At 38.0% G+C, this 144,179-nt stretch overlaps 4 protein-coding genes and 1 pseudogene across 6 annotated transcripts; 2 read left to right on the top strand and 3 right to left on the bottom strand.

Annotated features, from left to right (window-relative positions):
• Positions 1-24,609: 24,609 nt before the first annotated feature.
• Positions 24,610-26,446, bottom strand: RBMXL2 (RBMX like 2). The gene has a single exon (XM_020877499.2). The coding sequence runs from the start codon at positions 26,041-26,043 to the stop codon at positions 24,856-24,858; it is 1,188 nt and encodes a 395-aa protein (XP_020733158.1). The 5' UTR covers positions 26,044-26,446; the 3' UTR covers positions 24,610-24,855.
• Positions 26,447-38,421: 11,975 nt separating this feature from the next.
• NLRP14 (NLR family pyrin domain containing 14) lies at positions 38,422-76,317 on the bottom strand. Its single transcript, XM_020877497.2, has 11 exons — positions 75,970-76,317; positions 74,240-74,311; positions 68,802-70,395; positions 66,514-66,684; positions 63,659-63,826; positions 56,038-56,208; positions 55,450-55,620; positions 52,834-53,004; positions 50,610-50,780; positions 39,472-39,642; positions 38,422-38,741 (listed from the first exon to the last, which is right to left on the bottom strand). The coding sequence occupies exons 1-11, from the start codon at positions 76,259-76,261 to the stop codon at positions 38,606-38,608; spliced, it is 3,288 nt and encodes a 1,095-aa protein (XP_020733156.2). The 5' UTR covers positions 76,262-76,317; the 3' UTR covers positions 38,422-38,605.
• A 4,540-nt stretch (positions 76,318-80,857) lies between these two features.
• LOC110127329 (large ribosomal subunit protein eL6 pseudogene) lies at positions 80,858-81,386 on the top strand (annotated as a pseudogene).
• An 8,502-nt stretch (positions 81,387-89,888) lies between these two features.
• Positions 89,889-114,477, top strand: ZNF214 (zinc finger protein 214). 3 transcript variants are annotated; one of them, XM_020877489.2, is made up of 5 exons: positions 89,889-90,144; positions 90,493-90,551; positions 91,182-91,270; positions 105,401-105,561; positions 106,691-114,477. In XM_020877489.2, the coding sequence occupies exons 4-5, from the start codon at positions 105,435-105,437 to the stop codon at positions 108,364-108,366; spliced, it is 1,803 nt and encodes a 600-aa protein (XP_020733148.2). In that variant the 5' UTR covers positions 89,889-90,144; positions 90,493-90,551; positions 91,182-91,270; positions 105,401-105,434; the 3' UTR covers positions 108,367-114,477. The 3 variants fall into 3 exon arrangements, with proteins under 3 accessions (XP_020733148.2, XP_020733150.2, XP_070329441.1); XM_020877491.2 differs by lacking the exon at positions 89,889-90,144 and adding an exon at positions 90,187-90,208; XM_070473340.1 differs by lacking the exons at positions 89,889-90,144; positions 90,493-90,551 and adding an exon at positions 98,809-98,856 and having other exon boundaries at positions 91,214-91,270.
• Positions 114,478-122,544: 8,067 nt separating this feature from the next.
• On the bottom strand, positions 122,545-139,032 carry ZNF215 (zinc finger protein 215). The gene is made up of 5 exons (XM_020877492.2): positions 138,481-139,032; positions 129,181-129,269; positions 127,654-127,786; positions 127,013-127,108; positions 122,545-124,372 (listed from the first exon to the last, which is right to left on the bottom strand). The coding sequence occupies exons 1-5, from the start codon at positions 138,875-138,877 to the stop codon at positions 123,501-123,503; spliced, it is 1,587 nt and encodes a 528-aa protein (XP_020733151.2). The 5' UTR covers positions 138,878-139,032; the 3' UTR covers positions 122,545-123,500.
• Positions 139,033-144,179: the final 5,147 nt, after the last annotated feature.

Genomic DNA, 144,179 nt, shown 5'->3' with positions numbered 1-144,179 from the left:
TCACACATCAATATTGAAAAACCAAATCCATCAACGCATTAAAAAATAATACATCATGACTATGTTAGTGTTTATCTGATGATGTAAAGGAAAATGTATGACTTGACTGATAAATATCCCACAAGTGGTGGTTAATGTTCAACAACCAACCTTGGTTAAAATGAACAAATAAAAATCCCAGTACTTTTAGACCAGGAATAAACTAAAACTCCTTAAAAACACCCCAGAGCAAATACCACACCTTATATTAAATATTAGAATCATGCCCACTAAACAACAACAGTAAGGCTAATGAGGATTCTCATTACCACTGCTACTAGTAAAAATTTTACTGGGAGTTGTATTCATTTCAATAAGACAAGGAAAACATAAATATAATAGGATAAACCGAGATAAAAAGTGCAATTTTGCAACCTATATGATTGTCTCCTTGGAATACACAATATAATCAACTGAAAAACTATTAGAAGTAACGAGTTGAGTGTTGAGTAAACTGGCCCTATATGAGGGAAGTCTACAAAGATCAACAGTCTGAAATATCAACCAGTCATAATAATTAGACTGAGAAGGAAAAACATCCACTACAGGAAGAAAAATTGTTAAATACATTAGAACAAATGTAACAAAATCTATATGAGGAAAATGACTCAGTTTTACCTAAAAATATGAAAGAAACTTTATTAAATAGAAAAGCAAATGGTATTATTAGATGAGGAGATGCAGTATTATTAAAATATCAATTCATACAAAATTATCTACTATTTTGGTGTATTCTCAATAAAAATATAAAATAATTTTTTAAGGAACTTGACTAGTTGATTTTCAATTTTATCATTCAGGGGAAAACCCCAGAAATTTAGGACATAAGGAGATTAGAGACAACTTTGACTGTAAAGTGAAGGAGAGTCATAGTGCAGTAGCTAGAGACGGTTTCATGATGAAGAGGTTTCTTAAGAGACTTAAGCATGTTTGAATGCTAATGGGGAAAAGCTAGTAGAGGGGGAGAAACTGAATTGGAAAAACTAACAGCACAAATTTCCTATTTCCTAAATAGCTGAAGGGCAGGGTACATTCACAATAAAGTTACAACAAAAAAAAAACACTTACAATTTGAACAACGCCATTTCAGAATATACAAAACAGAACTCTTGCTTAGGGTGGCATAATGAATATATTAGTTAACTCTTAGCTTCAATTCCTTCCACATTCTCACTGAAAGGACCCAAAGGATATAATGAAAGGGAAAAATCAGTCAGCAAAGGGACTACAGAAGGTTTTACCTGTAGTTACACTGAGAAAATATTTAAAGATATAATGGATGAAAGAAAGGAAAAAGGAACACTAAACTGTAACTTCCTTCAAGGAACAGAAAGGCCTTTCTGGGAATACAAAGAAAGTAATGCCAAGGTAATTCCTAATTAATTAAAACTAGTTCCCTAGTCACCTTCACTGTGCCTTTATTTGATGCTGAAAGGACAGACTGGAGCATTTGCAGGAAAAGAGGCCTATTTAAATCCTATTTGAACCTAGAGGAAATGACATTGTCCAAAGAAATGTTCTAACCCCACAGCACAGATTACCACCTAATTAAGGTGAGGATCCTGGTGAGGTGATATCTTTAAAAGGCATGATGAATTTTAGTCATTATATACAGTCATGTGAGCGCTGCCATAATACAAAATAGAACAATATCATTATATATATATATAGGCAATCACACCAATTACAAAAGGAAAAAAGTGTAGGCTTAAGGCTATTTGAACTAATTGATCTGCTCTGGAGAGACTACACTGAAATTTTCGACAAAATAAACATAACAATAATAAATAATAAACCTTAAATCTAAACTCCAGGAGATAGTGAAGGACAGGGAAGCCTGGCATGCTACAGTCCATGGGGTTGCAAAGAGTCCGACGTGACTTTGTGACTGAACAACAACAAATGCATCAAAGATCTGCCAAAATAATAATTTACCAGGCCACAACTAAGCAACTGAACAACAACCAGGTCAAAATATAAGTGAAGAAACTTTGGCTAGGTGAACTTTTGCCAAATCTCTGAACTTTAACTTAGTTTCCAAGGCTTTCTCTAGGGAGTCAAAAGACCAAATCAAGGGTACATCCAGGTGAGGATTCTAAGAGGAGAGCCTCCCTCCAAAGAGCTCTATCCTCAGTGTAAGGGTAAGACAGACACAAAGCTGATTCCCCCACTTCACAGAACCTTTCATACTAAGCTGAGCATCCATCAAACAAATTGGTAAATTAATGTGTGATGATACCAAGAGCTGCAAGGAGGTGAAACAATAGGTATTCACTAGGTGAACTCTATCTTAAGGACACCACATTTGAAAAACAGTGAAAATTAGGAAACTACTACCTCATTCAAGAAATGGATCTCACAAATCCAATAATGAGTGAAAAATAGAAAGTTGCAAAAGAAAATAGACAGTATAATTTCTTTCATGTAAAATTATAAAATCTAGCAAAACTATCTCATATTGTATAAGAATATACTTAGGTTGTGCTCAGTCGCTCAGTTGTGTCTGACTCTTTGCGACCCCATGAACTGTAGCCCACCAGGCTCCTTTGTCCATGGGATTTTCCAGACAATACTGGAGTGAGTTGCCATTTCCTTCTCTAATGTATATGTACATATACATATATACAGAAAAGCAAGAGTATAATTATACAAAAGTCAGGAAACTGGTTACCTCCAGGAGAGAGAGAGGAGTTACATGTGAGGAAGGGCAATGGGGACCTCTTGTGTGCTGGCTTGATTTAGTTAGTAATTATCTATGCATGTTAACATTGCAATTTTTCTCTAAACTGCACAAATAACTATATACTATTTTTTGCATATATTTAGCAATAAACATTAAAAAGGAAACCAAGACAAAAATAAATTAAGAGAATGAGGATGACAGCAGAGGAAGAGGAAGAAGAGGAGGAAAGATGAAGGTGCACAACTCTCTAATTTGTCTTAGAGACAAGGTGCACAGTTCTCTTATCACAATAAACATAGAAACCTAGTTTTTGAGTATCAAGACCATGCTCCCTGCTCTGCCTGCTCCTAGTTCTGCAGTTTCCATCTTCCTTCTAGGTTTCTGGACCTCAAAAATGGCAAAGTGAAACTTGAGAGAATCTAAAATAACTCCTGTTTGTTGGTGTTTCAAGTATTTGAAAGGAACTAACATGATCTCAACAAAAGCCACCATCAGTGCTTCCCACTGATAAAAGAGACATCTCTCAGCAAATATACTGAACAGAACAGAAATAATTTGACTGTGAAAACACTCAGCAGTGAAAAAGAGGGACTGAACTGACAGATCCAAGCAACGGCGTGCCCCCAGCACCTCAAGAAAACTGACTTCTTGCCTAAAAATGTCATTAAAAAATCTAGAGTTAAGAGCTGGGGAGTACATTTTGTTTTATGAAAACAAAAAATTATGAGAAAAGAACAATACAAGATTAAGAGATATTTTTTGAGGTCTGAAAAGCATGACTGCTGAATTTTTTAAAAAGAGGCAGCAAACAAGAGATTTGATTTGAGTGACAAACTGAGATGACAAAGTAAATACATGCTCAAGAAAAACTCAAAAAAAAAAAAAAGGCCCAATATAGACAGAATTGATGAGAGAAAATAAAAGATGTGGAGAACAAATCAAGCACATGAAATACACATATAAAAAGTATTCTCAAAAGAGAAACAGAACCATGTTCTGGTTTTGGTTTACTAACTGCTACTGCTAAGTCACTTCAGTCATGTCCGACTCTGTGCGACGCCACAGACAGCAGCCCAACAGGCTCCCCCATCCCTGGGATTCTCCAGGCAAGAGTACTGGAGTGGGTTGCCATTTCCTTCTCCAATGCATGAAAGTGAAAAATGAAAGTGAAGTCGCTCAGTCGTGTCCGACTCTTAGCGACCCCATGAACTACAGCCTACCAGGCTCCCCCGTCCATGGAATTTTCCAGGCAAGAGTACTGGAGTGGGGTGCCATTGCCTTCGCCGTTGGTTTACTAACAGCTTGTATCAAAAATGGATACTGAATATTCCTTCATGTCTCATTGGAATTTCTGGATATGACTGTGACTTTTTTCTTTTGATCCACTGATATAAAAGATTATACTAACAGATTTTATAAAGCCACATTCTTATTTATTCATGGTAATACTATTCTTTAAATATGTTGCATGTTACTCATAAGCAAATGTAATGAAAATAAAAGATATATCTTCATAAAATTTGTGAATTTTATGGGTTAAATAAATTCAAACCAGCTTCAAGTAAAAAAGAAAAGATGAACCACAAAGGAAAAATAAATCTCTGATGACCTCAGATTTCTGCTCCATAAAAATAAGGGTCTGAAAACAACTTAGCTTTATCTATAGAATCTTGAAAACAACAGACATACCAGTATTTTCTATGTGGTTGTATAGCATTCATTTGAGAATCCACTGAAAGATACTCCCCACCATATAAGAACTTAGAAATTCTACCAATTACATTTCCATCCTTAAAAGCTATTCCAGGTTCTACTTTAGCTGGCCACAAAATGAATTTAATGTTTTTTTTTAATTTAATGGAAGAAGTATAAAAACTGTCAATAACTACTAAAAACAAAGAAAACTTAGACTACATAGCTTTAAAATATTCTAATGGAATTGAATTCAATTGTCACTATTTTGGGGGAAGGAAATGGCAACCTGCTCCAGTATTCTTGCTGGGAAACCCCATGGACAGAGAAGCCTGGCGGGCTACACAGTTCATGGGGTCACAAAGAGGCAGACACGACTGAGTGACTAAACAGCAGCAGCAGCCGTCACTGTTTTTGACAGAGCAGCTACGTTAAATAATTAAAATCTAAAATTCCTACAATTTTATTCAAAACTACAAAGACAGCAGCAAACTAGGGAGTAGAAACATTCTAATTTTGTCTTTTTGAAAAATGAGGGAGGGTGAAAAATACTGTTTCAACACTGAAAGTACAGCTCCTTTTTATAAACAGTTAAATGTAAACAATTATGCTATCAGAACATAATTACACTTTATCTTCAATTCCTTTTAATTTGCCTTTTTCCATATGCCAGTATTGAATAACTGTGAAGAAACATCCCTGTCTTCTTTAGATTTCATTTCACTGTTAAAATATTATCAGTTGATACCTTAAGATAGAAACCTTTTATCACGTTATATTTTTGGTTTGCTAGGAGTTTGTATCAAAGATTGATACTGAATTTCTATTAATACTTCATTAGAATCTATAATCACAACTTTTTACTTTTGGCCTACTGATATAAAAGAAATTGGTAAGATTTATCAAACTACATTCCTACTTGTTCGTGGTGTATTATTCTTTAAACATTGAGTGGTTCAGCTTACTCTCAAATGATTCAGAATATACTTTACTTATGAATGAAAAGTACCTATAATTTTCATAATTTTGTATCTTTGTCATGTTTTGGTAAGAAGTTTATACTGGTTTGCAAAATGAACTTAGACACTATCTTTTAAAATATTCTTCAATGATTTACACAGCATGGGAACCATCTCTCTAAAATCTGGAAAAAAAAGTGTGCTTTTAGAATTAATTTTTTCACAGATTTTAAATTGCATCCATAGTTATCTTCTTATTTATATAGTCTATGTGTTCTTCAATCTATTTTATTAACTTCTATTTTTCTACTAAAAGGTCTATTTTACTGAGAGCAGGGAGGGGAACCCAGGCCAAGCCTGGCCTTACTAAGAAACCCTTAATAGAGGACATAGAGACGAGTCTAGAGACAACAAGGTATACCAGAGAGAAGAAAGTAGCACAAAGAAAGAACCCTGAACATCTGCAGAAGGTCCACCTAGGGTAACCACACACTCATCAGTGCATGTATATAAGGAAACTATCTGAGGCTGGGGAAAGCACCACCCAAAAGACTTAGGAAAGAACAATACCAGGTCCTCATCCTGGAACCAAAAGAAGTGCTGGTTGCCACAACAGTAGATTAGTCCTAGAATGAAACCGATTCTGCTGCTTTTCTAAATTTTGCAGTTATTATGCTGCTTTATTGTTGTTTTTTAGTCACTAAATTGTGTCTGACTCTTTTGTGATCCCATGGCCTGTATGTAGCCCACCAGCTCCTCTGTCCATGGGATTTCCCAGGCAAGCAAACTGGAGCGGGTTGCCATTTCCTTCTCCAGGGGATCTTCCCGATCCAGAGATCTAACCCACTGTACCCTGCAGTGGTGGGTGGGTTCTTTACCAAAGAGCCACCAGGGCTCCCCTTGTGCTGCTTAGCCAGTAGTTACACCTTAAGGAGCTGAGGCCTGGTTAATTTCAACTTTCCTGGGTAGCAGGTATCCTTCTGAGCCTCTAAAAACAGTTGTTTAGAACATCTAAAATCAGATGACTATTTCAACAAAGCACATCCCTCCCCCAAGGTTCATAAATCTAGCTCTGTTGCTAATCCTTTCTAGAACAAATAAAGCACAGAGGAGTTAATCCAAATATATTAGTTACATGTGGAGTGTTTATTCCACTGGAAATAATGAAAATAAATAAAGCAGTGTTACTATTGAGGCCATAAAATCCATTTGGTAAAACCTAATCTTCTTAGTTTGTTATTTTAGCATATCAAAACACTCATAATATTTATGACTTTCTTACATCAGTGATATGGTGTTTCTTCAAAGCTTCTAGAAACCAATTTTTCAATTCACCGTTGTAATGTACTTTTGGAGTTCTGCTGTTAAAAACATTTCTCTGGATATAAAAGAGGAAATACACAACAGCTTTATCCAATCCCTGCTTCACTTCAGCCTTTTATTTAGGTTCATCTCTAGTCTGCAATTTCCCTTATACTCCAAAGTTAAAGTTTCCACTGCCAGTGTAAAGTGTTTTCACTTGTGCTTTTATGTGAACTGGGTTACAACTTTTGGTTTTTGTGTTTTTCTTTCCCACTGAACTGAGAGATAAATATTCAAAGTTAGAGGCTATAATAGGTGTCATCTGTCTGCATTTCCACCTTTCAGTATCATGCTCAGCCAGAAGTGTTTAATTCATTTACAAAAAATGAGTGAATGGAAGTTTGAGGACAACTGCAAACACGAAGTAGTCCCCTTTCACAAGCCCCATGCCACTTCATTCCTCTCCAGCGGGTGGGATGTTCTCTTGAAAAACACTGAGCATCTGAAAAGTGGAACTGCATTTCCAGTCTGCCTAAATGCCCAGACTGATAATTATCCCAAGAATATCTCCCCCAATTAAATATTATACAAATGATTTATTTCCCAGGTTTCTAATTTTAGTGAAAACACACAATATGATATCAACCGTGGAAGGCTTAGAACTTCACAAAATAAGGTCTGGGGAAAAAGCTTGCAACAAATTTCCAGACTGAAAAAGAATGGATATATGTAAAACAGAATCGCTGCGGTAAATCTGAAACTAACACCACATTGTAAATCAACCATACCCCAATATAAAATAAAATTTAACTTAAAAACAAAAAACCACATTTCCAGACTAAAAAGGCTAAAACCAAACATGTAGCCTCAATAACAAAATAAAACACAAATGAAACAAGAATGTTACAGTGATTGAGTTGCCTAGCACAATTTGAGATTGGCAACAGAATCCTATTATGTATCTTGATGTTGCTATTGGAAAAAGAAAAACAGATGGTACTATAATGTAATGGAAAAATTAGGACATTTATGAGTTTATAATCTCAAGACAGATAAGAGTCAATGAGTTGCTGCCTCTGAGACAGTTGGAGAATTCAAGTAAGGGAATGATTAAACTAAGGAATCATACCAAGGATTTATCTCAAATTACATCCAGACAATTGCCACCAGAAATTGGTCAATATGAAAGCAGTATGTCCCCCAAGAGTCTGACAGAGTTGAGCTTAACTCTGCATTTGATACCAAAAGTCACTATAGGATTTTTTAAAAACATACATAACCAATTACAATTCAAGATTTATTGTGAGATTTTTAAATTCAGAACCAAGACTGAATGTGACTGAGGGGTAAAATGCTAATTGTAAATAAGTTAATGATAAAAGTAATCAAAAACAGGCAGAAGTCAGCAGAATACCACAAGAGCCCCCAATATGTCTTCCTCTGTTATCCTTCTATTTTTTTCCAAAGATGAAGTGTGAGTTATGAAAAGATACTAGGGATTGTGTAGAGCTTCATCTTTGTTAATATAATTTTTAATATATTTCTTCTTCTCAATAAGCATTTCCTGTAGTTCTGAAACATGAATGGTTATTAAGTAGGGGAAGAACACTCCTCATTTAGCATCGTTTCTTGAGTCACTTGGACTGACATCATGGAGATTTGGGCTCTTATGCACTGCCTACCTGGCACAGGTGATTTTTTTAGGCAGTATAACTTTGGGCTTCTAGAGGCCACTTAATTGGATAAAATTACTACTATACTAAATTTCTATCTCCGTAAGCTTAGACAAACTACTTACCTTCTCTAGGCCGCAGTTTCCTCATCTGCAATATGGGTATCAAAAAGGCATCTAACTCACAGGGTCATTGTAAAGACTGTGCTGTTCTGCTCTGCTTACTTGCTCTGCCCAACTCTTTGTGACCCGAAGGAGTGCAACACACTAAGCTCCTCTGACCATGGGGATTCTCCAGGCAAATGTAGTGGAATGGGCAGCATTTCCCTTCTCCAGGGTAATCTTCCCGACCCAGGGATCGAATTCAGGTCTCCCTCATTACAGGTGGATTCTTTACCATCTAAGCCACCAAGGAAGCCCAAGAGTACAGCAGTGGGTAGCCTATCCCTTCTCTAGGGGATCTTCCCAACCCAGGAATCAAACTGGGGTCTGCTCCATTGTTGGCAAATTCTATACCAGCTGAGATACTAGGGAAGCCCCATTGTGAAGATTAAATGAGGTAAATTATCTCAATGCTTGCTTAGAGGAATCATTCAAAAATATGAGTTGTTTCTGTTACTATCATTAGAGCCAGAAAGGAAATTTAGAGATTATATAGATCAAAATTATCCTAACCTCTGTCAATCCTTTATTTTTGAACAAAATTAAGCTAAACAAACTAAATGATAATCTCTACCAATATTCTGATATTATCCTAAGTACATAAAACCTCTTCTTAAAAAACTGTATACTTTCTGTTCAGCAATAATTTCCAAGAAGAATTTAGATTTTAAATTTAAGAATAAAATACAATTGTAGTCAATATATTATTTAACAAAGCCCCACAAAATTCCTATTCTCATCCGATTTTTTATCTTCTTAAAACTCATATTGCATGTTTTCTCCATCTGATAAACATACATGGTAGGGGTACTCCCTGTATTATGTTACATTATAAGGCAAGGTTTTTCTGGGCTCCAAAATCACTGCAGATGGTGACTGCAGCCATGAAATTAAAAGACGCTTGCTCCTTGGAAGAAAAGTTATGACCAACCTAGACAGCATATTAAAAAGCAGAAACATTACTTTGCCAACAAAGGTCCATCTAGTCAAGGCTATGGTTTTTCCAGTAGTCATGTATGGATGTGACAGTGGACTATAAAGAAAGCTGAGAGCCAAAGAATTGATGTTTTTGAACTGTGGTGTTGGAGAAGACTCTTGAAGAGTCCCTTGGACTGCAAGGAGATCCAACCAGTCCATCCTAAAGGAGATCAGTCCTGGGTGTCCATTGGAGGGACTGATGTTGAAGCTGAAACGCCAGTACTTTGGCCACCTGATGCGGAGAGCTGACTCATTTGAAAAGACCCTGATGCTGGGAAAGATTGAGGACAGGAGGAGAACGGGATGACAGTGGATGAGATGGTTGGATGGCATCACCGACACAACGGACATGGGTTTGGGTGGACTCCGGGAGTTGGTGATGGACAGAGGCCTGGCATGCTGTGGTTCATGGGGTCACAAAGAGTCAGACACCACTGAGCAACTGAACTGAACTGATAAGGCAAGGTGATGAGATGGATGTCCACGATTATGGATCAGAATATGGAGTCTCCATGACTACATGGAGATGTGCATGTATACATATATATATCTATATATATGGAGATATATGATATACAGAGATGCTACATAGATGTTATATAAGACTAATGTTCTGTTGTTATGTAAGAGTCTGCATTAGCAGACCTAGGGACTCTTTTTCAAGTTCTGAAGAAATAAGCTGCCATGTCTAGGAGGGTGAGAAGGTCATGTGGAAAGGAACTGAGAGCAGCTCTGGCTGACAACCAGCAAGGAAACAGTATTACTTACTGAACTCTGCCAACAACATACATATGTATGAATATATATGATAAACCAATAGTTATTTATTTAAATGGAAAGTGTTACTCTTTATGCAATCAAGTGAATAAATATATTAACTTTTGATACCTCTGCTTTGGGGCCGAAAAAAATCTTCCCCAACTCAAGATGCTATAAAAACACACATATTTTTCCTAAGCTTTTTGAAGTTTCTATTTTTTATACTGAAAAAGTTAATCCACCATTTAACAAGATGAAGAAAGGTCTGTGGATGGATAATGATGGCAGCACATCTGTGTGAATGCACTTAATACCATTTAACTGTACACTTGAAAATGGTCAAGATGGTAAACTTTATGTGTATTTTATCAAAATTTAAGAAAAATTTAAGAAAAAACTTACCTAAAGAAAAAAAAAAGTAGTTAATTCACCTGGAACTTATTTTGGAGTATAATAATAGTATACATTTTTTTTTTTTTCCAAAAGTCCTTAGCCAACTGAATCAGTATCACTTACTGAATTATTCATTCATTCCTACAAATCTGTATACTTGTATATACTTCCGGTCTTTCCAGATGTATATAATGCTCATTATCTGATTAGATAAAGATTTCCAACTGCCTCTATTTTACTTTCATCTTACATCACCTAGCCCTAAAGTCATTGGCCCTGGAGCATCAGGCAGCTACAAGGAAACATGAGGCCACAATCTTTAAGCTTTTGGTGCCACCTAGAGGACTGTCTTTATGCGTTAACCTCTGTTCAGAGTCAGAAAACACTTTGCCCTAGGAAAATCCTTTTCCCCTTCTTAATCCACTAGGGCAATTTTAAGTACATAAAAAAAATTAAGCATCATCATGTACAGGATAGCATCCTGCCTCTGACCTTTATCTGTAATCCATCTTTCAGATGCCATGGATATAATAGTAAGAGCAGCTCAGATCACTACTCCTGTCTTCAGACGTTTCAGAGGCTGCCAACTGGCAATAGAGTAAGCCTCATGTAAATTAGCAGAGATGGAGAAAATAAAAAAAGATGAGGAAAATCCTAAAATTCACTACTAATAGAAACAAATGGACCTAGCCCTATTTAAAGTGGGTAACATATACATGCTAAAGAAGACCTTTTTTTGTTTCCAGGAAAACTTTCAAATTCACCTTCTCTGTAAAGACTTCCTTTAATCAGAATTCTTCAGCATTTTTGCCTTGAGAACCCCATGAACAGTATGAAAAGAGGAAAGATAGTACACTGAAAGATGAACTCCCCAGGTCAGTAGATGCCCAGTATGCTACTGGAGATTATTGAAGAAATAACTACAGAAAGAATGAAGAGATGGAGCCAAAGCAAAAACAACACCCAGCTGTGGATGTGACTGGTGATGGAAGTAAAGTCCAATGCTGTGAAGGGCAATATTGCATAGGAACCTGGAATCTTAGGTCCATGAATCAAGACAAATTGAAGGTGGTCAAACAAGAGACGGCAAGAGTGAATGTCGACATTTTAGGAACCAGAGAACTAAAATGGACTGGAAACAGTGAATTTAACTCAGATGACCATTATATCTACTACTGCGGGCAAGAATCCCTTAAAAGAAATGAAGTAGCTATCAGTCAACAAGAGAGTCCAAAATGAAGTACTTGGATGCAATCTCAAAAACAACAGAATGATCTCTGTTTGTTTCCAAGGCAAACCATTCAATATCACAGTAATCCAAGTCTGTGCGTTGACCAGTAATGCTTTAGAAGCTGAAGTTGAACAGTTCTATGAAGTCCTACAAGACCTTCTAGAACTAACACCCAAAAAAGATGTCCTTTTCATTATAGGGGACTGGAATGCAAAAGTAGGAAGTCAAGAAACACCTGGAGTAACAGGAAAATTTAGCCTTGCAGTACAGGATGAAGCAGGGCAAAGGCTAACAGAAGTTTGCCAAGAGAGCGCATTGGTCATAGCAAACACCCTCTTCCAACAACACAAGAGAAGACTCTACACATGGACATCGCCAGATGAGCAATACCGAAATTACACTGATTATATTCTATGCAGCCAAAGATGGAGAACTTCTATACAGTCAGTAAAAACAAGACCAGGAGCTGACTCTGTCACAAACCATAAACTCCTTATTGCTAAATTCAGACTTAAATTGAAGAAAGTAGGGAAAACCATTAGACCATTCAGGTATGACCTAAATCAAATCCGTTACGATTATACAGTGGAAGTGACACATAGATTCAAGGGATTAGATCTGAAAGACACAGTGCCGAAAGAACTATGAATGGAGGTTCATGACATTGTACAGGAGGCAGTGATCAAGACCATCCCCAAGGAAAAGAAATGCAAAAAGGCAAAATGGTTGTCTGAGGAGGCCTTAAATAGATGAAAAAAGAATAGAAGCTATAGGCAAAGGAGAAAAAGAAAGATATTCTCATTTGAATGCAGAGTTCCAAAAAATAGCAAGGAGAAAAGAAAGCTGTCCCCAGTGATCAATGCAAAGAAATAAACAGTAGAATGGGGAAGACTAGAGACCTCTTCAAGAACATTAGAGATATCAAGGGAGCATTTTATGCAAAGATGGGCACAATAAAGGACAGAAATGGTACGGACCTAACAGAAGCAGAAGATATTTAGAAGAGGTAGCAAGAATACACAGAAGAACTATGCAAAAAAGATCTTCACGACCCGGATAATCACAATGGTGTGATCACCAACCTAGAGCCAGACATCCTAGAATGTGAAGTCAAGTGGACCTTAGGAAGCATCACTATGAACAAAGCTAGTGGAGGTGATGGAATTCCAGTTGAGCTATTTCAAATCCTAAATGATGATGCTGTGAAATTGCTGCACTCAATATGCCAGCAAATATGGAAAATTCAGCAGTGGCCACAGAACTGGAAAAGGTCAGTTTTCATTCCAATCCCAAAGAAAGGCAATACCAAAGAATGCTCAAACTACCACACAATTGCACTCATCTCACATGCTAGTAATGCTCAAAATTCTCCAAGTCAGGCTTCAACAGTACGTGAACCATGAATTTCCAGATGTTCAAGCTGGTTTTAAAAAGGCAAAGGAACCAGAGATCAAATTGCCAACATCCACTGGACCTTCAAAAAGGCAAGAGTTCCAGAAAAACATGTATTTCTGCTTTATTGACTATGCCAAAGCCTTTGACTGTATGGACCAAAACAAACTCTGGGAAATTCTGAAAGAGACGGGAATACCAGACCACCTGACCTGCCTCTTGAGAAATCTGTGTGCATGTCAGAAAGCAACATTTAGAACTGGACTTGGAACAACAGGCTGGTTCCAAATTGGGAAAGAAGTACATCAAGGCTGTATACTGTCACTCTGCTTATAACTTCTATACAGAGTACATCATGAGAAGCACTGGGCTGGATGAAGCACAAGCTGGAATCAAGATTGCTTGGAGAAACATCAATAACCTCAGATAGGCAGATGACATCACCATTATGGCAGAAAGCAAAGAACAAACAAAGAGCCTCTTGATGAAAGTGAAAGAGGACAGTGAAAAGGTTGGCTTCAAACTCCACATTCAGAAAACTAAGATCATGGCATCTGGTCCCATCATTTCATGCAAATAGATGAGGAAACAGTGTAAACAGTAACTGACTATTTTTGGGGGCTCCAAAATCACTGCAGATGGTGACTGCAGTCATGAAATTGAAAGATGCTTGCTCCTTGGAAGAAAAGTTATGACCAGCTCAGACAGCATATTGAAAAGCAGAGACATTACCAACAAAGGTCCGTTTAGTCAAAGCTATGGTTTTTCCAGTAGTCCTGTATGGACGTGAGAGTTGGACTACAAAGAAAGCTGAGCACCGAGAATTAATGCTTTTGAACTGTGGTGCTGGAGAAGACTCTTGAGAGTCCCTTGGACTGCAAGGAGACCCAACCAGTCCATCCTAAAGGAAATCAGTCCTGAATATTCATTGGAAGACCGATGCTGAAGCTGAAACTCCAATACTTTGGCTACCTGATGCAAAGAACTGACTCATTTGAAAAGACCATGATGCTGGGAAAGACTGAAGGCAGGAGGAGAAGGGTACGACAGAGGACAAGATGGTTGGATGGCATCACCGACTCAATGGACATGAGTTTGAGTAAACTCTGGGAGTTGGTGATGGACAGGGAGGCCTGGCGTGCTGCAGTCCATGGGGTTACAAAGAGTCAGACACGACTGAGCAACTGAAGTGAACTGAACTGAATCAGAATTTATTTGTTCTCTAAGCACATTGCCTATGCCTATGTCATAGCACTTCTCTCTTTTGCAGTCTAGGTAGTTTGATTCAGGACATCCTGTCAACCATATTAGACTGTGAATGCCTTAAGGATAAAGATAGGATCTGATTCATCACATATTTAAATAGTCTTGATACTTTTAATAAGAGTGACTTTCTTTGTTGAAGGTGATTCTGGGATTTTAAAAGGGGCTTCTCTGGTGGCTCAAAGGTAAAGAATCTGCCTGCCAGTGCAGCAGACGTGGATTTGATCCTGGGTAGAGAAGATCCCCATGGAGAAGGAAATGGCAACCCACTCCAGTGTTCTTGACTGGACAATTCCATGGACAAAGGACTCTAGCAGGCTATAGTCCATGGGGGTGCAAAGAGTTGGACACCAATGAGTGACTAAACAACAATCAGGGCATATGCAGTTCATTTCAGGGTATTAATCCAGACAATCTATGTCTATCTCCCGTTTCTACATTTTACTTGTTTACTTTTTTTTCTTATGTGTTTGAGCTCAAACTGATCTCATATTTCCTTTCTTATTTGTGATTCACATTTTGGTATTCCTCATTTCTCTCCCCTATTAATCAACCTTAAGATATGCATGCCTTCTTAAGTTACTATGTCAGTGATTCATCTGTGTACCTTCACTCATCTGTACAGTTTAAACTTCAGCAAAACTACCCTGATGTCAAAAAATAGCAATATAATTATTAGCTAAATACAAATCAAAATTAGAATAAGGTACCACCTCACACCAGCCAAAATAGCTATCATTAAAAAGTCTACAAATAGAAAATGTTGGAAAGAATGTGAAGAAAAGAGAATCCTGCTACACTGCAGGTGGAAAAGTAAACTGGTATAGTCACTCTGGAAAATGGTATGGAGGTTCCTCAAAAAACTAGAGGTACCTTATGATCCTATGATCCTATTCCTGGACATATTTCTGGACAGAACTATAATTCAAAAAATAAATACATGCACCCCTATGTTCAAAGCAGTACTATTCACAATAGCCAAGATATGGAAAAACCTAAGTGTCCACTAAGAGATGAATGGATAAAGATGTGTTACATACATACAACAGAGTATTATTACTCAGCCATAAAAAAGAATTAAATAATGCCTTTGGCAGCAACATGGATGAACCTAGGGATTATCATACTAAGTGAAGTAAATCAGAAAGAAAAAGACAAATATCATATGACATCACTTACATGTGGAATCTAAACTATCTCACAAATGAACTTGTCTACCAAAGAGAAACAGACTCACAGACATAGAAAACAGACTAGTGGTTGCCAAGGGGGAGGGAAGGAGGGGAAGGGGTGGAGGGGGAGTTTGGAAGTAGCAGATGAAAATGAATTAGCAGATGCAAACTGAATGGATAAACAAGAAGGTCATACTGTAAAGGACAGAGAACTATATTCAATGTCCTGTGATTAAAGCACAATGGAAAATAATATGAAAAAGAATGGGTACAGATATAATTGAATCACTTTGCTGTAGAGCAGAAATTAACACAACATTGCAAATCAACTGCACTTCAATTTAAAAAAGAATAGCAATAAGAAAACCACAGCCTCTATTTACTAAGAGCTTACTACCTGCTACATGCTTTAATATATTGTCTCCTTAATTTTCAAAGCAATTTAGTTCTTATTCATCTGTCACATCTTAATTCAATCATCACTTCTTTAAGGGTTCATTCTCTTATGTCCTATACTACACTGAACTTTATTAAATATTGCATCTCATGGCATTATACATTTCCTTCACAATGCTTATTACAGTTAAAATTTTACATTTTTTTCCAAACTTAGTTGAAGGAAAATTACTTCACAGTCTGTGCCATAATCAACATGAGTCAGCTGTAGGTATACATATATCCCCTTCTTTTTTAACCTCCCTCCCATTCCTACCCCCCTCTAGGTTGTTACAGAGCCCCTGTTTGAGTTCCCTGAGTAATACAGCAAATTTCCATTGGTTATCTATTTTATACATGGTAGTGTATATGCTTCCATGTTACTCTATTCATCCCACCCTCTTCTTCTTCCCCCGGCCCATGTCCATAAGTCTGTTCTCTGCCTCCATTGCTGCCTTGTAAATAGGTTCATCAGGATCATCTTTCTAGATTCCATATATGTGTGTTAATATACAGTATTTTCCTCTTTCTGACTTACTTCACTCTGTATAATAGGCTCCAGGTTCATCCACCTCATTAGAACTGAATCAAATGCGTTCCTTTTTTTGGCTGAGTAATATCCCATTCTATATACGTACCACAGTTTCTTTAGCATGATGGACATCTAGGTTGCTTCCATGTCCTAGCTATTGTAAATAGTGCTGAAATGAAAGTTTGGGTACATGTACCTTTTTCAATTTTGTATTCCTCAGGCTATACGCTAAGTAGTGGGACTGCTGGGTCATATTTTACTTCCATTTTTTTGAGGAATCTCCATACTGCCTTCCATAGCTGCTACATCAACTTACATTCCCACCAACAGCATAAAAGAATTCCCTTTTCTTCACACTCTCTCCAGCATTTATTGCTTTTGGATTTTTGATGATGGCCATTCTAGTTGGTGTGAGGTGATATCTCATTATAGTTTTGATCTGCATTTCTCTAATAATGAGCAATGCTGAGTATTTTTTCCTGTGTTCAATAGACATTTGTATATCTTCTTTGGAGAAATGTCTGTTTAAGTCTTTTGCCCGCTTTTGATTGGGTTGTTTCTTTTTCCGGTATTGAGTTTTATGAACTGCTTGTATATTTTGGAAATTAATCCTTTGTCAGTTGTTTCATTTGCTATTATTTTCTCCCATTTTCAGGGCTGTCTTTTCACCTTGTTTAAAGCTTCCTTTGCTGTCCAAAAGCTTTTAATTAGGTCCCACTTGCTTACTTTTATTTCCATTACTCTAGAAGGTGGGTCATAGAAGATCTTGCTGTGATTTATGTCATACAGTGTTCTACATTTTTCTCTAAGAGTTTTATAGTTTCTGGTTGTTCATTTAGGTCCCTAATCCATTTTCAGTTTATCTTTGTGTACAGTGTCAGGAAGCATTCTAATTTCATTCTTTTACATGCACCTGTCCAGTAAAAATTCTTCAAAAATGGGCATAGAAGGAACCTGCCTCAACATAATAAAGGTCATATACGACAAACCCACAGCAAACACTAATCTCAATGGTGAAAAACGGAAAGCATTCCCTCAAAGATCAGGAATAAGACAAGGGTGCCCAATCTCACCACTATTATTCAACATAGTTTTGGAAGTCCTAGCTATGACAGTCAGAGAAGAAAAAGAAATTAAACGGGTCCAGATTGGAAAAGAAGTAAAATTCTCACTGTTTGCAGATGACATGCTACTATACATAGAAAACCCTAAAGATACTATCAGAAAATTACTAGAGCTAATCAGTGAATTTAATAAGGTCACATGATACAATGTAAATATACAGAAATCACTTGCATTCCTATGCACTAATAATGAAAAATCAGAAAGAGAAATTAAGAAATCAATCCTATTTACTATTGCAACAATACCTAGGAATAAACCAACCTAAGGAGAAAAAAGAACTGTATACAGAAAAGTATAAGACACTGATGAAAGAAGTCAAAGACAGCATAAACAGATAGATATTCCATATTCCTGGGTTGGAAGAATCAATATTATGAAAATGACTATACTGCCAAATGCAATCTATATATTCAATGTAATACCTATCAAATTACAAATGGCATTTTTCACAGAACCAGAACAAAATTTCTCAATTTGTATGCAAACACAAAAGACTCCAAACAGCCAAAGTAAACATGAGAAAGAAGAATGGAGCTGGAGGAATCAATCTTCCTTCTTCAGACTGTACTACAAAGCTGTAGTCATCAAGACAGTATGGTACTGGCACAAAGACGGAAATACAGATCAATGAAACAGGGCAGAAAGCCCAGAGATAAACTCACACACCTATGGGCACCTTATCTTTGACAAAGGAGGCAAGAATATATAATAGGGCAAAGACAGTCTCTTTAATAAGTGGTGCTGGGAAAATTTTACATTTTTTAACCAAGGTCTTATCTTCCCCTTTGAACATTAAATCCCTTTGAGGGTTAATAATTATCTAATTTGTTCACCACAGTGTTTTCATTTCTTAGCTAAACCATAATGATCTTGTCCAAAATCCCTAGCAGAGTGGCCTCCTACAAAAGACTAGCCTTATGAAAAGTTCAATGGAAACTGGTTAAAGCACTTAGTCCTTATCAGCTACACAGCTTGGACAACAGTTGCCTCTATAGTTATGATGTTAGAAAAGAGCAAACATTCCCCAATCATAAACACTGACATAGCATATCCTGCCATTAATTTGCTGTCATACAGCTTCAGTTCCAAGACTTTCACCCGAGCCCTGTAATATCTTAAGACCTGGTGTTAGTCACAGTAACACCTTTGCAGCCTCTATTTATATATTCTACTGTCTCTGCTTTCTCTAGTCCTTGAGAGTTGGGCTGGCCAAAAATTTCTACCAGGGGTCAAGGATGATACATTTTATTATCAAGACCTCAACTGCTTCAAATCCCAACCAGGAGGAATGAGCGACAAGAGTTAGCACTGTACTAGCTACTTCATTTATGAGGTAAAATCCAAGTCAATTATGCCAGAAATTAATAATTCTAAACCCTACTGGATTTGAAGGAATTCAAGGTCTTTAACCTTTCACTTTTTAAAAACTGAAATATTTTGACATACAATATTGTTAGTTTCAATTGTAGAAGTGTCAATCACTCAGTCATGTCCAACTCTTTGCGACCCCATGGGCTGTAGGCCACCAGGCTCCTCTGTCCATGGAATTCTCCAGGCAGGAATACTGGAGTGGGTTTCCATTTCCTTCTCCAGGGAATCTTGACCCAGGGATTGAACCTGGGTCTCCCACATAGCAGGCATATTCTTTTTCATCTAAGCCACTAGTTTCAGGTGTACTACATAGAGATTTGGGCTTCCCTGGTGGCTCAGACAAAAAATCTGCCTGCCACGCAGGAGACACAGGTTCAATCCCTGGGTCACAAAGATCCTCTGGAAAAGGAAATAGCTACCCACTCCAATATTATTGCCTGGATAATTCAGAGGAGCCTGGCAGGTTACAGTCCATAGGGTCAGAGTCAGACACATCTGAAGTGACTTAGTAAGAACAGTGTGTCCCAATGTAACATTAGTACGGTATTCTTGACTGTATGCCTAATGATGCATGTTACAATCCTGTGGCTTATTTATTTTAGAACTGGAGGCTTGTTCCTCTTAATCCTGTTCACCTATTTCATCCCCCTCACCCTCCTGACTCCCTTCCCTGAAGGAATTATCTTGACAGTAACATGTATCTGCCTCATTCCAGACTGGTTAGGGATGGGACACAGCCTGGTGATGCAGGTTCTTGGTCACCTTAGCTGTTAAGAAGGCAGAGGCAGCAGGATGTAAGTTGGGGCATAAAGAGTCAAGTACATCTTCAAGATTTCAAGGTGAGCAAATAAATACAGTTAAACTCTCCAGTTGAACTATCCTGAAGACTTCTAATACATAAGCAGTTTTACTAGTCAATGGCAACAATAAACTGCTATTGCTGTGTGTAGCATGCTGTGGCACTACCACTTAATGAACCCCAATCATTTCAGGCACCATGCTGTGTGCTTACATGCCTTATTTTAAACTCTATGGTTACTGGCACTGGCATATGAAAAAAACCAAAGGTCAAATTTATAGAAGGTAATTGCCCAAATCAAATAACAGGATGAGGACTCTGTGACTTACTGTGACCAGAATGTACCTTTCTACTCTAACAAGGAGCCTCCAAACATTATGGGGAAGCGATACAATTTTTTCCCAATTTCCTCCCTAAAAATTTATAACGCACCCTCAGATTCTTCATTCTTCTTCAGTATTTTGTAAATATGACAGTGGAATACATTCCACATGGTCATCATTGCTCTGTACCTCCTTTAGAGTTAATTTACTTTTGTACTTGATATTCATGTTCAATGTCACCCACAAAATATCTGGACTCATAATAATCTTTAAAGAGTTCTTAGATGTGCTACATTATGAGATAAATTAACTTCAGAAATAACATCAATGCAAACAGAACACTGAGGTTCTGAAAGGATTTCCACCACCACTGGATTTCAAGTGTGCACAGCAAAAGCAACAGTCTGCTTGCTGAGCTTGAGAAATGATCCAAAGAGGAGAACAGAGTTTAACCGTCCACCAAGAGGAAACTTCTCTATAGAAAGAGAAGGATAATCACATAACATTTAAGGTAAAGGCTAAAAAGGGAGGCAGCATGGACCCCACATAAACTTAAGGTCGAGAATGTTAGAGAGGTCCCAGGTTGGAAAAATGCAGCCAGAAAATTCTCCATCTTACCTGTCCTGAGGCAGGGTGTAAAGGGGAGCTATTGATCTACAGGAAACAAGTATCTCTCCAGAACTCTAAAACCCCAGGGTTCAGGTTGCAATCAGAGATGGAAGAGTTTGGGCCTCACCTGATAGGGAAATAGTAAACAATACTGTCAGCTGTCACATGGACAGTTTGGATGCCTCTGGAACCCTTTTGGACAGAAGGAATGTGGAGAAAGGGTCTCAGAAACAGGCTGAGACAAGTTCAAGACAGAGAACATAAAAGTTTTGGTTATGAGATGCACGTTCCTTAAGTTATACCCAGTGAATCAGTCTTGCAAAGCAGCTGATTTGCACTCATGTGCTCCCCCCATCTCTCCCCGTCTCTCATGAAAGAGATATGAACAAGATCTTAATTGACTAGCTCTCTTGCACACTTTCCTACAAAGTTAGTTTTAATACATTAATTTGCACTGAGGAAATACTGCATCTGTTATACTATATACATACATGAGAAACCCACAGCCTTTGTAATCTATGACCTCTTGAGCTCATTTAAGTTCTGGCTAAGTCTTTATTTCCTAATGTTTGCATCTCACTTTTAAAAAAGCTATTTATTAGCAGTTTCAATAGCCATAACATTGCTCTTTAGAAGTAACTATTCTGCTAACTGGTAAAAAGGTTTTCACTGATATTATACTTTAAAAAGAATATGAAAGGGAAAACTGTATTTTCATCTAAGATTTGGTTCTCAGATATAAAAGTTCTACCCTTGTACATGAGCTGGCCATGAACACAGTCTAGTAAAGGAAGGTTCTATAAATTGAGTCAAATAGAGTAAGGCATCACCCACAAAGAAAGAACAAAGCTGGGAGGGAGGATCACTGTCAAGATAAGACCATTTCAGAATAATATTCAATAGCTAACTTTAAAAAAAAATATATATACGTAGTCATTATATTCTAATGCTTACTAAGCTCTACTTTTCTTACTAACATTTGTAAAGCATTTTGAAATTATACAATAATATGCCAAAGCATAGACTATAGAAATTAAGATAACATTGTCATTTTTGCTTAAAATTCATCTCTTTTTAAAGAGATAAAACACTACAATTCACCTAAAGCTCAGTCCTCATCCCATCCTTTCCTCCTGACATTAAATATCATTTTTATGTTATCACTCCAATCTTTTTTAAACTATACCTGTATTTATGCAATTTGCCTTTTTCACCCAACAAATATTTTGATATTTACCTGTTGATACTTGTGGATCTGGTTGATTCACATTAGCTTCTACATTGAACTTCACTGTAAGAATGACTCTCAGTTGATCCTCTCCAATAGGCCTTCTACCTTTTTAACATTCAAGGGTTGTAAAGACCAATCCTGTACATATCTCCTTGTGTACATGTGCAAATTTCTCTAGGTCCTCTCCTTGAAGCAGATTTTCTGGGTCGTAGATATGTGTTCTCCAACTGTACTAGGCATTGCCAAAATAATTTCCAAAGTGAATGTGTCAATTTACACATCTATCAGAAAGGTTAAGTTCTTTTGCCCACTTTTTTTTTTCATTTTCTAAGTACTGTTTTCAAAATTATTTCAACACAAATCAATTCTTCCAATCTATGGTTTAATATTTCACTTTATCAGTGACCTTTATTACAAAAAAATATTAATGTGGAGAACTGTATCAACATTTTCCTCCTAGGTTTGTGCTTTTTATCTTAAAGAAACTCTCTACCTCAGTGTGATATATTTCTTCAAGTGTTTTTTTCCTCTTCATATCACATTTATATCTTCATACCATCTAGAGTGTATTTTTACGTATGCTGTTAAGAGAATCTCACCTTTATCTTTTTGCAAAGAGAGCCATTTAAAAAAAGTCCATCCTTTCACCAACTTTTAGAGCTATCATGTATTTTCACATACAGCTTGGCCTCTTTCTAGGCTATTTTGGTTTACTGATCTTATATTTGTCAAAAGATGTCACACAGCTTAAATTACTAGAATTTTCTAGTAAGTCTTGGTATCTGATAGAGTAAGTTCTAATTTTTTTTTTTTTTTTTCAGAATTGCTTTGCTTTTTGTTTTGCTTTTCTCTTTATTCAACCATGTAACTTTTAGGATTAGTTAAGTCTCCCATTAGCGCTTTTTAAAAAATCTGTTTCTTGATAATTTGTTGGTAGTGAACAGGAGCTATTTTTTTTCAGTTTTGTGGTTGATTGGCCAAATCTTTTATTTAGCATTCCATCGCTGATCAACACAAATATATGGTATTACTAGGAAAGAGGGGAGGGGAGCTGTGTGGGGAAAAAAATCATGTTGTAATTTCACTTGAAGTTGTATTGATTTTCCAAATTAATTTGGCAAGGTTGAGAATAGTTATGATAAAGCCTTCCCAACCATGACATAGCATGAATCTCCATTTTTAGATTTCTCTTATGTCCTTAAATAAAAATTAACATTTTTGCCATAAAGGTCTTACACATTTTTGCCAGATTAATTCCTGGATTACTTTTTTATTGAGCTATTAGTTGCCTTTGATCTTCTGGGCCACTACCACAGCCTTTCCTTTAACTCACTCACTTTATTATTTAATCAAAAAATCATGCTTTTAGAATCATATATGTTATATTCAGATCTCTTTAAGTACTTTTGTTGTTGCTCATGTGTTCATTTGTTTTTCCAGCAATTATTACACTGAACATGGCTCCTAATATTTTGACCCGATTCTTCATTTGGTCATTACAGACCTTTGACTGTAAATTACCTTTCTTTCAGATAAACAGAGAAATTCCACAGGAGCTGAATGGAAAAGATGTTTCTTACCCTGCACTTGGGGCAAAACAAAGGAGACTCTCACATCCTTTGTGAGCCACTTTGGAGGAAGCCTCTAAAATCTGTGTTCAAGCCCTTCTCCCCACCATAAATTTATGGACCACTCAACTCATATCCTTGCCTTTTGTGGAGAGGAAGACCCAAGTGCCTCATACTAGACTGAGTTCCTCAGATGTTGAAATGCCAAGCTCTCAGGGGCTCTTTGAGTTTCTGAGCTCTAATGATGCTTACTTTTGATTCTTCTACCCCTAGAGGGGAGAAGCCCAATTCTCCAATTTCCTAGAGCCAAAGGGCAGTAGTTCGCAGTTAAGAATAGAAGCCATTTGGATTTCCAAATCCACCAACGGTATATTTTCTATTTGTTTCTTAATAATTGGTGGTGAAAATGAATGGTATTGATTTTAAGAGGGGTGGTTTGCAGCTTTGTGGTTGGTTGGCCAAATCTTTAATATAGTATTCCATCCTAGTGCAACACAAGAGTGGTAATTTGGGGAGCAAGGGAATAGGAAATTCTGCAGATTTCAAAGTATGAAAAAAGGCAAAATATGCCCAGCAATTTTTTTTTTAAGACTTACTTGTGAATAGAACTTTCTTTCTTTACATATACTGATCTAAGCGGTTTCTGTTGTTGCTGTCAATTGTTTGCTTTTTAATACAGGTAACACTGAGATTTAGTTTGAAAGACACCTTGAAATCTCAGGAGTAGCACACACCAATCCCTCCCACTCAACCCACCAATCTAGTTGGATTGAATGTAAAGAATGATCCAATTTTCCATCTTAGGTGAGCAGATCTTTGTAAAAGATCTTAGAACTTTCGGCTTCATTTATCAGGAAAAATTAGAAGGAAGCCTTTACGAGAATTTCTAGTTGGAAATATAAGAAAACTAGTAAGCAGGTTCAAATCGTATGCTTTTAAATGAGCTTGTTGAAAGAAACGTTAACAATTCCAGAACGAAATCAAAACAAGTTTAAACTTTTTCTTCTCAAATGCACACACACAAAAATAATCATGGAGAAGTTGTTAACAGAAAGTCTTAAAAGTGAAAAACAATTCTTCCTTGCACTAGTCCTTGGGTAGTTACCACAGAACAGGCTCTTCTTCACTGGGGCTTCTTTGAAAACCTGGTTTTGGTCCCAAGGTCTTAGTATCTGCTCCGGCCTCCTCCTCTCTCCGAGCGGCTCCCCAGGCAGCCTCCGCCTCGGGGGACCCGGCGGCCCGACCGGCTGTAAGACTCGCGCGGGGGCGGGCACCCCCTCTCCACGGACTGCGGCAGCCCGCGATCCGCTCTGCCTACCCGGTCGCGGCCCCCCGAATAGCGCTCACTCCTGCCCCCAGCATAACCGTCGCGGCCGCCGCCATAGGCGTCGGGCGAGCAGCCGCGGTACTCCTCGTAGCGGCCGCCGCCGCCACCATAAGATGGCGGGGGCCCACGCGCGGGGGCGGCGCTGCGCGGGTCCCCGTAGCTCTCGAAGGGGTCTCGGTAGGAGCCTCCGCTCGAGTGATCCGCGTAGTCGCGGTCGCGCCCCCCGTAGCCGTCTCGGTCACCGTAGCCTCTCGATGGACACTCATCCCGGACGCTGGAGTGGCCGTAGTCACGGTAGGTATACTCTCTGGGCGAGGGGGCAAAATCCCGGGGGTCGCGGGCGCTTGGGTAGTCGCGGCTGGAGTAGCCGTCTCGGGGAGAGTAGCCCCCCTCCCGGGAACCCAGGTAGGGATCCCGGCGCGGGGGCGGCGGCTCCCGGCGCGGCGGGCCCTCATAGCCATCTCGCCCTCGTGTGGCCGGGGCCCGCCCGCGCATTCCACCGCCGCCGCTGCCGCTGCGAGCCAGGCCCGACGGCGCGGCCCTCTTGGGGGGTGGGCCGGCCCTCCGCGGTGGCGGCGGCCCGCGCTTCATGGGTAGTGGGGCCCGGGAGGGTCGCAGGTCGAAGTCGCCCCCGTAGCCACCGTCATCCGCAGGCCCTCCGCGGGACAGGGGGCGCCGCGGGCCGCCGCCGCGGGCCCCGCGCAGGCCTCTCGAGCGGCCCCGGCTGCGGGACAGGGGTGGGCCCCGCCGGCCGCTTTCGAAAGCCGGTTTGGTGGCCTGGGCCACCTTGATGGCCTTACCATCCAGGGACTTGCCGTTCATGTCTCTCACGGCGGCCTTGGCGTCTGCCGGACTTTCGAAGGTGATGAACGCGAAGCCCCTGGACTTGTTGGTTTCTCGATCTTTCATCAACAGCACCTCGGAGATGCGGCCATACTTGCCAAACGCAGCCTCGAGGGATTTCTCGTCAGTTTCGAGGTTGAGCCCTCCAATGAAGAGCTTCCCCGGGCGATCCGCTTCCATCATGTCTGCCGGTCGGGTGGTCGGTCTGGGGCGGTGTGTGGAGAAGACGAGCAGTCGTCGTGCCTTCTGAGCCCGCTGGTCGAGGGCGGCTCCTACTGGTCGGGCTGCTCGTCGTCGCGAAACCCCGGAACCGCAGTTCTCGCCCCGCCCCCCCTCCTCCCTGCGCAGGCGGAACGCTCGGGTTTGTGCCTCTCTGATCTGGTTCCCGCAGCCTGCCCAGCTCTTGCTGGTTGTGATTGGTTGGTGGTGCTGGGCCGTAGTCCCGCCGACGTCGAGGAAGGTTGACGGTTTTGTACCTTTTTTTCCAGTCGTTAAACTTCGGCTGATTAACCTATCCTTGGCTTAAATTCTTTTCGGTTCACTCCTGAAAGCTCGGCTGTAAAATGAAAACCCGTTAGGTTGAAACAAAAAAATGTTCCCCATTGTTCTTAAAAAGAATTTTAATACATTCCAATCCAAGTTACCCAAACCACATTCAAACAGAAAAATTAACCGAAAAATGGAATAAGAACAATTTTAAAGTTTTTAAATGAACTTTGTACGTAAAAGGTATTAAGAATAAGATATTTTGCATTGCCAAGGGGGAAGAGAGAACTTGGTAAGTGGAAGGTTCCCTGGTAGAACAGGAAGGAGAGGGAGTCATTCTTTGGATGCACCATCTTTCCCTTCTCCATTTTCTTTCGTTTTTCAGCCTTCAAAGGACTTGTAGTTGCGTAGTATTGAAACTGTCTTTTCAGATAACTATTGAACAGAAAGTCACCTCAGGGACAAAGTAAAGACAAATATGAAAGCACGTAGACACCTGTCAAAGTAGCACCTAAGCAAGCATGGAACACTAAAGTCTTCACCTCTTAATTTTGAGAGAAGAGGCACACCTCAGGAAAACAAAACATTCTGGGTTCATTCAAACGAATTACACAATTCAGCTTTGTTCCTTATGATATTCTCTGAATGGAAGTAAGTGTGAAGAGTAAATTAGTGAACTCTCTTGTCCTGAGTAAATGGTCTAAAACCTTTTTTTTTTTTTTTACTATATTGACTCTATGAATAATGCTACATTTGTTTATTGCAATGGCATTTAATCTTGAAAAGGGTAGTAAAAGGCATTTTTATGATGCTTCTGATTTTAATAAGGGCTCTTCTAAGGTTTTGAGATTTTTTTTTTTAGCATTCATGAATGGAAGTGAAAGTTTAAATGCATCACAACAGTTTACAGTAGCAATTGTTTATTATTTAATATTAATATATAATTTTAGTATATTCACTATTAATATATTTCTGAAGTAAACTTACCTGTTTGGGATGTATTTGTTTTTAAATATATTAACGAATTTTGTTTGTTCATACTTAGAAATTTTACATTTCTAAGCATAAAGGGTCTTAGCCAATAATTTTCTCTCTCATACCTAGCTGAGATTTTTGCCCAAATTTCTCTTAGTTTTTCAGTCTAGTTAGATTTTTAAAAATTTCTTCTTGACTTAGTTTTTGTAAGATATACTTTTTTCTAAAGTTACCATTTTTGTTCAACTTTAAAATTTATTTTTCAATAGCCATGTCCTGTTGCTTTCTCTCTTTTATGTGATCACTCTTGCCAGAAGTTTATCTTTTGAAAGAACTAGCCTTTCTCTTTGCTCATCCTCTCTTTTGATTTTATTTGCTGCTATTGTCTTTTTTACCTTCTTTCCATATTCTTTGGATTTGCAATCTGTATTATTTTCATTCTGGATTTTTAGATAAGGTACTTAGTGCATTAAGAGTTTTAAAAAACGTTTCTTCTAATTGTTGTATCTAAGTTTAAATTTTATTCTCTACTACTAGTTAGCACCATGCCCTGACCTGTGGTACATGGTATTTTCATTGTTGTTAAGTTCCTAACATTTTCTCATTTTCATTATTTCTTGACTCATGAATTATAAAGAATATGTTTTTAAAATTTACAAACATGGATATTTTTGGTGTTATTTTTAACATGTTCTATATGATATTCATACGTTGGTGTTGGCTGAAACTTGCATGAGTGCCTGTGTGTGTCTAATATGCTTGAGAGGTAAGTATATTCTCTAAATATTAAGGTCCAGTTCTTTCCTTGTATAGTGATGTTCAAGTCTTCCTTATTCTAACTTACTTTTCATTTGATAGCATTGTCAATCACTGAGAATTGTTTTAAAATCCCATAATTGTGGATTTGTTAATTTCTCTTTATGTTTGTGTCTACTTTGCCTTATGTAATTTAAAGTTATATTCTTGAATACATAAAGATTGAGAATTGCTGTGTGTTTCTGGTGAATGACTTCATTATGTAATGATCCTCATTATTCATATCTTTTAATTTGTTTTGTCTGATACTTAATGTAGCCCAATATTTTTCCATTTTTTTTCTGCCAGCTTATTGTGTGTTGTCTCTTAACCACTTCTTTCTTGCCTCTTTGTTCCATCCTTCTTGCCCTCTCTTGTATCACGATTTCATTTTATTCCTTTCTTTTTTCTCTAATAATATGAAAGAATTTATGTCTTCTATTTCTATTCTTAGAATGATTATGTTTAATGTTTTTATTGAGGGATAACTTATAAACACAAAATTTACAAGTTTACTTATAAAATCTTAAATTTAATGCTTGATTAATTTTATATAATGTGTACATCCATGTAAACATGGATGATGTATATCAAGATTTATAATATATTTGTCTCCATAATGGTTGTTCACCCCAATGGTTCCCTCCTGCCTTTCAAAACAATATCTTCCTCTCAGAGATAACCAGTTTCCTGACATATCAACCATAATTTAGTTTTGATTATTTTTAGACTTTACAGAAATGAAATAAAAATAGAATGAACTCGTCTGTGTCTGGCTTATGGCACTCAGTATATTTTTGAGATTCATCCATGTATTGCACACATTAGTAGTTGTCTGCACTTTTGCTAGACTTTTTTAGTCACCGTATGACTATACTGATTTGATTTTTTCTATTTTTCTGTTGACTGACTTAGGGGCTTGCTGGGGAGTGATTCCTATTTTCTCCCATTCTCACAATGCCCTTTGCATATAATCAGTCCCTGATCCCACAATACATCCAGAACCCATTTACTTAACTATTTATGCACTGCTATCACCTTCATACAAACTACCTAGGTCCTTTGGACATTTTAAAATGTCAGTGGTCCCAAGGGTCTGTCTGGGACTCCTTCACAAGAGAGCCTCAAGCTCCTTGTCAAGTATCAAAACCCACTGGTGATCCATAACTGGAGCTGCAATTAGATTGAGAGAATATAGAAATGTAGGGTTCACAGAATTTAAGAGGAGGTTTGGATGAGAAATGGAATTTTTAAACAGGCTTTACATTAAGTGATTGGGTCTCTTTGTCTCTTTTATCTGAATGGATTATGTGGATGGAAATTATATCTAATGAGGAATGTTTCCCCTACCTAGTACTGTAAATTGCCCTTCAAGAAGTATCAGTCAGACATGCTAAATGGGAGCAAACAAGATCGCCTGAGCCCAAGTGATATGACCAATAAGAGATTACATTCCAAAATATACAAATAATTCATACAGCTTAATAGCCATATATATATACATATATATATATATTATATACACACACAGAAGACCTAAAAAGACATTTCTCCAAAGAAGAAATAAAGATGTCCAATAGGCACATGAAAAGATGCTCAACATCACTAATTATTAGAGAAATGCAAATGAAAAGTATCATGAGGTCCCACCTCACCTCAGAAAAATGGCCATCTTCAAAAATTCTACAAATAATAAATGCTGGAGAGGGTGTGAAGAAAAGGAGACACTGCTACCCTGTTGGTGGGAATATAAGTTGGTGCAGCCACTACAGAGAACAGTATAAAGGTTCCTTACTAAACTAAAAACAGAGTTACAATATGATCCAGCCATCCCACTCCTGGGCATATATCCAGAGAAAACTCTAATTTGAAAACACACATGGACCCCAGTATTCACAGCAGCACTATTTACAATAGCCAAGACATGGAGGCAATGTAAATGTCCATCAACAGATGAATATATATATAATGAAATACTACTCCGCCATAAAAAGAATGAAATGCCATTTGCAACAACATGAATGAACCTAGGGATTATAATACTAAGTGAAGTCAATCAGAGAAATTAAAATATCATGTTATCTATGTGAAATCTAAAAAATTATACAAGTGAATTTATTTACATAGAAAACAAATTATGGTTATCAAAGGGGAAGGAATAGAGTAGGGATACATTTGGAATTTGGGATTAATATATACATACTACTATACATAAAATACTGTAGATAGATAACAGGGACCTACTATATAGTCAGGGAACCATATTCAGTATCTTGTACTAACTTCTAATGGGAAAGAATCTGAAAAAGAATATATTATGTGTTCATCACCTTGCTGTATGCCTGACACTAACAGCACTGTAAATTAACTATACTTCAGTTAAAAATGCTTTTAAGATTGCCCACACAGTATATAATAAAACCTTGTGTGCTTGTATAAGTGAGTTCTCTGGACCATAGACTGATGTGGAGTATAAACCGAGGCTTATAGCAAAAGTCTGTAAACACCCCACAGTAATGACTACTGGGACTATGGACTAGAAAATTTCCATTTGAGGGGCAATTACTAGCTTGCTCTTGGACATTAATTGAAATTGTCCTTATGACTGAAGGACATGAAATAATCTTACCACCTTGCATGCATTAGTATGGTTACTATCAAAAAAAAACAAAAAATATTGGGGAGGATGTGGAAAAATTGGAACACTTGTGCACTAGTGGTGGGAAGGTAAAATGGTGCAGCCCACTATGGGAAACAGTGTGGTGGCTTTTCAAAAAATTAAAAATAAAATTACCATATGATCCAGCAATCTAATTTGAGTTATGCATAAAAAAGAGTTGAAAGCAGACTCTCAGATATTTTATACCCATATGCATAGCAACATTATTCACAGTGCCAAATGGTGGAAACTCAAGTGTCCATTGATAGATGGATAAACAAAATGTAGTATATATGTGCAGTGTAATATTATTCAGACTTAGAAGAAAATGAAGACACCTGCTGCATATGTATGAACCTGGAGGACATTATGCCAAGAAAAATAAGCCAATTACAAAAAAGAAAAATACTGTATGATGATTCCACTTATAAAAGTTATCCTAGAATGGTCAGGTTCATAGAAACAAAGTGGAGAAGAGGTTGCCAGAGGCTGGACAGAATGAGAAATGAGGAGCTATTGTTTAATTGGTATAGAATTTCAGTTCTACCTGATGTAACATATCTAGGGGTTTGTTGCAGAATAATATGAATATATATAACACTACTGAACTATATATTTAAAAATGATTAAGATGGTAAGTGTCATTTTACACTTATTTAACCACAACTAAAAATTTTGTAAATAAAAACTATAATAATATTAAAGCCTGAAGGATCAGTGATGTCTTGGGTAAGGTCAGAGAAGCATGCTAGGGGGAAGACAGTGCCTATAAGAGTTCCATAATAAAATGGAAATGTTTGTATAGGTATATGCTGTTAGGGAAATGCAGAGAGCTACTCAGTGGATTCACAAGCAGGTGGACTCTTTCTCCCAGGACTGACTTTGGAAATGCATGAGGAGCTGTCAGAATCCATTCTAAGAACAGTGCCCTGTAAAGTTTTATAACTGATCAACAAAGAGTTGCTTGGTTTATGGATGGCAGTTCCAAGGTGAATGGATAGCATCCTATTTGGAAGGTTATCATTGTGTTTATAGAAGGTAAAAACCAGTCAGCTCAATAGGACTTCTTGCTCCTCCTTTTGAGTAGGAGTCCAATGTAATAATGAAAAAAAAGAAAAACAGTTTGGTGAGCTCAATTATATGCTGTTTTCCTAGCAATGACTGAAAAAATCAACAGTGATAGAAAGTCCCTATGTTTGAGGGACTGTTTTACTGACTCCTAGGTAATGGCCTGGTCTTAAGTGAATGGAAAGTTGGCCTATTAAAGAGATGCCTATATGAGGCATGGCTGTATTGAAATTACTATGAGATTTCAAGGGATGCATTATAGTAGATATGGTGATGCCCATAGGAAGAACCAACTTGCAGGTTCACAAAGTGAACCAGTGGATACCTTTGTGTACTTGCTTGAGCACGACACCTGGGTGCATGAAATGAATGGACATCGAGGGACGACAGCAATACAGAGATGGACCCAGTCTAGACATATTCCTCTTGCACCTCTGAAGCACAAAATGCCACTAAGAACTGCTTTGTTTGCCAACAAAATAGAGCCTGCAGATGGATATGTTGCAGATACCTCAAAGGGGAAAAGACCATGAACACAGTGGCAAGCGAGTCAGATACTGATATCCAACGGATCTTAATGGGAATGGACTGATTCTGACACAGACTTGGTTTACTCAGTGGTAGATGCAAATACTCAGAGTACTATAAAAGAACAGTAAGAGAAAATATTACACCAGTTTGGATCACAGAGTGACATTGCTTCAGACCAAAGTACGTACTTTATAGTCCATAATGAAAAGAGATGGACAGAGATATCCTGCTCAGAGTAATAGTTTGATAGAGAATTGTAATGGGGAATTAAAGCATCATTGTCTGAGGGGTAGATACAGGCATGAAGAGCTAGTTTATATACTTCATGAGTGTGTGCTCACACTCAGCATGAGCAGGTCTAAGGGAGTATCCTGACTAGAGTCTCCCCATCCCCACCTGCCTGGTGGATCTGGGGTGGAGGAGGATGCTTGTATGACTATATGGTTTAGTCAGTCCTGCCTATGTAGTGAAACCCCATCTAGAAACCCTAAAAAGGGTTCAGGGAACTTCTTCGTGAACACAAGGATGTGCTGGAAGGATCATGCACTTGGAAGGGGCATGGAAATCTCTGTGCATTCACTACCACCTCCCTCCCTTGAACTTGCTCTTTATATCTCTTCATCTGGCTGTTCACTTGTATCATTTATAATACACTGGAATCCTAAGTATAGCACTTTCCTTAGTTCTGTCAGTCATACTAATGAATTATAGAACTGGGTTGATTGTGAATATTTGGACGGGGGTTGTCTTTTAATGTTCCCTTTAATCTACATTTATATTATTTCAGTGAATGATAACAAGTGTCCACTTTGGAGGATTTCGTTTCTTTAGGAAAATGGCTTCACAGACAGGGACCTCAGCGTTTATTATGAGTGGTGAAATGGACCAAGCAAACAAAAGATCCGGAACTAAAAGGGGTAATGTAGGAGGTCGCTGCCTCAAAGCGCTGTCCAGGGTTCTGTATTCTCTGGTAAGAACACCAGAGTTGGGTCCCTTTCAGGCATGCCCCTACCAGACTCCCCACCCCGTGAATAGTTCTGACAGCACCAGAGTCAGGGACGAAGGCTGGCAGCCGCTGAGTTCCTGGACCTGAGAAATCCTGTGCTCCCTGCAGTCCTGGCCAGGACCCTGTGAAAGCTAGGTCCGCAAGCAGCGCAGCGCAACGCTTTCCTCTGAGCTGTTTCTTCCCCTCCCACTGCACATGATCCACAAGTGCCCCGGAACCACTGTCCTGACCCTACCTTCCTTCCTGGTTTCCTCAGAGGACTTACGGACAGATTCGCCTCACTTAGAGTAACCATTATCAAAAGCCAACTGGAAACGCAGGGCGCTGGCCTCAGGAATAGAATCTAGGCACTCCCGCCCTGACGTGAAGGCCACGATTCCGGAAGCCCCAGGGTAGTGCGCTCCCAATGGGTGTTAGCAGATATTCCCCTGCCAACAAGATCACCTACTTTACTGAGTTGCTGGGAAGTTGGGAAGGAATAGAGTATTTTTGCTTACATTCATTTATTGAGAACCTACCGTATTAAAGACACAGTGCTGTAGGCTAGCAATATTAATACTGAACTTACATTGGGGTGAGAAAGAAGGAAAAAAAAAAGGAAATCTTTGTCTCAGTGGTAGGAAAGAAACATGATGCAGTGTTAGGAAAAGAGGATGGTGATAGCTAAGATAGGGTTCAACCTGCAGGAAGAGGTGATATGTAAACTACAGTGAAGAGTGAAGACCAGAGAGGCAGAGAGGATGAACTGCACAAAGGACCAGTGGTGAAAAACTGGGAGCATTCAAGGTATTGGGAAGAAATTACAGTTGTTTCGTGAGAGGTTGGGATTACTATAAACACACTATGTAAAATAGGTAATCAACAAGAACCTACTGAAGCAAACTTTAGTCAATACTCTGTAATAACCTATATGAGAAAAGAATCTGAAAATAATAGAGATATGTATATGTAAAACTGAATCACTTTGCTGTTCACCTGAAACACATTATAAATCAACTATAATCCAATATAAAAATTAAAAATCTTTTTAATGTTTTTCATGATGGATATATAAATCCTTCTTCCTCAAATGCTTTGTTAACCAGCATCTCACTGGTTCTCTTACTAATGAATTGATAATATTTCTTTGATAAGAGTTCATTTTGCATTTGTATAAGAGCCATGATTTAAAATCCTTGAAAATTATTTTACTACATCACTGGATTCTCAATGAACCGATTAGAGCCTTTGGAAGACATTTAAAACTAAAGCAGGGAAATAAAAGAAATCTTTTCTCCTTGGTTGCTAAGCTGAAAGCATGTGAGCTCAAAGCTGCCTGTGACATATTTCTACTACATTTATCCATTGCCATAGCCTCAAAATATCCAAAGGAAATTTTTAAAGAATTCTAAGAAAAAAAGAAAAATTTTCCATTGAAAGAGTTAAAAACAAATGTTCTCAATAATTTATAGTTTGAGCAGCAAAAATTAGTACAAGATTATTTGAACTTAATAATTAAAAAGCTTGATTTAAGGGGTATATATACATACATACACAGTCACGGGAAAACACATATCCTTCAAGCACATGTAGAAAACTGATTATATACTAGGCCTTGAATTATGTCTTAACTAATTTCAAAACATGTTTTCATGTAGAACACATTATCTGAGCTCTATTAGGTTAAAAGCAATAACAAAAAGGTAACTTTAAAAATGCCTAAGTTTGAAAATTTATAAGCACACTTCTATATGGCATGTGGGTTACAGAAAAATTAATTCATGTAAATAAAAATATTTGGATATGAATGCTAATGAAAATAGCTTATATTTCTGGATGGACTTAAAGGGTATTTATGCTTAGTGAAAGAAGTCAGAAAGAGAAAGATAAATATTATATGATATCACTTATATATGAAATCTAAAAATAAAACTAGTGAATATAACAAAAAAGAAAGAGACTCACAGATACAGAGAATAAATAGTGGTTACCAGTAGGGAGAGAATAGAGGGAGGGGCAATATAGGGCCAGGGGATTAAGAGATACAAACTACTATGCATAAAATAAATAAGCTATGAGGATATACTGTACAACACAGGAAATATAGACAATACTTTATAATAGCTATGAATATATAAACTTTAAAAATGGTGAAGTACTATGTTGTATACTTGAAACTTATATAATGTTGTAAATCCTCTCTACTTCAGTAAAGACTCCATGGTCAATGATGGGAATTCAATTAAAATGCAAATAGAAGGAAATTTATAGTCTTAATGCTTATAATAAAAGAGATGGTTTGAAATCAGTAAGAATCTAACTTAGCATACTAACAAAGCAAATTCAAAGATAATAGAAATAAAATAAGAATTTACAATATAAATCTATTAAAAAAACCAGACAAAATGTAAAGAATCAAATATAATATTTGTTTTGACTGCCCTATTTGATTCTTTCACTATCATATTCAACTCCTTAATTATACTATTTAAAACTGCAAACCATTCCTAACATAGAGCTCTATTTAGGATGAGGGAAGTGGTTTTCCTGATGCACAAAATTAAGGAGATGCCAAAAAGCCCCTCAGAAATGAAGGTAAATCATATTTTAGTGGAATATTTTTAAAAATAAAAATTAGTGCAAAAATATCCATGATAACCAAATATTAAAAATTTAAATAATGGTGTCTGACCTGGAACTTCCATAACTAGGAGAATAAGTGTCTTACTTGCCTCACCCTGATCCTGGCCCATGGGTTACCTGATAGCAGTGATACCAGGCATGTGTGCAAAATGTAAACGGCATTGCTTCTAGTATACTGTTAGCTCAGGGTAAACAGTCTTTGTGTTATGGAAGTAACTACCTGACCAAAAAGACTAAATTTTATTAAATGCCCTTTCAATATATATTAAGATGATTATTTGGTCTTTCTCCATCAGTCAACTAATGTCATAAATTATAAAATTACTTCTAGTACTTGTCCTCTCATACTTCTGTTACAAATCACAGTAGTCATGGTATATTTTAATTGTTAGAAATAATTTTCAAATATATTTGGTCTTGCAGTATATATTCATAAGTGACAAACAATTATAAATTTCTCTTTAGTGGTATCTTTATAAGTTCTATTATCAAAGTTTTTCTAACTTTATAAAATGAAATGGGAAAATTTTCTTCCTCTGTAATGCTCTGAAATTTAGTTAAAAAGACAAAAGAATTTTCCTTTATCTGAAAGTTTGGTAGACATCACCGTGATTATAAGCAGTTTTCGGGAATTTCCTGGCGGTCCAGTGGTTAGAACTGGGCACTTTCACTGCCATGGGTCAGGGTTCACAGTGCAACCAACAACAACAACAAAAAAAAAGCAGCAGCATTTATCACTCCTTGGTTGGAACTTTATTTGTGGAAGCTTGGAAATCCTGTTGTTTATGAAGGATAAGATGCTGATCACTGCAGCTCAGGGCTGCCCTATGAAAGGAATGCCACTTCTTTGATGTATGCTTTCTTTTCTGTGTTTTTAACAGCCTGAGGCTAGCTTTCTCTAGCCAGCACAACTGTATCACTGGGAGTTAACTTCATACTGACCCTTCTCTAGGTATCATCTCTGCCAAATGTCACCTGTTATCACTGTTCTGTGTGCATGTATCCGCTCCAGGAACATTACTTGTAAATTCTCACCCGATTGCCATCTGCCCCCTTCTGACTGCCATGGTTCACTCTTGTCTCTAACCCTGCTATGCTGACTTGGGAGCTATTATACCAGCAAAGAGACAGACAGGGAGAAAAAGGATAAGAGTTTGTGGTAGTCTACAGAAGGCCAAAAATTCTCTAACACTATTCCCATCAACCAGTGACTGCCCTTGAATCTAGACTGGCTTGGACTGTTTAGATCAATGGAGTAAGAAAGAATTGGCTTTACAGCCATTCTGGGCCTACCTTTTAAGAGAACTGGCAACTTCCCCTTGACTTCATCAAGACCTGAACCTCCATTCATTACTCCATCCCTGCTGGAGAGGCCCTAAGACTGGAGGGAAGAGGGGCCCAGCCTAACCCAGCCTGCCAGCCAGCCATCCTCTGCAAGGCACCAGGCATGTGACTGAAGTCCTCTTCAGTCTTATAGAGCAGAGCAATATGACTGTCAACTAAATATCACAAGACTCCAGGTGATGTCATGTGTAGCATAAGAAGTGCTTAACTGAGCCCTTTCTGGATTCTAATTCATCCAGTCATGAGATATAACAAAGTGGTTATTGTTTTAACCCAGTATGTTTTTGGATGGTTTGTTACTTGGCAATAAATTGCATGGCAAAACATTCTCCCACTGAAAATTTTAGTATACCATGTTTCTGCCAAAGGAAGGAATCTGTTTTTAGCTCTACAAACTCCAATAATCTTTATATCCTCATTTATCTTCACAGTAAAAAGGCAACTCCCATTTCTATTGAGACTTGTGATTCTTTAAGAGTAATGTACCAAAGAATTGCCTGAGTGAGTGAGTGAAGTTGCTCAGTTGTGTCTGACTCTTTGCAACCCCATGGACTGTAGCCTACCAGGCTCCTCAGTCCATGGGATTTTCCAGGCAAGAATACTGGAGTGGGCTGCCATTTCCTTCTCCAGGGGATCTTCCCGACCCAGGAATCGAACCCAGGTCTCCCTCACTGTAGGCAGACACTTTACCATCTGAGCTACCAGGGAAGTTAAAGAATTGCCTGGGAAGTTATTAAACATGCCAGTGTCTGGGAACCTCACCCAGTAATCTAATTCAATAAATCTGGCATGGAGCTCAGAAATCTGCATTTTAAGAAAACACCGAGTGGTTTTGCCCCGACTGGTCTCAAGAACACACAGAGGAGCATTCAATAAAATGTGCCACAGATGGTGAGACTGAAAAGAGCCATGGCAGCAGGAGTGGAGAGAAAGGAAAATAAGGGGCTTTAACATAATCTCCCCTGGCCTGTTCTCCAGTCTCATTTCCAGGCTTCTCACATCTGAATCCTTAAACTTTGTATTCAACTCAAACCAGGTTATCTTTTCCACAGAGCTTTATGTTTTCCATTTTATTATAGCCTCTTAACTCCCATATGAAGTAGAACAGACATTTTACAGAGAAGTGACTAACCCATATCTGACAGACATCACATGCTATATGTCTGGGCACAGAGTACCTAAAGCTAAGAGCCTCCCACCCCACCTTGTCACTCTGAGGCCTTTATTTTACTTTGTTGAAGAACATCAGGTTTTTCAAATCAGAAACACTGCCACCAGGAACCATCTTCTTCCTCATGATCATTACAGTCCTGCTTAACAGCTAGGCGTAGATTGCTACTCCCCACAGCTTCCAGCAGCTTCTGGGTTTCCTCATCAAGTGCCTCTTTGCACAACCTGAGAAGACAAGGGAACACCTCTTCTTGCCACAAAAACACCTCTCAATTTTCCCCTAGCCCTTTACTTTCTCTGGAGAATTTATTTCAGGGGAAGAAAAAATCTGTTAGTAGAGAGAGAATATTAACATGGCTGGGCAGCAGGTAAGGAAAAAGAGATACACTGAGAGAGATAGGAGTTGAAGGAAAATAAGAGTACAAAAGATAAAGGGAAAATAGATTAAGATTTTTAAAGGATCTGTCAAGAGACTTTTCCAATTCAAGGAAAATAGCTCTATTCATGATTATGAAAACAGCCAACACATACACTGTTTATTATGTGCTAGTCACTGTTCTAAACACTGCCTGTATGGACTCAGGTGATCCATGCTCACAGTAACCCTATGAGTAAATATTGTCATTTCATCAATTTTACAGACAAAGGAAACCAAAACACACAGAATTTGGGGACTAGTACTAGTTCAAATATCGTAAGTGGCAGGGCCAGAGTTCACTCAGATAGTCTGGCGCTAGAGTTCTTGGCTCTTAACTACTACACTACATTGCAACTCTTTTTTTTTTCACGTTGCAACTCTTGAAATTCACTCTTCTATGTGAGAAAAACAAATAAGGGCCTGGAAAATACCCAGGGATTCACAATCAGGTTGATGCTGAGGCTTGTCATTAATGAGTGGCTCCCTAAATGCCTCATTCCAGGAAACTTCTCTCCTGAGAAGCCAATGAAGACTTACCCTAGAACCTGTAGTTTACATTCAGTAGACCTCAAGACTTCACTTAACTTCATAATTTCTTCACGCTCTAAGGTATTCAGTGTCAGGCTTATTTTTATCAGGCCTTGGTTGCTGCTAAGAGTAGAAGAGAGATCCTGACAACAGAGAGAAGTCAAACCACAGTGTTCCAACCTGCAGGAAAGAGAGACTAAAGATAAATGAACTTTATCTCATGATATAGAGCATGCACACAGGAGATCTGTGATCTGGGAGTGTGGTAACTTCAGAAGCTTAAAAAATGACCATAAATAGGGTAAAGTCAAGGTATATAATATTCATTATTTCTAGATGTTTATGGGTTGAATATATCCCTTCCTTAATCATGAATTACAGGTTCATAATTATGGTCCAGGAATAAATAAAATGTGGTAGCACACCAAGGAAAACTGAAGCAACTGAATCCTTAGACAGAATTAAAAACGCAGCAACATAAGTAGATTTTAGAAATATGATATTGAGTGTTAAAAGTCAAAGTATACAACACAGGGAAACAAACCAAATGTCCATGGATAAAGGAATGGATAAAGGAGATGTGGTACATATATACAATGGAATATTATTCAGCCATAAAAGAAATGAAATAATGCCATTTGCAGCAATATGGATGGACCTAGAGACTATCATACTAAGTGAAGTCAGACAAACACCATATAATATCACTTATAAATGGAATCTAAAATATGATACAAATGAACTTATCTATAAAACAGACTCCAGACATAGAGAACAATCTTGTGGTTGCCAAGGAGGTGTACAGGTGGGGAAAGGTTGGATTTGGAATTTGGGACTAGCAGATGCAAACTATTATATATAGAATGGATACACAACAAGGACCTACTGTATAGCACAGAAAACTATATTCAATATCCTGTGATAACCCATAATGAAAAAGAATTTTTAAAATATTTTTTGAAATGTCATGTGTATGTTAAAGAAATTATGGAAAATGGGTAAGGTAAATAAATGGCACCATGCCAGTTATGCAAAAAAAATGTATACACCTAAAAACACCAGGGAAGCTCCAAAACAACATTACATCTTCTATAAAGTAATATAATTCTATGGCATATTTCAAAAAAACTAGGTAAATTGCCCATAAATGGAAAGGAGACATAGTTAATGGACATAGTTAATGAAGATAAGTTAACCAACTAATCAACCATCCAGGGCCCTTGCATAAAACAAGGATAAAAAAATACCACAAAGTGGATCTATGGAAAAGAATAGAGAACCCAGAAATAAATCCACACACCTTGAGTCAATTAATCTTCAACAAAGGAGGCAAAAATATAAAATAGAAAAAAAAAATGGTCTATTCAGCAAGTGATGCTGGGATAGTTGGACAGCTGCATGTAAATCAATGAGATTAGAATGCAACCTCACACTATACTCAAAGATAAACTTCAGATGGCTTGAAGACGTAAATATAAGACAAGACACCATAAAACTCCTAGAAGAGATCATAGGCAAAACGTTCTTTGACATAAATTGTACCAATGTTTTTTTAGATCAACCTTTTCAGTCAACAGAAATAAAAATAAACAAATGGGACTTAATCAAACTTACAAGCTCCTGCACAGCAAAGGAATATTGATATATATATATATAAATTTAAAAAGGAAAAGCTACAGAATGGGAGAAAATATTTGCAAGTGCTATGACTAACAAGGACTTAATTCCCAAAATATACAGACAGCTCATACAACTCAACAACAATAAGACAACCCAATCAAAAAATGGGTGTTTCTCCAAAGACATACAGATGGCCAATAGGCACCTGAAAAGATACTCAACATGGCTAATTGTTACGAGAAATGCAAATCAAAACTACAGTGAGGTACCACCTCACAACAGAAGAATGGCCATCATTTAAAACTCTACAAATAATAGATGCTGGAGAGAGTGAAGAAAAGAGAACCCTCCTACATTGTTGGTGGGAATGTAAATTGGTACAGCCACTATTTAAAAGAGTAGAGAGGCTCCTCAGAAAACTAAAAATAGAATTACCATATGATCCAGCAATCCTGCTTCCAGGCATATATACAGACAAAATTATAATTTGAAAAATATACATGCATCCCTATATTCATAATAGCAATTTTTACAATAGTCAAGACATGGAAGTAACCTAGATGTCCATCAGCAGATGAATGGCTAAAGAAGAGGTGGTATATATACACAATGGAATGCTACTCAGTCATAAGAGAGAATGAAATAATGCCATTTGCAGCAACATAGATAGACCCAGAGATTATCATACTAAGTGAAGTAAATCAAAGAGAATGACAAATGCTTTCTGATATCACTTATATGTGGAATCTAAAATATGGCACAAATGAACCTGCCTATGAAACAGACTCACAGACATAGAGAATAGACTTGTGGTTACCACGGGGGAGGCTATATGTAGGGGATGCAGTGGGAGTTTGAGGTTAGTAGATACAAATTACTACATATAGAATGGATAAACAAGGTCCCCCACTCTATAGCACAGGGAACTATATTCAATATTCTGGGATAAACTATAATGGAAAAGAATATAAAAAGAAATACATATATGTGTATAACTGAGTCATTTTGCTGTACTGCAGAAATTAACACAACACTGTAAATCAACTATACTTCAATAAAAAATTTTTAAAAGAAAAAGAAAAAAATATATAATACCATGAACTGATGAAGTATGTTAAACTCAACCTTCTGGAACTGATGATCACCCCTTACCAACTAATTTTAATTTTCACCTTCTGTTCATCTAGCTATTCAACATTTGAATGCCTATATAGGTGCTGGGTATATAATGTTTTTCAGTTACTGTCTACATGAAACACACATTAAATGTGGTGGGGCAACAGTCCCAATAATTATGACACAGGTACATAAATATTACACAAAACAAACCTTATGGTAAAAGCATATAAGACATAAGACATAAAAGCATTATAAGAATAAAAGCAGGAAGATTTCTGATTACAGTTTCAATTTCCTTGCTTGTGATCGTTTTGTTAAGATCTTCTATTTCTTCCTGGTTCAGTTTTGGAAAGTTATACTTCTCTAAGAACTTGTCCATTTCTTCCAAGTTGTCCATTTTATTGGCATAGAGCTGCTGGTAGTTGTCTCTTATGATCCTTTGTATTTCAGTGTTGTCTGTTGTGATCTCTCCATTTCATTTCTAATTTTGTTAATTTGGTTCTTCTCCCTTTGTTTCTTAATGAGTCTTGCTAATGTATTGTCAATTTTGTTAATTTTTTCAAAAAACCTAGTTTTAGCTTTGTTAATATTTGCTATGGTCTCTTTAGTTTCTTTGCATTATTGTGCTGCCCTAAATTTTAAGATTTCTTTCCTTCTGCTAACCCTAGATGTGTTTCTTCATGACTCAGACTTCACTTACTCTATTTGCTCCGCTTAGGTGTATCAGTTCAGGTTATTTTTTGACCTTTGTTTCTGCTAGAGTGAAGGTCCTGCCAGTAAGAAGTCAAAGCAATTTCCATGCGGGAAAAAGAAAGTAAAAGGAAACTTATCCAGATATAGAGCAATGAAAAGTGAACTGGATCGCGTGTTTTGCAGAGCTAAAAATGATCCATAAAATAGGAAAACCCATAATAATATTCATACAGTTTTATTAACTAGACTTAATCATGAATTACAGGTCAATTGGTCAGGAATATAAAATTAGCACACAAGGAAATCTGAAGCAATGAATCCTTAACAAATTAAAAATGAAAAACTAGAAAGAAAATTAAGGAAACAAAGTCATACAACCAGTGCAACCAACAAAAAGAATAAAGAGATTGGTACTTCAGGTATTATTCAGCCATAAAGAAAGAGCAGCAAAGGAGACCTGCTATACTATGAAGTCAACAAACTATAAATACACTTATAATGAAACTAAATTTTCAAATGAACACAAAAACAGATGAAGAGAAATTGTGGTGCCAAGATGTAGTGGGGTATTGGAATTTGGACAGAGATGCAAATATTAATAATGGTCACAACAAGGACCTACGTATAGCACAAATAACTATATTCAATGTCTATAACCCTATCAAAAAGATATTTTTAAAATATTTTTTGATAATATGGTATGTTAAAATTTGGATGGGTAAGTAAATAAAGGCACCATGCGTAATGCCAAAAAGTATACCTGAAAAACACAGGGAAGCTCGAAAAAAACATTAATCTTCTATAAGAATTAGATTCTATGCATATTCAAAAAACTGGGTCAATCATAGGGAAAAACAAGTTATGGACTAGGGGCAAATCAATAGGGCAAAAACAAGAATATAGATCCAAGTGGAACAGGAATAGAAAGCCCAGAAATAAGTCCACACACCTTGAGTCACATTATCTTCAACAAAGGAGGCAAATAATAAAATAGAAAAAAAAAAAACTCTTTCAGCAAGTGATGCTGGGATATTTGGACAACTCATGTAAAATCAATGAATTAGAATGCAACTTTCAACACTATACTCAAAATAAACTTCAGATGGATTAAGATCTAAATATAAGACAAGACACTAAAACTCCTAGAGAGAATCATAGGCAAAACTTCTTTGACATAAATCACCATGTTTTTTTGATCAACATCTCAGAATTCAGAAATAAAAAATAAACAAATGGGACTTAATCAAACTTACAAGCTCTTGCACAGCAAAGGAAATATATATAGCAATGAAATTAAAGGAACAGCCTAGAATTGGGAGAAAATAATAGCAATGAAGCAACAAAAAAGGATTAATCCCAAAAATATAAAAGCACAGCCTCACAACCCCAAAAAATAAAAGACCCAATCAAAAAATGGGCCATTTCTCCAAAGACATACAGATGGCTAATAGGCACACTGAAAAGATGACTCAACATCTAATTGTTACGAGAAATGCAAATCAAAACTACAGTGAGGTACCATCACAACAGAGGATGGCTCTTTAAAACTCTACAATGATAGATGCTGGAGAGAGTGAGAAAAGAGAACCCTCCTACATTGTTGGTGGGAATGTAAATTAGGTACAGCCACTATAAAAGCAGTGGGGTCTAAAAACTGAAATAGAATCCATATGATCCAGCAATCCCCCAGGCATAACAGACAAAAACAGATTTGAAAATATACGTGCACCCCTATTTCATCGCAACTGTTTTACAACAGCCAAGACATGGAAGTAACCCAGATGCCATCAGCAGAATGAATGAAGAAGAGGTGGTACATATACACATGGAATACTACTCAGTCATAAGAAAATGAATATCCATTTGGAATCAGTTTCTAATGAGTATCAGAGATGAAAACTGACTCATTATAAGTATCTAAAGTATGGCCAGAATGAATGCTATGAAAGACCACAACAATATAGAAAACTTGTGTTACAGGGGAGCTTTTAGGAAAGTATGGGTTAGTAGAATAATACTCATATGATGGATAAACAAGACATAAAGAGACTAGATAATATGGAACAGACTTATGGAAAAGATTGAGAAGAATAATTATGTTTCAGAGACAGCATTGGAAAAAAACACTATATGAGACATAAAACACTATCAAGAATTCATCAGGAAATAATCATTATAAATTTGTGGTCACTAATCTCAAATATAGAAAATAAAAACTAGCAGAGCTACAAAGTGAAATACACAGATCTGTAACTATAGCAGAGATTTTAACATATTTTCACAATAGTAGAATTATCTGGAAAAAAATCACTAAAAATACCGGATGATTTAAACAACAGATCTAACAATCTTAACTGATACAAAATACTGTAACCCACAACTCTCATAAGCTTTCCAAGTGCACTATGGGACACATATTAAAAGCTGACTATATAAGGGCCATGAAACAAGTGTCAACAACTTTTTAAACACAAATCATGTACAGTATATTCTCAGACTACAGTGCCAGAGGTTAAATGTAAGAAGATAATAAGAAACCTTTCTTAAAAAAAAAAAAGAAACCCTTCTTATGTTTGAAAATTAAGTAGTACACTTTAGAATAGTCCATATGTTGAAGAAAAAAACCATAAGTTAAATATTTTAAACTCAAAAGTAACAAAAATACCACATATAATATCAAAATTTGTAGGATGAACTTAATGACTTAATGAAGTCTGTTGGAAAAGAAGGAAATATTTATGAGATAAACATCCAACTCAAGAATTTAGAAAAATAATGGGGAAATAAACTCAACAAAAATAGAAAAATACAATAATTAATGAAACATGACTATCTAAACACTAGATATGACTAAGAAATTAAGCAGATAATAAGACACTTGCCAGTAAGTTTTAAATTTCAGATGAAATGGCTAACATCACTTTCCAGAAGTTCACCAGAAATTTCTGCCAAGTTCAAGCAAGAAATAATTCCAGTTCTACACAGTCATATGCTAAAACCACACTTGACTGGCTAAAATTTTAAAAATTAAGTCTGCAAAATTGACAAGAATAGAGTAACAAGAACTCCTACACACTGCCAGTGGTAGCATAATGGGTGTAATCCTTGGAGATATTCCCGATAATATAATAACTCCACTCCTAATTATTTACTGTAGATAAATGTGTACACACCTGTCTTACAATCCATGTATTAAAATGGGCTTCCCAGGTGGTGTTAGTGGTAAAGAAAGTGAAATTGAAAGTTGCTCAGTCGTGTCCGACTCTATAAGACCCCATGGACTGTATAGTCCATGGAATTCTCCAGGGCAGAATACTGGAGTGGGTAGCCTTTGAACTCCCCTGGCAATGCAGGAGACCCAAGTTCGATCCCTGGGTCAGGAAGATCCTGTGGAGAAGGAAATGGCAACCCATTCCAGTATTCTTGACTGGAGAATCCCATGGACAGAGGACCCTGGCAGGCTACAGTCCATGGGGTCACAAAGAGTCGGACATTATTTACTGGAGATAAATGTGTAAACACCTGTCTTACAATTCATGTTTTAAAATACTCGTAGCAGTGCTAATCATTAAAGAAAACAATCCAAAAGTCCACCAACAAAATAGATTGCGCGACTAAGCCCAGCACAGCACAGAAGAAACCTATAATAAACACAAACCTCAATTAAATAGAGTTGGGAGACCAAAAGGGGGAGCTCTCACACCCTGCAAAGATAGCGCAGCCCAACAAGGACTTCTTTCCTGGCAAGGACTCAGCCAGTGAAAAGCCAGACTTTTAGTTTCCTGTAGCCCCTCCAGCTTCCTTTTCCTCTCTATAAACACGTTCTCCTTTCCTTGCCATGTAGAGACTTGCACGTGGCTCATCATGGTTACAGACCCCAAATTACAATTCTCTGCGGATCCTGAATAAATCCATTTTTGCCAGAGAAATATCTGGCAGTCTGTTTGTTTCAGGTTAGCAATAGTTGGTAGTATGGTCATTCATTGGAATCTTTCATAGCAATAAAAATGAGTAAAAACAACCACATGAAACAACTAGATGATTCTTACAATCATAACATTAAGCAAAAAACAAAAAAATCATAACACAAAAGAATACATAAAGTATCATTCTCTGTATAGAAAGTTCAAAATCAAGCAAAATTCAAATACATTGTTTATGATTACATATATTATATAAATCTATAGAGGAAAACACAAATTACTGCTATAAAAGTCAAGATAATGTTTACTTCTTGAACAGGAGAGAAGTTGTTGTGATTTGGGAGGGATAACTGAAGGGAGTTTAGTTTACTGGGAAAATTCAATTTCTGAACCTGACCATGATTGTTACATATTTCCTTTTTTAAAAAATTAGTTTTATTTCCTTTTCTGTATATTTTATTTTATAAATAAAGTGTTTAAAACATGATTTGGCAGAGCTTAAAAGTAACAGAAGAAAAAAATTATAGAATGAAGGCCACATTAAAAGTCACAACTGCTAAAAATACACTTAGGAATATGTAGCATGAGTTAGAAAGATCCAGCAAAAGAAGAGTGAGTTTTAAAAGATTAAAGAATATAGATAAAGAATTATCCATAATTACAGAAAAACAAAAGAGATCCAACATAAGCATAATTAGTAATCCCCCCAAAAAATTAGGTCAAATAGATAAACAGAAACTAAAGATAGGAAAGCCTAAAAAAAAAAAAAAAAGCACAATCTTCATACTTAAATGGTAAATAGCATACCATTTTCCCAGAAAAATATTATTAAAGAAAACTCAACAAAGGCCAAAGGAAAAATTTGCATATATAGCCCCCCTCCTCCATTTTTTTTTTTTTTTAAACAGTAAGGGTATTAAAGGGAAGAACCAACTGGTTTCAGACTTTTCTACAACCAGAATCAATGCTAGCAGGCACTGGACTCTTCAGAACTCTAAGAGGATAACCAAAATATTATGAAGACAACCAAATGTGCTCATTCAAGTTCACAGAAAACTAAGATATTTTCAGATATGCAAAAAAATTAAATATCTCTGGACTGGCCCCTCAAAATTAAATGAGAAAGATTACTGATCCTACATCCTTCACTAACTCCTGGTCTACATCCCTTAGAGGGGCAGTTTAGTCCCTAAATGTGACAATCCACTGAAATGCTCATCTCTCTTTGGCTACCTCCTGGGTAATGATTAGGATGAAAGGGATGGAAGCGTCTATAAAAAACTATTTTGAAGTTTCAGGATTGTATTCTAGTCATTCTTGGGCATGATGCTTTTCCTCCGTAAAAGCAACTCCAGGCGACCCTGACTGGTACACCTTCCAGGTGGCAGGTCAGCCAAAAAACGACTTTGGGATTCAAACTTAATTCAGATCAGATACCTGGATTCTCTTTTGGACTGACAAGGCCATAGCTCATGAAAATAACCATCGTTTGGTTGAGTACAATGCTGGACAACTCCCCAACAAGCCAAGATGTGGGATATAATGGGTTTCTATAAGTACTGAAAAATTGCTTTTGTTCCTCCCCTGCCTGATCCCTCTGGACTGAAGGCCTGGTGCTGGTGGGGGATGATTATAGAGAAAAGGGGAAGTTATAGACACTGGGATGGGACACACCGACTTCATGACTGGGAGGAGGACTGGCAACACTAATACCCGGAGAAGGAACACCTGAGAACCTGAGAGGTTCAGGAAGTGGGAAGAACCACCATGGCTCTCTTTGTCACCCTGGATCCAACACGGCCACCTGACAAATTATTGCGTGGTTTCCTTGAGTCAAGCAGCAGCTGGCACCCGGACCCACTGCCCAGTTGTCATGCCTGTCTGCATGCTATGAAAACAGAAACCCTCACATGGACATGGCAGGTCCTCAACTATTCTGTTATGCCTGCGGCCGTCAAAGGCAGACCCCAAATGTAAGATCCCTTTCACAGGGCAGCTGGTAGGAACTTGTTTCAATCTGTCCGATGCAAATTCACTGATTCTTTTAATGCTGAAACAGCCTGGGTTATGCCACATATGTCAAACAAAGCAGTTGTAACTCCTCAGTGGCACTGCAGGCCTGATATAACCAAAGCAAGGCAATGGTGACCCAAATCAAATATAACAACAAACCCCACCCTGGAGCCACCTGTGCCCCTTCAGGTTATATGTCTGCATGTGAGGAAGTATAGACCGATGAACGGCTCTTTAATGGCGAAAGCATTGCTTCTGGCCCATCTTTTGCCTCCTTTATTTATTGCCAATGAGACCAGGAACAGCAGGTCATTCTAAATCCCTTTCTTGAATTATAATAGAAAATTGGACACATTGTTCCTTTTATTCTTACTCAGGTAGCAAAGCCCAGGGCCCTGGGGCATGTTTTAAATCAATACTGCAAATTGGCCTCATCCTGTGCTTGGAGTCCTGTTGATAGTGACCTTAATTAAATGGCATAGAGACAAACTGAACAAATTTGGTCCCAGCCTTTGTTGGTCTGACTAATCAGAGTGGCCAGTGGAGTGGCATATCTGTGCAAAAATTCACCAGAAGCCAAGACTTCTGTAGAAAACTTTTTCTGTTGTGTAGAAAACGTGTTGGAAATTGTTGGGAGACATTCTTCTATGGCTATGTCACCCTCCTACATGTTTTACTGACAAAAATGCAAGGTCCTGTCAACACTTTACCTGATCGTGTCCTGGGATGTGTGTGCAGTGAGCAATCTTGAGGGATGAAGAAATGTCTCCCTCCAGGACAAAGGGCAGGCTTGCTCACTGCTTGCTATGAAATGATGGGTGCCCCAAACTCAACGTTCCTCTCCTGGAACGCAACAACTGCCTGTGCAGGCATCCATCTGAGTCCTACACATCGACCCTGTGAGATCTGGGACACAAGGGAAACTGCCAACAAACATGCCCAATGCTTATGTGACTGTCCTCTGAGTAATCAAGTCCTCTGTCTCTGATAGAATCCCACTCTCCTGGCAGGATGCATTAAACATTAACTGGCTAAAACAGGCAGAATAAAAGTCAGACCCAAAAGTACTATCATAATTATTGTGAAATATATATATATAAAATATATATGTATTTGTGTGTGTGTATATATATATGTGTGTGTATATATATATTTGTAAATTGTCAATGGAAACATAGAAAAAGCAACACTTTCTTAGAAGAGCCAGGAAGATATATCATAGTGTCTAGGCTTTCCACATGTAGAGCTAATTTCTTGACCCAGAGGTTAATAATCTATGCTGTATAAGTAAAAATGTACTAGTCAATACCAATCTGTTCAAGATTTAAAGAAAATAAAAATTTAAACATTATTCAACATAAAAAGTACTCAGAACATAGGATGAGATTTTGTTAGATTGCAAGCTCCTTGAGACCACAGACAGCATTTTTCCAGGTAGAAAATGATTAGTAAAACCTTTGATTTACTAAGAAAAATTAATTCAAGGACACATGGACTATCTGAAGGATGATAGAACATAGAAGACCTAAATTAAGCGCTATTTACCTAATATATACCATGTCCAAAGCACTAAGGGGGACAGAAAGAAATGTGAAGTGTGGCTTCTGTACTAATAACATGTAATACACCAATTTGTATATATGAAATTCAGATTTTCGTTTTTAAGAAGAATTTACCTCTAGCCCCATTCATTTTTCATCCTCTCTGCATATACTAAATTTCTTCTAGGTATACAAGCCACCAAATAGGTACCATTTTCCTAAGGAAAACAGAACTCACCCAAGCCTCTGAATATTGCAGTTTGGATGTCTCAAAGCCTCAAACAGAAATTTCACTCCATCATCCTGCAACTCATTGTTCCCGAGGTCCAGGCTCTGCAAGTTTGGGTTGTTCACAATAGCAGAAGCCAGATCCAGGCAACATGCACTAGTGAGGACACAGCCCATCAATCTGTGAGAAATAAAAAAGAGAAGTGAGATTTTCAGTTGTGAGGCTTTATTAGTTTATTTCTGGAAGGGATGCCCAGGTAGTTGAGCCTTTTTTTCTAAGCCGTTTCTATCTATAACCTAGGATGCACACAGAAAGGTCTAATGTTAAACCACTAAAAACAGATGGGATTGCTTAATAAGCAAGAAAAAACCAACAGGTAAAACTGCTTTCTCCCACAAATAGGTTGTTTTCTAGTAGGTTTCCCAAGTCAAGGGTATAAACACTTATTTCTACCTCTGCCCCCCCCCCGCCAAAAAAAAGGATCGGATATAACTTTCCTGAGGAATCCACAGATCTCTATGCCTTCAGTTTCTAATATATTTTTGAAATTAAAATGCGGTTCAGGAATCTAAAAGTACTGTTTCCAAAGAAGAAAGAAGCGAGCTACATACAAAAAGGTATTTCCTTCAAGTCCTTTGTAGGACATTCAAGAGCATTCACAATCTGGCCTTTCTTTCTCTTTCCATATTTTGTCCCAACCCTATTTTCCAACCATACACATCTATTTACCCTACCCCAAATATATCACATCTATCTGCATTCCCCATCTTTTCTCTCTGCCTAGAATATATGCACATAACAAAATCCTCTTTATCTTTCAAGCCTAAATTAAATAAGTTTCCTCTGTCCCATTACTTGCTCCTTGGGACTTTTGCCACATCCTTATAACAACATATGGAATCTATTATAGTTGGCTTTATATTTATTTCCCTGCTGTCAGCACTTTGTAAGTTACCTTAGGACAAGAGCATAACCTTAGAGATAGCCTTTAGTTCCCTGAGCATCTAGCTCATATCTGTTGTAAATATTGCTTGAGAGAATAAGAATGCCTGCAAAGGCTTTGAAAGTGGCTCAGAAGGCACAAATTTGTCTATGTGTTTACAGCAATGCTTAGGAGAAAAAGCAGGCTAAGCAAACATCTTGTGTGCATAGGCCACATAGAACTTATATCTCTGTAGCTGAAATGAAGGCACTGGATTTAATGATAAACTCCATGAAGTAAATTTCTGTCTTCCAGGTGAATAATAATCAAAGAAACCAGAAAATCACATTGTAACCCATATCATATACATTTTCTCAGAGGAAGTACAGGTACTTATTGAATCCAAGAGTTCAATCACCTCAGGGTTTATAGAAATAACAAACAACCATTAAACTCATTTGAAAATTTGGGTATCATAAGTCAATCCAATCTGGCCAAACACTTCTAGGTGTACCATCGACCTTCAGTTTATAGTTCTAGGAACACGGTGTTGGGCTTAGACCCTAATGACTCACCCAGGCTACTAGTACCATGGGAGGCCCTAGTGGGAAAGTGAGATTTCTAAGTGACATCTCTTATCTTGCTTCACTTGAGCCACAATATTTACCTAATGAAATACTATGCATTATGTAGCCATTAAAATAAATAGATAATTATATGTAAGTATTTAAATGAAATACTACATTTATCTGAAATACTATCATGTAAAAAGGAAACCTCAAAGTCATGTAATCACAATTATACATACACATACAACACAAATGTTTGTGTACCCACTCCCAGAGTAAGACAGACTATAATGGAATTAAAAATGGTTGCTGCTTAAGAATGATGGGATTCTTGGATATTCTTAAAAACTTCATTCCCAGTTTCTTTCAAAGTTGACCTAAGTATAAACCCGAGTTTAAGAAAGAAAAACTAGTAAAGCACAATTCAGCTTCCTGGATTTAGGTAGGAGACATACAACAGACTCCTTGAATCACAACCAAGGCAAAAATGAAATGGCTACATGCAGTTCAACCTGAGGTCTCTGACCCTCTTTAACCTGAGGGAAGTTGACTGTAATTACTGTAGTAATTGTTTAACAAAAATCTGATGAACAGACTCCTCCAGCTTTTCTCATGCAGAATGAGAGAGAATTAGCTGTGCATTCTTCTCTGACAGATATTCTGCTCTCAGACTTTCTTTTTCCATCTCCCCTGCCCTCACAGTACTTAAAGCTACACAAAAGTAAGCTCACAGAACACCTACTCCAGGTTCTGAAGACTGCAACTCGGATGCCGAAAGGCATCACACAGAAGCTTTACTCCATCATCTTGTAGGCAGTTTGACCCCAGATCCAGATGCGTCAGGCTCTTGTTGTGCAGGAGAGAGGTTGAGAGAGATTCACTGCTGAGTGAAGTGAAATGGCAGCGCCTCAGCCTGTGGGAAGGACAATGTGCGGAAAGATGGAATCACTGCTCTACTACTTAGATTTGTACATCTTTGAAGAGGTTTCTAATCCCCTATCTTCTTGCCAACCCTCCATCTATCTCAGATCAGATACCCTCCTTCCTCATTGCCTCTTTGGTTGTCTCACTTGGGATCCTTAGGTCTGTGCCAAATTTGGCTTCAAACTGGATTCTTGTTCTTCAGAATTTTTCTTACTAAAAAGACCATGCTAACTTCCCTACATTGTGCATAAATATAGTATCCTATTGCAGAAGTAGCTCTGTGGAGCAGAGGAGCAGGCAAACGGAGTAGAATGGGAGGAATTATAATTAAATGCGGACTTTCTGTACATATTAAATGTGGCATTTCCAATCAGAAGGGAAAAGATACATTATGCCATAAATGATTTAGGGACATTTAATGTCCATTACTTTATGTAGGGGACATTTAATGTCCCTTAATATGTAAGGCAAAGTAAATTTAAATCTTATGAAAAAATTAATTTGGAATAAATGCTAAAATTTAAGCCATGGTGGCTCAAATGGTAGAATCCACATGCAATGTTGGAGACCTGTGTTCAATCCTTGGGTTGGGAAGATTCCCCGGAGAAGAGAATGGCTACCCACTCCAGCATTTTGGCCTGAAGAATTCCATGGACAGAGGAGCCTGGCAGGCTGACTTTCACAAGCCATAATGAGTATGAAAAAGATGACAGAAGTGGTTTATTTTTTAAAGTATTAAACAATTCTATTAAGTCATGAAGGGGAAGATAATTCAACTTCACGAAAGTTTTAAACTTCTATATTCTAAAAATAACCATAAAGAAAGTTAGAAATACAACAGGTAAGTTATTTATAATATATAAAAATAATAGTGATAATGTATATGTGACATTAATAACCATAATAAATGTAACCAAAAAATCAGGGGAAAGCTGAGTCTAGGAAGAGGAAATTTCTAGAATAGTCAAAACCAAAAAATTTGAAAAGATGTTCAACACAAATCATTTTTAAAGTTATTTTCAACTAATTAATATTGATAAAGAATCTTGTATAGGTTGGTGCAAAAGTAATTGCGGGTTTTGCATTGTTGAAATTTGCCATTTGATATTGGAATATGCTCTTAAATAAATGTGATTATGTTACACATCATTTTAATGTGCATTTCTCACTTTATGTTTTTTTGCTAATGACTTATTAATTGCTGGTTATTTTATATTTATTTTAGAATATGGAATTGATGTTAGACAAAAAGTTAATTCGAGTAATTTTCAAGTTCAAAATGGATCATAAAGCAATGGGGACAACTCACAACATCAACAACACATTTGGTCCAGGAACTGCTAATGAATATACAGTGCAGTGGTGGTTCAAGAAGTTTGTGCAAAGGCGACAAGAGCTTTGAAGATGAGGAGCATAGTGGCTGGCAATCATCAAAGCTGAGCCTCTTACAACTACATGAGAAGTTGCCCAAGAACTCAATGTCAGCCATTCTATGGTCATTCAGCATTTGAAGCAAATTGGAAAGGTGAAAAAGCTCGATAAGTGGGTGCCTTGTGAGCTGACCAAAAATCAAACAAAATCATTGTTTTGAAGTGTTGTCTTCTCATCCTGTGCAGCAACATGAACTCACAAAGGTGAAAAAGCTCGATAAGTGGGTGCCTTGTGAGCTGACCAAAAATCAAACAAAATCATGGTTTTGAAGTGTTGTCTTCTCATCCTGTGCAGCAACATGAACTCACATACTTCTCACATTGCCTAACAGCAATGAACAGTATAGTCACATCATAACCCAGCCATACCATGGAATACTGTCTTTGTTTAATGGTAGTGATACATACCTAACTGTTTGGAGCCCAGAATGTAGAGTTGGATGGGTGGCCTTTAATTCTAAATACATCGTTTTTTTGTAAGCATTATGCAAGTTGCATAACCTTTCTAAGCCTCACAATCCTCACCTATTCAGTGAGGCACTTAGAACTCAGGTGACCAATTTGACACCAACGGGTACTTCTGTACAGGTTAAACAAATTTTGCACAGGGCCCAGCACAGAGTAGGGTCACAATAAATGGCAATTATTAATATCATCACCCTCATCATCTTCATCATTGTAGACAACAGGGAAAAAGCAAGGGACATATGTCCATAATATTTTCCTAGTTTAAATATACTTCAAAATGTATATTACATGGGAATGATGAAAACTAGTAGACACTAGGGCTTCCCTAGTGGTCCAGTGGCTAAGACTCTGCACTCCCAACGCAGGGAGCCTGGGTTTGATCCCTGGTCAGGGAACTAGATCCCACAAGCTGCAACTAAGAGTTCACATGCTGCATGAGGATCGAAGATCCTGAATGTCACAACTAAGACCCAGCATGGCCAAGTAAATAACAATAAACATATATATATATATTTTAATAACTAGTAGACACTTACACTAGGCTCTGTAGAATGCACTGTGGATGTTCCAAGGCCTCACTCATAAGCTTTACTCCATCATCTCCCAAGATGTTGTCCGCCAAGCATAAATGTGTCAGCCTTTTGTTGCTGATGAGAACCAAAGACAGATCCTCACAACCAGCTACTGTGAGGCCACAGCTTTCTAAGCTGAAGCAGAAACACAGATGAAGAGGGATCAGTCAAGTCCCCAAGTGCACGCTGCTCTCCCCTTTCAGAGGGAAGTTAGCTGGTACTAACAACCCTTGCATCTCTACTATAGAAGCAACCTCATCAAATCTACTTAAATCATGAATTCCATTGCAGCCATGGACAAGGTATGGTGAAACAAAATACAAGAGGACAGAGAAGAAGGCTGAAAAAGAATGAAAATAAGATGTCTATCATAAACAAAAGAAATGTCTAAAAGTCAAGTGAAAGGATGAAGGAGGTAGGAGGAGGTCATCCAAGATTGACAAATGAGCCAATTAATGTCAAGACCCAATTTTCTGACTCAGTTCATAATTATAAGTTACAAAAAAAAACTGAACAAAATGTCTCTGTAGAAAACAGTACAGAAAGACTCACGACAGTTTCTCCAGGTTACAGTTTGGATGCATTAAGCCCTCGCACAACAGCTTCACTCCATCATCCAATAGATTATTAGTTGACAGATTCAGAGATAACAGGCTCTGGCTTCTCACGAGAGCCTTAGAGATATTCAGACAACAAACCGTAGTTAGGTCGCAGGATTCCAAGCTGGAAAACGATACAGAAAAATAGAAATGACCACTCCTTAGAAAAGAATTATAATCCCAGCTCACTCAGGTGTGGTTTCCTGGTCTTTGGGACTTGTTCTGAAAACCCAGCTTCCCTACAAACAATGAGAGTGATTTATCTAAAGCACAGGGCTCTGACAGACAGTTAGGAACCGGAGGGTAGGAAGCGTGTCTCTCCCATCCCTACCTCCCCAATTCCCTACAAAATATGTATGAAAGCATTCAAAAAAGTGTTTTTAAATAATAATGTTTTTTTGTTTTAATCTGGGGGGAATTTCTTTTAACAACAACATGAAGAAGGTGAACTGAAGGATGGCTGTATCCTTGCACGCTTTGACCTTTGAAACAGAACTGAGATGGGCAGGAAACCAGGGGCGAAAGCTGAAACAACCATAAACTACTGTCAAGATTTCAATTATTCATGGCAGCCAACCTGTGTTTTCTGAGTAACTCTGTCCTTAACAGTTAAAACAAGAAGTAAATTAGAAATAAAATTAAGTATTTCTTAAAAGAGGAAGGGAAATAATAACAAAATAAGAAGTGCATATAGAGCACTTATTTTTAGAGACTCATATTTAGATACAACTTGGGCTTTAAACATGCCTGAGAGTAATATCGGCTATTTGTAAGCAGAGTCAGGCAGTAGCATTCCTGGAACTTGGACTTGTTCCACTTATTCCCTTTAACCAAGGACTTGTCAACTTGAGTCCCTTGAGAATTGGGTCTCTACATCAAAATCAGGGTACAGAAAGTTAGGAACAGGAGAAGCTCCCTCCTCAGTCAAGAGTTAGTCCTTAGTGGATGACCTAGAACATGATGTAAAGCTGAAAAACCTCAGCTTGTTCTGAAAAGTTGTTATGGACTGAATTGCACTCCCCAAATGTGTATGTTCCCTGTCCAGTGTGACAGTATTTGGTGATGGGGCCTCTAAGGAGGTAATTAAGGTTAATGAGGTCATAGGAGTAGACTCGCTAATTCAATAGAACTGGTGTCCTCATAAGAGGAGGGAGAGACACCAGGAGTGAGTCCATGTCCAGAAAGGCCATGCGAAGACAAAACAAGAAGGCAGCCATCTGTAAGCAAGGGAGGGAGGCCTCACCAGAAACCAACTCTGCCAGCATTTGATCTCGACCTTCCAGCTTCCAGAACTGTAATAAATAGATTTGTGTTTTCTAAGCTCGCCAGTCTGTGCTATTTTGGGTACTTTATTATGGGATCCTGAGTAGATTAATGCAAAAAGATATTATATCAGCAGCCAACCAGGCAGTTAGGGAAATGAGGGAAATCTTATAAACTATGTATGGATAGAGCTCTTCCAGACAGAAAAGATAGTCCAATATTATGGGACCTGTGGATAAAATATTAAAGCTTAACAGAAAAAGATACATTATACTAAGGGACAGAAAATAAGCACATGTATAAAAAACAAAACTAGGAAACAGAAGAAAATGTTTAGAAAGGCTTCTTTTACATTTTAAATGTATAGGACAATGCAGATTCTGTGAAACAAGAATAGCACATCAGAAGTGAGAATGCTTCACATGGGTTCAATCAACCCAAAAAAACAAAAACAAAGGAAAAACAAAAAACAGATAACTGAAATCTGTATTTGACACAATAGAGCAAAATCAACATAAATAAGTCTAAGAAACTCCCCTAGAAGGAAGAGGGTAAAAGATTATGAGGACAAAAGTAATTCTTACAAAAGTAAGAATTATATAGGAAGAAAGCTACAACCATTGACTATCAGATGCTCTGAAAAAGGAGACACAGAGACAGCACATACAAGAGAGTGAGCCCTGAAGTCATTTTAAACAACTAATTTAAAGAAATAATTTCTGACAGGAAAAAAACAAACATTTCCAGCAGTTCAAAAGTTCAGTTCAATTGCTCAGTTGCTCTGTTGTGACCGACTCTTTGAGAACCCTATGGACTAAAGCATGCCAGGCTTGCCTGTCCATCACCAAATCCTGGAGCCTGCTCAAACTCATGTCCATTGAGTCAGTGATGCCATCCAACCATCTCATCCACTGTCATCCCCTATGCCTCCTGCCTTCAATCTTTCCTAGCATCAGGGTTGAAAGTAACAAAATGTAAAACTAATTTTAAAAAATTCTGAGACCACTAGTGAGAAAGTCTGGGAAGGTGCAGCTGAAGTGGCAGATAATTCTCAGACTTCTCTTTAGAAACCTAGATGTCAGAAAGTAATGTAGCTAAGTCAAAGTGTGCAGAATAGAGTGGAGGCCTCAGACCCAGATATGCTGTCATTCATCTACGAAGGCAATCCAAGGATATAAAGGAAGTCGGCAAAAGTATCATTCACACACACTGCATGAAAACATTAGTTCAAAATTGTACTAGCCAATGGTGCAATGAATCAAAATTAAGATTGTATACAGTGAGAAAGGTGAATTTAAAAAAGACAGACCAAAAAACTAGCAGTACACACTGATTAAAAATTAAATGTGTAAAATTAAGTCTAAATAATTGCTGCAGTCATGTGTGTTGCCCTGATAGAAAGTTTTAGAAGAGTTAAAAAGGTAAAATATCTAGCCCTTGTAATCCTGGATTAAATTAACATACTGGAAATTATATGACAGAGGTTACTAACTGTATTGCTTTACATAGGGTATTTTAAATGCTGTAATCCTGTTGAATTTGATCAAGCATACATATGAGGGGGAACCCTGAAGAGTAATAACTAATAATTACCAATTAAAAACAGGCACTATAATTTGCTGGACATGAAACAAAATGTAGCTCATTTATGAATCAAGAAATAGAAGTGGTACTAAAATGTTAAAAAATGCTTCTGACTGGAGATATAAACAGTATATGCCCCAGAGTCCCTTTGTTCATAACCTATTTTGCTCTTATCTTTTCCATATTATAAGTTTGAGTTTCTCAAACTCTTTTCTTTGTGCCAATTAACAATTTCAGCTATGGACCTCCTAATGCTTGATGAATGAAATATCAGCCTCATAAAAAGAAAATGATCCCTCTTTCTCTTGCATCTGCAAAGAAAAGCAGATGGTATCATAAATCAGAAAATATTTTATAAGAACATTTTTGCTGTTTTATTGTTTTATCATAATAAGGGAATCTCATAGGGTACCTGAACCTTACACATCGTTGCTATGTCTTGTGAGAACAACCACTGAGTGCTTTTAAGTCTGTAATTTTGATTGCCCTGTATAATAATGTATCTCTCTTTAAATACTCAAATTGATATTTTAGAATTCCTAAATGTTACAAATATTAAAGGAATTTTGTTAAATCAGAAAAAAAATTTATCAGTACTCTCATCTCACATTATGATAATAAAAATACATAATTTTTTCTAGAGTTTGAAGGCCCTGTCTTATTATCATCAATATGTAATATCAATCACCAGTGACTCAATCAAAAGGGAAGGTGAGAGCTGAGGTTTGTGACTCCATACTTAACCCCTAAATAATGAACCAGAAAAACAGGGAAGATGCACTAACTTACTTTTAGGTCTTGCTGAAGAACCAGTCTCTTAATGTTGCCACTAAAATGAGGCCTTGGCTGAAAACTTCCAAAGCCCATTTAAAGTAGGCACATTATAATTTTTATTCTTTTGCTGTTCTTAATGATTGCTGTCTGTGGCTCTTTTGAGTTGTCATGGGGCACTGGTCCATAAAGTGGTCCTTAGGCAATGGGACTGAGAGGAAGGAATCTACGCTCCTAGAATAAGTATCTCAGTTCAACAGGTGGTCAGGGTAGAGTTTTATCTGATGGAAGCTGCTACATCTTCATTCATGAGTTGAGGCCCAGTGGAGTTAAGCTCTCCTGTGCTACGGGATTACGGTAAGAATGAGGAGGACCTGCTGTCCTAGAGCGTGAACTCTTGGGGAGCTCAGAACAGCTGTCTGAGTGTATTTTTCTTTTCTAAAAATGAGTGTTGTTTAGTTTGCAGGTTAATTTCTTGTTGTTGCTGAATGTGAGATGAGATTTCTGATATGAACTGGAAATTGATGTACAGCAGAATGGAGTTGTTGCTAAAGCAGAATGGTTACAGAAGTTGTCTGTTACCCACACAGGGGCTGAAGGTACCACAGGTGCCAGGGAAATGATGCTCACAAGAGAAAGGGCCTTTACATTGGTGGGATAGGCTTCATGGGCCTGTTCTAAAGCAAGGTAAATCATGGGATAAGTTAGTTTGGTCCAAAGTTTGAGACTTAAAATGTCTATGGGACTTCTCCCTGATTTTACTAAAGTGAAAAATAAAAATGCACACATGGTTTTTTAGATCACATAAGGTTTTCCATTTCTTTAACAATAAATCTAAATTAAAGAACTTAAATCTTACAGTTCTCTTACAGATCAAATTATTATGCTAATATTTAAAAGAATTTAAATGCAAATATGTGTGTATAATTTAAATGAGTTACATAAATGACATCTTTATAAATTATAATTTTATAAATCTTTGAATCAGATAATATTATAAACATCATGATATCTGGGTCAAGCTTTGAAATATAAAACTGTTTTGCTAAATTTGTAGTTACTAACAGTGATTATACTATCCTTAACATTAAATATATTTTCTAAACCTACTCATTGATTTTGGAGGCTCAGAGTAGTGTAACATTTTAAGAATTAGTAATGTGTGCTTATCTAAAGACATATACAGAAATTAAACTTCAAAGACAGAAAATAAATTACATTCTTATAATAATCTGTTACCATTTCTTGTTCATATTACTCAAATTATAGTAACAAAATCTTACAGTTCCCTTATAGATCAAATTCCCCCAAATCAATGAATTGTCTTATATCCCCTATCACTTGCATTTTAAAAGTTAGGGCTTAAATGTTTAAATGATACTTCATTTAAACCTTATTTGGGTTGATTATGAAGCTGTATGATATGTATGAAGGTTTATTAAAACTGATGAATGAAAGAGATTTTTGTAAGAGAGAAGAGAGGATTGGTAGTTCAGTTTTGAAGTCTCTGCCTGCTGTATCACCTATGCAGGTGGCAGAGCTTCTAGTTTTAAAGTGTATACTCTCACTTTGCCAAAGTCTGTGCATGTTTATCATGACTCATTATGCTTTGAGCACTTAGTGACTGTAAACAATTGTAATAAACTGCAAGTTTCTCAATCCTGGAAAAGCAAACATTTCTACTGGACCATATGCATTCTACCCATTAATATTATAAAATATTCTATTCTACTTAATAATAGAGCCAAGACTGTGGATATTTGACTCAAGTACCTTCTGTTTATATTTGGCAACTAGTCAGTTTCTTCAGGCAACCATTTTAGATGTTCCCTTTCTAGAATGTTAGTCCGCTAACTCAAAACCTTTGAGGACCTAAGGGGTGTTTTGCATTTATACTATTTTGGCATTCTTCAGGGGGCTGTTTGGTGGAACCAACAATCACTCCCTTAACCTTGCTTATAACCACAATAGCAGAGTATAGGCAAACTAAGACAGGATTCTGGGCACAGTTAGGCAGTAAATGCATGTCCAAGATCCCCCCTCCCATGTGTTCAACATATTTTAAGAGCTACCCTGTTATCACAATGTGGAAGAAGTTAATAAGACAGGGAGACTAGATCTTTCTCCTCTTGTGGGGGAAAACCTTTGGTAAATATCAGAGTGAAATATTCACATGAAGATTAGTGATTGTGTGTACCTTTCCAATATGTTCATGTGCAAGGGCTGATATGAGTCTCTATACAATTTAAATCATTTTAAAACACTCTATTTCTAAATTTGCTAAGTCCCTGTAGCACCTAGGGATCATATTTGGTGAAACAGACTGGCAAAGACCCACTAATTTATCAACACTTTCACTGCCTACATCATCTACATTCAGCAGGCAGAGTAAAACATCAAAATGCAATTCTAAAATGTTAAGCTCGGCATGATCTATGCCTAAACTAGACAATCGTGGCCACTCAAGCTGTTTCTAACTCTCATAACAGGAGGCCTAAAGCAAACACAGAACTGGAGTTGTTCCTCGGAACTCCTAGGAGGTTTATGAGACTGATTACTCCCCAGTGGCCACCCACACTGGGAAAACACCCAGTCCTACAGAATATAGTGTTAGACGATTTACAAAGCTCTGATGACTTCTGCCTCCAAACATTCTATGCACTGGTGCAAAAGCCCTGTAATAGTTGACTCGGAGAAATGGTTTTCTATTTGAAAGTCTAGTAATTGGCCTACATCAAGGTTAATCAGTGGAATGCCTTATTCAAATCTCAACTGATGAAAGGAATCTTATCAAGTGCTGCTGATCTGTCAAGTGCCAAGGCATTTTTCTTGGATCCACGGCTCCCGCTACAAGAAAACATCTTTCCCTCCATTTAACAACTCTTTGCTGCTAATACGTTTTATGCTTGGATAGAGGAGAAATTCCCTCAAAATGACTTAAAATGTCCTTGTAGTTGGTAAAACCAATACCCTAGGCTGACCTGCTGACAGCTGAACTCTACACATGATCAAGAATTAACCAACAACTTTCCAGATATTCTGTGAATTTCATCCCGTAAAAACTGGTGAGACTTTAAAAAATCCCAATGATATTTTTGCCTATTGTCAAAAAGAAGGTCTTGTTTCAGACTTCACTTGTTTTTTTCCCACATAGAGATTATAATTTGCTTCCCACAAATACAGCCTTACCTTGGCCCCTCATGTATCAAGGTTCAGTCTTGCTCCCCTAAACTGAACCTAGGGATTTCAAAAACTTCTAAGGTAAAACTTACTGTAATGACTTTTTGTTTTTCTTTTTTTGGTTATTTTTACTTTGTCAGAAGTTGATTTAAGTGCCTTTCCTTGGAAAATAAGATCTTTCCTGAAATCTGTTACACAATGTGGAGACCAAGTATGACTGCTAACCTTCTCACTTTTGTAAAGAAAGGCAATCAGGCCTGTCAGTAGTGTGTGAAAGCTAGCAAGTCCCTTGACAGCTGGTCCAGTGTTCTTCCTCAACTTCCTGACCTGGTCACTGTGTTGCAATTATAAGGTAAGGGGGGTTCACTATCCAAAATTAAGTTAAAAAAATTTAGTCCACCACAGCATTGCACACCCTACCCCACTGTTGGTGCATTCTTTTCTGGGAGAGTTCAAAGATACAGTGAGCATGCCTGCATTTAAATATGAAAAACTTACAAATTCTGGGTCTGCTCCCATTTTTTACCCCCCAGACTTAGAAGATGGAGACATAGAGAACTATACAATGAGGGAGTTCTTCAGTGGGGGAGGTGGGAGGAGGAGGAAAGAAGCCTGAATCTGTTAATCCCTGCTATTTCGTATCAGGAAAGTAAATTTAAGTTAGCCCAAAGAATAGCAAGTCCAAGCTGTTAAGAGTCTATTTGGACAGACAAAAGTCTCAATTATAAACACACACACACACACACACACACACACACACACAACTCATGACTTACCTTAGATTCTGTAGTTTACAGTCTGGGTGTTTCAAGGCGTCACATAATGACTTCGCTCCATTATCCCCTATATCACTCCCCTTCAGGTCAAGATGTATCAGATTCTGATTGTGAGTCAAAGAACTAGAGATACCCTGACAGACATCAGGGAAAGAAGTAAATCTCAACCTTCAGAAGAAAAAATACACAGGAGAGATTACATCATCATCTCTGTCCCTGATTACAACATCCTTTTCTTTTCAAGCCCAGCTCTTAAGTACTGTCTAACTATTTCTGCCATCTCTTATCTGACACCAGGTTTCTCACATTCCAGGTCAAGATCATACACTCAGGATTCAGCATGCTGCCTAGGAAAAAGACCAGGTTATGACTCAGATGTCCATGATATCCTGACAACCAATACTCTCAATTTTTTTTTAACCTTGAAGGAAAAGAAGGTGTAACCTAAGGAAAGCAGAAAAGGGTTTGTTTTTTTTTTAAACTCTTTAGTCTCAGGAACGATGATCAAATATTATTGGGGCTATTCCAAATATTGCAGTTACAACATTAACTCACAACATTAATCCTTTAAATAAGCCAATGTGAGTTCACAGTTAATATCAACTATTTGATATGCATAATTAGCAAAACACAGTTTTTCAAAATATTTCCTGTCATCCCATGGGCTTTGTTAGGTGTAGAAAGAGAGACAGCTGAAAGCAAAATATGAAGTAAGTTAAATCAGCCAATTTTTAAATTTCCATCTCCTAACTTTGTCAGAGACTTCAGACTGGGTCCTCTAGTGCCACTGCTGGCCCCAAATGCCCAGTATGGTCACACTTCTCACTAACCGTTCAGAAACCTCTGTGATAGCATCTCCCTTCCCTTTTGCAGATAACTCACCCTTTGCCCTCACCCCTCATCCAGCCAAGCACACCAATAAAATAAAGCTTTATATCCATTTAGAGTGCTAGGGATCATCATATAGTAAAGGTGCCTAATGCACTCACTAAACATAAGTTGAAAGTACAATCCCCTTGTCAGGGAAAAGGGATTTGAGTAAGTAAGATGACACTAAGGTGAGAAAGACTGAGAGCCGTCTTCATGGTGGTGTCCATTGTAAGAGACTCTCACATTCTAAAAGAGGGAGCCATTTAATCCCAGAGAAGACATTGCATGCTGCGTTGCCTCAGTTGTGTCTGACTCTTTGCGACCCCTTGGACTGAAGCCCAGCAGGCTCCTCTGTCCATGGGATTGAAGCCCAGCAGGCTCCTCTGTCCATGGGATTCTCCAGGCAAGAATACTGGAGTGGGTTGTCATGCCCTTCTTCAGGGGATCTTCCCGACCCAGGGATCAAACCCATGTCTCTTATATCTCCTGTTTGGCAGGCAGGTTCTTTACCACTGGCACCAACTGGGAAGCCCCAGTATTAGCTGATGTTGAGATTTGTGTTGGTGGCATCCAGTGAAGGGACACTATGGGGGAGATGAAGGCAGCTAAGTGAAAAGGACTTAACTACTTCATCATCACCTATGGGCAAATGTCAACAACATTTATAAATATATGCAAGACCAGACTTCATCTACTCACTTGAGATTCTAAGGGAAATATGTAGAGGGAAGCCTGTTTCCTGAAAAAAGAAAACTTATCTCCAGTGCTAATGGAAACAAGAAGTCTCAATTATTTGTTCAGCATTCACTACATATTACTGAGCACCAATCAGGCCTTGGGCACATTGATGGGCATTGAATACAGAAAAAAATAGGATCAGTTCCAGCTCCTGGTGGAGCCAACAGACAAGAGAGAGAGATGTGAACAAGCAAATGTAAAAAAGTGGTAAGGTATCTAAAATCAAATGAAGATATAAAAATTTTGAAAAGCAAATAGCAAATGTTAGCAAGGATGAGGAGCAGCTGGAATGCATACATGATGCAGGCAAGATTATAAAATGGTAAAATCACTTTGAAGAACTAGCTGGGAATTTTTTAAAAAGTTAAATATATATCTATGAGCTAACAATTCCATCCCTAGGTATTAGCCCAAGAGATAAGAACAAGTCATAAAAAACGTTGATACAAAATATTCATAGAAGCCTTATTCATAACAGCCATAAACTGGAAACAATCCAGAGATCCATTAACAAGAAAATGAGTAAGCAACTTGTAGTATATCATTACAAGGGAATGCTAATCAGTAATTAAAAGAAATGAATGATTGAAACATGCAATAACATGAATTTCAAAAAACATTTTGTTGAGCAAAACAAGATGAACACAAGAAACACATACTGTATGAATCAATCTAAAATGAGTTCCAAGATCAGACAAAGCTAATGTACAGTCATAGAGGTCAGAAAGTGGTTGCCTTTAGGACAGGACAGAGTGAGAGAAGTAAGTAGAGGAAAGACTACATGGAAACTTTACGAGGTGAGGGAATTATACTCTATCTTGTTTTGGGTATTTGTTACAAAGGCGTATACAACTGTCAAAACCTAATGAACTAAACACTTAACATCTGTGTGTTATACTGAATGGGGAAAAAATAGTATGTTCTGGAACTTGTCTTTGAAAATGCTTTGTTGACCTGCCTAGAATGCCTTAGTTCTATATTCCTCTTTATCTAGAAAATTCCTAATCAAGCCTCAAAAAGCCAGGTCAACCACTTCTACGCTCTGTTGCTCTGTGCAGTTTTCCCCAGAAAAAGTGACTTATGTTCCCACAACTCCAGATGTTTCCATAGTTGGTGTTCTTAGAGTATTTTATGCAGTAGATTTTAATTTCTGTTTACTACTAGTTCCCTCTAATAAGTAGAAGTGGGAGGTGGGATAAAGAAAGAAAGTAGAATAACTCCATTACATTTTCTCACATCAGACTTACAGTAGTTTTTGTAGTTTACAGTTTGGGTGCCTTAGTTCTTGATTAAAAATCCTCATTGCTAGTTCATCAAGGTTGCTGTGACACAAGATCACTTCTCTCAAGTGTTCATTTGTATGAAGCACAGAACAGAGGTCTTGCCACCAATGAAAAATGTGACTGCCAGCCCTTTGCCTAAATGATTAGAAAAAGAAAAGACCAACAAATCTGTTTCAGCTCAGGCAACTCTCAGAAGATGGTACTGAGTGAAAGCAAGCATCCTTTGCTACTCAGTTATGAGTAACTCAAAGGAGTGGTTGGAATTTGGAGTCTATATACCTCAATTACTAGAGGAAAGGCAGAGGGAGAAAGGGCACTTATAGGAAAACAAATGACTTTTTGGAAAGGTAAACAGGCCCCTCGGAGGAGAGACTGAAGATATGATGGTGATGATAATGTCTGAGTGTGGTGCCAATTGCTGTTTTCATAAATACAAGATTAGAGTTACTCTGGGGAGGGGATTTATGACAGCTAATTTAAAATGCTGAGATCTTTTGGAAGGCTCTGCTTTTAGGCAAATAAGGAATTCTGGGAACTCAAATGCCTTCAATTCAAAATAATTCCTATGTAAAAACTGTATATTTTGAAATGCAATACAGTGATCCGCTTCACTACTCAATAAATATTGGTTCCCCCAGGCCTTGCTTAAACTGGGATGAATGACATCACAGAGGGGTGGTCTCTACATCACTCGGGGTCTTATATTTGAGAAAACTTAAAATTGAGATTGAGGTGGTAAACCATTCATTCAGACATTCAAGTGCTTACTGCATACTATGTATAAAATGGTGAACAAGACAGAGATCCCACTCTTGTGAGCTTTACAATGTAGTTATGTCACAAAATAGGCTGAGGTCACCTGTAATGTCTCTTAAAAAAACACGGGATTATCGGTCTCTTATTTTCACAGCAATGGCAACTCTAGAATCAGATAATACTGTAACACAGATGAGGGGAAAGTAGCCACAGACTAGCAACACAGTTTCTAAAATTCCCTCCTAATACTTATTATTAGGCATAAAATACATTCTGATGTTCTGGGTTCAATCATGTCTTCTATAAGTAAAACTATGAAGTCAGCATTAAGAAAACTGACTGCAGGTGATTACTCATAACTCCCTAAGGACAGGAAAGGTCATGGCATCCCAGCCTACAATTCCTACTCCCACAGTTCCAGGAGAAATGAAATGCATGTTCTTATAAGAGGAATACATTTGTATGTAATGGCAATGAGAAAACTTGGGTAAAGTTGGAAAACCAAGTACCTATAATCAGATGTGTAACCTCAATCAAGTTATGTTCCTTCCTGGTACCTTAGTTTTTTACAAGTAAAACAGAAATAATAGCATCTACGTAGGATTTTTGGAGACTAAATGACTGGGACTTAGAGACATATTGGGTATGTGTTAAGCAAATGTTAGCTATTATTTGATCTGCGCTTGAATAACTTATAACTGTACTCTAACTTTCTGGCTGAACTTCTCTGAATCTCAGTTTTATAATCTTAAAAATAATTTGAGATATGGTTTTGACCAGCATTAACCTGGACAACATGTTAAATATTCTGTGATTATATAGCTGTGTGCCACATAGTAAGCCCTCAATCAATTAAATCTGGAACTGCTACCATAGTTGAAGAGAGTTAGAAAAAGTAACTTGAGAAAGGAGAGAGGGTAAAATAATATGCATAAAATGCTGAAGGTGCATTTAGTCTTTCAAAACATTCCTTCAGCACCTACTATTTCTTATAGTGTTAAGGGTGTTAAAGGGCTAAATCTTTCATGCAAAGGCCAAACTACATCAAGGTACTAGAGAAGGTGAGTGGGGTCAGTAAAGTGAAACAGCCCAAACAAATGACCTATGTACTGTGGGTTCAGCAAGAAATTCCTGGTCCCTATTTTTTTTAAAAAGAATATATTACAGTGGATGGACGTTAGCACTGTGCTGCCTCCCTGAGAACTGAAACACTCATTCCCTAGTTGCTGGGAGCTCTCAGCCGAGTGCTTCTCTGGGGATCACCCTCAGGCCAAGACAGCAACAGCAGGCGCATTTTTGCCCATTCCTCACCAGTAGCTGTGACTGGTCAACAGGGGGTTTCAGTGCCTGGCCTCCTTGTCTCAAGGTGGGACAATGCTGAAAGGTTATCCTGGCTCTGGGACCTCAGTTAAACAACTCCTCCCCTCCCTCTGACAACGTCTACCTCCTTCACTCCCTTGCAGGGCACTTTCAGGGAACTGACCTAACCCACTTACCAAGTTTCAGGTGGGAAGCTTGAGTTTAACATCTTCTTCTCAAATACCTCAGTTACCATCAGCTTCATGGTCCGTAAACACTGGCAGTGCTTTAGGCAGAATGAAGATAAAGGCAAATGGATTTCCTCATAAATATTAATGACAACCTTTTGGAAATATCTCATTGCCTGGCTTACAAATACATCATCTTGAGTCTCATACAAGTGGAAAAACAACTCCAGAAAAACCAGGTGTGATGGAAGCTGTTCACTGTTTCCCAGCATTTCCATCCACTGAAGTATTGTCCATTTCACCTCCAGTGACATTGTACAGTTAAAAGTTTCCTCCAGTTGTTTCATTCGATCTTCATTCAAAAGGCCAAACAAAAAGCATTTCATCTGTAGCAAGTGGGGATCTTTATAACTGCTGCTTTCAAGCACCAGCTCCAAATTGTCAAAAGACTGAAGGGAATCGTCTCTGGTGTTCCAACTGCTTGGCAACACATAGAACATTGCTGCAAAAAACTCCTGAATGTGTAGGTGGGTGAACACATAGCAGTTTTCATACTCTGTGTCCTTTTGAAGAATATTTGTGTCTAGGAAAATTGAAACATCAGATTTCACTAGCCCATGTCTTCTGAGATTTTCCTTGTAAAATACATATGTCATAGTCCATATTCCTTGGGCAGCCAAGTGGCACAGGCTCCTCAGTTGGGTTTGGCTGGGTAAACCAGGAAAGCTTCTATCTACTTGTGTCAACAAGTTAGAGATATAGCAGGCAAACAGAGAAGTGGTTGTCTTGCAAGTCAGCGTGATATCACCACCCTTTTCCATTTGCTGCTCCAGACAATTACAAACGACCCAGCACACTGCGGGGACTTTGCACATGTTAAAAAGCATCACATTGTTCCTTAGGGAACTGAATACTTGCAAGGCCCAACTCTGGTCTTCAAAAAACTGGTAAATATATTCCTGTCTTGCATCCTCAGACATACCTAGTAACTGTATAGAATGCTGATTCTTCAACAAAGGCTTTAGTTTCTTCCAAGCTGTGAGTTTTGTCGTCACCAACAAGGAAGACTCAGGGAGCATCACTTTTCTCAGCAAACTACTCATGAGGAAGGACACAGGGTGCACTTGGGTCCAGTCTGCACACAGCACAAACTCAGGTTCCTCAAAGGCAAAGTTCAGTTCATCAAAACTATCAATAATAAAAAGAAGACTACCTGGCTGGGACATAATCCTTTCAATGGGACCTTCTGTGCTGGGCCAGTCCTTTGACAGCAACTGAACAAAGCTTCTCTCTCTCAACTGGTTAATTTCTCTTGCATTGAGATAAAATACATAGGTAAATTTCTGCTGGTAGAGGTTGCCCTGTGCCCAATCTAACATCATCATTCTCACCAAAGTTGTTTTGCCTATTCCAGCAGCCCCTTGAAGGACCACTGTCTGTGGCTGCTCTTCAGTTCCGACATCATCAAACAAACGTTCCAACAATTCTCGGCCTTCCTGAGCAATTTCATGACAGAAATTTTCAGATTTCCCAAGCAAATGGTTCTTATCTAACATGATGCGAAATTTTTCCCTTATCTGAATTCTGTATTCTGCTCCATCACCTAAGTCAGTTAGAAGAGAGATTGAAAAAAAAAAAGATACACATGATCAAAATTAATTCTATGATTTGCAATGTTAAGAATATTGGACATAGAGTAGGAGTGATACAGGCTGAAATCAAAGCACAGCTGGTTTAGATGAGAAAGGAATGTAAATAAAACAAAAATATTCCGTGGGTTTAAAACTCACATTATAAATTGTGAAAGAAAAAGAATTGACAATGCAGAAATTTATGATGGAAAATAAAAATTAGGTTCATTCCAGAAGCATTTTTTCTTCTTTGTACTTCTATAGAGGAAAAAAAAAAATGGTATGTATGGAGAACAGAGCCATTCTCCACATAAAAAGAGAACATAGGCAACAATTAACAATAACAGCCAGAGAGGATCTGAAGACAGACCTGAATCTATAGATCAAAGTAATCTTCTTTATACAGATAAAACATTAATGGGCATGAACAGTTGCAAACATGTTTCTCAAGGAGCAAGAGGGTTGAGGCCCACACTGAGCTTCTCAGCCCTGGGGTCCTGCCCTAGGAAGATGAGCCCATGGAACATTTGGCTTTGAAGACAGCAGGGTTTACTTTCAGGAGAGCCAGGAAGGCTGTGAGAAACACAGACTCTGCTCTTAAAGGGCACACACAAAATCTCATATGTTGAGACCCAGAGTAGAAGCAGTAATATGAAAGGAACTTGAGTAAGTAGCTGATCTTGGAGAGCCTCCTAGAGAGGCAGAAGGCACCTGGGAATTATCCTCACAACACTGACAGCAGCCACTTTGGGAGTTGATTCTACCAGGAAAACACGGGTGCTGTCAAGAGCCATTTTGGAATCCTTCCTCTAGTTCACTAGCACCAGGACCCAGCCATGTCTACCAGCTAGTCAGCACTAGTCCCTGGGGCCCTACCTACCAGCAGGGAGACACCAGCTCCAAGATATCTTAGGTTCCTCAGTTAGCTTCCCCGGAATCCAGCCCAACCACCAGTGGACCAGAAGTGGCCCTGGAATCTGGCCTCATCTACCAGCTGTAGGACCCCCAGGTCACAGCCAAACCTGGATCCGCCCATCAGTGGGTCAGCACTAGCCCTGGAACCCCCCAGAGCTCCACAGCTGGTCACCTCTGGATCTGGCTCCACCCAACAACAGACCAGCCAGTCCTGGCACCCCTGTACTCCCAAAGCCAGGCACTTGTGATCTGGCCCTACCCACCACCAGGTCATCCCAGACTGTGCAACCAGTCAAAACATGCCCCAACCCCACCCAATGGCAGGTTAACATCAGCTCTGGCAAACCTGGGTCTGAAGCCAGCCACAACCCAGCCCCACTCACCAGTGGGACAGCACCCAGACAGGGACTCCCCAGGCCATGCAGCCAGCTCCTCTGAGATCAGTTCTACCAGCAGCCAGTATCCTCTGCACTAGGCAGGGCCTAGCAGCCAACTGGACCAGGGGCCAGCCATGCCTACCAGTGTGTCCACAGTAGCCAGCCCTGCCACAACAGAAGGGCCCAGGGGACCCACACATGGGTCACCCCCAGAGCATATGGCTCTGCCGACCAGGGGGAGGTGTACTGCTGGGCCTCGTAGGACAGACCTACCTAATACATAGAAACAGACACAAACACAAGGGGGCTAGACAATGTGCTACTAAACAACTAATGGATCACTGAAGAAATTAAAGAGGAAATCGAAAAATACCTAGAAATAAGTGAAAATCAAACCACAATGATCCAAATCCTATGGGCTACAGCAAAAGCAGTTCTAAGAGGGAAGTTGACAGCAATAAAATCTTACCTCAGGAAACAAGAAAAATCACAAATAAACAACCTAACCTTACACCTAAAGCTAGAGAAAGAAAAACAAACAAACCTAAAAATAGAAGAAGGAAATAAATCATAAAGATTAGAGCAGAAATAAATGAAACAGAGATAAAGAAAACTATAGCAAAGATCAGTGAAACTAAAAGCTGGCTCTTTGAAAAGATACACAAAATTGATAAACATTTAGACAGACTCGCCAAGAAAAAAAGGGAGCGGGCTCAAATCAATCAAATTAGAAATGAAAAAGAAGAAATTACAAGGGACACCACAGAAACAGAAAGGGTAATAAGAGACTACCACAAGAAACTACATACCAATAAAATGGACAACCTGGAAGAAATGGACAAATTCTTAGAAAGAAACAATCTCCCAAGATTGAACCAGGAATAAATAAAAAACATGAACAGACCAATCACAAGTACTGAAATTGAAACTGTGGATCATAACAAAAGTCCAGGACCATGGCTTCACAGGTGAATTCCATCAAACATTTAGAGAAGACTTAACATCCACCCTTCTGAAACAATTCCAAAAAATTTCAGAGGAAGTAATACTTCCAAACTCATTCTATGAGGTCACCATTACCTTGATACCAAAATCAGACAAAGATTCCACAGAAAATTACAGGCCAATATCACCGTTGAGCCTAGATGTAAAAACCCTCAACAAAACACTAGCAATCCAAATTCAACAACACATTAAAAGGATCATACACCATGATCAAGTGGGATTTATCCCCAAGGAGAGATCAGTATCTGCAAATCAATAAGTGTGAGACACTGCATTAACAAATAATAAAAATCATACAATCATTTAAATAGATGCCAAAAAAGCTTCTGACAAAATTCATATCCATTTAGGATAAAAACTTTCCAGAAAGTGAAGATGACCATGTCACCCAAGGCAACCTACAGATTCAATGCAATCTCAATCTGAATACTAATGGGATTTCTTCCTCCATACATTCTCTCAGAACATAGTATATTTTTCATTCACAGCACATATCTCAAGCTGGAATTAGTTTAATTTTTTAAAGTATATCATTCTTTTCTTTGTTCTACTAAGGCCTTCACTACAGACATCTAACAAAGTTCAGATCCCACTAAATTATCCTTATTTCTCCCTCAAGGGAAGGAATGGTATTAGAAGTCAGATACTCTTTTTTATGGTATAACATCTCAGACACTGCTGCACTTTTTAAAAATCAGGGTTACAAGGATAATCTACTTTCTTTGTAATACTTTATCTATCTTCCAAATTTTAAAAAGCAAATTGCTATGGAGGTAGAATCTTGGTTTCCTAAATTTACAGCTCATCAAACCAAAAAAATAAACTTCTTTATATTGTATAAGAAATCACAGCCCAAGCAGGAACTTATCTTCAGAATCATTTAATAAAATAGGAGATTTTTACTTATTAGTTCTTGGAACAAAGTAGGCTCTCAGTTATTTTTGAATGAAATAATGTAGCCCATTAAAAAGCAGCATAGCTGAGTTAAGAACAAAGCTCCTCACATGGTCCCAGTTTCTCTGTATTATACTTCGATTTATAGAAACTGGGATTCAGCTTATATAGAATTCAAAACAAAGCAAGCAGGCTGGAAATGGCATTGAATTCGGACGAAGAAAACCTGGTCATTGAAATTATATTTTATGTAGATTAGTTGGTCACCATCCTGGAACTCAATTACAGCATCATTTTGAACAGAAGAGATGCAACAAGCCAAATTGTCCCTGCCAACTCTTATGAACTGTTCAGTGCATAAAACAAGATATCAAGATACCTTTGTTCATCAGACTATCAATTGTGACAAGGTCATTTCTAAAGACTCTGATTTAACATGGTCCTGTGTCTGATTTTGTCCAGAGAGCTAGTTTTGTCAATTCTTTCTGAATGATAATCACTGAGTAGGGAGTATATCCTAAGAAATTAGCAAGAGTTGAACAAAAGTCCCCTGAGAGATAATCTTCCCCCATTATGCTTCAAAAGCTCAAACCTCCCAAATCTGACAAAGAGTCCACCTACTTACCCAGCACTGCTTCCTGATCACCCTGTACCTCTCTGGCCGTGGTGTCCTCTGGTCTCACGGTCTGGGCTGTCCCTGCAACAGGTTCCAAAAGGAACATGAGATTTACAAAAAAAAAAAAAAAAAAAGAATTTGCTGATGGCCACACAGGGGCCAGCATTTTCCTCAGTGGTCCAATTCTGTGATCATCTGGATTTAAAATACTAGAGCCAACCGACCCCAGACTCCACCAGCTTAGCTGACGGAAAAGTGATGCGGTGCGAACACTGAGGCAGGACACTTCTTGCCATGCCTCCCACCCTGTCACTCTGAGACAAGTGGTCTAGTCTAAGCCCGTTTCCTTGTCTGTACTGACCTCACAGGGATGTGGTGAGGCTCAAAAGAAATAATGGACATACATTTTGGAGCTGTAAAGCCTTAAATGTGGGTAAGGAATTTTAGATGTCTACAGTATTTCACACCTGGGAATGACAAAAAATAGTTTTTATGTCCCTTAATATTTTTTTTTGCCCATTCCTCGTATTTCAGCAAAGATTTAAGGTCATATTTGAGTATTCGCTTCAGTCATGTCTGACTCTATGCGACCACAGACGGCAGCCCACCAGGCTCCTCCATCCCTGGGATTCTCCAGGCAAGAACACTGGAGTGGGTTGCCATTTCCTTCTCCAATGCATGAAAGTGAAAAGTGAAAGTGAAGTCGCTCAGTCATGCCTGACTCTTAGCGACCCCATGGACTGCAGCCTACCAAGTTCCTCCGTCCATGGGATTTTCCAGGCAACAGTACTGGAGTGGGGTGCCACTGCCTTTTCCATCTTAAAATTTAGACTAACCTAGTGGTCATGTATGGATGTGAGAGTTGGACTATAAAGAAAACTAAGCACCAAAGAATTGATGCTTTTGAACTGTGGTGTTGGAGAAGACTCTTGAGAGTCCCTTGGACTGCAAGGAGATCCAACCAGTTCATCCTAAAGGAGATCAGTCCTGGGTATTCATTGGAAGGACTGACGCTGAAGCTGAAACTCCAATACTTCGGCCACCTCATGTGAAGAGTTGACTCATTGGAAAAGACCCTGATGCTAGGAGGGATTGGGGGCAGGAGGAGAAGAGGACAACAGAGGATGAAATGGCTGTATGGCATCACCAACTCGATGGACATGAGTTTGAGTAAATTCTGGGAGTTAGTGATGGAGGCCTGGCGTGCTGCGATTCCTGGGGTCGCAAAGAGTCAGACAGGACTGAGCGACTGAACTGAACTGAACTGAATTACTTTATTTGTAGTTTAGGCAAAGGAACACTAGATGGGGCAATTCTTTCTAATCACTCTGTTCTTTTAATCATTCTAATCGGTACCAGATGGACAAATTAGTGCCAATTAAGGAGCCATACTCTGGAGAAGGGCATGGCGACCCACTCCAGAATTCTTGCCTGGAGAACCCCATGGACAGAGGAGCCTGGCAGGCTACAGTCCGTGGGATTGACAGAGCTGGACATGACTGAAGCGACTTAGTATTAGCATATCCTAAGGAGCCATACTGAACAATAGTACTCAAAACTCTTTAGCCTTTTAGTGCTCCTCAAATGATCCAACAAACTCCCATATATACCTGAGCACCATGGAACTTGTGTACCAGAGAATGGTCTGGACTTCATTCCCAAGTCCCTTTCACAGAATCAATGGGCTTCAGGAAGCACCACCGTCTCCCCACCCCAGGTATGTCTCCAACATCACTCACAGTTGATCTCTGCTTTTGCTCTCTCACACAGATCCTTCAGGTTCATCTTGCCAAAGATACTGAGAGCCACCTCCCAGGCTTGCTCTCCTGGATAATACTTGTTCATCAAGTCAGCCAAATCCTTCCGCTTGGCCTTTTTCACTTCAGACCAGGGTATCCTGCAGGACCCGGGTTCCAGGGTCTCATTCTTTAGAAGTGACTTGAATCTAATTAATTCCTCTCTGTTTAGCTCCTCTAAATACAACAGCAGCCCAAAATCAGAAAAGAAGGAGGACGACGACAAATGTGTCATCTTGTCTATGGATTAATATTCAAGCTTCAGTGGGGAAAGATAATCCAAAGAACATGGGATAACTGGGACCTGTGGAAAAGTAAGATTAGAGAATGAAATACCTCTAAAAACACAGACTAATTCAACAAACTTATTGAAGCCCACTGTTTCAGGCTCAGTACTAACCTCCTGTCCACTAATATATTTTCTATCATAAGAGCATTTCTCTAATTATGTTTCTTCCACCTTCCCCAGAGTTGCTCCCAGCCCCATGCTTATGAGCTGTAAGAAATCAAGGAAGGCAATCCATCTCTCATTACTCTTCTGCAAAGCGAGGACATCAGAACCAATCTCAGAGGACTATGGTCTGGATTAAATGAGGTAGAGTTCATGTATCACCTGGCTCAGAACAGGCTCCTACTAAGTACTGGCAAATTTCTTCATTCACTCTCTCCCCTACCAACACCCAACATACATCTCCAACTATAAAATGTTATTATTGTACCTCCACCATTACTCGTAAAGCACAGCATGCAATTGGCATATGTCACCTTTTTCCTAGTCTGGTCATGTCAACTCTAGTCACAAATCCATACCAGTTCCTGATGATCTGTATTCCCTAGCTCACAAGCTCCTTTCACATCTATTCAATACCAAAATTATTATAAATGGGTTCAAAGGCAAAGCCCTTCCAAAAGAGCATTCTCGGCCATCCCTGACCTCGAGTCTCATGACTTCATTCCACTCCAGCACTTCACTCCAATGTTCTCACTCAGACTTTATCATCAACTACTCAAACACTGTAGAATCTTTTAAACTCAAACTAATACTTTCTAGTTAACTCAACAGTTTCATCCCCTCACTCCCATGACAGTTCTTCAAATGCTATTAAATCTTAGTCTTTTGAGCGTTGTGTTTTCCTTATTTATCAGCCATCTTAAGGCCCTTATTCAATTTCTTACTTAGCACAGGAACTCCAGTTAATCATTTAAATCTTATCTTCAAGTTCCCCATCACCTCTTCAGTGATTTGCCTAAAGGGACAGAGTTAGTAAGTGATACACCTAGAACTCACCTTAGATATTTCTTCAAGCCCTCCTTTCTTTTCCAGCCTTTCATATACCACCTGCTATTCCTGCCAGTGGGACTGGAAAAGATGAACTGGGGAAGAAAAAAATGTACAGGGGGAAATTTTCCTTCTTAAACAGAAGGTGAATTATCTCAAAATTAAAAGATAAATTAGGACTTTCTCACATAATAATTGGTGAGTTATCAGCTGTTTCAAGATTGTTCTTGTTTACTTTAATGGCACTGTAGAAATACTCTACATTATAGATAGAATCCAATCAAAACAGGTTCTACAATAATTTTTTAAAGGAAGCAAAAAGGAGTCAATTTGAGGAAACTTCAAAGGAACACTAACATTTCTCCAGAATATACAAAATATGGTAGGTGAAGAAAAATGTGATATAGAATACCACAGCCTCAACTTCCTGCCCAGAAATGTACAGTTATCACTGTGCGGGGGCTTATCTGTTCCTTCTTTTCCTGTAACAAAAGATGTGAGTGGTAGCTCCTTTTCCATAGCTCATTCCTTCACCTGTGATCTGAATCTCATCAGCATCAGGAATTAAGGGACTTAGTCCATCAAAAATCTCTCTTCCCTTCTCAAGTCTCAACTTCTCCCTGTCCTCTAGGTCCTTCTCACCAGCATTTAAACATGCCCAAGTTCACCTTAGTCTTTTAGAAATATTTCCTTTACTCCATATCTCCTTCATCTTCAAACATCCTCAGTCTTCTATACTTTACCTATTATACCCCCTTGCAATCTAACTTTTGCTACCCCAGTTTCACTGGAAAAACTCATACCAATGACCACTGTGTAAAACCCAATAGGTAAGCATTTGGAGGATTCAATTTCTATATTTTTAAGTAGGAATAACAACCTGTAGGAATAGATAGGAATAACCTACCTCTGCAAGGATTAGAAGATAATGCATGCCCCTAATTTATAGCGTCCCATATATATATAATATTACAACTTTAACAGTGTCTTAATTCTTGATGTTCTTTCTCTTTGGCTCTTATAATACCTCATGCTTCCTTCATCTTCCTCCTGTCTTTCTAGTTGTTCCTTTGAGCCAAGATTTGTTAACTTCTGAATCCCTTGGGTTTCTACAAAATGATATCTACAACTCTGATTGAGTACAATATGCCTTGGCCTCCTTTCCAAAGATTTTATGTTGTTATTTAAGGGATTTTTTTTCCTGTTTTGTTTTGTGGTATTCCTTTGCTTATATTTTTGGGAAGAGGAAAGCAGATGTTATCTGGTGTGACTCCTTTTCTAGGAAGGTATTCATAAATTCCACAATGTTCTGAACTAAAATGGGATCCCATGGCCTAAGAGCATCTATTTCAATTTGCAAATTTATTGCCGGAAATTTTTACCACCTATGATAATTAAAGAATATTTGCTCAAAATAAGTTATTCTCTCAGCATGTATTAATAAGTATCATATTTCTTGAGAACCTACTGAGATAGTTTCTTTATGAAAATGTTCTCTAGTCCCCAAAGCTTGGTTTTATCTACATTTTACAGATACATGGACTCAGAACTTAATAAGTTTGCCCAGGTTACAGAGTTGATAAGGAACTTATCAAGCTACAAAGCTCATTTTCTTTCTACTGTGAACCACTTGCCTTTAATTTTACTTTATTTTTCAGGCACTGGGAATTCTGGTTTAATGAAATCTGCGTGACTATGCTCTGATACCTGACTTTTGCTCAACACTGGGCTAGGGGAAAAGTAAGACCTCTAAATATATAATGGCAGAACATAAGGAAGGAGGGATTCTTTTCCAAAGAGGGTAGAGATGACAAGGTCTTGGAAAAGTTGCATTCTATCTAAGAAACAGGATATTCCTACTCTTTTCACGTGTTTCTGCCTGACTTCCTATATAGGGCCACTGGAAACTCCTATAACAGTTTCTCAACCTCACCACCATTAACATCTTTTGCCAGATGATTTTTATTTGGGGGACACTGTAAGTGCACTGTATGATGTTTAGTGGCCTTCCTGGACTCTGCCCACCACAAGCCATTAGAACCTCAGTCTCCCACAGCTGTGACAATATGTCTTCGGACATTGCCAGATGTCCCCAGGGGAGCATATTTCCCCACTTGAAACCAATTTCAAAGCCTCAACCTCCACTGCTGTATATAGAACTCATCAGCCCTTCTCCCTGTCATTATCATAATAAATCAAAGAAACAGAGTAGACAGCTCAGGAAAAGGCAGCATATAAGACCAGAAATATAACTGGCAAGGGAAATATTCATTCAGTGACGATTATTAGGACAGCTTGTAAATCCTTCAGACAAAAATTATTATCCTCACATAATAAATCTCAGATACATAAATCAGTACATTGTTAACACTTCAAAGCAGACTGGGATAAAGCAGAGCATATTCATTACACCTCAGGAGAGCAGGAACTTACCAGCTTGGGCAACTTAAGGGAAATGATCAAGAATCAGGATAACTATCAGGAGATATACTGTCAAATATGTTGAAAATAAAATTTCTTGTCCATAAGAATTCAAATGCAAAAAGTAAACTGAAAACAGCTAATGTTTATAGGAAATTTGACAAATAAAGGGCTGAAGTTTAAATTAGTAAAACCACTTTAGAACTGTTGGCATTAACTACTAATGAGGGTTCCTTGGAGAAACTGCTGATTCTAGAGCTGGGGCTGGGAGTATATGAGCTGAGTCTAGAGCTTCTTGTTATGTCAAAAAGTAAGGAAAGGAAAAGGATTAGGTACATCAGAAATACACAAGAACCAACCTAAAAGAGCTCCCAGTGGCAAAAGTAAATAACATTGTATTGGATTATAACCTAAAGGATAAAATAAATGTCTATGAGTCCAAATAAATTAAAGGGGGTGGGGTGGGGAGAGACAACTCTTACAGAAGAATTCCAAATACTTCATGTAGCAGTTTCCTTCTCCAGGAGGTAGATCCCACCCCCAGCTCACTACCACCTAGGAGTGTGAACGGTGAAGAAACCTGACCAACACTGGTGTTTAAGGTTAATATCATCAACCATACGTCATCACTGACAGTATGTACCACTGATGTGATTGATGAGAAAGGCTTATAACCACTGTGATATGCTTCTCCTAAATCCGCAATCCCAGTCTAACCATGAGGAAAACATTAGACAAATTTAAAGGAAATGCTACAAAATACCTGGTCAGTTCTTCTCAAAACTATCAAGATTAAAAATATCTCACAAGATGGTGGGTGAAAAGGCTGAGAAGCCAGATATTAAGGGTAAAAAACCTAAAGCCAAGAAGGCTGATGCTGGTGAGAAAATTTAAAAAGTGAAGAAGGTTAAGAAGGGGGAAAACCCACTGCAGCTGAAACCCTGTCCAGATCAGAGGAATTGGTAGATATTCCCAATCGGCTACGTGTTACAGAAAGGCCTTGTACAAGAGGAAGCATTCAGTGGCTAAACCCAAGGTTGAAAAGAAAAAGAAGATGCAGGTTCTTGCTACTGTCACAAAACCAGTTGGTGGTGACAAAAATGATGGTAACTGAGTGGTCAAACTGCACAAATGCTTAGGTATTATCATGCTGAAGATGTGCCTGGAAAGCTGCTGAGTCATGGCAGAAAACCCTTCAGTAAGCCTGTGAGAAAGCAGGGCACTAGCATCACTCCAGGGGCCATAAGACCACATGGGGCGCCACAGAGGCAAGAGGGTCACTTTCCTGAAGCCGAGCAGTAAGTAGCTTGTTACCTGTGACTGGGCCTCTGTCCCTCAATCAAGTTCCTCCGCATAGAACACAGCAGAAATTTGTCATTACCACCTCCTCTAATATTGATATCAGTGGAGTGAAAAATCCCAGAACATCTCACTGATGCTTACTTCAAGAAGAAGCTGTGTAAGCCTAGGCAACAGGAAGGTGAGATCTCTGACCCACAGAGAGAGAAAAATAAGACTACAGAGCAGCACAAGGCTGATCAGAAAGGGTGTGGACTCATAAATTCTGCAAAGAATCAAAGCTGTTCCTCAGCTCCAGGGCTACCCCGACTCTGTGTTTGCTCTCACAAGTGGAATTTATCCTCATCAAGTAGTGTTCTGAACTTCTTACAAAGAACCTTAAGTAACTTGTACTATCCCCCCCCCCCCCCCCGCAAAAAAAAATCCACAAAAATAAAAAAAAAAAAAACAAGGAAAGACTGAGAAACTGTTACAGACCAGAGAAGACTAAGGAGACAAGATGCCTAAAAGCAATATGGTGTCTTGGAAAGGATTCAAGAGCAGAAAGAGTACCAGGAAAAATAAAGTGAAATCTGAACTAAGTGTGAATTAATAGTTTCAGTTCATATCTTTGCTGTTACAAATATGCTATGGTAATACAGGATGTTAAAAATAGGGGAAATTGGGTGATAGGTGCACAAAAACTCTTTCCATAAATCTAAAACTATTCTAAAACAAGATGGTTATTTTTTGTTGGATTTATGTATACCCTATGACTTAGCAATTACAGTCCTCAGAATATACCTAACAGAAATGTTTGTGCGCAAGTATATGCCAAGAGACATTCAAAAATAGCCACATTAGCATTGTTTGCCAATTCTTAAGCACTGGAAAAGATCCAGTGTATCTTTTAACCTTCTTTTAAACATATAAGAAGAACCAATAAATAAACTGCAATAAATTCATACAACAAAATCCTAGACAGCAATGAAAATATATGACCTGTAGCTACATGCCATTAGGATGAATCACACAAACACAACCCATGAAAGAAGTCAAACCCCCAAACATTATATACCATATAATTCAATTTATAAAAAATATCAAAACTAAAAAAGTAAAAAAAACTAAACGGGTATACTGTTTACAGATACATGTATAAGTGTTAAAGCCACATTTAAAAAATGGGCTAGTGGTAAGGAAGTAGCTACCGTAAAAGCTGGTTTATTGTTATCTCTTCAGGGAGGGAGGAATTTGTAATCAGGAAAGATCCTCTGGGCTCTTGGTCACTCTATAGTAATGGTAATAAGTTAATATAGTGTAGTATAGTAATAGTAATGTTCTATTCCTTAATCTGGTGATGGCTTACATGGGTAATCATTCAGTTATCACTCACTAAATGCACATTTATGTTGAATACTGTCTTCTATATGAGTTATAGTCTCCTCTAAAATAGTGATTTTAGTTCTTATGACCAGAAAGAAGACAAATATATTAGAAAAGAACTGAAATAAAATTATTGCAAATAACTGCTTCAGACAGACGGAAATAAATATTTCAGAAAATTGTCAAACTTAAGCAGATACCAAACTAATACAAACCAGGTGATACCACTCCATACTTAGTAAAATGGCAAAAATAAAACTTAAAAACAACACTGAATTGACAATGAGAACGGGATGGAACATTGTTGGTGTAAATGTTATTTGCTACACTCTTGGAAAGCTGCATGTTTAACAACTATGCAGAACTTCAAAAACATGCATGACCTTTCAATCAGTAACCTTTCTCTGGGAAATTAACCAATGAGAAGAACTAAAAATACAGAAAAGAAGGTTTTGGGCATAACAGAATAATTTTCTGTGCATTTTTCTGTGCAATTTCTGTGCAATTTTCTGTTGCATTCTGTGCAACATAAATAATTGTCAACTAATTAAAATTTAAAGATGATTAATGAAATGAATGCATAAAAAATGAAACACTTTTTCAGCTATTAAAATGATCTCTTCATACAGCAATATGCAACACATGCATGGTTAAAAGCAAATGGTGGGAGTATAAAGATTACAACCAAAGAACTGAAACCCCTGCATTTAAAAAAAAAAAAAACCAAATACACCAAAGTATCAACCACGGTTGTGTTTTGGGCTTAGGACAATTTGTGACAACTTTCTTTAGTACGATTACATTACTTAAATAAGTGAAAAAAATAAAAAGGTGAGAGGAACTATCAGTTTGTCAAATGCTAAAAAAGACAAAGAAATGAATACCTGTACTTGAATTTGGCGAGTGGGAGTTCAAGGAAAACCTCTGTGAAGAAAGCAATTTTAGGTCTCCGCTGGGGGAGGAGTGCGAGTGACAGAGTCTCAGTACTATGCGGGTAGCGGGTGACTGATGCAGTGAGTGAGCAAATACGCGCTATTCTTTTTAGAACTTTGCTACTTACAGGGGGGAAAAGAACTTCAGCGAGGAGCCCAGAGACTGCAGAGCTGACAGTTTTGTCTTCAGTGCGGTGCGAACGGGTCGGGGGCGGCTGCACGGGTGGAGGAATAAAGGCGGAGCACAGGTGGAGGGAAGAATCTGGGATTGAAGGGTAAACACCTGCTGGGGCAGAGAGGCGAGAGGAGTGCCTGAACCCATTAGGATTCACGAAAGAGGGGAAAATCATACCACCTGACTTCAGGAGCGTTAAGAAGCGGGCGTTGCATTCGAGTTACGGGCCACACTAGGTCTTCGACCGAACTGGACTCCTTACCCACGTGCGCGCCCGGTCCCGGGCTCCCCGCCTCCCCAGGTGCGGCGGACTGGAACCTGGGAAGTGGCCTCTCCCGCCGGGTCGTCAGTCTCCCGCGCCCTCCAGCCGGCAGCGTTCTCCACCCTGGGGGTCCTAGCAGCTCCCCTTCTGGGCCTCGGGCTGGGGTCGGCCTGCCCTTCCTTGTCTTCCACACAGAATGCGGGTTCTGGCAAGACTCTCACGGGATGTAACTTTGTATTTTAGAGCGGGCAAAACACACGCAGAGAAGAGGAGGATCATTCTATAACCTTGCGTCGCACGGTGGACATTGGAGGCGAAGATTCAATTCCAGCGCTGAAAACCGCGAACCAAAGAGAGAAAGGAAAAAGAGAACGAGTAGCCTCTGATGCGAAAGGGAAACTCATTCTTAGATCCTTACACTAAAACTCCCTCCGGAGCTGCGAGTGTTGCAAAAGCGCGCGAAGGGCAGCGTGGACCGCCCGGGGCGGTTGGCCCCTCAAGGCCGGCCCAGAGAGTCTTCGCATTAGTTCGCTGAGCAAGGGGCTTCTCTCTTCCTCCCTCTCCCCGCCTGAGTCTCCGAACAGCTTCACCACACACTGCTGCTAGGAAAAGATACATTGTTCATTACAGGATCCCCTGTGTGCATCACATCTTGGAGCACACAGCCTCCTTTCTTTCCAGATAGTCAATAACCTGGGGAAGAGAGAGTCTGGGAGTTGGGCCCTAGTTCATCTGACCTTTTCTAGACTGGCTGTTTCCTAATAAACCACGTCCCTTTATTCATCCATCCAATAATTCCTGTAATTTTTGAGCATCTGTTTCCTGACTCATAGTTTTCTTGGCCTTCTCTTGAAGGGAATAAAATATCCAAATTTTGCTGCCATCCCCCTGACTCCCACCCCTCCCATGGAGCTTAGTCTATTGAAGAAGAAGAGATATATCAGGACTGTAGTATTATCATATGTAATCTTTGCTAAGGAGAAAAACAGTGAGGTAAGGGAGCTAGTGCTGGGGGTGGGGGGATGTTGAGGGTCCTGTTTCTCTTAGGGTGGAAAGGGAAGACACTCCGCTAAGGTAACATTTGCAGAAAGGGCATGGGCCATGCAGATAAGATATGCTGGTGATGGAGCAGCCAGGGAGCCCTACAGCAAGAGCCTGACTGGTAGATATGAGGAACATTTGAGTCACATCAAACATCATGGTCACCATGACTCCATGCTGATATATAGACAGTGCAATTTCATCCAAATCCCACATGACTAGAACTGCTCTTGTATGAATATGGCCTTGGCCCTTCAAAGTTGACTTCCACCCTAATAAATCTAGCAGCTTCAGGAATTAGAATCGTCTAATTCTTGGATGTGAGACCTTATATCAAAAGGGCAAATGTGTGTCCCTTTAGGATGGCTTCCTTTTTCTCAGGATTAACCATTCTAAAGACCTTTTCTGGTCGACACAGCAGCAAGATTTGGGAGATTCTAGAATTGCCCACTCCAGTACTCTTGCCTGAAAAATCCCATGGACGGAGGAGCCTGGTGGGCTGCAGTCCATGGGGTCGCAAAAAGTCAGACACGACTGAGTGACTTCACTTTCACTTTTCACTTTCATGCACTGGAGAAGGAAATGGCAACTCACTCCAGTGTTCTTGCCTGGAGAATCCCAGGGATGGCAGAACCTGGTGGGCTGCTGTCTATGGGGTTGCACAGAGTCGGACACGACTGATGTGACTTAGCAGCAGCAGCAGAATTGCCCATAACCTCATTTAAGGTAGTATTTCTCCAGCTGGAATCTGCATGGAGACTTTTAAGCCTTATTGGCAAAGTAGGAGCCAGCATTCATTGTCATTATGTAAATATACACTCTAGGCAATTGATACTAAGGGTTTGGGCATGCTGGTTAGCAAGATGGATCCAACAACCTCAATCACATTCAGAAATTAGAGTCCTAGATTGTAAAGATTCATATAAAAATTAATTCAAAAGGATAACCAATAGTGTGAGGGTGAGAGAAAACATAGTACACTCTCTTGGTTTGACTCCAGCTTACTATATGTATTGGCTATATAGAAGTTATCCAAGTAATGTGCTAAATATTATATTCACAAGTCCATACATCTTAAGAGAAGCTATGTATGTTAGAAATTTTTGTTCTGAAACCATTTCTAACATGCTCATAAAATCATGAAGTATAATATTTATTTCATGAAAAATTTAAAAAGGAAACTGTTAAAGAAACAAAGTTTTAGAAACTGAGGGTCCCAGAACTGTACGTTAGTAAAAATGAATTAGACATCTGCATTTTTACTTAATCTGGTCATATTTGATTTTACATAAATGCACAAGCTTTATGTCTGGCTGTAGGTGAGTGATCACACCATCCCGATTATCTGGGTCGTGAAAGACCTTTTTGTATAGTTCTTCTGTGTATTCTTGCCACCTCTTCTTAAGATCTGCTTCTGTTAGGTCCATACCATTTCTGTCCTTTACTGTGCCCATCTTTGCATGAAATGTTCCCTTGGTATCTCTAATTTTCTTGATGAGATCTCTAGTCTTTCCCATTCTACTGTTTTCCTCTATTTTTTTGCATTGATCAATGAGGAAGGCTTTCATATTTCTCCTTGCTATTCTCTGGAACTATGCATTCAAATGGGTACATCTTTCGTTTTCTCCTTTGCCTTTCACTTCTCTTCTTTTCTCAGCTATTCGTAAGACCTTCTCAGACAAACATATTGCCTTTCTGCAGTTCTTTTTCTTGGGCATGTTTTGATCACAGCCTCCTGTACAATATCACGAACCTCCATCCATAGTTCTTCAGACTATGGACTAACAGACTAACAGATCTAATCCCTTGAATCTATTTGTCACTTCCACTGTATAATCGTAAGGGATTTGATTTAGGTCATACCTGAATGGTCTAGTGGTTTTCCCTACTTTCTTCAATTTAAGTCTGAATTTGGCAATAAGGAGTTCATGATCAGAGCCACAGTTAGCTCCCAGTTTTGTTTTTGCTGACTGTATAGAGCTTCTCCATCTTTGACTGCAAAGAGTATAATCAATTGGATTTCGGTATTGACCATCTGGTGATGTCCACGTGTAGAGTCTTCTCTTGTGTTGTTGGAAGAGGGTGTTTGCTATGACCAGTGCATTCTATTGGCAAAACTCTTAGCCTCTGCCCTGCTTCATTCTGTACTCCAAGGCCAAATTTTCCTGTCATTCCAGGTATTTCTTGACTTCCTACTTTTGCATTCCAGTCACCTATAATGAAAAGGACATCTTTTTTGGGTGTTAGTTCTAGAAGTTCTTGTAGGTATTTATAGAACTGTTCAACTTCAGCTTCTTCAGCATTACTGGCTGGGGCATAGACTTGGATTACTGTGATATTGAATGGTTTGCCCTTGGAAATGAACAGATATCATTCTGCCATTTTTGAGACTGCATCCAAGTACTGCATTTCAGACTCTTTTTTTGACTATGATGGCTACTCCATTTCTTCTAAAGGGATTCTTACCCACACTAATTTGGAAAACTCAGCAGTGGCCACAGGACTGGAAAAGGTCAGTTTTCATTCCAATCACAAAGAAAGGCAATGCCAAAGAATGCTCAAACCAAAGAATCCACAATTGCACTCATCTCACACACTAGCAAAGTAATGCTCAAAATTCTCCAAGCCAGGCTTCAACAGTATGTGAACTGTGAACTTCCAGATGGTCAAGCTGGATTTAGAAAAGGCAGAGGAACCAGAGATCAAATTGCCAACATCTGCTGGATCCTCGAAAAAGCAAGAGAGTTCCAGAAAAACATCTACTTCTGCTTTATTGACTATGCCAAAGCCTTTGACTGTGTGGATCACAACAAACTGCGGAAAATTTGTTAAGAAATGGGAATACCAGACCACCTGACCAGCCTCCCGAGAAATCTGTATGCAGGTCAAGTAGCAACAGTTAGAACTGGACATGGAACAACAGACTGGTTCCAAATCTGAAAAGGAGTACGTCAAGCCTGTATATTGTCACCCTGCCTATTTAACCTATATGCAGAGTACATCATGAGAAACGCTGTGCTGGAAGAAGCACAAGCTGGAATCAAGATTGCCAGGAGAAATATCAATAACCTCAGATACACAGATGACACCACCCTTATGGCAGGAAGTGAAGAAGAACTAAAGAGCCTTTTGATGAAAGTGAAAGAGGAGAGTGGAAAAGCTGGCTTAAAACTCAACATTCAATAAAAACTAAGATCATGGCATCTGGTTCCATCACTTCATGGCAAATAAATGGGGAAACAGTGGAATCAGCAAGAGACTTTATTTTTGGGGGCTCCAAAATCACTGCAGATGGTGACTGAAAGCCATGAAATTAAAAGACACTTGCTCCTTGGAAGAAAAGTTATGACCAACCTAGACAGCATATTAAAAAGCGAGACATTTCTTTTCCAACAAAAGGCCGTCTGGTCAAAGCTATGGTTTTTCCAGTAGTCATGTATGGATGTGAGAGTTGGACTGTAATGAAAGCTGAGCACCAAGGAATTGATACTTTTGACCTGTGGTGTTGGAGAAGACTCTTTTTTTTAAAGTTATTAATTTATTTTAATTGGAAGCTAGTTACTTTACAATATTATAGTGGCCTTAGCCATACACTGACACGAATCGGCCACAGGCGTACATGTGTCTCCCATCCTGAACCCCCCCCCCCCAACCTCCCTCCCTATCCCATTCCTCAGCGTCATCCCAGTACACTGGCCCTGAGCATCCTGACTCATGCATCGATCATAGATTTGTGATCTATTTCACATATGGTAATAAACGTGTTTCAGTGCTATTCTCTCAAATCATCCCACCCTCGCCTTCTTCCACAGAGTTCAACAGTCTGTTCTTTGTATCTATGTCTCTTTTGCTGTCTTGCATATAGGGTCATCATTACCATCTTTCTAAATTCCATATATATGCATTAATATACTGTATTGGTGTTTTTCTTTCCGACTTACTTCACTCTGTATGATAGGCTCCAGTTTCATCCACCTCATTAGAACTGATTCAACTGCATTCTTTTTAATAGCTGAGTAATATTCCACTGTGTATATGTACCACAACTTTCTTGTCCATTCATCTGCCGATAGACATCTAGGTTGCCTCCATGTCTTAGCTATTGTAAACAGTGCTGCAATGAACATTGGGGTACACCTGTCTCTTTCAATTCTGGTTTCCTCAGTGTATATGCCCAGCAGTGGGATTGCTGGGTCATATGGCAGTTCTATTTCCAGTTTTTTAAGGAATCGCCACATTGTTGGAGAAGACTCTTGAGAGTCCCTTGGATGCAAGGAGATCAAACCAGTCAATCCTAAAGGAAATCAGTCCTGAATATTCACTGGGGACTATGCTGAAGCTGAAATTACAACACTTTGGCCACCTGATGCAAAAAACTGACTCACTGGACAAGACCGTGATGCTGAGAAAGATTGAAGGCAGGAGGGAAAAGGGAGGACAGGGGATGAAATGGTTGGATGGATGGCATCACCGACTCGAAGGACATGAGTCTGAGCAGGTTCCAGGAGTTGGTGATGGACAGGGAAGCCTGGCGTGCTGGAGTCCGTGGGGTCGGAAAGAATCTTGACACGACTGAAGGACTAAAATGACTGAATCCAGATGAGAGAACACGATGAATCCAGAGAAGCCTAAGACTTAGCAGGAAGGGAAGAGGGAGAAAAGCCCATCCGACCAACGAGTTAGCAGGAAAGAAGTGGGTCCCGGCAACCATAAACCGAAAATTGAAAAGCCCTCTTCGCGGTTCTGTGACTCGAATTTGGGGAGGATGCTACAGCCAGAGCTGGTGGGGTGCCCATTTCGCTGAATGCGCGGACAGCAGGCGCTACCACCCCCTCGCCCTCCAGGGTGACTATTTCCCAGAATCCCCAGCCCTGCCCCCTTCTCAAGGGTCCTAAAAAAACCTAGAATTGTCCATTAACGTTAGTAATATCTTAGATGGCTCAAGCGCATCCTCGGTTCAAAGTGCATTCAGTAGTGCACGGTTCTCCCGCCCTAGAACACTGGTGGTTTAAGACCAGGCCGCCCCCCCGATCTTTCTGGCCAATCAGGAGCCACGTCCTCCGGCGCGCTCCTTTCCTGCCCCGCCCCCTCCCGTCTCCATGGGAACGCTCTGAGTGTCCCGTCCGAGGCCTGAGGCTTTGGTTTTGGTCAAGCAGGGTGGCAGACGTTGTTTGGACGGAGTGTTTGAGTTGGTCCCTGTTCCTCTCCAGAGGACTCTGGACGCGGACGCGGACTCTCGGGAGCATCAAACCAGAAGCAGACAAGGACGAGAAGAGCTGTTGCAGAAGAGAGGGCCAGGTGTCGAGAAGCCGCTCAGGCTTAGAAATCTCGGACTCCAGTGTAGGTGGGTCCTTCCCAACCGCCCTCCCCACGTTAAAACTGAAGGGGACGGGAGAGAGGAGGCAAAGGTAACTTGGATCCTCGGGCCGGGGTGCTCGGGGCTGGGAGGTGCTGGGACGGAGGTCTGGATGCGGAACAGAGGCCGCCTGTGTCTCCGCGGCAGGAGCAGAGGCCCTGTGGATCCTGCTCTGCGAGAACAGTTTGTACGTCTGAACCCGGAGCTTCAGATGTACAAACTCTGGCGGCCCTTGGTGTGTAGGGGGCAGTGCAAACCTGTCCTGCTCCTCGAACACCATGAATCAGTTTTCTTTCTAGTGAAAGAGGGCTCTTAACTGTTTATCATTTTCTCCAGGGACCTGTGATCAGCAAGGGAGGACCAGAGTGGCAAATACTAATGCCCCCATTTTACAGGTGAGGAAAGGGAGATCCTAGGAGGTCTAGAAGTTTGGTCTTTTTCAGAGTTCTACAAGTGGTTGGTGGGATTATGATCACGTCGTAGAAACCCTAGATCTGGGATCTTCTGCTAAGATTCTGTACTCTGATCTAATAATAAATCCAGTATTTATGTTGTAAGAAGTGGGGTGGGAGAGGGTGATGGAATTAACCTTTCTACTTTACTGACTGAACAAAATTTAAAAAATGCTTTTAGAAAGAAGCTTTTTAAGTGTGTTGCTGTTATTCCAATTGTTTTTATTTTTCTTGTTAATAATAAAGTAGGAAAATTTTGATGCTCAGAGAGGTTAAATTACATGGAAAGCATTTGTATTCCTGGAGAGACTAAACTTTGAGATCAAGTTCTATGTTTCCATGCCCAGGCTAGAACTGTACTTTTTCTAGATGTTCAGAAATGAGGTCCTGAGTGCAAATTCATGTAAGTCTCCTTTCTGGTCTTTGAAAAGGCACAGAAATGTTCTTGGGCTCGTTCTGACATCTTTCTGGGAGTTTTGGGGGTCACACTCAAATCTTAGTGCATGGGGATTGTAGTGAGTTTGGAAATTTCAAGTCATGCCAGTCTTTCATTCCTCCTCTCTTCTCTCTCAGCTCAGCCTTCTCAACATTCCACCCTTCCCTGAAAAAGGAGCACAAAGGAGGAAAGAATGGTCACTCTTTCCCTCACAGTCTGATCCTGGGTGAGTAGGATTATCTTCTCTTATTTAAAAAATGCCCCTGACTTCTTCATGGATAGCAGGAGTAGTAGAAGTGGCAACAGGGATAGATGGACCAGACTGAATAGAACATGTTCCTCATTTGCCTGGGAAGCTTTCAAACCTCCTATGCAGCAAGCCCCTGCCTCCCGTCCAGGGTCTTTTCTTGACATTTACTCATTCAGCCAGCCAGTCATTCAAGTCTACTATGTAATTCATAATGTCTTTGATACCCTGAGATAAATGTCAGAATGTATTTCCTTAACCTTGGGCAAATAAATCACATGAGGTTAACAAGAATTTCTAAAGTTACCATATGTTAAACAGTGCTGGAATGAGTGGCAATTTTAAGTAAAAGACAGAAGCAGGTACTCAAATTTGAATTATTATTATGAATTGGAAGATATCATTCCAGCAGGAAGACCATCATTTAGTCTCCGGCAGAATATGAGGGGCTTCCCTGGTGGCTCAGTGGTAAAGAATCCACCTGAAATGCAGGAGCTGCAGGAACCGCAGTTTTGATCCCTGGGTCAGGGTGATCCCCTGGAGGGGTAAATGGCAAACTTTTCCAGTATTATTGCCAGGAGAATCTCATGGACAGAGGAGTTTTGTGGGCTCAGTCCATAGGGTCACAAATAGACACAACTGAAGCAACTTAGCACACAGGCACATGGAAAGATTAGTATATATACCAAATTTCGAATCATGATAGATAGGCTCCATGAGGGCAGAGAATGTTCCCAGTATATAGAACAATGCCTGGCATATAGTAAGCACTCAATGAATAGCTGTTGAATATGTGAATGGCTGTTATATGTTTCATTTTTTCATTTAACATATGAAGTGGACATTTTTCCAAGTATGTTTTGGTAGCAGGAGTTTTAATGGCTATATAATCTTTCATTCCAAGTGTATACCATGCTTTATTTAAATTTTCTTTTATTGGGAAAAACTTAAGTATTTCCCAATATTTTGCTATTATAAGCAACTTCTAATAAATATTCTTATAATTTATTAAGTGTATTTCTATTTCCTCAAGATATGTTCTAGGACATAAGATAATAGAGTCAAAGAATACAAACATGTTTTAGGCTTTTGAAAAACTTAAGTTCTATTTTATAAATATTGCATAAACTAACTGGTACAACCATATAATGAAAGGTCTTGTGTTGCTGAACCTTTACCAGCATTGAATATTATTTTTAAATTTTAGCCTTGAATTGCATCTTTTCAGTCTTTATTAAGATTGATCATTTTAAACATATACTTCTTGGTCATTTGCATTCCTTCTTTGATAAAATGACCGGACATACATTACCTTTTTTCCTATTTATTTTTTTTTCCATATGATAAAAGGTATACTTGGTATGTAAAATACAGCAACCATTTGTTGTATGCTATAAGTGTTACTCTAAGTTATCATTTGTCTTTTACCTTTAAGGACTTTTTAAATATAATTTAAGTTTGCATAAAGTGAATCTTATTTCTTTTTATTTATATGTATAATTTTATGCTTTGAAAGTTCTTCATCCCAAGTCTAATACATAATTACTTTTATTTTCCTCAACTATTTCTTATGGTTTCAAGTATTTTTAAAATTTAACTCTTAAACCTATCAGGCATTTATTTTTGTGTGAGAAAAAAATACAAATAATATATGGAAACATGTATGTGCAATTTAAAATACAGTGATAGCATGGCTACCCACCATATAGACCAGCAAATACTTTTAAAATCCCCCTGATAAGCCCACAGCTTCACTCTTCTTCTCCTAGAGAGGCAACTGATACCTTAAATGTTGTGTTTGGCATTCCCTAGCTTTTGTGTGTGTGTGTAGTTTTAACTACCTATGTCTGTATCGCTAAACAAAATTGTTTAGTTTTGCCTATCTTTAACATTAAATGGAATCAGTATATATTTTGTGAATGGCTACTTTAGCATAACGTTAGATTTTTACAGTGCAACCATGTTGATTCATGTAGCTGTAGTTTATTTTCACTGCTGTGTACTATTTCACAGTATGAAAAACAGCTTATTTATCCAACATAAATTGTGCCTTCTGGATTATTTCCAGTGTTTTTGCTACTATAGCAGTCATACTCTAAATGCTCTTACACATATCCTCTGGTATTCATATGTAAGTTTCTTTAGGATACAAGCCTTGTAGTGGAATTTCTGGGATGCTGAACTCCCTGATAATTGCTCATAATTTTCAGTTGATTTTCTTGGACTTCCCAGAAAAAACAAGCACACCCTCTACAGATAATCTGCTTGCACTAGCAAATGCTTTCATATTAATGGCTGTAAAATAGTGAATTTGTAGTATCCTTGTTTCCAATTTTAATGGGAATGGCTTTATTGTTTTACCTTTGGATTTGAACTGTTTTTGCATATCTTTGTTTTGGTAACTTGCTTTGTTTGTAGCTTTAAATGAAGGACCAATGTTTAACTTTAAGAGATACCTTTTGGGCATTGATTAAAATAATTATATGGCTTTTCTTATTTGACATTATGATTATGGCTTATAACTAATAGATTTCCTCTTATGAACCTTCCTTTGCTTTTTTGGAATGAGCCACCATTTCATCATGCTATAATATACTTTCATACTGTAGCAGATTACATTTTCCAAAGATGGCCATACCTATAATTTATCCTATCCTTCATGCTCTTTCTACAATGTGACTTTCATGCTTCTGACCAAAAGGTGGGATCTATGACCCCTCCTCTCAAATCTGGCTGGGGTGAGTGTTTGTCTCAGCCAATGGAAAACAACATTGGAGAACAATTGGAGAACACTGAACAATGGAGAACTCAATGGAGAAACCACAACAGCAGAAGTGATGCTATGTGACTTCCCATGCTTAGTCGTTGAAAGGATGCAACTTTTGCTTGCCAGTCTCTCTCAAGAAACTTGCCACCATGTTGAGAGGTAGCGCAGACCACAAGAAAGGACCAAGTAGAAAGAAACTGAGATAGCCAACCTGCCAGCCAGATGAGTGAGCCACCCTGGGAATGATTCCTTCCGCCCACTCAGACCTATAGATGACTGCAGAGTTAACTGACAACTCCACAGACTCTCATGAGAGGTCCAAGTCAGAACTGCCCAGCCAAGCCACCCTTGAATACCTGACCTAGAGAAACCATGAAAGATAATAATCACTGTTTTAAGCCACTCAATTTTGAAGTAACTAGTTATGTGGCAGTGGATTATAAATACAGGTGTTGCTGAATTTTATTGACCTTATATTTTACTTTATTTCCTTCTGAAGTTTGTCAGTATTCATTAGTAATATAAATCTATAGTTTTCTGACTTTTGCCATCTCTTTTCTTGAGTTTCTTAAAATTTTGATAATTTTTTATATGCCTTGGAATAATTTAATAGAATCAGATAATCTGCTCTTTGAAAATTTGAAAGAATTTATTTAAGGAGACTTTTGGATTGTTATAATGAAAGTCACATGTCTTTGATAACTTAACCAATCTGTTTCAAAATATCTGATCTGTTCATTGTTTTTCCCTTTTTGGGGGGCCGTATCAAAAGGTTTTCAAGGAGAAGATAAATCCCATCCAGATTTTCAGATTTATTTTCTAAAGAATTATGGAAAGTGCCCACCCTTTTTTCTTTTTTTTTTTTTTTGTAGCTTGTCAGGGATTGATATATATTCTTGTTAATATTTTTCTCACAAAGAACTGGCCCTTGGATTCATTTAACAATGGTAAATGTTTTTCAATTCCAACATTTTTACTGACTTTGTAACTTTCCCTTTAACATTTAAATGTTTAATCCATTTAGTGTTCTCATTGTATATGCTATCAAGTTGGAATCCAACTTTATTTTTTCTCATATAATCAGTTTTACCACTATCTAATCCATTCTTTCTTATTTTCTTTTTAATACCATTTTTATTGTTAATAAGTTTTCATATATAAACAAGTACATTCCTTATTCTCTGAATTCTCAATTCCATTCTACTGGCCTATTCTGATTTTACTGCTGTCATTGGTGATATGTTGATATTTGGGAAGACAAGTGTTCCTTGGTTTACTTAAGTCTTTATGGACTTATTTTTCCTCCCTATAAATTTTAGGGGGAAAAGTATATTCCTCAAAAAAATCCAGCTAGAAATTTGACTGGAGGTATATGAATTTGAGTCATGCATCCAAGAACATGCAGGCATGCTTCTTCTTTTATTCAGATAATCTTTTTACTACCTCATTGGAATCTGAAAGTTGTCATCAAAGATAAAACTTTTATAAGATAGTATTTTTTTTTTTTTTTGGCTGTTGTGAAGGATATCTTATTTCCTGGTAATTGATTGCTGCTATTGTGATGCTTTTGCTTTATCTTATCTGGTAATTTTGCTGAGCTTGCTCATTAATTTATGGTTTATCCATACACTTTTGTTTTCCTAGGTAAATGACCATAACATATGCAGATAATGACATTTTATGTTTTTTCTTCTAAACCTTATGCTTATTTCTTTTACTTTTCTTCCAATATTTGTCAGAACCCTCAGTACTATTTTGAAAGCAGTGGTGATGGTGTGTATCCTTATCTTGTACCATCATAAAAGGAATACATATAAAATTTCTCCATTAAGCTTATTGTTTGATGTGGATTCTTAGTATATAATCTTTATGAATTTAGATAGTTTCTTTTTATTTATAGTTAGCTAAAAGTATTTTTAGGACTTATATAGGTGGTAAAAATTATTATCTTTAGTACACAATTTTTCTGCATCAGTTAAGATAATCATGGTTTTCTTCTGTAGTCCATTACTAGAATGAATTATGTTGGTTAATTTTTCATGTTGAACTCTTCTCCATTCCTGTTATAAATTATGTTTTATCATGATGCACAGTTTTCATACATTTCTGAGTTAAGTTAGCTAATATCTATTTAGGACTTTCTATATATTTATCAAACTTAAAAATGGGCCTATAGTTTTATTCTTTTGTATTGTTCTTATCAGGTTTTGTAATCAAGATTACAACTGGCCAAATAATGAGTCAGTAATTTTCACTTTCTATTTTCTAAAATAATTTGATTGTTTTAATATTAATTAATTAAACATTTAATCAAACATTTGATCAAATGTTTATTTAAACATTTGCTAGAATTCAACTATAAAACTCTTTGGGCCTGTGATTTTGGGGACGAGAGAAAGAACCTTGGCTGCCATTTCAGTTTCCTTAATACTTACTGGTCTATAATTTTATATTACTCTTAAAATCTATTTTGGCATTTTATATTGGCATTGTGTACTTTACTAGGAATTTGTCCTTTTATATAGATGTTCAAGTGTATTTGCAGACAGTTCATAATGCCCTTGTCTTATTTAAAAACTTATATCTGTGGTTATTTCCTCATTTTGTCTTATATTTTGTCTGTAATCATCTTTTTAAGAAAATCAGACTTGCAGAGATCTGACTTCTTAAATTTTTAAAAGTTTATTTAATTGAAGGATAATTGCTTTATAGAATTTTGTTTTCTGTCAAACCTCAGCATGAATCAGCCATAGGTATACATATACCCCCTCCCTTTTGAGCCTCCCTCCTATCTCCCTCCCCACCCCACCCCTCTATGTTGATACAGAGCCCCTGTTTGAGTTTCCTGAGCCAGACAGCAAATTCCTGTTGACTGTCTATTTTATATATGGTAATGTAAGTTTCCACGTTACTCTTTCCATATATCTCACCCTCTCCTCCCCTCCCCATGTCCATAACAAAGCAAGGCAGCAGTGGAGAAACAAACATAGAGAACTGACTTCTTAAATTTTTAAGAGTATCTTTTGACTTTATGCATTTTCTCATCATCTGTTTATTGCACCTTTGACTCTCAGCTTTATTCTCCATTTCTGAAGTTTGTTTATTTTTTTTAAAGCAGGAGGGTTTCTGTTTTCTCAGTTTCTGAGCTGAATGCTTAGGTTGATTATATGCAGCCATTCTTATTTCCTTTAAGTACTTTTTTATTTGGATCTTGAAAAGTTTGATATGTAATTATTATTATTAAATTCAAATTTTTCTTATCATTATATTTTCCTTTTAAGTTTAAGGGCTATTTAATATTTTATTGTTAATAGTTCCTAATTTTATTACATTCTATGTAAAGAATGTATTTTGCATTATATTAATCCTTTGGAGTTTATTTAATTTCTTTAATGAACCACTACATGGCCAATCTTGTAACAGTATTGTAGGTGCATTAAAATATGTTTTTAGTGTTTCAGAAGTAAAGAGTTCAACACAGATAAAAATAACTAGCTTATTAATTGTACTGTCTAGTCTTTATATTGTTGAGTTTGGTTTTGCTTGATCTATCATTTTCTGAGAGGAGTGCATTAATATCCATAATTACCATCAATGGTGTATATATCTCCTTGAACTTATGATAATTGTTACTTCATACATTTTGAAATTTTATTTGTGGATGCAATTTAACTATTTGGTATATTTTCTTACTATTTGTTTGAAAGTGAAAGTGAAAATCACTTAGTTGTGTCTGGCTCTTTGTGACCCCATGCACTATACAGTCCATGGAATTCTCAAGGCCAGAATACTGGAGTGGGTAGCTGTTCCCTTCTCCAGAGTTACTAATATATAAAAACCTATATTTTTGTTCCTTATGGTATTTTTGCCATAAAATTTTTTATTGTGATATAGTTTACATATAACATTATATTAGTTTCAGGTATACACAAATTCTACATTTGTATATGTTGTAAAATGACCACCACAATGCCTAGTTAACATCTATTACCATACCATACCAACTGTATACCATACAGTTACAAATTTTTTGCTATAAATTTTATCTCAGCTGAAATTAATTATTACAGTTTTCTTTTGGTTCATGTTTGTGTGGAATATGTTTTTCCATCCTTTTATTCCCATGTTTTTTCTTTTTAGTGTATCTCTTCTAATCCACATATTGAATTTTATTTTTTTAAACTACAAATCTGTGTCTTTTAATCTGTGAGATTGAGCGATACTATTATTTTTGCTATCATATGCCTTTCCTCCTTTCTGTTTTCCTTTGAAACACATTGTCTTCTGTTCTTGCTTTATTTTTTATAGATTCTACTATGGTTCTTCTGATAATTGCCCTAAAAGCCCATGTTGACTTTTATTTACTCCTATTGACTTCTTAAACTTATATCTAAGTCATTTTTCTAAACAGACAAGTACTTTGGCACACTCTCATGTCCCTTTTGGAGAAGGAAATGGCAGCCCACTCCAGTGTTTTTGCCTGGAGAATCCCATGGACAGAGAGCCTGGCGGGCTATGTCCATGGGTCGCAGAGTCGGACATGACTGAGCCTTTAAACCACCACCACCATGTCCCTTTTCTCTTATCTCCCACTCATCAATGCTTGTATCGTCAAGAGCTGTAGGGTAGGTGTAGATGTGCTCTCTTTTTCCTTTTTTGTTCTTAGATTTTATTGTTTTTACTTGCTTTATGATAACAATAAACTTTACCAAGGCTTTTGATCCATCTTTCCTTATTATGTCTCATGCAGCCTTTCTTGGATTTGTTTCTTTTCTTAAATGACTTACTAGAAAAATAGGTAAGTGTATATGTTTAAAGCATATTTAGGTTGACTCTTAAAGAATATAAATTATTAATATATGTATGGAATCAAAATCATAGAGGACAAAATGGGAGGAAATGAAAAAATAAAAACTAGAGACAGGAACAGATTTTTTTTTTTAAATAAGGATTATAGCAAAATAATAATAATAAGAATTTTTAAAAATAAGATTTTAGAAATAAGTCCAAATATATTAGTAATCACAATAAATGAACATGGATAAAACTTACCTATAAAAAAACTGAGTCATAGAGAGTTGATGAAAAACATGATCTTGCTCTGTGCTATTTACTGGAGACCTACCTAAAGTAATGCCATGAAAAAGGCTAGATGTATTAATCATGAACAAAACGTGTAGCTAAGAATGTGTTTCAAATTATATACAGCAAAACCTGACAAAATTATAAGGAATCAAAATTTCAAATAGAGAATAATTTTAAATCTTCTTGAAAAGGACCTTTAAAAAAATTAATTATTGGAGAGAGAACTATGTTTATGAATGGGAAGACAAGAGGGCTATCAAGTTTACATATTGTGGGGGAGGTTCATTTATATAGAAAAGAAAAAACTGAGATTTTCAAACATTTTGGAGAAATGGTGAATCTTGGTTGGCCCCGGAAAAGCAACAAAACTAAATCTAGGACACTTGTGCAAGAAAGTAAGGATGTTTTCAAACACTAGAAATGGTCATGTCACAAGAACTTGAGGCCAACCTGAAAGAATTCCCACTAGCCTAAGATAAGGGAGGTTTGAATATCTAAAAGTAAAATGACTGCAATTTAATTGAAACACATCAAATATGTAAAAATCAATGAATTCATAAAAATACTTAAAAGCAAAACAATTCAAATCATACTAGTCACATTTGGTGGTTACTTTGCCCCATCTGCCATCTGATTACTTTGCAAACTGAATTTCTTAAAGGGGGTAGTTTGGGAAATAAATATTTATCCTGACTTTTTTGATTGAACTACATTTCAGGGTAACCAGAAAATTTGTGATGGTGACTTCTTTAGAAGAATTATAGCTTATATGTGTACAAGGGACAGTAGAATTAGGAAACCAATTTACAGTGTTTAATGACATGACATATCTAAGAAATGATCATCATTTACTTCCAAAACTTAAAGTGAAAGATTTATGGGAAACATTAGAATGGAAGGCCGGAACTTGAAAGCACCTGAACCCACTACTTAGTAAATTTAGCAACCCTCAAGTATTGTAACAGGAAGTATACAACAGGTATTCTTTCCAGAAAAAAAAAAAAAGATCTTCACAGGCTTCTGGAATAAAAGGACCAAGTACCAGGAATGGAATAAAGAACAAGTTAAAACATCACAAGGAAACAATTAGCCAAATTATTGGTGTGGATGTTCTGTAGAAGTGTGGTCCCTGAGACAGCAGCATTGTCATCACATGAGAATTTATTACAAATGAATCTTGACTTCTATCTAGGACCTAATAAATCAGAATCTCTGGGGAAGGTGCCCAGGAAACTGTGTTTTAGCTAGTTCTCCAGGTGATTCCGATGCTTAATGAAGTTTGAAAACCATTGTTTTACAGGATAAATGTCTGGGTTTCTTTAACAAATCAATGGTGCAATGAATTTTTTTAAAAGGTAGGAGGTGACTTACAGAACAAGAGAGATTTAAGAAACACAATAACCAAATACAAATTGACCATTTTTGGATACTGATTTAGACAATTCAACTAAAAAATACTTTTACATTAGAAAAATTAAATTTGAAGTGAGTGTTAAATGATATTATGTAATATAATAGTAATCTTGTTAGGCAATTACATTTTTTAAAGTCCCTATCAGTTAGTGAAAGATACATATTGGAATATTCCTGAAATAATTATATGTGAAATGACCTTATATTTGGGATTTTCTTTAAAATACTCCAGCCAATAATAATGACAATAATAGTAGTGGGGGAAGCAGAGGATTAAAACAAGATTCATAAAATGTTGGTAATTATTGAGTTGGTTATATGGGACCTCATTTTATCATCCTCTTTATTACTCATGACTGTTTGAAATTTTCCATACTCAGCTATTACCAGTATAAAGTCTTGGAGAAATTCTGACAAAATTTTAATTCTGGTTGGTGGTACTCAAAGGGCAATCATTTCATTTCTCATTAAATGACTCTAATGTAATCTTTCCCCTTTGACTTTACTTCATGTAATATTAATATTGCAAAGCCTACTTTATTTTGGTCTACAATTTTCTGTTATAGATTATCCTGTCTTTTCATGTTTAATCTTTTAGGATTCAGTAATTTGGAGTGTGTCTCTTCTACGCCATATGCCTCTATATTTTAAAACTATTTTAGCATCCTTTTGTCTATTAAGAATTTTACTTGCCATCTTAATTGATTCTTTATATAATTCATTTTTTTCCTCTATAGACTTCTACCTACTAATTTTGAATGTAGGTATTGAGCTTTTAACTTTTCTAGTGGAAGAAAGTGTTTCAACATATTTTTAAAAGTATTTTCAAGGGAAGTCTTATAGTGTTTTTGGTAAACTGAAATACACATGCCTTGTGGTTCTAATTTCTAGAAATGTATTTTCTAGAGATATTACAAGTGAGTGTTCCATGATATATTTAAGAGAGTTGTTTACTACCATATTATGATAGCCAGAAAAGTGGAAACAATCTCAATGTCCATTAGTATGGGAACAGTTAAATTTTAGAACATTATAACATGAAATGCTATGCAGCTTTTACAACAATGCATTAATCATCTATTTTTGCATAACAAATTATATGTAGCAGCTTTTAAAAATGACAAACATTTATTATCTTACTCAGTTTCTGAGTCAGGAATCTGGCAGTATAGCAATGTGGTTCTGGCTCAGGGTTTCTCATGAGCTTGCAGTCCAGCCAACAGCAGGACTACCGTTCATTGGAAGCCTTCACTGGGGCCGGAGGATCCAGTTCTAAGATGGTTCTCACATGGTTGTTGGCAGATGCCTCACTTCTCACTGAGGACAGAAGGCCTCAATTCCTTACCACTTGGGCCTCTCCACAGGGCAGTCTAAGTATTCTCACAGTATTTTAGGTAGCTTCTCCCAGAGTAACTGATCCAAGGAAAAAGCAAGGAGGAAGAAAAGTGGAAGTCGCTCAGTCGTGTTGGACTCTGCGACCCCATGGACTATACAGTCCATGGAATTCTCCAGGCCAGAATACTGGAATGGATAGCCTTTCTCTTCTCCAGGGAATCTTCCCGATCCAGGAATCGACACGGGGGTCTCCTGCATTGTAGGTGGATTCTTTACCAACTCAGCTATCAGGGAAGCACATAGAGGAAGATGTAGTGCCTTTTATGAGCTAGTCTTGAAAGCTGCACACCATAGCTTCCCCTTGTGGATTTTTTTCTATTCATCAGAACTAAGTCCCTAAGACCAGGCCACATTCAAGGAGGTGGGGAATTAGGCTCCACCTTTTGAAGGGAAGCATATCAAATAATTGGACAAAATCAAATAATTTTGGACATACTTAAAAATCACCACAATTAACACAGACCTATATGTACTGAAATGGGAAGTTGTACACTATACATTACCTGAAAAAGCAACCTGCAGAATTATGATGTCTTTGTTATTAAAAAAAACATTAATGGCGTATGTATGAAAATAAGGTCAGAAAGGACACAATGAAAACAACAGTGGTTATTTCTTAAGTTATTTGTGGATGGTAGACTTAATTTTTACTTATATTATTTATATTTATATTATACTTATATTATATACTTATATACTTATATTTACTTATATTAGCATTGTTACAATTTTTATGAACTTACTTTCAGTAAAAGATACTAGACTGTTAATCTCTAGTATATTTAAAACATAAATTCTTAAATCTTTCTTAAAATGACAATCAAAACCAGTAACAACAGACTGGGTTTTATATATTGTACTTTTTAAAAAGTGAAGGACCAGTGAGTTCATTTATTTTTCATACCAACAGCAGTTTGTCAGTTTGTGAGAATCCCAATTTGTATGTATTAAGTAGACTTACTGTCTTTAAAATTTTTAGCATTTATAAACATTAAAAAAATAAACAGCACTGTATTTTCTCATTGTTGAATTCATATTTGTGATTGTTTCACTTTTTAGACATGAATTTTTATTTAGTTTATTTGGAAAATGGTACCTGGGTGTATATTTTGAGTCCTTGAATATTTCAGTATATCTTCCTTTTGTCCTTCTATATTAACATCATATGGCTGTATGTGGAAATCTTGATTTACCACCCTTCACAAATTGTTTTCAACTTCTCTCACTTTTGCTCAGGAGGTAAAGCAGCAGTAGGCCTATGTTAAAAAACCACTACTTTGTAACTACAGGACCTTGTAATAGTTACTTAATCTTGCTAAATTTAGATTCCTCTTTCCTTTCAGTTCAGTTCAGTCGCTCAGTCGTGTCCGACTCTTTGTGACCCCATGAATCGCAGCACGCCAGGCCTCCCTGTCCATCACCAGCTCCCGGAGTTTACTCAGACTCATGTCCATTGAGTTGGTGATGCCATCCAACCATCTCATCCTCTGTCATCCCCTTCTCCTCCTGCCCCCAATCCCTCCCAGCATCAGGGTCTTTTGCAATGAGTCAACTCTTCACATGAGGTGGCCAAAATATCGGAGTTTCAGCTTCAGCATCAGTCCTTCCAATGAACACCTAGGACTGATCTCCTTTAGGATGTACTGGTTGGATCTCCTTGCAGCCCAACGGACTCTCAAGAGTCTTCTCCAACACCACAGTTCAAAAGGATCAATTTTTCCTTTAGTGTTGATAATAATATCTTACTGGATTGTTGTGATAATAAATGAGATAACATAGCCTATTTCACATAAGTGCCCCTAACTGCTAGATAATATTTAGCTGCTGCTATGATTATAGTTTTATGATGATGATAGTTTAGTTTTCTTCCATTTTATTGTAATCTCCTTAAAAATATCTATTTCTCTTATTCTTAATATTTATTGAACATTTTAAATTGAACTTTACAATTAAGAATGTGTCATCAAATAAAATGAATTTGTTACACAACCAACTTATGATCTGTTATACTATTTTTAGACAGAATACATGCATTTATCCCTTCAACTTTCTAGAACTGCATAATAATAAAACAAAGCAGGAAATTTATGAACTTACAATAATGAAACTGAAGAGCCATCATCAAATGAGAAATTTCAACAAAAACCTGGATGGCAACAGTAGGAATAGTGATAAAAGCCATTTAGGGCTGAAGATGTTACATCCCAGAATACCCAGCAGAGTAATACAGACAAGAAAGGAACTGATGAGCCCTGTGAATTTTGGAGAAGCTAAATCCATACACCATTTGGGGCAGAAGGCCAGCCATTAAAGACCACCCTAAAATATTTCCAGAGAGGAAAGAAAAAGTTGCCTACAAAATAATTACAGTTTATTTATTTATTTTTAATCAGTCTTGGCAACACTAAAAGCTTATAAAACAGTGAAACAGTTTTAAGGAAAAATATTTTCACTCTAGAATTCTATACCCAGCCACTTGTGAGGGACAGAAAGACTTAAGGTATACAGTGATTCAAATGATTCTTGGGAATCTTTCCTAGTAACTATGTTTGGAGATTCTCCTTTGAAGAAAACCTCACCTGTTTCTCACCTTTGCTTTTTTCAGTGGCTAAAAAGTGTAATGTTCACAGGCTTGATTGAACTCATGTTGTTATATGCCCCCCAATTAATGGAGTAAATCACAAAAGAGGAAGAATCATGTGATTTTGAAAATGGAGCACTAAAGAGTAGCAGGCCCTGATTGCAGCAGGAAGATAGACTTTCCAAAACAAAAGGGGTGGGCAAGGGAATGAGACACTTGATAAAACAGATTATATAAAGCCTTTTAAACAAATCAAGAATTTGAGGACAGTAAATTTATCAAGTAAAAATTAAACAGGTAATCCCCCCCCCAGAAGTGTATAATCATATTCAAAATTATACAAGTGCTGCTTATTGATCTAAACAGAAAATTAGCAATAATGGTATAGGAGGATGAAAAGTAGAGGTAGGAAGTAAATAGATAATGTCTAAAATGACCAATCATGAAGCAATAATACAAGCAACATGAAGCGATATTGTTATAGTTGGCAAACAGTTCTTGTTCAAAGTGTGTAGACCTGGATCCTAGCTGCAATACCTCCAGGTTCATGATCTTGGGAATTAATCTTTTTCAACCATTATTTAGTAATGTGTAAATGGGGATAATAATAGTATTTGCAACACAGGATCACTATGAGGATTACTTGAGATATATGTGAAGTACTTACCTGGCCAGTGGTTAGCAGACAAATGGTATATAAATATTTCTTATGATGGTGGTGGTATTCAGTGATTGTATACATTATTTAACCAGTTGACCTGTATTATGTCTCTTCTTACTTGTCTTTCTTCATTAGTAGAGTTATTTCTTTCTGGTTTACCACTTACGTTACATGCTGAATGTCTTTTGTTGTTGTCCATCTTCTTAGGTTGCTTCTTCCTAGAAAGCTAATCTTCGACCAGATGGCAGTAACATTTGAGGATGTGACTGTTGTTTTTACGTGGGAGGAGTGGAGGTTCTTGGATTCTTCTCAGAAAAGGCTCTACCGAGAGGTCATGTGGGAGAATTACGCAAACGTCATGTTAGCAGGTGAGTCATCCCAGCTCTTAGGGAAGAAGGTTCGTTTCTCCTGCCACCTGTTTTATTGAGTATTTTGGTTCTTTATCTGATTGCTGTATTGAGGTAAAAGAGATTCTCAAAAATGGGTCTTAAATCACATGAAAAATAACAGATAAGGAAAACAAGGTATCTTCCAAAACATCTTGGCTATGTAATTAATGGGTGTTTGTGATTATTATTATTTGTGACTATTTTCTGGATTACACATAAAGCACAGATTTCCACCTATAATTTTGTGCAGTCCTAAATTTGTTCTCATTTCATGTTCTATTTGTAGAAGTTAGCTTTTGCTATATAACAAACCACCCTAAACTTAGTAACTTACAACTTTGCTATGTTTCATGATTCCAATTGGTTACATGGATCTTCTATCAGGAGTGACTTGATTGGGGCTAGATGGTCTAAAGATAAAACTGGATAGCCTGACTCACATGTCTGGCAGTTGGTCAGTATCAATGTTATAATGGCCATGAGTTGATCATATGTCTTTCTTCAAGGAGGCCAGCCCAGGTTCATTTATGTGATGGTGATCACAGGATTATCAAAACCAGCAAAAGAGATCAACCCCAACGTACAAGTACTTTTTAGATTTCTGTTTGTCTCACTTTTGTCCCAGTGGCCAAAGCAAATTATAGAGTCAGTGTGTAAGAGGAACACCCAAAGATGTAAATAAGCAGAGTTTTCTTTTTTTTTTAAACACAATCTACTACACTATTTTAGAACAAAAAATAGAAAGAGGTATTTTATTTCTTATAATAATTTCCCAAATAGAGTAATCTAATTAAATCTCAGTCTTTAAGACGATTTCCATGAAGCCAATCACTTTCTCTTTTATTTCTAACAGTACTTAGTAAGTATATTTACCAAGGTAATTGGTATATTTATTGAATGAATGAGTGAAATGAATATATCTATGAATGAATAAACAAATGAATTTCACACCCAAATATGGAGCAGCCTAAGTCATAACCCTTCTTTCTCACTTGTGCCCACACATATATTCCTATAATTCTGGAGCTTGTTGACTGAGATACTTGGAAATTTTTAAACAGAGAGCTAGATTATCTGCTTACCACTGGATTATCTGCTTATGTTTTAGGAAATTGGAAAAAGAGCTGCAAACCCCAGGAAGAAAGATTCAGATATTTAGAACATGAAAATCTTTCCTGCTGGCAGGGCTGGAAGACTGCCAGCACTCAGATATATGAGAATAAAAACTATGTGGAAATGGTTCAAGGTATAGATTCCAAAGACCTAAAGCAGCAACACCTTTCTCACTATCAAGAATGGTCAACACTCCCCACACAAGTAGCAGGGTTTGGGAACTATGAACTGACTTTTGAAAGCAAAAGTCCCAGGAACTTAAAATATACCAAGTATATACCTTGTCAGTCCTTAGAAAGGAAACACTCTGAAGATGATGGTAGAAAAATCTATGTGAGTGATTTGTGTGGTTTTCAAGGATGCAGATACCATGTTGGCATTTCCAGGAAAAATCTCTCTATGGAAAAAGAACAGCTGATACGTCAGCATTCTATCCCAGGACAGGAAGCCTTTCCAGAGTACATTGGGCAGATATGCCAAAATGACCTGCTGAAAGGCTCTATGGAAGAGAAATACTGTGGATGTAAAAAATGTAAAGAAATTTATTACTGGAACTCACAGTGTATTCTCAAGAGAAATCAACTTGGAGAAAAGTTCTATCCATGCTCCATCAGCCCCACATGCTTCCCTCAGAGATCAGACCTATACAGACATCCAAGAATCCCCACAGGTAAGCAGCTGTACAGATGTGATGAAGTTGCCAGTAACCTTAGTCAGAGCTTTGGTGTTCACTTTCATCAGAGAGCCCACCCAGGGGAGGTACCTTATATATGTAACGTGTGTAGTAATAGCTTCAGTCAGATCCCCAGGCTTCACCATCATCAAAGAGTCCACCTGGAAGAGAAACTCTATAAATTGCAGTGTGATAAGGACCTCGGTAGAAATTCATTGCTTCACATTCACCAGAGACTTCACATAGGAGAGAAGCCTTTTAAGTGTGATCAGTGTGGTAAGAGTTTTAGTCGGAGTTCAGTACTTCATGTTCATCAGAGAGTCCACACCGGAGAGAAACCATACAAGTGTGATGAATGTGGTAAAGGCTTCAGTCAGAGCTCAAATCTTCGAATTCACCAGTTAGTCCACACAGGAGAAAAGTCCTATAAATGTGGTGACTGTGGTAAGGGCTTTACCCAGCGCTCAAATCTTCAAATCCATCAGAGAGTGCATACAGGAGAGAAGCCATACAAATGTGACAACTGTGGGAAGGACTTTAGTCACAGCTCAGATCTTCGCATTCATCAGAGGGTCCATACAGGGGAGAAACCCTATATTTGTCATGAATGTGGGAAGGGCTTCAGCAAGAGTTCAAAACTTCACACTCATCAAAGAGTGCATACGGGAGAGAAACCCTATAAATGTGAACAGTGTGGTAAAGGTTTCAGTCAGCGTTCACATCTTCTCATTCATCAGAGAGTCCATACAGGAGAAAAACCCTATAAATGTGATGACTGTGGAAAGGGCTTTAGTCACAGCTCAAATCTTCATATTCACCAGAGGATCCACACAGGAGAGAAGCCTTATCAATGTGCTAAGTGTGGTAAGGGTTTCAGCCACAGCTCAGCTCTTCGAATTCATCAGAGAGTCCACACAGGAGAGAAAATTTATAAATGCCATGAGTATTACACAGGATTCAATCAGAATCCACATCTTTACAATAACTGCAGAAGATAAACCTTGTAATCCCGTTCATTTTGTTGTAACAGCTTTAATCAAAGCTTCACTTTAAGCCTAATAAATGCTGCTAGAAAAAAATGCTATAAATAACCCAAATAATCCCAAGCAACATTTAAAATTTCTTCTAATTCCTGCTAAGAATCATTTGCTTTAAGAAGAGATGCTTAGGACAGTATTTTAAAGTATTTTCTTTTTCTACCATATACATTAGGTATAGTAGTGTTGTGTGTTAGTTGCTCAGTTGAGTCTGACTCTTTGCAACCCCATGGACTGTAGCCTGCCAGGCTCCACTGTGTATGGAATTCTGTCAAGAATACTAGAGTAGGTAGCTATTCCCTTCTCCAGGGGATCTTCCTGACCCAAGGATTGAACCCAGGTCTCCTGCATTGCAGGCGAATTCTTTACCATCTTAGCCACCAGGGAAACCCGATATGCATAGTCATTATAAACTATGTAAATGAGTCAAGAAGAAAACGTCTCATCCTGTTTCATTCTACGTCTTTTTTCTGTGCATTTTCATGTGCATAAAATCATACTGTATGTTCAACTTTGTGTTTTCACTGACTTCAAAACATTTGCTTGTATTTTGGTTTGAATTGAAATTGGTTAGCTCTCAATGAACAGCAAGAATCTTGACTCAACTGTAAAGTCCCTTAGAAGGTACAGAAAAAAAAGAAAAGAAAACACACAAAACCTGTAACTCAAATTGGCAGACAACGCAAATATGGAAGAATTAACTAAAGGGTCAGTACATTTCAATTGCTTATGAGAAAAAATCAGAAAACACTGTATTTCCCTTTATCCTAGATAGGATATCTTAGATAATTTATTTCTCTCAACCAGAAAACTCAAGAACCATCCTTTTCTTGCAAGGGTGCTATCCTGTAAAGTTACCATAACACCCTCCCACCCATTCCCCTACCCAGTTTTCTACATTTCTGCATTCGTTTAGACCCTAGGAAGTATGGAAAAATTCTGGTTATCTACAAAACCTAAGATGGAGAATGGATACAGAACTCTGCAATAGTAAATGTCAGAAGACATTGTAATAACACCTTCAGAATTATGAGACTCAAAAATCTGTTATCACTATTTTTTCTTATCAACTAAATTGTCTTTATAGGTAACAGATAAGCAAAAAAAAAAAAAAAAACAAAAAAAAAACCCCCAGAAAACATATATGTACCTTTCTTAAACAGATCTCAAGAATGTGAAAAGTCATAATGTAAAAGGATGGGTAACAAACACTAAAATCAGTTAAACATGTAGTTAATTTTGAATTGTTAATTCGTTTACAAAACTTAAAAAATGTTAAAATAGTTGTGCAAGAAAGTATTTAATACAGAAATGCTGAGTATAAACACAGTATATGTTAAAGACTGGATGGGATGGTAGGATTATCAGATAAAGGAATCTCGGACACCCAATTAGGCCTGATTTTTCAGATCAGCTCAATTCAGTTCAGTCGCTCCATCGTGTCTGACTCTGTGACCCCATGGACTGTAGCATGCCAGGCTTCCCTGTCCAACACCAACTCCCAGAGCTTGCTCAAACTCAGATCCATCCAGTCGGTGATGCCACCCAATCATCTCATCCTCTGTCGTCCCCTTCTCCTCCTGCCTCCAATCAGGTTTTTCTGAATTTTCATCATATATCTGATTTTTCAGATATACAGTGATCATTTTTTATAAGTATGTCCCAAATACTGCATGGAACTTATACTAAGAAAGTATTTGCTTACATGAAATTCAAACTTAACAGCACCCTGTGTTTTTATTTGCTAAATTTGCCAACAAGATGATGGAAGAATAGCAAAAGACATTTCTGGTCTTAAATAGCATGGATTCATTATATTTTCTTGAATTTAACAATTCTAGAAAGAAAGGCCTAAAAATTTTTTTACAGAGTTAAAAATTACAATTAAAAGAACTAAAAGCACATATATTTCAAAACAGGAAGATAAAAACAAAGAATATTCAGTCCCTAAAGCATAAAAGGCAGAAAACAGAAACAATATGAAGATGATTTAAAAAATTAGAGAACACAGATCAAGATGAGAGCAAATCAGATTTATCAAAATAGCTTAAATCTCCCTTTAAGAAGTTTTGAAAACCCTTGATTGAATTAAAATTTTACTTATATGTGATTAAAAGACTATAGCAAAATGATACTGGTTAACTGACCAATTTTCAACTTCTCAATATTGATTTATTGATTAATCTTATTCATATAAGAGAACAGGCAAATGTTTATTAGGCAAACATAAAGGCATGTCTACAATATGTTTTAAAAGTTAATTTAAATGAACTAATTATAAACCCATTAAGGTGGATAAAAATATAAAAACCAGTAACTTTCTAAATTCTTAAAATAATCAGAAAAATACTATGGGTGCAAAATAGAGTTTGTAATACTAAGTGAAAGTGAAAGTCATTCCGTGGTGTCTGACTCTTGTGACCCCATGGACTATACAGTCCATGGAATTCTCCAGGCCAGAATACTGGAGTGGGTGGTCTTTCCCTTCTCCAGGGGATCTTCCCAAACCAGGGACTGAAGCCAGGTCTCCTGTTGCAGGCAGATCCTTTACCAGCTAAGTCACAAGGAAAGCCCTTGTAAAGAAAAATAAAATTAGGCTTTCATCTCATGACCAACATCATATAGATATTCACCTAATATGTATTGATTAAAGCACAAGTTTTCAAACTGTGTTCCATGAATCTGTATATGGTTTCATGAAGTCCGCTTCATCAAAAAAAAATCGCAAGTTAACCCCATCCTCTTCTTCTGATTTGTATTCAATATTAGACCAAGATTTCTCTTTCTTTCTTTTTTTTTTTTTAGAGGGGGTTCTACCACTTTAAACATAAAATATTTATAATTCACTAAAGCGTGTTTTTGGGGTTTCCCTGGTGGCTCAGACGGTAAAGCGTCTGCAATGCTGGAGACCCGGGTTCATTCCCTGAGTTGGGAAGATTCCCTGGAGAAGAAAACGGCAACCCATTTCAGTACTCTTGCCTGGAAAATCCCATGGACAGAGGAGCCTGGTAGGCTACAGTCCATGGGGTCGCAAAGAGTCGGACACGACTGAGTGACTTTACTTACTTACTTAGTTAAAGTGTGTTTTTATATAGTTGAAAACACACATGCACTTTTTTAAACTTTGATGAAATGGAATTCAGAAATCTAACTACATTAACAAATTTTAACTATAGGTTAAGAACATACAAGAGTTAAAACAACAGGGAAAATATTTGCCATGATTAAGGTAGTTATAAGCTTAATTTATAAAATTAATATGAGATGGATACCTAGCTTAAAAAATGGCACAGGACATCAACAGATTAAAGCAATGTGTATGTGTGCACTCAGTCATCTCCAACATTTTGCAACCCCATGGACTGTAGCCCACCAGCCTCTTCTGTCCATGGAATTTTCCAGGCAAGAATACTAGAGCAGGTTGCCATTTCCTTTTCCAGGAGATCTTCCCAACCCAGAGATCAAACCCATGTCTCTTGTGTCTCCTGCATTGGCAGGTGGATTCTTTACCATTAGCGCCATCTGGGAAGCCCCTTAAAGCAATGAAAAACCATTTTTTTTAATTAACAAAAATTATAAAAGCTATTTTCAGTGAGTACAGAATGATTGATACTTATATACTGTTTATGTTGAGAGTAAATTGATAGACTTTGGAAAAGCTATGTGGCAAATCATAAGCCTTAAAATTGTTATTACTCATTCTACAGTGATTTTATATCTAGGCATATATTCTATGGAAATAGGGTTTCCCATTGTTAGGGAAATCCTATTCACAAAGAGCAAAGCTCTACTTATTTCATATAAAAAAGTGTTATATAACATTATGTTTCAGAATCTCAACAAAACAAAAAACCCACAGGGACAGAAGCTTAAATATGAGAACTTGCTCTAGAAAGCCATTAGACAATGAGGCTACTCTTTCAAGAACTTATTTTTGTTTCTCTTTGGTTATCCACTCCTCTACAGATTGACTTCCTGTTTACTCACTCTGTGCATGCTTATAATTGCACCACACCCTTGAATATACTTTTTTTTCAATTTTATTGCCCACCACTAACCTGTAACTTCTTTCTGGGTCTCCAGATTTCTGAGTAGTAGTGGGGAGATGATTGGCTTAACTTGTAATTACTACCTCCTGACAAGTCTTTTAGTCTGGGCCAAACCATAAGCCTTTGGTTGGCTAGCTTTGTTCAGATGTTAACTCTGGTGTTTTCAAACATACCCAGGGGTGAACTGATAAGGCATATAATTGTGATTAGCACTGATGTTCAATTAGGTTTCTCCAAAAAGTGGTGGGTCTGGGTCAAGCATTCTGAACTACATTAGAACACATAAACAGATAAATGTTCAAGATATTTACAAGAATATTTTTATGCTGTCCTCCCCCCCAAAATAGGGGAAAGGTCAAATTATGATGCATCTACATGATGTAATATTATGCAGTCATTAAAACTTCTATTTTCTAAAAATGTTGTAAGGATAAGAATATACTTATGGTATTAAGAGAAAAAGTACAAGATATACATAGAACTCTGTATGGGATAAGATTCTATTTATATATAAATATATATTTATATTTTCATGGAGAAGATATTGGAAATATACAAAAATGTTATCAGTGAGTTTGATAGGCTGAATTATGGTTCTTAATGTTCTTCATGTTTTTCTGTATCTTTTATATTTTTATTGGTGTCTTAGTTTCATATAAAGTTTTTTTACATAAAACTTAAAGTGTAAATAATGACTACATATTCCATTGTGTGACTGTATCATAACATGTAATTATATATTTTCAGGGATTTACATTTTTAATTTTTACATCATGAATTGAACTGCCATAAATGTGCTCATGTATCAAGTTTTCTATTACTCTAGGTAATTTTTATAATGATTTTCTGTATTCAGTTATTGGGTTAAAAGATAGGAAGCAGAAGTATAATTTGGTAAAGAAATGGAATAATGAATTACATGATGTATACAGCCAGCTACTATCAAAGGAGGAGCAAGCATGGAGGTCATGAGGCCATACAGTAGACCTGACAACCAGGAGGTGTCAATGAATTTTGATAATAGGAAGCAGTTTCCTTTTATAAAAGTGGAATTTATTTTCCACTTCATTAGTATGCCCACCAGAGTAAAACTGGAAAACACAGTCACTAAAAAATGAGTTTAAAGATAGTATGAAAAGCCAGTACTGCTCAGGGCAGTAGATATTTCTTCATGCTGAAATGCAGTTTCAGAGTCATCTCAAAGATCTTGTCCCCAAGGTGAAGGCTTAAGTTAGTTAAGTTGCTCAGTCGTGTCCGACCTCTTTGTGACCCCGTGGACTGTAGCCCACCAGGCTCCTCCATCCATGGGATTCTCCAGGCAAGGATACTGGAGTGGGTTGCCATTTCCTTCTCTAGGGGATCTTCCCGATCCAGGGTTCGAGCCCAGGTCTCCCGCATTGCAGGCAGACGCTTTAACCTGTGAGCCACCAGGGAAGCCCAGGCGAAGGCTTCAACTTAGCCAAATGTGGTCTCTGGAATGCTGTGCTTTCACATCATTTGTCCAGTACCTCCTATATAGGTATCATGAGTTCCTGCAGGGTCTCCAACTTCTAGCACAGTGTTGACAAACTATAAATGTTTTAGGGGTGGATACTGTTGAAGAGACATCATCTTAATTAACTTCACATCTTTGAATGATTTCAAATCCATTGACAGGAAAAGAATTTTGGGGTTTAGGAGCAAAGAATCCATGAAAATCTTTACAGGAGCCCCACAAAAAGTTAAAATGTTAGTTGCACAGTCATATCTGACTCTTTGTGACCCCACAGGCCACCAAGCTCCTCTGTCCATGGAATTCTCCAGGCAAGAATACTGCAGTGGATAGCCATTCCTTTCTCCAGGGGATCTTCCCCACCCAGAGATTGAACCCAGGTCTCCTGCATTTCCAGCTCCTTTTATATGAAAACTGAGTCACAGGAAGAGAAACCTGACTTACAAACTCCCCTCCTCTCTAAACTAGAGCATTTTTTATATTCATAATGCAATTGAGAAGAAATAAAACTTTAAAACAGCATCAAGCAAATCACTGTGCAGGTCGTCCTCATGTCAGCTTTCTCTCTCCACTTTTGTATTATCCACTGAATAAGTGAACATGAAGGAATTATTTTAGGATCAAAGAATCAAATAGTAGCTGATGCAGAATACTGATCTAGATTTTTTTAATTCCAAGGGATTATACATTTTCATTCAGAAATCAAAACCACTGAGATGTTACCATTTTGTATCCACGAAGGAAAATTCTGTTATTCTGGGACGTTTAATCTAATAGCCTCTTCCTTTTCTTCCCTCAACCCTTTATCTCTTGTCCTTTTTAGTTATGGTTTCCTCTATGACATACATACAGGCATACCTCCCTTAACTGTTCTTCATAGATGTTGAGGTTTGGGTTTTTTTTTTTTAATTGTTTACAAATTGAAGGTTTGTGGCAACCCTGCATTGTCAGATGATGGTTAGCATTTTTTAGCAATAGAGTATTTTAAAATTAAGGTTATGTACTTTTTTTTTTTTTAGAAATAATGCTGTTGTACACTTAATAGACTATAGTACAGTATAAACATGACTTCTGTATGAACTGAGAAACCAAAAAATAAAAACTCAAATGACTTGCTTTACCACAATTTTTGCTTTATTGAGGTGGTCTGAAACTGAACCCACAGTATCTCAAGGTATGCCTGTATTTTAGTATTAGACCAGATATCTGGTTTTATCTTCCAGTGGGCAAAAGGCCCCTTTGCTTTCCTGTTGTCATCCACCTGGGCAGATCTTTATCAATACCCACTTTCCAACTTGTCAGACAACAGATGAATATGCTCCCACGTGTTAGTTTCTGCTGGTTTTTCTTGTTTTCAATATAATTTCTTTGATCTAGTCAGTATCTGCTATCCTTGGTAAGCCTGCATTCACATGTGTAAACACAGACACACTTTATTGAGAGTACTGCCACAGGCACAGAATTTTTGAATGGATTTTTCCATAATTGATATTCATCTCTGAATAGGTCTCCAAGAGTTGTTACCTTCCTTTTCTAGTTCAGTGATAGACAGGAAAAGTAAAGGTAAGTCTCTTTCCTTCTGAAAAAAAAAAATTAAACCATTTGCCAGCTGAAAATATACTAAAGTAAATTGTGAGGCCAGAGTGGGATCTTTCCCTGTCAAAAGTGAATTGCTGTATCAGTGATGAATTCTAGGGCTAAAGGTTCTCCCAGAGAAAAATAAATTTCACTCTTAGAAAATCTAAATGCATAAGTTGAGGAATCCTTCATCCCTGGAGCTAGAATTTATTGTTTATTGCATTTGATATTTTAGAGGGTTGACTGTTAAACAATTTCTGAGCCAGGCTATTGCTTCTTTGGTCAATGATTAACATCTATAATGGCTGTGACTTTTAGCATTTACAATGAGTCAAACACTGCTAAAAATCATACATCTGCATTTCATTTGCAATTCCTGTACTTACATAATATATTATTCCATTTGAGCTGTATAACAATCAAAATGTGGACCCACTATCCCTTCTCAAATAAAAATTAGAATCCCAAGTTAAATAACTGTTTATGGGACAAGAAGTTCTAATACTTTGGCCACCTGATGCGAAGAGCCAACTCATTGGAAAAGACTCTGATGCTGGGAAAGACTGAAGGCAGGAGGAAAAGAAGACAATAGAGGACAAGATGGTCGGATGGCATCACCGACTCAAAGGACATGAGTTTGCACAAACTCTGGGACAAGGTGAAGGACAGGGAAGCTTGGTGTGCTGCAGTCCATGGGGTCACAAAGAGTTGGACATGACTGAGCAACTGAAGTGGCTCAGTCAACAACGAAGTGGCAAATTGAGAATTAAAACCTAGAAGTTTGACTTTCCATCTCTTAAGGATATATTAGGAGATGTAGGTATTTTATAAAAATTGTCATTGAAAGGGGAGTATCAAAGTACAAATCCTACATACTTTTTTCAGAAACTTTTTTTAGTTACTAAACTCATTATCAGATATATTTAGAAAGTGATATCTCATGATTTTCTTCACTTGCTAGAATCGTAACATAGTTATTTATGACAAACAAAAGTAGATCTTTCTTTTAAGAAATAACCTATTTCAGCCATTACAGCATCAAAATGAAGTAATAAGAGCAAGAGAAATCAACTTGGATATCAGAGAGTTCTTAAAGAAAATTGACAGAGCACAACTACTATTGGTAAATTACTAACTTTAAAGATCACATCTATGAAGATAATTGGGCTTCCCTTGTGGCTCAGCTGGTAAAGAATCCACCTGCAATGTGGGAGACCTGGGTTTAATCCCTAGGTTGGGAAGATCCCCTGGAGAAGGGAAAGGCTACCTACTCCAGTATTCTGGCCTGGAGAATTCCATCGACTGTATAGTCCATGGGGTTGCAAAGAGCCAGACGTGACTGAGCAACTATCACATCCACTCATGAAGATATCAGGACCACTGTTCATAATCCAGTCATAATTTAGTGTGAACAATAGAAATACTTTTTTTTTTAATTCAAAGAAACACATAATCTTGAAAAAAGTACTAGTATATGTTAGTGGAATCATCAGTACAGAGCCAGTATGGACAACACCTTCAAGCAGTTTGGCTGGCCTGGAGATGATGTGTTAATTAACTAGATGGGAGGAATCCTTTCACAATGTATAGGTAGCAAATCACCAGGATGTATACTTTAAGCATCTCAAAGTTTTATCTGACTTATTTAAAGATGATTTTTTGGATTTGACACTAGAAACAAAGGCAGTAAAAGCAGAAATGAGACTACATCAAACTAAAAAGCTTCTGCCCAGCCAAGGAAACCATCAACAAAATGAACAGGTGACCTACCCAATGGGAGACAATAACTGTAAAAAAAACAAGAAAGTATATCTGATAAGGGGTTAATATAAAAAACACATAAACACAACTCAGTAGCAAAAAACAGACAATCTAATGAAAAAACAGGCAGAGAATCGGAACAGATGTTTTTCCAAAGATAAGAAATGGATGGCTAAAAGGTACATGAAAAGGTATTTAACATCAATAATCATCAAGGAGATGTGCTCAAAACCACAATGAAATACCACCTCACATCTATTAGAATGGCTATCTAAAAGACAAGAAATAACAAATATTAGCAAGGATGTGGACAAAAGGGAGCCCTTGTGCACTGCTGGTGGGAATGTAAATAGGTACAGCCATTACTGTTGGACAACAGTATGGAGGTTCCTCAAAAAATTACAAATAGAATTATACAGAGCGAAGTAAGCCAGAAAGATAAAGACCATTACAGTATACTAACACATATATATGGAATTTAGAAAGATGGTAACGATAACCCTATATGCAAAACAGAAAAAGAGACTCAGATGTATAGAACAGACTTGTGGACTCTGTGGGAGAAGGCGAGGGTGGGATGTTTCGAGAGAACAGCATCGAAACATGTATATTATCTAGGGTGAAACAGATCACCAGCCCAGGTTGGGTGCATGAGACAAGTGCTCAGGCCTGGTGCACTGGGAAGACCCAGAGGGATTGGGTGGAGAGGGAGGTGGGAGGGGGGACCGGGATGGGGAATACATATAAATCCATGGCTAATTCATTTCAATGTATGACAAAAACCACTGCAATGTTGTAAAGTAATTAGCCTCCAACTAATAAAAAATGGAAAAAAAAATTAAAAAAAAATTACAAATGGAATTACGTTATGATTTAGCAATTCCACTTCTGGGTATTTAGCCAAAAAACAACACAACACACTAAATCAGAAAGATACCTGCACTCCCATATTCACAGCAGCTTTAATGACAATACCCAAGACATGGAAGCAACCTAAGTGTCCAATGTGGTATGCATATTTATACACAATGGAATATTATTCAGCCATAAAGAAGGAAATCTTTGCCATCTGCAACCACACAGCTGGATCTTGATGGCATTGTGAGCACTCAGTTGTGTCCGACTCTTTGCAACCCTATTGACTGTAGCCTACCTGGCTTCTCTATCCATGGAATTTTCCAGGCAAGAATATTGGAGCAGGTTGCCATTTCCTTCTCCAGGGGATCTTCCCAACCCAGAGACTGAACCCATGTCTCTTATATCAACTGTACTGGCAGAGGGGTTCTTTACCACTAGCACCACTTGGGAAGTCTTGATGGCATTATAAGGCAAATAGGTTAGACACAGAAAGACAAATACTGTATGATCTCACTCATATATGGAATCTTAAAAAAAAAAAAAAATTAACCACCCCTAAACAACAATAAAACTCCACAAACTCACAGATACGGAGAACAGATTGGTGGTCAACAGGAGTCACGGAGTGGGAAATGGGTGAAATGAATGAATGTGGTTAAAAGGCACAAACTTCCAGTTATAAATAAGTCTTGGGGATATAATGTACAGTATGGACAGACTATAGTTAACAATACTGTATTGTGTATTTCAAAGTTGCTAAGAGTTAATTTTTAAAATTCTCATTATAAGAAAAAAAATGTTACGTGCAGTGACAAATGTTAACTAGTCTTCTTGTGGTCGTCACAATATATACAAATAACGAACCATCATGTTGTAAACCTGAAGCTGTTATATGTCAACTGTATCTCAAAAACAAAACCACTTCTATTTATGCTACAGATAATCCAACTGGGTACAGAAGCCAGTCCAAGGAGATCTGGACACCCTATATATATATCACAGATATATCCAGAAAGACTGAGGTCCACTAAAAGTCTCTCATCAGATCATTTTGGATCCTGTCCATTGCCAGGATGTCTTCCGTTTGCCTTTCTAAATCCACTCTTTATCCTTCTCTAACATGAGAAGACTGACCTAAATGGACTGTATTAATAGGCTCCCCTAGCACTCCGGCTTTGACTAGGCTTGGCCAGTGGGGAGCCCTGACAGACTGGAGGGATGGTTTTGACAGGCTACTTTTCTAGATTTGAAATCACATTTCTTACCAAAGTACCGCCTTTATATGACCTCCTTCTAGCTTCTCCTTCCTCTTGCCTCTTCAGGCAGGTCTAGCAATAAGTTGTCCCCTTGTTACTACCCCTGGAATACTTCCCTATTTTGGGGGGTTTCCCTAAACTCTGTCCATACCTCCTAAATAGTCCTATATTGTCAAGCTGTCATCAGATTTTTCTAAAATTAGAATCTGTTTCCTGCTAGGACCCAGACTGAAATATTTACTGGGACCAATGTGGACATACAGAATAGATCCTTTAAATGGGGTTCATTGGGCGGCTAGGAGCAGCACAGAGACAACCTCCTTGCTGGGGGTGGAAATAATTTTAGGGCATAGAGATTTCTCCAATTATCAATAGTGGTAGAAGTGAATAAAAGTGCAGGTGAGGGCAAGGTGTTGAGCGATCAAGTGGCCATGGCATTCAGTTGCTATGGTGAAAATGATTTTAAAGATGTGGAGCCATCTGGATTTTCTGTCACCTTAGAGGATAAACACAGAGAACAAGAGCAACCAAGAGCTGTGAGCATACAATTCAGAACCAGAAGAGGATCACCAGAAGGACCCTGGAAATTTTGAAGTAGTTCTGACTTTCAATAGCTGCAAGGCAAATATGACTAAGGATTGAACCCCACTCTGATTGAAATGGTTGCAGAATTGCAGCATCAATTAAATTCAGAACTTGGTATGAGATACGGTTAAGAAAACTGGTGAAGAACAATGGACAGGCACTTGGGTAGAAACTGATGAGGCTAACACGGCCACCCCATTCCTCAGAACCTCTCTTCAATGAAACAGTATCCCTTATCTACTTATTTGAACATGTCACACCTCCACTCCATTCAAGCTTACCCCTAACTACACCTGGAGCATTTGCCTCACAAGCTGATATCACGCCTCTCCAGTACTCACCCCCACCACTGTCACTGGTTCCAGGCCCATAATGAGACTTATATCTCAACTTAGCAGTGACAGAAAAAATGAGAGCATTCCCTGCTCCTAGAGGAGATACCTGTTAGCACTGTAATACAGATCTCTGTATTAGCCAGAGCCACAAAAGAAAATGTGGGAGTCAATTCTAAGATGGACCAAATGTAAATTACATTTGGGTTGAATTCACTGTCATGGGTGCAAACATCTGGGGCCTGGAGTTTAATGTGTTGCTTTAAACACAAGAAAACAACCTATTCTGTTAAACTGGATAATTAAAACCTGGAATCAAATTGGGCCTACTTCTAATAACTTCTCAAATACCACAGGGAACAGTGTTCAGAGGTACAGGGTGATGGAATGTTGGAATGGATTATTACTCTCTTCTCCAAAGATAAGAGATGTTTTGAAAAAGGTGCAAAGACATTCTTGAAGAGTTTTGCAGTGTCTGTCTAGGCTGGAGATGATAGTGAAAACTGCTGCAATGGAAATGGGTTTCTTAATCTTAATGATAATTATATAAAAGGATCATAATTACTGCAGTTAAGTTATGGGCAGGTAGGAGTTATCAGTGTTCTGATCCAGAGGAATCTGTGCCAATGAAAACTTGACCACAGCTCCCTAAATATGAAGCAGATGGACAGATATTTAAGTGATTACTGTTATATTTAAGTAGACATCAGAGAGCCCGAGTGATGTGCTCCCCCCAGCTCATCTCTGACCTAGTCCCTCACTGATTGTTGCTGCTGTTCCTGCTGCTGTTGCTGAGTCGGGTGGTTCTTGAATCATACTTGTTTTTCGCTCTCTCAGGTTGAGCTCTGCAATTACCCCCTTACTTTATAGGCTGGATGCCTGGTCCTTTCTGCAGCTCTTCTGTGCTTTTCTGTTGTAGATTGTGATCCTGTGCAGCCTGCCCTCTAGGGAAAATCATGCATTCCTGAGGTTCCTGAATCCTTAACTCCTGACCTGTTCCCTTCAATGTATTCCTTTTAAAGGTTCTTCATACAGGTTGTCAAATTGGCTCTCCAGAAAGGTAGTAATTATTTACACTGTTGTTAGTGGTTATTAGTTGCCATTTGGCTAACCATTATGCCAATGGTTATAGTTGCCGTTTCTTGACAGTCTTGTTAAAATTAAGCTTTATTATTCCTTTCATATGTTAGGAGCACCAAATGCTATGTTTTTATTATTAGTAAAAACAGTATTTCCCATGTTTATTGGTTATCCTTTTTTCATGAATTGACAGTTCACTTTTTAGACCAGTTTTCATTGATGTTCAACTTTTAATTTTTGCTTTTAATAAATATCAACCTACATTATAAATTCACCTAATGAATGTACCTGCATGATATAAATGCAATATTAACTAGTTTTTTTCCACATCAATGTGAAGTGATAATTTACGATATACTAAATTCTTACAAACATCTAGGTCTAGTTACAGTTCTGTTCCAGAGATTTCAATTCTTAGATTAGTACCATACTATGTTACTAAGGTTCCTATTATCACCCCTCTTCAATAAAAAGGTTCATAGTTATTTTAACTTGTTACTTCTACAAAATAAACCTTACATCACTTTGTGAAAGCAATCTTCCCATTGAAATGTTTAATTAAAATTTAATAGTTTAATGTGGGGAGATTCAACATCTTTACAATAATCTTCTCATCTGGAAACATATTCCCATTTGTTCAAGGTATTTTTTTGAGGGAAGTGGGATGTATGTAGTATATCTAAATTCACTTACTAAATCTATGATTTTCTTTGGAGCTAAGTATGTTTAACTTAGTAAATAGTATACATATCTTTTATTTTTTGGAAAGCTTAGAGATCTAGGAGAAAAAATAAGCATTTTACTTAGGCCCAAATAGCTCCTGAGAAAAAAAGATAAAAAATGAAAATAGTACTTTTATCTTTCAATTACCGAAAAGAAAATAGCTTATAAAAAAGGTAAACTATTAGACTCAGAATGCCTAAAATGAGAATGTCATAATCCATTATATTAAATGTGTCATTGCTTTGATGAATGACTGAACTATGTACCTCAAGAATTTCTTATGTTTGGTTTGGAGTGTTTTGCTTTTGTTCGGGAAATTCATATAAATAAAAGACAATTTGTGGAGAATCCTATCAATTACTTCTGTAGGGATTTGTCTTAATTTAACGGCTTGTGGTGTAAAGGATGAACAAATGAACACAGAATAATGTTTCACATTTATTAACTCATTGTAGGGAGGGGTTCACTCCAGAATACATTTTCTGCCTTTGGATAAGGTATGAACCCTGACAAAAGCCACCATCAACATTCATTGGGCATGTCTCCAGTGTTTCTTTGGGGGAAAACTAACATAAGCATCTTGGTTCAAGAATTCTCTGGGATCCCAAGGCAACTTATAGAAGAAAGAGGCAGTTCTGGTACTCAGAGTATTAGGACTCCATTGACCTTTTAATGTTTGGGATAAATGACAGCCTTAGGGTTATGGATGTCTCCAAGCCTAGATCCCAGAGTACTTTAACAAATGCAGATATTGAGAACACATGTAGATTAACAACATATCTACCCACCACTGCAGCTGATAATACTCTTCCAGTTCCAGGCCCCGCTCAGCACCAGGACACCCAAGGACATCACCACGGGTGGAGTAACTGGCAGTCTCTGTGGTCTTTGCATTAATTCAGAGTCAGTTCTTAGAAGTGTCCTTCTATATTTTCATGAGCTCCTGGTTGTTGTGACCTTCTTATAAGGACTGAAAGTTTGAGTTTTAATAAATGTCAACTCCAAGGATATTGCTTGGCTCCACCCTAATATCTACTTCATCAATAGATCAGGTGAATGTAAGTATTCCGTAGGTTTCATTTATGAACCAGGGAGAGATGGTGGTAAATGGACATCAGAATAATGACAAACACTACCACGTTGCTGTGTTTAGTTCCGAACCCTTATGGCTTCATATGAAACCTGGAAAAGCTCCCTCAGATTTCCATCCAGTTTACCTCCAGTATTAATTCAGTCATGTCAATTAAAGAATACTCTCTGACAAATATTTTCTTCCATTTACTATGTTCACAGGATTCCTTCCAGAAGAAATTCACAGACTTTGAAGAGTTTTGCACTCTGACTGAAGGAATCCCACATTGTTGCTATCACAGGACTTCTCTCAAGTATGAATTTTTTGGTGTTTAAGCAGGTTTGAACTTCTGTTAAAGGTTTTCTTACATTCCTTACATTTGAATGGTTTCTCTCCTGTATGAATCACTTGATGTCGAATAAGTGAGGAGCTACGGGTGAAGGATTTTCCACACTTAACACATTCATAGAGATTATCTGCAGAACGGAGTCCTGGATTTTTATTACTGCCTTCATGCTCACTGAGGGCTTTTCCACACTGATTGCCTTCCCAGGCTTTTGTTGCAGCGTGAATTTTTTGATGCTTAGTAAGGTTTGTACGTCGGTTGAAGCATCTTCCACATTCACTGCATTTATAGGGTTTCTCTCCTGTGTGAATGATCTGATGTCGAATGAGGGATGAACTGCGGCTGAAGGCCTTTCCACACTGATAACATTTATAGAAATTCACTATGGTATGACTTTTGGGGTGCTGAATATCTGTACTCAGGCTCAAGGCACTTCCACACTTATTATATTCTGAATGCTGCTTACCTACTGAGTCTAAATTAAATTCAAAGTTAGTTTTAAGCTGATCACATTTTGGGGAATCCTTTCTTATAGGAATTCCCTGTTGTGTATCAAAAACTGAGTTAACTGACTTAACATCAGAGCTTACCTTATTTTCACTATATTCAAAGTCTCCCTCCTCAGTGTAGACTATATTAGGAATGAAAACTTCTTGTGGCAAATTTATGTCCCAGGGTTCCTGATTCCTATATAACCAGTCATCACTGTTCCAGACATCTAAAGGAAAATGTCCACCTTCGGTCAGTCTTGTCATAATCACTGCATGGGATGATTCTTCTCCAGAAATCCTCTGTTTTGGGACTAATTCCTGATTTTCTGAAATTCTCTCCCTGTCTAAAAATAAGGAAAAAATTCCATGAACTGGAAGAAAAATTGCTTAATTAGGAAAGGAATGCTAAGCCACGTAAGTGTATATACATATCTTATGGTTCTTTAAATACAGAATTGAAATGTGAGGTGGGGTTAGAAAACAAGGATTATAGAAGAAATAAATGAGATAAAAATATTAAAAAGAGGATGAGGAGATCATAAAATATGAGGAGAGCTATTTAGGAATACTAAGGAGAATACACAGAACTTGGCAGAATATCAGTACATATACTGAGATGGCATGGCATATCACATTTCAAGCCATCACTGGTTCATAACTAGTCTGTGAAAGTTATACCTAATCTTGTTTTCTCCAGTAACTTGTCTCTTTTAACCCAAGCTATTTCAGTGATAATTGGTATTCTAGAATACCAATTTAATCATTTCTTTAGGAACATGTCTAAATTTATAGGCCCCGTACCTTAACCATCTGAAAGCAAACCTGAAATCATAGTGCCCCTATTATCCTTACAGCAGCAATTAATCCCTGTATTTAACAGAGTCAGAAAGAACTAAAATATATGATAGCATGGAAAGTATTCTTATTCTGGGTGCAAAATCACTCCTGATTCTAAAAGTGCTCCAACATTTTTCTATGTGTTTCTTAGGACTCAACCTGATTCACGTTGGCTTTTATCTTTTCACCTCTCTTTAGTTTCTCTATTTCTTTTGATAAAGTTTCACTTCCCTTCTCAAAATTCCTTTTTCACTTAGTTTCTGTGTATATATATACCCAGTACACTGTGCATTCTAGCATTAAAAAAAAATTAAATTTAAATGACCTTTCTCTTTTTCCACATAATTTCAGATATGTCTAACACTGTTTATCTTCCATGATTTATCAGTAGCTAAGTAAGATCTTCAGCTTTGCAGTTTCACAGTTTCTAGGAGATCTCCACTTGACTATCCCTACTCTCTTCCAAAACTCAACAAATGAGAAACTATCTCGCTCCATGTGGAAACAGCTTCCCTTGACATCCTTATTTTTGTTCAATGAGTCACTGGTCTTTTAACATTTACACTGGAGTTTATAAAGAAAACCTGAATAACCATGGCTCTTCATCTCTCACATCTAATCTGTCCTTAGTTAATACTGTTTTACTTGATGAAATGACTTTCACCTCAAAGCAGCTCCCACTGATACATCCAGCTTTGTCACGTATATATCAATTCAGCCTCCTTTACTCTAATTTCTAGGCAAAATCATCATTTGTCTATACAATGCCCATGCTAGAAAGCAGACTATTAAATCAGAATCTCCTAGGGTGGAGCCTAGGCATATACTGGAAATACTGACTGCAGTTTTCCTGTCTACCTCACCAGTGTATGTTGGATGTGTGGGAGCAGATAACTTGATCCTTGAAGTCACAGGTTTTCAGAGTGAGAGGAATCTCTTCCAAACCTGGACTTAACTCACAGAATGAGTTTCTGGACTTCAAACTTGATGTCATAGTGAGATGACATCAGAGGAGACAGTAAATGTAATTAACGAGGAAAATGAAGTCAATTTGTGGTCAGAGGACAAACTACAACAGATCAAAATTATGGCATGTTCTCTGATATGCTCTTCATAGAGAAGTGCAGTGTTTTTTAGTGTTTTTTTTCTTCCCCGGGAATTTGGGTTGATCCTGTCCCTGTTTAACCAACAGAAATGCAGTGGAAGTAATACTAGACTACTTCTGGACCTAGCCTTTAGAAGACTGACAGCTTCCAATTCCTCTCAGGATGTTTCCTTTCAGAGTCTGGCTTCTGTGCTGTGAGGAGTCCTTGCCTCAGGAAGCCAGGTACAGGTATTCTGGTCCACAGCACTAGCAAAATTCCAATGACAGCCTGCATCAACCTCCAGCTATGTGATGAGTCATCTTGGCCATTCCATCCCACTCAAGTGGGAACACTGCATCCTCAGTCAACATCATATGGAATGTAAGAATTCCTAAGTCAACTCACAAAATTGTGAGAATTACTAAGATAACTTTTAAGTCACTAAGTTTTAGGATGATCTGTTAGAAGTAATAGATGATCAAAACCATAATTGTTCTAGCAGTATTTATTGAACAGCAAAATTCCTGGTTGTATTTCTTTAATAAGTCTGTGTTCTCCTAACATTTGTACAACTCATTTTTCATGTAACTTCTTTATTCCTATTTAAAAAAATCACTTTCATGCATTTTGTTATTTTCAAGTCACTTAGTTCTAAGATGTAGAAAACCTACTAATATTTTTACTTTATATCTGGCCATCTTACTAAATCCTTAACAGATATAATAATTTTGATACTGAGGATATATTTTGATATATATGCATGCCTAATTGCATCACTTTTCAGTACAGCAGAAACTAATGCAACATTGTAAATCAACTACACATCAATTAAAAAAAAATAAGAAGTCTGTGTTTCTAACCCACACCACTGTTTCGCCTGTTCACATAAGAAAAAAACAGTCTGTGAATGAAAAGCAATGACTTTTTTTCTTCAAAGTTTAGCTGGTTTGTTGTCACCTCCTGACTATCAACTCAAACCCAACTGAAACTGGGTGATACATTATCTGTGTATTTAATGAACAGAAGCTTCTCACAAATGCCTCAGATCTGCCTGATTCTTACCAGCAACAGCTGTTCTTGGGATTTCTTGCTCCATTATCCAACTTTCTTTCTTACTCTCCAACTTGGAGGTCTCAACTGGCTTGGAAAGTAGATGCTCTTTTCATGGGGAAAAGGAAAAAAAGACATTTCAGACATTTTTATAGGGAAGAGAATTCCACCCCAAAGTAGTGGTCTCTGAGCTGCTAAAAGATAAGGCCAGTGAACCTGTATATTTCTAGCTCTACATCAGAAAGGACTTTTAATCACATTCAGCAAAAACATCTGCAATTGTTCCCAAAAGTTATTAGAAAATCTAAAGCCAAACTCAAATGCCCTCAACCACTTCAGCAGTCCTGTAGTTTCTAACAGAAGATGAAGAGACTACTGGGCTTCCCGGGTGGTGCTAGTGGTAAAGAACCCGCCCAACAATGCAGGAGACGTGAGAGATGAGGCTTGGATCCCTGGGTCAGGAAGACCCCCTGGAGGAGGGCATGGCAACTCACTCCAGTATTCTTGCCTGGAGAATCCCCATAACAGAAGAGCCTGGTAGGCTACATACGGTCCACAGGGTTGCACAGAGTTGGACACAACTGAAGCGACAGCACACACGCACACATGAGGAGACTACTAAAGGGCAGATCAGGTAAATACACAGACACCACCTTTATGCAGTGAATTCAGGTTCCTGTAGTTCTCCAGCATCACACGCCTGTACAGGGTCTTTACATCAGGGTCCAGTTGCCCCCACTCTTCTTTGCTGAATTCCACAACCACATCTTTGAATTTCACTGGTTCCTAAAACATTAAGTTCCTGTTTAATTAAAGGTCTCCAAAATATCAGTATTACTACAGAAGAAATGAATTCAGAAAGAATAAGGTAGGTGGTCACAACATACAAAAATGATTGATAGGACAGTGTTGGGAGTTCTAAGTCGTAAAAAATCAAGTTACATCAGGGGGCTACCAACTTGGTACTCTGTGAGGGCTGCAAAAGGAAAGTGAAGGGCCGAACTAACTCTACATTAGCTTGTATTTTAATTGAAGAGAAAAAACAGTCGGAATAACTGTGGAACAAAAAATTACTATAGAGTACAAATAACTTACATAGAAAGAGTTCAGAATAAGAAGAGTTTAAGGTAGAATTGTGGGAAATTTGTAATGAAGATGTAGGCTCTGCTAGCAAAAGAGGGAGCATCTCTAATTGGGAAATGCAATCTTTTAATGCCTCATCCTTCAGGTCTCAGAGCCCAATGTCACTCTGTTAAATATTTTTTTTTTTTTCTGATTATCCAACAAAGTAGCATTCTTCCTAATCAGTCTACAGGGTTATGTTTATTTTCTCTGTAATAATTATTATTATCTGCAATTATCTCATTTGCTTGTATTTGTCTGTCTACTTCTACTAGAATATAATCACCACAAAGGCAGGTGTTTTGTTTTGTTTAATGTTATAGTCTCAACCCTCAGAAATGTTAGGCACTGCAAAAATACTTATTATAAAAGCCCTCATCCCATTAGTTGTTGCACTTCTCTGTTCAGCACTCTTAACCTTGTCCTTCTAGGCACCATTAATCACACTGAAATACAAATCACACAAACTGTCCTCTACCTCAGAGCCAGTCTTTGTGAATCAGTTGCCTACCTGTGTTCTGCCTCACTTTTCCTCTTCTCAACCCTCAACAATCTGGCTTCTATTCCCAGGCATGCATATATCTCCATGATGCTAAGAGAACAGACACTACTTAGCTGTACTTTCCTGAACTTTTGAAGAACTGAAATATGAAATATACTTGAAAATGCTCATCCTTTGCTTTCAAGGTGACATCATATTGTCCTGGTTTTCCTCTACAACTTTGGTCCCTTCATTTCAGTATCCTTTGTGGTTTCTTCTGCTCTTGCCTATTAATTGACATTGCTCAGGATTCTGCCCTTGGTTCTCTTCACTTTGAATTCTAAACATTCCCTGGGGAGGCCCTATGCCTACAGTTTCAGTTATCATCTACAATCTTGAGGGCATAGATGCACAGAAAATATACAAGATTAAATATTTTCCAAAAAGTGTATCATCAGCTAAAATGGATCCAGTGTCCTGTGGGAAAATAACAGTCATGCCTTTATGTTTGGCAAAAGTTCAAAGACCAAAAGAGAAAAGGCAGGATGTTTCCATAAAGACTGGAATCCTAATTTACCTGGGATTTGCCTGTTATCAAGTCAGCTTCCATTTTCTCTTTCTTGAAGCTCCCTTTCTGATGTAGGACAGAATCCTTGCAGGTTATACCTAAAGATGAAGAAAACATTAGGGAGAAACATTTTTCCCTGGAGAAACTTCTAATAATTATAGCAGTTTCAGCATGCTACTTCAGAAGCTTGAAGAAAATGTCAAGTTCTACCAGCAACCAGAATCTCCAAGGGTGGGGCACAGATTTTTATTTAATTATTATTATTATTATTTTTACTTTTTGACTGCACTATGCAGCATGCAGGATCTTAAGTTCACTGAATCAGGGATCGAAACCACAGCCTCTACAGTAGAAGCGAGGAGTCTAAAACCACTGGACCACTAGGGAAGTCCCAGATCTTACAGTTTTAAAAAGGTCTAAAAGTGATTCTGATAGTCTACCAGGGCTGGAGAACTACTGGATCAGAGAGAAGAGGGAAAATAATACTTTGATGCCTCATCTGTGGTTATAGCAGATCAAATAATAATAATAACTTTAATGTCAAAACTAAATCATAACTAAGGCTTAGCCACCACAGGCTGTTAATTCTACTGGGAGCTAAGAATATTTTACCTAACCAATCACTTCCTTAAAGACACTGGGGATTACTCTGCTCAAGGATTTTTTTCCTCTAAGTTGCTTTGTGTATACTACACACAGACTTCATGACTCTTCCATGACATAAAAATCTTTGCAGCAACCATTTCTGTCCTCCAGCCCTTTGGTAAGACATATACCCAAGGGCTACTTTCTAATGTTACTCCAAGATTCATTAGTTACACCACTAATCCTCAAATGCCAGACTATGGACCAGCACTGGTCTCTAAGTACTTCACCCTTATTGATTCAGGGTGAAATGAGAAAAAACAGAAACAAGGCAAGAAATATTTATGAGACCACTTTATAAATAAAAGGCAGAATTGAGGGAAAAAAACCCCAGAATTTCAGCAACATGTCATCTGAATGTTGCCATAAGATTATAGTCTGTTTAGTGGAGGGGATGGAATTCCAGCTGAGTTATTTCAAATCCTGAAAGATGACGCTGTTAAAGTGCTGCACTCAATATGCCAGCAAATATGGAAAACGCAGCAGTGTCCACAGGACTGGAAAAGGTCAGTTTTCATTCCAACCCCAAAGAAAGGTAATGCCAAGAATGCTCAAACTACCGCACAATTGCACTCATCTCACATGCTAGTAAAATAATGTTTAAAATTCTCCAAGCTAGGCTTCAGCAATCCATGAACCGTGAACTTCCAGATGTTCAAGTTGGTTTTAGAAAAGGCAGAGGAACCAGAGAACAAATTGCCAACATCCAATGGATCATCAAAAAAGCAAGAGAGTTCCAGAAAAACATCTATTTCTGCTGTATTGACTATGCCAAAGCCTTTGACTGTGTGGATCACAATAAACTGTGGAAAATTCTCAAAGAGATGGGAATACCAGACCACCTGACCTGCCTCTTGAGAAACCTGTATGCAGGTCAGGAAGCAACAGTTAGAACTGGACATGGAACAACAGACTGGTTCCAAATAGGAAAAGGAGTATGTCAAGGCTGTATACTGTCACCCTGCTTATTTAACTTATATGCAGAGTACATCATGAGAAACGCTGGGCTGGAAGAAGCACAAGCCGGAATCAAGATTGCTGGGACAAATATCAATAACCTCAGATATGCAGATAACACCACCCTTATGGCAGAGAGTGAAGATGAACTAAAGAGCCTTTTGATGAAAGTGAAAGAGGAGAGTGAAAAAGTTGGCTTAAAGCTCAACATTCAGAAAACTAAGATCATGGCATCTGGTCCCATCACCTCATGGGAAATAGATGGGGAAACAGTGGAAACAATGTCAGACTTTGTTTTTTTGGGCTCCAAAATCACTGCAGATGGGGATTGCAGCCATGAAATTAAAAGACGCTTACTCCTTGGAAGGAAAGCTATGACTAACCTAGATAGCATATTAAAAAGCAGAGACATTACTTTGCCAACAAAGGTTCATCTAGTCAAGGCTATGGTTTTTCCAGTGGTCATGTATGGATGTGAGAGTTGGACTATAAAGAAAGCTGAGCGCTGAAGAATTGATGCTTTTGAACTGTGGTGTTGGAGAAGACTCGTCTTGAGAGTCCCTTGGAGTGCAAAGAGATCCAACCAGTCCATCCTAAAGGAGATCAGTCCTGGCTGTTCATTGGAAGGACTAATGCTGAAGCCGAAACTCCAATACTTTGGCCACCTGATGCAAAGAGCTGACTCATTTGAAAAGACCCTGATGCTGGGAAAGATTGAGGGCAGGAGAAGAAGGGGACAACAGAGGATGAGATGGTTGGATGGCATCATCAACTCGATGGACATGGGTTTGGGTGGACTCCGGGAGTTGGTGATGGACAGGGAGGCCTGGCGTGCTAAGGTTCATGGGGTTGCAAAGAGTTGGACACGACTGAGCGACTGAACTGAACTTTATTCAGGCCTATAAAACTTTATGAAACCTCCATCCCATAATTCCTCGGACAGTGACTACCACATGTTTTTTTAGTCTTGTCATTCTTGGAAATATGCAAGATATATCTTGAAAAGATCCAAAAGCCTTAAATCAACCATCCTCCATTTTATCACTCTCACTGAGTATTATTTCCTTTCCTTAACTCTTCTTCCCTCCTGACCTCCTTTCTGACCTTTACAATTGTATTCTCTGAAACTCTCATGCCATTCAAAGAAAATTCATAAATTGATACATTCTCAAGCTCTTTCTATATTCTTCTCCCTTTTAATTTAAAATGGATCTTGCCCACCAAAGTCACCTCCTCTCATTCTCCACTACTATGGTCTTGGTAGTTGCTTAGATATATTCATACTTTCTCCATACCCACTTCCTCAAAAAGATTTTTTACTTGCTTGACATTTTTAAAATTACTGATTCAATCTCTTCAGCTGGTTTAGATGGGTTCAGAGTCAGTTTGGGTTGTTTTGGAAAATTTTCTATTTCATCTAAATTTTCACAGTGTCCTCTTTGATTTATGCAAGTTTAATAATAATCTCCCTACCTTTATTCCCAATCTCAGTGATTTTAGTCTTTTTTTTCTTGATCATTGTAGCTAAACTTTTTATCAATATTGCTAATCTTCAACTTTTAAAAAATTTTATTAAGCCTATATTTTTTTTTCTATGTCCACTAAGTGTGTTTCGTCAGCTTAGTGGCTAGCTAGCGATTCCACAGAGATTTCCTTAAATGCTTGAAATCAAGGAGAGGAAGCCTGATGGACAGGGAAGCCTGGCGTGCTGCAGTCCATGGGGTGGCAGAGAGTCAGACACGACTGAGTGACTGAACTGAACTGAATTGAACTGCGGGAGGGGGAAAAAACTCAAAACCATTCCCTAGCCTTTGTAGATGGGCTATCTGCATAGGGAATGCCTTCAACACTTAGCCAGATAGTTATCACCTCTGCTTGAGCAGAGCCTGAAGACTGGACAGAGGTGAGAATCAGGGAATCCTCAGGTCTTTCAGAACACATACCCAGCCTCCTAGATCTCTAAGAATTTGTAGGAGCTTTCAAATCCCTTCCTCCCTAAAGCACCTTTCCTCCCAATCTTTTTGTTTAGTTTAAATGTTTGTCCCAACTGTTTATTTGCTGTCCCAGGTGGCAGGAGCTAATACAGTTTTCATTAAATGTTTTCAACAAATTCTAGTCAGTAGCCTCTCAGCCCTGAGAGGTCTGTGTATGCTTAGTCACTCAGTCCTGTCCAACTCTTTGCAACCCCATGGACTGTAGCCCGCCAGGTTCCTCTGTCCATGGGATTCTCCAGGCAAGAATCCTGGAGTGGATTGCCATTTCCTCCTCCAGGGGATCTTCCCAACCCAGGGATCGAACCCAGGTCTCCTGCATTGCAGGTGGATTCTTTACCATCTGAGCCACCATGAGAAGCCCCCCTGAGACATCTAAGTTAGGTAAAAATAAAGGCAAACCCTTTAAGTGGATTCTTCAGGGATCCACAGCATGTTAAAAGAAACCAAAAGCCTTTCCCAGTCCTGTATTACCCTGCAACCTCTCACTTCCTTCCCAACTAAACTTCTTAGGAATAGTCTATAATCATTATCACACTCTTACCTCATATTTCATATTTTTTTTAACCCATGTGATAGGCAGAATAATAGGCCCCTTGAGATATTTATGCCCAAACCCTTGGATAAGATGGCAAAAGGGATTCTGTAACATTAAAGATCTTTGAGATGAAGAAATGATTCTGGATTATCTGGGTGGTCTCAATCAAATCACATAATTCTTGAAAAGCAGAGAACCCTTCCCAGCTGTGGTCAGTAAGACAGAGAAAGTGAAAGAATGAGTGTGAACAACTGCATGTGTGCCAGTACACATTGTGACAACAGAATGGAGTGTCAGAGAGATGGCAGTGTGTGAAGGACCCAGTTCACTGTAGCCAGTGTGAAGATGGGGGCAGTGCGTGAAGGACCCAGTTCACCATGACTAGTGTGAAGATGGGGGAAAGGGAGCATGAGACCCCAAAGGAAACTAAGAACTGCTGAAGCCTTGATTTTAGCCCAGACAGACCCATGCTGGACCACTGATCTAATCAACAATTTCAATCAATTATTTTCAGTACTCATTTTTACAAGACTTTTTTTTGGTTGCAACAGTGTTCAACAATCCCTTCTTTTTTTTTTTCTTGTCTTTGAGATTCAATTTATTTATTTATTTTTTATTTATTTATTTTTTCCATTTATTTTTATTAGTTGGAGGCTAATTACTTTACATCATTGCAGTGGTTTTTGTCATACACTGAAATGAATTAGCCATGGATTTACATGTATTCCCCATCCCAGTTCCCCCTCCCACCTCCCTCTCCACCCGATCCCTCTGGGTCTTCCCAGTGCACCAGGCCTGAGCACTTGTCTCATGCACCCAACCTGGGCTGGTGATCTGTTTCACCCTAGATAATATACATGTTTCAATGCTGTTCTCTTGAAACATCCCACCCTCGCCTTCTCCCAGAGTCCACAAGTCTGTTCTATACATCTGAGTCTCTTTTTCTGTTTTGCATATAGGGTTATCGTTACCATCTTTCTAAATTCCATATATATGTGTTAGTATACTGTAATGGTCTTTATCTTTCTGGCTTACTTCTCTCTGTATAATGGGCTCCAGTTTCATCCATCTCATTAGAACTGATTCAAATGAATTCTTTTTAATGGCTGAGTAATATTCCATGGTGTATATGTACCACAGCTTCCTCATCCATTCATCTGCTGATGGGCATCTGGGTTGCTTCCATGTCCTGGCTATTATAAACAGTGCTGCGATGAACATTGGGGTGCACGTGTCTCTTTCAGATCTGGTTTCCTCGGTGTGTATGCCCAGAAGTGGGGTTGCTGGGTCATATGGCAGTTCTATTGCCAGCTTTTTAAGAAATCTCCACACTGTTTTCCATAGTGGCTGTACTAATTTGCATTCCCACCAACAGTGTAAGAGGATTCCCTTTTCTCCACACCCTCTCCAGCATTTATTGCTTGTAGACTTTTGGATAGCAGCCATCCTGACTGGCGTGTAATGGTACCTCATTGTGGTTTTGATTTGCATTTCTCTGATAATGAGTGATGTTGAGCATCTTTTCATGTGTTTGTTAGCCATCTGTATGTCTTCCTTGGAGAAATGTCTGTTGAGTTCTTTGGCCCATTTTTTGATTGGGTCATTTATTTTTCTGGAGTTGAGCTAGAGGAGTTGCTTGTATATTTTTGAGATTAATCCTTTGTCTGTTGCTTCATTTGCTATTATTTTCTCCCAATCTGTGGGCTGTCTTTTCACCTTGCTTATAGTTTCCTTTGTTGTGCAAAAGCTTTTAAGTTTCATTAGGTCCCATTTGTTTATTTTTGCTTTTATTTCTAAAATTCTGGGATGTGGGTCATAGAGGATCCTGCTGTGATTTATGTCGGAGAGTGTTTTGCCTATGTTTTCCTCTAGGAGTTTTATAGTTTCTGGTCTTACATTTAGATCTTTAATCCATTTTGAGTTTATTTTTGTGTATGGTGTTAGAAAGTGTTCTAGTTTCATTCTTTTACAGGTGGTTGACCAGTTTTCCCAGCACCACTTGTTATAGAGGTTGTCTTTTTTCCATTGTATATCCTTGCCTCCTTTGTCGAAGATAAGGTGACCATAGGTTCATGGATTTATCTCTGGGCTTCCTATTCTGTTCCATTGATCTATATTTCTGTCTTCAACAATCCCTTCTTACAGATTTCTTCTTTCTTAGCTCAAGACACCAATCTTGCCTGGTTCTTTGACTTTCTGGATTACTCCTTTCTAGCCTGCTTACCTTATTTTGAGTTTTCATATTTTTCTCAGTCCTTCATTTTATTTACTTTTTAGATAAAGACTAAATATAACTTCAACACCTATATCATCACTGTTTCTAACTAATAATTCTTAGTCAAATAGCCAGTCATTGCCTCATGTGTTTGTTATAATGTGCACACATTCACATGAGTTACAAATCTTTCATGTTTCTTTTAATCTCTAAATATCTCTTCCATGCCCCTCCCTACTTCCTTAGAATTTTGTTCTAGAAACTGGATTGTCTTGCAGTTTCTGACAAATTAGATTTTACTAACGGCATTCCCATGGTATATTTTAACACATTCCTCTATCCTAGATCTATATTTTCTATAATGGTAGCTAAAGTTACATGTGTGTGCTCAGTCATGTCCGACTCTGTGATCCCATGGAATGTAGCCCACCAGGCTCCTCTGTCCACAAGATTTTACAGGCAAGAATACTGGAGTGGGTTGCCATTTCTTCCTCCAGGGAGTTATATATATCAGTTCAGTCGCTCAGTCGTGTCCGACTCTTTGCGACCCCATGAATTGCAGCACACCAGGCCTCCCTGTCCATTACCAACTCCCAGAGTTTACTCAAACTCATGCCCATCGAGTCGGTGATGCCATCCAACCATCTCATCCTCTGCCGTCCCCTTCTCCTCCTGCCCCCAATCCCTCCCAGCATCAGGGTCTTTTCCAATAAGTCAACTCTTGGCATGAGGTGGCCAAAGTACTGGAGTTTCTGCTTCAGCATCAGTCCTTCCAGTGAACACCCAGGACTGATCTCCCTTAGGATGGACTGGGTGGATCTCCTTGTTGTCCAAGAGACTCTCAAGAGTCTTCTCCAACACCACAGTTCAAAAGCATCAATTCTTTGGCGCTCAGCTTTCTTCACAGTCCAACTCTCACATCCATACATGACCACTGGAACAACCATAGCCTTGACCCGACGGACCTTGTTGGCAAAGTAATGTCTCTGCTTTTTAATATGCTATCTAGGTTGGTCATAACTTTCCTTCCAAGGAGTAAGCGTCTTTTAATTTCATGGCTGCAGTCACCATCTGCAGTGATTTTGGAGCCCCAAAAAATAAAGTCTGACACTGTTTCCACTGTCTCCCCATTTATTTCCCATGAGGTGATGGGACCAGATGCCATGATCTTAGTTTTCTGAATGTTAAGCTTTCAGCCAACTTTTTCACTATCCTCTTTCACTTTCATTAAGAGGCTTTTTACTTCTTCTTCACTGTCTGCCATAAGGGTGGTGTCATCTGCATATCTGAGGTTATTGATATTTCTTGTGGCAGTCTTGATTCCAGCTTGTGCTTCTTCCAGCCCAGCGTTTCTCATGATGTACTCTGCATATAAGTTATATCTATACCATCTCTTAAATACTGGGTCTTCCTAAGAATCTGTATTTCTTCTACTTCTGTTCATACCTATAAGTTTACGTATTTTTCCTTCTTGATTTTAGTGCAAAAAGACCCACTAATTTACAGACATGTAGGACTATAATTCATATTGTTTTAAGTAATAAAATTAATGGTAACATGTTATAGTAGCAACAAAAGCTACTAAACTTCTACTAAAATGGCTTCAACATTAAAGCCATATTGTTTATTACATATTAGATGACTCATTGTGGCTGTCGCACAAAGACCTCAAATTCAATGTGTCACATAATTAATATATCAATCTCTCCTCCAACAAAATCTGTTATTTAACACCCCATTCATGCAAGCCAGAACATTTATCCCATTCACAGATAATATGTAAATCTTTCCGGTTCAAACTCCTGTTTTCCCAATACTTCCTCATTCTCTAACACCTGATCTACTACAATAGTTCCTAACTGGTTTTTCTATTTTCAGAGCTCTCAGTGCTATCCTTTATTGCAGATGTTGATAAACTTTTCCTATAAAGATCCAAATTATAAATATATTATTTAGGCTTTGCAGGCAATACAATCTCTGCTATAACCAATCAACTCCATTCAGAGTAGGAAAGCAGCTATAGACAAAATGTGAACAAATGGGATGTACCTGTGTTCCAATAATAATTTATTTCCAAAAATATCTGGTCTGTGGTCATGGTCTGCTGACCCCTGCTCTACAATGAAACCAAGAGAGTATTTTCAAAAGGCAAATCAGATTGTTTTACTCGCCTACTCAATTTCTGAGCTCTCAGTTCAGCCTCCCTAGTATAGCAAAGTTCTCCTTGATACCATTCAGCTTCAGAAAAAGTTACTACGCTAAGTGAAATAAGTCAGACAGAGGAAGACAAATACTCTATGATATCACTTACATGTGGAATCTAAAAAATACAACAAACTACTGAATATAACAAAAGAGAAACAGACTCACAAACTAGTGGTTACCAGTGGGAAGAGGGAATAGGGGAGGGGCAATAAAGGGGTAGAGAATTAATAGGTAAAAACTATTATATATAAAATAAGCTACAATGATATATTATACATAGAAGGAATATAGCCAATATTTTATAATGACTATAAATGGAGTATAATCTTATAAAATTGTGAATCACTATATTGGAAGGACTGATACTGAAGTTGAGGCTCCAATACTTTGGCCACCTGATGCAAAAAGTGGACTCACTGGAAAAGACCCTGATGCTGGGACAGATTGAGGGCAGGAAGAGAAGGGAGTGAGAGAGAATGAGACGGTTGGATGGTATCATCAACTCAATGGACATAGTTTGAGCAAACTCAGGGAGACAGTAACAGTCAGGGGAGCCTGGCATGCTGCAGTCCACAGGGTTGCAAAGAGTCAGACAAAACTTAGGGACTAAACAATAACCTAAACAATAACATATCATAAACCTCCAACTTATATAATATTGTACATCAACTATACACAAATAAAAAAAAATTTTAGGATAATTTTTCCTCATATGGGAGAGGGTCAACTATTCTACCTCCAATTTTCTATATTCTCACCTTCATCTTCAAGCATATCAATCACATCCTGTATGAGGCTCACCACTTCTTTGCTATTCTTCGGATGTTGTAAATTCACCCAAGTCCTGACTTCTTCAGGGAGAATTGTCAGGAACTGCTCCAGCACCAATAACTCTAGAATCTGCTTCTTTGTATGAATTTCTGGTCTCAGCCACTGAAGACTGAGCTCCCAGAGTTGGCTCAGGGCTTCACGAGGCCCAGACACTTCCAAATACTGGAAATGCCTGAATTTCTGACGAGAGGCCTCACAGTCATCTGTCTCCATGACTGGGATGGTTTCCTGCTGCCAAGACGTATTTGCTCTCAGGACCTCACTTTGTTCATGAGCCAGGTTATGAGGTTTTGAGATAGTCATCAGCTTGCTCAAAGGAAGCATCTTCCTCCACAGAACTCCCCCTGCAGTTCAAATTTGTCTTACCAGAAGATTCCAATAATTCTCAGGCTGGGGCTAAGCACTTGTGTACAATGTATATATGCAGTGAGAAAAGTTCCAGGAGCTTCAGACACACAGCCAATATTCAGGTAACTGAGAAACTGAAAAAAAAAAAAGACACAAATGAGATCTAGGTCAAAAAGTATATCCCCAGACTATAATAATTAAAAGCTTTCATTTGTTAGGATTTGCTATGAACCAGTCGGCAATGTGCAACAGGGTGATCTTAGGCTCTACCCAATATTCAAGACATACAAGTCTACCACAAGTCACATTTGGCACCAGCTACTGAGAAGGCTACTAGACAGAAAACGAAGCTTGCTAGCAGAGGACTGAGGAATTAGAATTTTTCTTTAGTGGGAGTTCTCACAGAGTATAGCTCAAGTGCAAGGCAATGTGGCCCATGTAGGTTGGGCAGAAAGCATCTTGATTGGAAGGTTCCTTCCACAGGACCAATGTCAACAACTCTACAAGTGAAGCGGTCAGAGCTCCCCAAAAAAGCATGCCTGATTATAAGAGTCACTGCAGTCAGAGAAGTTCAGATCCAACTTTCCATCTGGTTTACAGTTCTCCCAGTCCAGGTGCAATTTACCATTCAAAAGTCAAGTTTATTGTAAGCCGCTAGGCCAGTGGTTCTCAGGTGCAATTCTGCCAACACAGAAAATCTGGCAATGCCTGCAGACAGTTCTGGTTGTCACAAGTGGGGCTGTTACAGGCATCTAGTGGCTACAGCAGGGAAGCTGCTAAACACCCTGCAGTGCACATTAATCCCCTTATAAAAAATAACTATCCAGCCCCAAATGTCAATAATTCTGAAGTTAAGAAACCCTGATATAGTCAATATATAGTGGCTAAGAGTACACACTTGGAGTCATAGACATGAGGTTAAATCCAGACTGTACTAGTAACTACATGTATGAACTTGAGCAAATTATTTAGCCAAAGTCTGAGTTTTCTCAACTGTAAATGCATGTAACAAAATCTGTCTGATTGAATTATAGGGAATAAAAGAACACTCACCTCACTTCTCAGCTGATAGTAAGCTCTCAATAGATTATCATATATTATCATACACAACACAGATATGTCCGCCTATAAGTATACCTTACAATCTGGCCAAAAGTTTATGCATAAACATATTTCCTGACCTCATCTACTGGCAATGTCCACCTGAATAGATCAATCAATATTTAATAAGGATTAATAAACAACGTAGGGGAAGGATATATGAAGGCCTTTGAAATGAGAGTGCGATAGAAGGAAAAATACACAATACTAGAGAGGACAAGGAAACATTTTAGAATACGACATTCCAGGGAAAAAAAGGAGCTTGGAAATAAGCAGAATCCATAAGACTAAAGGCAAAAGAGAACATGCTCCAGTTAATAGTTATTTTCCATGAAGGTAGAAATGAACAATTCTGATACTGATATACACTTGTGCTGGAACTGAATAATAAGTAAATGGCGTGCAGTTTCTGAGAGCCAGGTTTCTCAGTGTTTGAGTGGGAGTTTACAGATAACCAAGGGAAGGACGCCAAACGATCCATGTGGTAACGAATTAGAGCTGGAGATATCAGTGTGAACTTATGTTTCGCTTAATACAGGTAAAGAAGGTTACATACAGAAATATTTACAGATATATGAATATATAGGGGTTAGTACACACACATATATTTCCTTGCTCTGTCAGCAGAGTAGGCATAGAAGGAACAGCTAGCTCCCAGATCTTGGTTTCTAAAACCATTCTTCAAGAAAAGGAACCAGGATTCCATGGACAAATGGATGATTTGAGGACTGGGGTAGGAAATATATAAGATGAGCATGGCACATCTTAAAGTGCCAGAAAGTAAAGAAATGCTCAGAAACAAAACAAAACACATATACTGGGGCACGTCAAAGGCACACAGAAGCTAAGTGAAAGAGCTCCCAATGGTCAAAGCTGGAGCAGCATGAACAACTGAATGAAGTAATACTGGATTATAACCCAAACTATAAAATAAATACCCTTAAGCCACACTGATATACATGACTGAATCAATCAATAAATGTGGAAGAATACACAAATCTCCCATGAGAAGAATTCCAAATATTTACATACTCAGCCCTTCAGGAGGTAGAGCATAACTCTCCAGTGAGTGTGGGCTCTTTGTAGTGATTTCCTTCCAAATGAGTACACTACGGAGAGGAAGAAAAGTGCATTTATAGTGGAGAAAGGGCTTCCCTGGTGGCTCAGATGGTAAAGAATCTGCCTGCAACGCAGGCGACCTGTGTTTGATCCCTGGGTCAGAAAAATCCCCTGGAGAAGGGAATCGCTACCCACTCCATTCTCCATTCTTGCCTGGAGAATTCCATGGACAGAGGAGCCTGGTGGGCTATAGTCTCCAGGGTTGCAAACAATCAGACATGACTGAGCAACTAACACACACCCGCATACACACACACGCATACAGGAGAAACCTCACAAATGCTACTTCAACCAGGTGATGAAGGGTAACATCAATAGTGGTAAGTCACATTGATAGTATGTTCCCTTGAGACAATGTGGTGGAAATAGCACTTTTCTCTCTGTGATCTCCCTTATCTAAACCCATAACTCCAATCTAACCATGAGAAAAATAATCAGACAACATCTAAAAACAGGCTTCCTTTAAAATACCTGACATATACTCCTCAAAATTATAAAGGTCATTAAAGGCAAGTTTGAGAAACTCTTATAGCCAAGGAGCTTAAGGATATAAAACAAATAAACAAAATATGGCATCCTGGCTGGGACCACGGATTAGAAAAAAGATATTAGGTAAAAACTAAAGAAATATGAATAGAGTATGGGCTTCAATTAATGTATCAATATTATTTCATTAATTGAAATATAATTAATTAAATAGTATTTCATTATCTCATTAATTGAAATAGGTGTACCATACTAATTTGTCACTAATAGAGGAAATGGTTTGGGTATATGGAAACTGTACTTTTCTGTAAATGTAAAATTGTTCTAAAACACAATCTTTATTAAAAAAAATAAGACACTTGCCTGATGTCTACAGATTCAAAAGGATGTACTGTAACCAAAGAGAATTAAAAATCCTGTTGGTAAAACAGGAATGAGGTAAAAGTAAGTATCAAAGTAGATTAGCAGACTTAAAATCTTGGTTGGAAGCAGTAGAAAGCAGAAGTAACACTTCATTGAACCAATGATATGACAGAAAAGCCTAAAAATGTCTCCCAAAATATGGAGGAAAAGGGAGAAAAAAATTTTATGGTAAAAAATAAAATCATAGGGAAAAAAATTTCAAATCAAAGTGATCCATGTACATGGCAAAAGGAAAAACAATCAAATGGCACATGAGAACTTCTATGAAAAAAATCAACCATTTTCTACCTTACTTTAATTTCTATGTCCAGATTTACTCCACAGAAGTGTTTTTTTTTTTTTTTTGAAAACTGATGAAAGCTTTTATGTTTTTCTTTGAGTTATGGGGGATTTCTTTCACTTGACTTTGAAGAATTTATTTTTATGAAGAAACAAAAAATGTTTCTACTAGTCACTTTAAATTTATAAAATTTAAATTCATAAATTTATAAACTTTAAATTTATTCCTTACTGATGGTTCTCTTCCCATAGCATCGTGCTTGTAAAGTTAAAATATCATTTCAAATTTCTCTGAAGATTTTCCTGTTTCCTAAATTCCCTTTGATTCTGTGATCAAGGTTTTTAATCATCGTGGCTTTTAGACATCGAGTGTTCCCCAGTTTTCTGCTCATATTTAAGAATCAAGTGTTAGGTTGATTATTCTATATTGTCATATGAATTTCTACTTCTTCTGTATCAGTAGACTGGTTTCCTGATGAGTATTTGCCCTGAATGGGAGACTTACCAAGAGTTATGTGACTATCTTGTCACCCTGCTTATTTAACTTAAATGCAGAGTATATCATGAGAAACGCTGGGCTGGATGAAGCACAAGCTGGAATCAAGACTGCCACAAGAAATATCAATAACCTCAGATATGCAGATGATATTGCCCTTATGGCAGAAAGTGAAGAACTAAAGTGCTTCTTGAAGAAAGTGAAAGAGAAGAGTGAAAAAGTTGGCTTAAAACTCAACATTCAGAAAACTAAGATCATGGCATCTGGTCCCATCACTTCATGGTAAATACATGGGGAAACAATGGAAACAATGACAGACTTTATCTTTGGGGGGCTCCAAAATCACTGCAGATGGTGACTGCAGCCTTGAAATTAAAAGACGCTTGCTCCTTGGAAGGAAAGTTATGACCAACCTAGACAGCATATTAAAAAGCAGAGACATTACTTTGCCAACAAAGATCTGTCTAGTCAAAGCTATGGTTTTTCTAAGAGTTGTGTATGGATGAAAGATTTGGACCATAAAGAAAGCTAAGTGCCAAAGAATTGATGCTTTTGAACTGTGGTGTTGGAGAAGACTCTTGAGAGTCCCTTGGACAGCAAGGAGATCCAACCAGTCAATCCTCAAGGAAATCAGTCCTGAATATTCATTGGAAGGACTGATGTTGAAGCTGAATACTTTGGCCAATACTTTGGCCACCTGATGCAAAGAACTGACTCATCTGAAAAGACCCTGATGCTGGGAAAGATTGTAAGGCAGGAGGAGAAGGGGATGACAGAGGATGAGATGGTTGGATGGCATCACCGACTCAATGGACATGAGTTTGAGTAAACTCTGGGAGTTGGTGATGGACAGCGAGGCCTGGTGTGCAGCAGTCCATGGGGTCGCAAAGAGTCAGACACAACTAGGCAACTGAACTAAACTGAACTGATGTGAATATCAGTGAGGCATACACATTGGCAAGCTTAGATTTAGGGTGAGAGGAGGAGCTGGCTGTCAAGCTATGGGCTCCCTACACAACAGAGTGAAAAGGTTTTACTATAAAAAATGTCAACACCAAAGCTAAAAGTCTTCATTTTCCTCAGATGGTTTATTCAATTTATTTAGGAAAGAACCTTTTGTGGGAGGAAGGTGCTGGAGCTAAACTGCTTCTCTATGCATGTGGAAAGAGGGCTGGGAGTTTGGGGAGATAACTGTAAAAGATGTTTCACATGTAACCCTTTGACTTGGCCTGCCTGCTCTGTTGAAACAGCTGAAGAATCACAGAGGCAGATGGGTTTCCACCTTCACTGTGGTCACCTCCTAGCATATTCTAAGTGGTGGCCTTTGCTAAACTGTTTCTTTAAACCATATTTTCACTGTCTTGTAGAAATATT

The sequence above is a fragment of the Odocoileus virginianus genome, chromosome 10 (genome assembly GCF_023699985.2).
Source record: "Odocoileus virginianus isolate 20LAN1187 ecotype Illinois chromosome 10, Ovbor_1.2, whole genome shotgun sequence".
NCBI classification, from domain to species: Eukaryota; Metazoa; Chordata; class Mammalia; order Artiodactyla; family Cervidae; genus Odocoileus; species Odocoileus virginianus.
This window is presented reverse-complemented; position numbering and strand designations above follow the sequence as displayed.

Bases quoted from the DNA above. Each gene is read 5' to 3' on its own strand.
- RBMXL2 (XM_020877499.2), bottom strand. From the start codon at position 26,043: ATGATGGAAGCGGATCGCCCGGGGAAGCTCTTCATTGGAGGGCTCAAC.
- NLRP14 (XM_020877497.2), bottom strand. From the start codon at position 76,261: ATGACACATTTGTCGTCGTCCTCCTTCTTTTCTGATTTTGGGCTGCTG. The intron at 70,396-74,239 runs GTAAGTAGGTGG...TAACTGACTTAG, and splicing joins TGATCAGGAAGCAGTGCTGG to GTGATGGAGCAGAATACAGA. The intron at 39,643-50,609 runs GTGAGTTCTGTT...TCTTTCCTGCAG, and splicing joins TGCAATATTCAGAGGCTTGG to GTTGGAACACTGTGGTTTGA.
- ZNF214 (XM_020877489.2), top strand. From the start codon at position 105,435: ATGGCAGTAACATTTGAGGATGTGACTGTTGTTTTTACGTGGGAGGAG. The intron at 105,562-106,690 runs GTGAGTCATCCC...CTTATGTTTTAG, and splicing joins CGCAAACGTCATGTTAGCAG to GAAATTGGAAAAAGAGCTGC.
- ZNF215 (XM_020877492.2), bottom strand. From the start codon at position 138,877: ATGCTTCCTTTGAGCAAGCTGATGACTATCTCAAAACCTCATAACCTG. The intron at 127,787-129,180 runs GTAAATTAGGAT...TTAATGTTTTAG, and splicing joins TGATAACAGGCAAATCCCAG to GAACCAGTGAAATTCAAAGA. The intron at 127,109-127,653 runs GTGGTGTCTGTG...CCCCATGAAAAG, and splicing joins CCTGAATTCACTGCATAAAG to AGCATCTACTTTCCAAGCCA.